The sequence below is a fragment of the Gopherus flavomarginatus genome, chromosome 11, assembly GCF_025201925.1.
Source record: "Gopherus flavomarginatus isolate rGopFla2 chromosome 11, rGopFla2.mat.asm, whole genome shotgun sequence".
NCBI lineage: Eukaryota > Metazoa > Chordata > Testudines > Testudinidae > Gopherus > Gopherus flavomarginatus.
This window is the reverse complement of record NC_066627.1, coordinates 37,020,056-37,147,096: the sequence shown is the minus strand read 5'-3', so window position 1 is coordinate 37,147,096 and position 127,041 is coordinate 37,020,056. Positions and strand designations below refer to the sequence as shown.

General features: G+C 43.1%; 2 protein-coding genes and 1 long non-coding RNA gene across 5 annotated transcripts; 1 reads left to right on the top strand and 2 right to left on the bottom strand.

Moving 5' to 3' along the window:
• Positions 1-12,174: 12,174 nt before the first annotated feature.
• Positions 12,175-77,823, bottom strand: BCAS4 (breast carcinoma amplified sequence 4). 3 transcript variants are annotated; one of them, XM_050918156.1, is made up of 6 exons: positions 77,635-77,693; positions 70,673-70,749; positions 59,906-59,977; positions 48,632-48,733; positions 45,492-45,626; positions 12,175-12,923 (listed from the first exon to the last, which is right to left on the bottom strand). In XM_050918156.1, exons 2-6 carry the CDS (start codon positions 70,706-70,708, stop codon positions 12,819-12,821), a joined length of 450 nt encoding a protein of 149 aa, XP_050774113.1. In that variant the 5' UTR covers positions 70,709-70,749; positions 77,635-77,693; the 3' UTR covers positions 12,175-12,818. The 3 variants fall into 3 exon arrangements, with proteins under 3 accessions (XP_050774113.1, XP_050774112.1, XP_050774111.1); XM_050918155.1 differs by lacking the exon at positions 77,635-77,693 and adding an exon at positions 74,637-74,690; XM_050918154.1 differs by lacking the exon at positions 70,673-70,749 and having other exon boundaries at positions 77,635-77,823.
• LOC127031389 (uncharacterized) lies at positions 16,980-67,685 on the top strand. Its single transcript, XR_007768539.1, has 3 exons — positions 16,980-20,267; positions 32,621-32,713; positions 67,253-67,685. It is a non-coding gene; the product is annotated as an uncharacterized LOC127031389 (long non-coding RNA).
• Positions 77,824-89,840: 12,017 nt separating the features above from the next.
• Positions 89,841-125,082, bottom strand: PARD6B (par-6 family cell polarity regulator beta). The gene is made up of 3 exons (XM_050918143.1): positions 124,839-125,082; positions 115,815-116,037; positions 89,841-94,817 (listed from the first exon to the last, which is right to left on the bottom strand). The coding sequence occupies exons 1-3, from the start codon at positions 124,902-124,904 to the stop codon at positions 93,991-93,993; spliced, it is 1,116 nt and encodes a 371-aa protein (XP_050774100.1). The 5' UTR covers positions 124,905-125,082; the 3' UTR covers positions 89,841-93,990.
• Positions 125,083-127,041: the final 1,959 nt, after the last annotated feature.

Below are 127,041 nucleotides of genomic sequence, written 5' to 3'. Positions count from 1 at the left end.
CATTGGCCTGGAGCGGCGGACTGCGGCCAGTGGGAGCCGTGATCGGCCGAACCTGTGGACGTGGCAGATAAGCAGCCCAGCCTGCCAGGGTGCTTACCCTGGTGAGTCGCATGCCAAAGGTTGCTGATCCCTGTCTTAGGGGACGTCTACACTATAATAAAACACCTGTGAGCTGACCCAGGCTTGCAGAACTATAAAACTGCAGTGTAGATGGTTGGGCTGGAGCCTGGCTCTGGGACTTGGTGCCCAGATGTCTGGAGTGCAATTTTGTAGCTCTGCAGCCCAAGCACTACAACCCTGAGTCAGTTGTATTTTTATTGCTGTGTGGACATCCTCTTAGCTTCTCAGAGTGAGCTTTCATGTGGATGATGGGTTGATCAATAGAAGCAGAAGTGATGGCTGTTTCAGAGCAGAGACTTTTGATTGGACAATGGGTGGTGGAGGTTTTCTCATGTTCTCTTTCACTTCCAAGGGCCACTGTGCGCAAGAGGCTGCAGTTATGTTTGCTCCCACCAGCTCCAGCAGAAACAGACAGGCAGAATAGATATTTTTAAAGATGATTAGTGGACTGGATATTTTGTTTGTTTTAGACAGGTTGACAATACCTCTTTTGAGTTTCATATTCTCTTGAGTTGGTTTCAGGCAGGTTCTGTGATATGTATCTTCTGAATGTGTTCCCCACACTTAGGGTTTGTCTACACTACCCGCCGGATCGGTGGGCAGCGATCCAGCTGGGGTCCATTTATTGGGTCTCTTTTATGAGCACTCTCCTGTCTACTCTGATTCGCCACCAGAGTCGACGGTAGAGAGTCAGCTGTTGACTTACCATAGTGAAGACACTAAGGTAAGTAGATCTAAGTATGTCGACTTGAGCTACGCTGAAGTTGCAAATCTTAGATCGACCCTGCGCAGTAGTGTAGACAAGCCCTGAGTGATGCAGTCTCTTTAACTGATTCATCTTTAATGTGTGATTCTAAGCTGATGTCTGTTTAAATAAGAATTTATAGCTAACAGGGCTTGAAGATCTGAGGCAGCCTCCTTATCTGAGTTGCCATTTCTCGCCAGCCAAGGTTGACTATAAATTGAAATAATTAGAATTGCTCCATTTGCAGGAAGCTGTGTAGTATAGCTAACTTTTTGTAGTGATTAGATAAAACCCCTTTATTCGAAATTGTATGACTTGACTTATCAAAAGGAATAGTAATGATCTGTTAGCTTTAGCGGAGAGAGGGACATTATGATACTTACCTCTTAATGATTGACATGCCAGTGCTCTGTAATCAAGCTGTATTTGTTTGGTTGGAGAAGAGGGGGAAACCTGAAGACTACTTTAGACATTAGGAGACAGTTGAAGCTGATCTCAAGATTCGTTTGTTCTTTACAAGGTTTTACTCATCTTTGAGAAATCTAGAGGCAGGAGGAAATGGACCAATAAAATTAATATTAGAGAGCAATGTTCAGAATTGACTAAGTTAATTCTACTCTAACTAGCAAACTATATATTTTTTTAAAAAAGTAAATGCTGTCAGTGTCGCAGAATGTTACTTACTAACACTACAGCTTTGCTTGCAGAGCAGCCATGTTGGGAAGTTGACACTTGAAAGTGAACTCTGCCTACTGAGATCCCAGGAAGAAAGGGGGAAGAGAGAGCTCCATAACTATCTTAGTCTCACCTCACTCTGTCCATGAATCTGCCCTAGCTTGATACCAGTGGTTCTCAGACTTTTGTACTGGTGACCCCTTTCACACAGTAAGCTTCTGAGTGTGGCCCCCCCTTATAAATTAAAAACACTTTTAAATATATTTAACATCATTATAAATGCTGGAGGCAAAGTGGGGCTTGGGGTGGAGGCTGACAGCTCGTGACCCCCCATGTAATAACCTAACGACACCCTGAGGGGTCCCGACCCGAGTTTGAGAACCCCTGCTTTATACCCACCAGAGGGGTTCAGAAAGATCACTAAGACACTAGTCCAAAGGGTCAACCTAACTATCGTTAGTTTTGATTCATAAACAGGTTAAGTTTATTTTCTTCTTCGAGTTATTGCTAATGTGTATTCCACAGTAGGTTTGCGTGCTCGCCTTGTGCACTGGTGCTGGATGTTTTTCCCTTAGCAGTACCTGTACTGGGGGAGCACCACGGTGACCCCTGGAGTGGCATCTGTATATCATGCTATAAGAGGGACCATGCGCTCCCCCCACCCTCAGTTCCTTCTTGCCGCCAGTGAAGGTAGTCGGAACTTTGTGCTCCAGCTCTGCTGCAGCCTTTCTACTTGAGCTTAGTGGTACCATTTGTGGATTGTTACTTCAGTGTTAGAGTGGGCTTGGGGCATGCGCTGTTTGGGTGAGACTCACATCAGCGAACGCTGTAAGATCTGCAGGTCATTTGGTCCACGGCTTGAGAGGGAGAGAGACATTAGACTCCGTGCTATCTTGATGGAATCAGTGTTGGCCCCAACTCCGGCGCGCCGGGCAGACTCAGCTCCCACTGCCGCACCATTGGTACGTAGCGAGGCACCCTCTACTAGCTGGTATCGTTCCCCCTCCAAGAAGCAGGGAAAGGGCCCTACCTCGCAGCAGCGCCGAGACAGAGGGGAGGCTGGTCCTGCCTCAGGCAGCCCACAGTCCCCCCTGGGCTCAAGGCCTCTGACTCGTGTTGAGCGGAGCAGCCTGGCGCCGTCCACACGCACGTCTCCACCAGTATGGATGCTGTCGACGCCGGAGGCGATGCAGGCTGCGAAAGACATTATGAGTCTCCCTCTTCTAGGCGTGCAACCAGTGACAGGTCCCAGGGCAAACCTCCATTGGGTGCCCATCAAACCTCTCCTGCAGGTCGCAGTTCCCGCTCCAAGGACCATTCTCTGCACCGTTTGGCGTGTAGTGACCGGTCGTCCGGCAGCTCGCGCATCCCTCGACGCTGACCAGACCGTCCCAGTCACCACCCGGATGGGAGTCTTGGGGACCCTCTACTCCACCTGTCAGCGAGCACAGGCATTGAGAGAGGCGCCGGGAATGTTTTCCTTCACGACACGACTACTGTAGCCGATCTCAATGGGATAGGCTCGTTCTCGTTCCCGCTCAACTAGATATCATGCTCAAGATTCCTCTCGCGATGCCTCTGCACCGGAGCACCCCTTGCCGGCATGGGTACTGAAGCAGCTTTTCAGGCAGGTACCGTTCCTCGACTTCGAGGTCCAGGTCCTGATGGAGGCGGTATCGCAGGCACCGCCGCTTACACCATTCCTGTGAGACCGTGTGCTCGATGGTGACCTCAGCCCACGCGGCTCAGCTGGGACAGCTACCACCACCCGGCCCTCAGCTGGGTCAGTGGCAAGGGGCACCGTGGCAGGGACAGTGGTGCCAGTGGGCACCGTGGGCACAGATGCCCGCCCAGATGGAGACCCACTCTGTCACCGGAGCATCTCAGGCTCCATCAGCTTCATCCGGCCGCCTAAGAGACAGATCAGCAGGCCACAAGTCGGCTAACCTGTGCCTGGACTCTGATCTGGGGCTTGCCCCTCTGGTACCTACCGAGGCCCATGACTCCGCACTGGCTCTTTCCCCTATACAATAACGGTGCCTCTGCCACCAATCCCTCAGGAGGATTTTAAGGCACACCAAGAACTGCTAAAGCGAGTGGCATCCAGCCTTCAGCTGCAGGTTGAGGAAATGGAGGGCCCCTCCGATTCCCTCTTTAACGTGTGGTCCCCCTTGGCACCAGGCCCCATGGCTCTGCTCCTGCACCAGGGTGTAGACAACATTTCCAACACCCTGTGGCAAACTCCCGCCTCCTTGGTGCCAATCTCCAAGAAGGCTGAAAGGAAGTACTTTGTGCCCATCAAGGACCATGAGTACCTATATTCCCACCTAGCACCTAACTCGCTTGTGGCAGAGTTGGTAAACCATAGAGTGTGTCAGGGCCAACCTGCACCTACCCCCAAGAATAAGGACGCCAGATGAATGGACTCCTTGGGTAAAAAAATTTATTCCTTGGCAAGTTTCTAGCTCAGGGTAGCTAACCACCAGGTCTTACTGAGCAGATATGACTAACCTGTGGGAGTCTCTGCCTAAACTTGAGGCCCTCCTCCCAGACCAGGACAGGAAGGACTTTAAGGCGCTAGTAGAAGAGGGAGCGGTGAAAGTGGCATCGGACGCAGCCGACACTGCAGCCCGCTCAATGGCTTTGGCGATCTCCATGCGCAGGGCATCGTGGCTCCTCCTGCCTGGACTGTTGACGGAGGCCCAGTCTCTTATGCCGGACCTCCCGTTTGATGGGAAGGCAATCTTCGTGGACCAGACGGATGTCCGACTGCATGGGATGAAGGATTCCCGCATCACCCTGCAGACCATGGGTTTCTATGTCCCTCCAGCAAAGGACAAGACCAAACCGGAACTGTCAGCTCAATCTGTGAGGAGCAAATATGAGACTGAGACACCAAAAATGCCGGTCTCAGCAGCAGTCCTGCTTTGCCCCGCAACCTGGGCCCTCTAAGGGCAAGAGGCAGGGAAGGAGGCAGTTCTGACTATTTACAGGGGGGCACTGGGCCTGTTGCCAGGATGACACCCCAATTAATAGTTTGTGTTCTGCAACTGTTTGTCTGCCTTCCGCATGACATGGTCCCATATCACATCGGACCAGTGGGTCCTCAGCACCATTTTCAAGGGCTACAGGTTGCAGTTCACCTCACCCCCTCCAAACCACCCGCCCTCCCCTGTAGGATCCGGAGCATGCCCACCTCCTAGGGCAGGAGGTGGACCGTCTACTGCACCTGGGGGTGGTGGAAAGAGTGCCAGTAGACTTCCAAGGCAAGGGGTTCTACTCCCAGTACTTCCTGAGCCTTAAACCATTTTCTAGCCCACTCCCAAGTTCCGCATGGTATCCTTGGCCTCTATTATACCCTCCCTGGACCCAGGGGACTAGTATGTGACCCTGGACCTCCAGGATGCGTACTTCCACATCCATATCTTCGAGGGGCACAGGCATGTCTTCTGAGGTGAAGACCCATGTGGAACTGCTCCTGTCAACATGTGCCAGTCTCAGCCTAGTGGTGAACGAGACCAAATCAACCTTAGTTTAGTTCAGCGCATAGAGTTCATTAGGGCGCTGCTGGACTCCACGAGAGCCACAGCCTCTCTCCCCCTGGACAGGTTCAAGGCCCTAAGAGGTCTCATCGCTTCGGTCACGGCTTTCCTGGTGACAACAGCAGAGGCGTGCCTTCAAATTCTAGGTCACATAGTGGCATGTACGTATGTGGTCTACCATGCCAGGCTCCGAATGAGGCCCCTCCAACTCTGGCTAGCCTCCCAGTTCTCCCAGGCCCAGGAAGGGCTATACGAGGTCCTCATAGTTTCGTCCCCAATTCTCAGTGGTGCTTACCCAAGCAAGATGCTGCAAGGGGTTCCCTTTTGGGAGGCCAACCCATCTGGACCTGGTGACCAGTGTGTCGGACCTAGGTTGGGGAGCCCACACAGGCAACATGCAAACCCAGAGGATGTGGTCGATCCCAGACTTGTCCCTTCACATAAATGTCAAGGAGCTCAGGGCAATACAGTTGGCGTGCATGGCCTTCCGCACGCACCTTCGCGGCAAGGTGGTCAGGGTTCTCACGGACAACTCCACAGCTATGTACTACATCAACAGGCAAGGCGGGACTCGCTCCCTAACCCTCTGCTGGGAAGCCCTCAGCCTGTGGGAGTTCTGTATAGCCCACGATATCTCCCTGAGGGCTGTACGCCTCAGCAGGCTTTTCTCCTCCGAGTACAAGTGGTCGCTCCGCTCGGTCACTCACTGGCTCTTCCGAGAGTGGGGTGTTCCCCAGATCGACCTTTGCAACCCCCCAGAACCGATGTTGTCCCTGGTTCTGCTCCAGGGGAGTAGTGGGGAGAGGCGCGCTATCCAATGCATTCTTCCTACAGTGGTTGGGCCAGTTTCTTTACGTTTTCCTGCCATTCCCTCTTATTGACAAAGTCCTGCAGAACGTAAAAGCAGACAAAGTGAAAGTCATCCTCATAGCCCCAGCGTGGGCCCACTAACACTGGTACGGGACCCTCCTCTGCCTCTTGGCCCCCCCCGCCCCAAGGATGCTGTCGCTCTGCCTGGACCTCCTCTGCCAGGATGGGGGCCATCTCAATCTAGCCATGCTCCACCTGACAGTGTGGTTGCTCCGTGGCTAGACAAGGAGGAGGGCAGATGTTTGGAGTAGGTAAGGCGAGTTCTCCTGGCAAGTAGGAAACTGTCTACACGCCAGACATACATGGCGAAGTGGTCCAGGTTCTCCAAGGGGGTGAGTCAGCAGGGAGTCTCCCCTTCCTCCACACCTCTCCAGCTTATCCTGGACTACCTCCTGTCCCTTAAGACCCAGAGACTGGCACCCACCTCTGTCAGGGTACACCTGGTGGCCATATTGGCCTTCCACTCACTGGTGAAAGGGTACTTGGTCTTCTCCCACCCTATGACCTCCCGTTTCCTGAGGGGCCTTGACTGTTCATTCCCATACACTAGATCCCTTGTGCCACAGTGGACCTGAACCTAGTTTTGTCCCAACTCACGGGTCCTCCCTTTGAGCCCCTGGCCACGTGATCATGGTCTCACCTCTCATGGGAAGGTAGCCTTCCTTGTAGCGATCATGTCGGCCCGACGTGTCTCAGAGCTCAGGGCCTTGACCTCGTAAACCCACTATACGGTCTTCCACAGGGACAAAGTCCAGCTCCACCCACACTCGGTGTTCCTTCCGAAGGTGATCTCTGCCTTCCATGTGGAACAGAGCATCTTTCTTTCCGTGCTCTGCCCTAAGCCCCATTCCTCCAATGAGGAACACTGCCTCCATATGCTCAATGTATGTAAAGCACTGGCCTTTTATCTGCATCAGACCAAGCCGTTCCAGAAATCTTTGCAAGTTTTTGTTGCCTTGGCTGAGTGAGTAAAAAAAGGGCAACCTATCTCCACCCAGCGTCTTTCCCGCTGGATCACCTCATGCATACGCATGTGCTATAATCTGGCAGGTCCCCCCCCCCACTGATCATCAGGGAACACTCAGGTCTCATCAGCTGCTTACGTAGCCCCCGTCCCTATCCTAGACATTTGTAGAGCGGCCTCTTGGGCCTCTGTTCACATGTTTACTTCGCACTATGCAATCATCTCCCAGTCTAGGGATGACTCCGGGTTCGGCAGGGCAGTACTCCATTTATCATGAACTCCTACCCACCTCCAACAGGGTATGGCTTGGAATCACCTACTGTGGAATACATATGAGCAATCACTTGAAGAAAAAAGGACAGTTACCTGTTCCATAACACGTTCTTCAAGATGCGTTGCTCATGTCTATTCCACACCCTGCCTTCCTTCCCCTCTGTCGGAGTTGTCCAGCAAGAAGGAACCGGGGGCGGGAGGGAGCGGTCCCCCTTATGATATACAGGTGCCACTCCAGGGGTCGCCGCCTTGCTTCCCCAGTACGGGTACTGCTAAGGGAAAAACTTCTGGCACCGGCGCACGTGGCGAGCATGCACACCTACTGTGGAATACACATGAGCAACACATCTCGAAGAATGCCAGTTATGGAACAGATAACTGTCCTTTTCCCCTAAAACAATTCACTGTTTAGATGCAATTTAAGAAATGTGTGCGCTAGTGACTGCAAACGGATGTCTGATACAAGGCTGCATAACTTGGAATCTAGTAAGAGCAGGTACAACTCCTCAGTTTACTTTTGACCAGTACTTGTCCTTTTTGTGGTTGAATAATTAGTAATGAAATAAAAGCCAGTGATTTTGGGGCCACTAGCAATTTGTATGGTTCTGTTTTAATATTCCACTTGTGTTCATGGATGTCTGTAATACCTCTCATTTTTTGAAGATCTCTATATGGGGCACTGATCTACATTGAGCCCACATTAAAAATGCATTGAAGAGGTGCTATAAAATGTTAGTTTTTAACTCCCTCTCCCTGGAATGGTGTTTGGATGAAAGCTTGTTGGCTGTAACGGAACCATTCCTTTCCAGCAAGAAGTGTGGGCTACTGGGCTACACGTAAGTGTCTGGCACATTTGCCAGTCTTAGTATATTTTTTTCCTTTGAGTATTGTGCATTAAACTTTTTAAGCATGTCTCTAGTTTCACAAGTGCAAACTGAACACTTTATATACTGTTTCAGAAATATATGAACTGCAGTTTAACTTCAACAGGCTATTAATACCACTGAAAGCTTGGACAAGATTTAATGCTCACATTCGTTGTGATTCTTGGCTTTTCACTTAATCATAGACCAGTGAGGTTATAGGTGCATATTTGGAGATTTAAGATTTCATTTGTGCTAGATTAATTTTCTCAGAGGAACTATAGTATGCATAATACCTTCCTAGCAATGTCATGTGCTGTAACACCCACCTATTCACCCCAATATTTGTTTGTTCATGCTACAAACAGTGCTGACTTGCTGGTGGTGTATATAGTGGGGTAGCATTCTACTCATGGCTAAATTGTCACTTGCAATTGCAGAAAGTTGAACTTTGGGAATGGAAGTATTCTAGAGCCCCACTCTTCTTCAAAGTGTAGCACATTACAAAGGTCATTGGAAAGTTGTTATAAATTTTAAATAATATTTTACCTACTGTTGTTTATTTGTAACACCCAAATCTTTGAGAGAAATCTCTTGTTTATTTAGTATACACTTGATAGCTTAAACAGACTAAAGTGCTAACTGGACAGGATAAATGGTGACTGTTTTCCCAGTTCATACAGCTGCAGGGGCAGAGGTATTTGTTTTGTTTTTAACAAAAAGCACTAGGAGCGATTTATTTTCTTTTTAAATATAGTGGCAAACTTAAAGGCACACGCAGTACTTGAAATTACTAAAAGATGTTTGGTAAATTGAATATCAGGGGTAGCCTTGTTAGTCTGTATCCACAAAAACAACAAGGTGTCCGCTGACACCTTAAAGACTAACAGAGTTATTTGGGCATAAGCTTTGGTGGGTAAAAAGCCTCACTGCTTCAAATGCACCTGAAGAAGTGAGGTTTTTTACCCACCAAAACTTATGCCTAAATAACTCTGTTAGTCTTTAAGGTGCCAGTGGACACCTTGTTGTTTTGGTAAATTGAATGTTTTCCTTTAAAGTAGAAGGACCAAATCTTAGTCCCATTATATTAGTGGAAAGTTTGCCCTTAATTGGAAGGTAGGAGACAAGGATTTGGCCTGGTGAAAACAGGACTAGAACAGCCTTAATATTAAGCCATTACATGACAGGGGCCACTACATAAAAATGCAGTCACTACAGGGTGGGGAGGTGAGAAATAATGACTGGAGATTTTGGGCTTGTCTTTTAGTGCAGAATAAAGTAGAGTGTGAATTTAAAATACAATAACTATTCTCTACTAACTCCCTGTGGGGACAGGCACTTATTCCCCACTAAGAGGGTCTTTGTGCAATTTGGCTTAATCCAAAGCCTTTACGCTACATGACAGGATTTTTCCTGAAAGAGGTCTTATGACCTGCCAACATCATCTTATTAACAAGTGTGCGCTAAAATGGAAAGGGAAAACTCAGAACACTTGAACTTCTACTGTCTTCTCGCTACAAAAGTTATTACCTACCATGGCCTATAAAATAGGCCAAACTCTAGCGATCAGATATCTTATTTCAAGTCAGGCTTTTGCCGTTACAGCAGTAAATACAGCTATGATTAGCATTTGGAACACAACTTTGTATATAGTGGATGGTGAGATTTAGCTGTTACAATTAGTGTGCAACTATAATACTCTAATTGTGAATTAAATTGTTTGACCCTTTAACTTATCTTTGAAACAGAGTGTAGGTATCTGAACATCCTCTTTTAGCAAGCATCTAAAACACTACTCCTTGTCATCAGTTTTAATAGGCAATAGGTTTAGGGTAACATGAATTTTTTTGGCCCAGATGTTTTCATACCCTAACCAGACCAGTGTTTCAACATTTAGGTATATCAAAGGCTACAGTATGCATTTTATAATGCTAATATTTCAAAGAACTATTAGACCAAAGCTGATACCTCAATTTAAAAAAAATTACAGTAGAGAGGTGGGCTTTGGGGTGTATTGAACATTGCTTTTGACAGTTTTTATCCAAACATCAGTCCTGTTAATTAGGGCTGTTGATTAATTGTGCTTAATCACACTGTTAAGCAATAGAATATCAATTCAAATTTATTAAATATTTTCTTCATGTTCAAATATATTGATTTAAATTAACAGACTACAAAGTGTACAGTGCTCACTTATTTTGATTACTAATACTGGCACTGTAAAAAAAGGTATTTTTCAGTTCACTTCATACAAGTACTGTAGTGCAATGTCTTGCGAATGTGCAACTTACAAATGTAAATTTTTTTTGTTACATACCTGCACTCAAAAACAAAACAATGTAAAACATTAGTGCCTCCGAGTCCACTCAGTCCTACTTCTTGTTCAGCCAATCAAGTTTGTTTACATTTACAGGAGATAATGTTGCCCGCTTCTTATTTACAGTGTCACCTGAAAGTGAGAACAGGTATTTGCATGGCACTTTTATAGCCAGCATTGCAAGGTATTTATGTACTGGATCTACTAAATATTCGTATGCCCCTTCATGCTTTAGCCACCATTCCAGAGGATATGCTTCTAAGCTGATGAAGCTCAGTAAAAAAAATAATACGTTAATTAAATTTGTTAAACATTCCAATGCAGAAACTACAGAACCTGAACCACCAAAAAAGAAAATCAACCTTCTGCTGGTGGCATCTGACTTAGATGATGAAAATGAACATGCGTCGGTCCACATCGCTTTGGATTGTTATCAAGCACAACCATCAGCATGTTCTCACTTTCAAATGACACTGTAAATAAGAAGTGGGCAGCATTATCTCCTGCAAATGTAAACAAACTTGTTTATCTGAGCAATTGGCTGAACAAGTAGCAGCACTGAGTGGACTTACAGGCTGTAAAGTTTTACATTGTTTGTTTTATTTTTTGTAGATAATTATACATTTGTAAGTTCAACTTTCATGATAGAGATTGCACTACAGTACTTGTATTAGGTGAATTAAAAAAAATTTTTACAGTGCAAACCTTGAGGTCTTCAAACTACAATTTGAGGACTTCAGTAACTCAGACATAGGTTAGAGGTTTGTTATTGAAGTGGATGGGTGAGATTCTGTGGCCTGCATTGTGCAGGAGGTCAGACTAGATGATCATAATGGTCTCTTCTGACCTTAAAGTCTGAGTCTATTTGTAATAAAAAACATAAAGTGAGCACTGTACACTTTGTATTGTGTTATAATTGAAATCAATATATATCAATGTAGAAAACATTCAAATATTTAAATAAATGGTATTTAACAGCCTGATTAATTGTGATTAATTTTTTTTAATTGCTTGACACTCCTATTACAGATATGATACTCTGCTGCTTAATAGTACCAGTATAGGAACTTGATACATTCTCTACAACAGGCTTACAGAGGCATCGACTTTGATTGTATGACGTTTAGTCCTTTTGGATATCTGCTGCAGGACTGTAACATCATCTGATGAAGTGCGCTGTAGCCCATGAAAGCTTATGCTCAAATAAATTTGTTAGTCTCTAAGGTGCCACAAGTACTCCTGTTCTATTTTGCGGCTACAGACTAACACGGCTGCTACTCTGAAACATCTCATCACTAGTTCCACTAACCAATACGGAGTAGTGAGGTGACAAATTCCTACTCCCACCCAAAAGTAGAGGTGTTGATGGTTGTTCAGGTGCATGTAGCTTCACTTATAGTGTAAGTTGTATGTAGGACTTTTATTCTATCCTCCATCTTTAGTGTTAGTTGTGTTCATATACTAGATTTGATACAGGAATTGGGTATAGCGACTTGATTTCATTGTAAGGTGCAGTACATGTGAAGAAACAAATAATTAACTTGCAAATAATCAGAAGTGATATCTGATTTGATACATTCCCTGTCCTTCCCCATTTCTGCAACTGTGTAACTTTCCAAATACCTGGCTAGCCTAAATTTCTGACCACCTCTTCTAGCATACACCAGTCACAAATACTCTTCCTAGCCAACTGCTTATATTTTGTTTCTGTAGACTTATGTTGGGGAAAAGAAGAAAGATGACAAACTTTTGGCCCTGGCTAAGTCAAAGCTTCATTATAAAACTTCACATCAAAGGGCCCATAGTAGCTTTGGAGAAATTTATTTACACCATTCAAGTTACATTATACAACAGCTTTTGAAGCTGATCCAATTTTCAATGAAAGTCTCAGCCATGTGTAACTTACTGAATTTCCAAAATTGGACCACATTGATTTTAGAGGTTTATCTTGTAAATTCAAAACAGTGGGAGGCTTTTGGTATGAAATATTACTAAAAGACTATGGTAAATATCTATAAAGTAACATATCAAATGTGGGAGGAAAATCACATAACATGAAATAGTTTTAATATGCTATACACATACAGCAATCTGCAACCTTCTGATCAAATATGTAAACAAATTGGTTTCTAAAATGTCACTGTAAACAAAATGAGTTTATATTTTTTTCCCAGCAATAGCATAAAACATCATGAACAAATCTATTCTGAACTATATTTACATTTCTTCCCCCTGCATATTATTTAGGCTTCCCTTAAAATAAGGGAGCTAAATGCATATATAATAAACCCGTAGGCCACTCCTTCCCCATCACTGCTATACATTTACCTCTTAGCAGAATTCTCAAGTTTTTATTTGAAAAAACATGAATCATAAAAACAAAAGTCAGACATGAAAACATTTCAAGCAACATTTCCCTAAAAAGCTGCTTATAAGATGAAGTTAGCTACTAATGGCTTTGATACTTTGTACCAACATAGTTCCTAGGAAAATAATCTTCAGTTCTGTAGAGTTTAGGCAGGTCATATGTATGCTGTGCTGATGGAGTATGCTTCTGAAATGAAAAAATGGGAGAAAAATTAATTTTACTCTTAAAGAATTTAATTGGTAATATGTTTAGCTGGGCATATGTGGGATGTTGCAATTTGTCAACATTATCTTACATATAACCTCAGAGTGTATTATGTACCAAACACCAGGAGAACATTCCCCCTCCCCCCCACAATGCCTGGGGAAAGACTAAAACTTAAATGGTTTCCAGGAGGTCTGTCCCTCTCTCAGGGAAGAGTGAGAAGGTGTGGCCTGAGCTGGTGCAGCTCCCAGTGAAGTTGTACATCTTGGGTATGTCTAGGTGGTGATAAATACTTAGCACTGAGTCTCAGAACACGGGTCAGCTGACTGGGGCTATAAAACAGCACTCTAGGCAAGGGGGGGCAGGAGCCCAGGCTCCAGACCAAGTCCGAACAGCTACACTGCAATTTTATAGCCCCGTGAGCCCCAGTCGGCTGACCCAGGCCAGCCGTGACCATGCTGCGGTCTTGCAGTGCAGCTCTACCTCATTAAACCACATTTGAATTTGATCCCACATCTTTTGTTTCTCTTGATACTGAAACAGAAATAGTAGCATCAGGCTACTGGTAGGGTACAGGTCATTTTCTGTCACCACGTGTCCCCACCAGAACCCTTTGAATCCCAACACTTTTGTTCTCAAACCTTTAAGACAATCCTTTAAGGCTCTGCCACTACAAATTTTCAGTTCACATTCCATTCTAGATCATTGTGGACACTGATGCCCAGCATTAGAAAGCTCTTAAAAGACTTGGAGACTTTATTCTTTTTCTTGTGTTTTGGGCAGATTATCGTCCGTGCAGTTTTTGGTCAAATTTCCTAGCCTTCATGTCTCATTGTTAGGAGTTAATGTACCATTCATTCAATTTATATCACGTAGAGTCTCCTGGTCTTAAAATGTGCACACAGGGTCCTTATCTGCCATTTTAGTGGATTTGCTCCTTTATTCAAAGCCATTCTCTTGCAGTGATTTGTATTTTCACTATGCCTCTTTTCATTGTTCTACCAAACAGGCCATTCAAAAATAGTCAAAAGCATCTGGAACTAATGTGCAGCAATAGTTAATTTCCACGGGTCTCTACTGCTGCCTATCTTGACTATTCAAATTCCTTCCCTTGCCATTTCTTGCAATCCAGACTGACTTCCAGGGCTCCAAAAAACTGTGATAGCTACACCATATCACCTCCATTGCATGTTCCTTATCTACTACCAAATTGAAGTATCAACCCAACCCATCCATGCACTTACTTCACTCACAGCAACTTACCCTCTGTCCACTCATCCAGCAGGCTTCCTCATAGGTCTGGTCTTGTAACTATTCACTCCTGGGGGTTGTTCTTTCTCTAGTAATCCTACTTCAATCTAGACCACTTTCTCCCACCTCCAAAACCACTTTCTCTCTTTACACGTTAAGGTCTTTTGCCTTCAACTAAAAGCCTGCTGTTAACAATTTTTCAATACTGCATATTTAGAATCATGGAAATGTAGGACTGGAAGGGACCTCAATAGATCATCTAGTCCAGTCGCCTGCGCTGAGGCAGCACTAAATAGTATCTAGACCAGTGAAACTTAAGACGGAGGTTCATGAGCTGCAGGTGTTTCTTTAATATGTCTCCTGCAGCTCTTTGCAGCACACGTTAAAACAAGGTATGATTTAATTATTTACCAATCTAAGTTACTAACCAATCAGAATGCTTTTACTATGTTATTAACCAATTGTAGTTGATAAAATAATACACCTCTACCTTGATATAACGCTGTCTTTGGGTGCCAAAAAATCTTACCGCATTATAGGTGAAACTGTGTTCTATTGAACTTGCTTTGATCCACCAGTGTGTGGTGCCCCCCCGCAGCCCCCAGAGCACTGCTTTACCATGTTATATCCAAATTCGTGTTATATTGGGTGACATTATATCGAGGTAGTGGTGTACTTGGTCTGTCATTTTGCTGTGAGATTTATTTCCCCTGTCATACTGTTAAAATATGAACATATAGTAAATGAAACAATGAATTCACACTACTTTGGCTCTTGTGGGTAACGTTGATCACTAATTTAGCTGCTGAATCACTAAGGTCTGAGTATCACTGATCTACACCATCCCTGAGAGCTGTTTCTCTAACCTGTTCTTAAAAACCTTCAGTGACAGATTTCACAACCTCCCTAGGTAATTTGTTTCAGTGCTTAACTATCCTTAGACATTAGGAAAAACTTAATTGTAACATAAATCTCCCTTACTACAATTTAAGCCCATTACTTCTTGTCTGGTCCTCAGTGGATAAGGAGAACAGTTTATCAGCCTCCTGTTTATAACGGTCTTTTATATATTTGAAGATTTATGTCCCCCCCATCTTCTCTTCACCAGATTAATAAGCCCAGTTTTTTCCAACTTTCCTTGCAGTTCATGGTTTCTAGACCTTTAATCATTTTTGTTGATCTCCTCTACACTTTCTCCAGTTTGTCCACATCTTTCCTAAAGTGTAGTGTCCAGAATGGGACACGGTGCTGTAGCAAGTGAAAAAGTTACTTCATTCCTAAGTGTAGTATTTTGCATTTTTTTTATTGAATTTCATTCTATTTATTTTTAGACCATTTCTCCAGTTGTCAAGATCATTCTGAATTGTAATCTTGTCCTCCAAAATGCTTGCAACCCCTTTCAGCTTGGTATTGTCCCAAACTTTTTAAGTCTATGCCTTTATCAAAAACATTTGACATTATTGACTAGAACCAGACCCAGGACAGATCCCTGCACGTCCCACTCAATCTGCCCTCCCAGCTTGACTGTGAACCGTTGATAACTATTCTGAATACTGTTTTTCAACCAGTTGTGCACCCCTCTTCTACTAGATGCTGATTAGCTCAATGGTCTATATTCAGATGTGCAAAATTTAGCATCCCAGCAAAGCAGGTTCAGCTCTTAGTGCTTAAGAAGTAGATAAAATTAGGAATTACTGCAGGTGGTTGTCTTATAAAACAGTGCCTTGCATAAATGCTAAAGATTCCTTGATACTTTTCATAACGGTTCCCTTTTTTTGGCCAAGGATATCAGAGAAATGAGGTGTATGAGGAGGGAGGGGTCCTGACAGTGAGGATGAGAAGCTTGAACTTGATTCAGTAGAAAACAGAGATCCAAAGGAAAAAAAGGCACATATGGGTGTAGTTAGAGGAATTGGGCAAGGAATATCACGTTAGTAACTGCAGTTTGGATAGACCAAAGGAAAGCAGTGAGGGTGATGAAGGTCTTAATCAGTCTGTAACTGGGAATAATCAGCTAGAGTCTACTTTACAATCACCGCTTAACTGGTGAGTCACAGATAAACACAACATTTCTACAGCAGTTACACCTAAAGGCTACAACGAGGTTGGGCCCATAGTGCTAGGGACAGTGCAGACCCCAATAATAGACAGCCCCTGCCCCAAAGAGCTCACAGTCTAAGACGATGCCATAGCCATCTGACCTCATGAGTGTAAGAGCTTTTTAAAAATTTTGTCTGGTTTCTTCTTAAACAGATTCACATTCACATTCTGACCAGCTCAAGATGACAAAATTGACCAGGGATAAATTTTTCGAAAACACCGAAACAATTTAGATGCTGAAGTTCCATTTTCCAGAGTATCTTAAGCACTTGTATCCATTTTTTCAAAGTCTTTAACTCTGAGAAATCAATGGGAGTTGGGTGCCTAAATACCCTGAAAAATCTGGTCCTTGGGAGCCTAAATCTCTTTGAAAGCCAGTGGGTCTTAGGCTCTTAAAAATCTTACTCTAGAACTAATCAAGTGTACAAACTGCCACTCTTATACAGTGAGGAAAGTTAAACCTACCTGGAATCCCTCTATTCTCAATCTTTTTGGAGAGCACCCTAATCATAGAATATCAGGGTTGGAAGGGACTTCAGGAGTTCATCTAGTCCAACCCCCTGCTCAAAGCAGGGCCAATTCCCAACTAAATCATCCCAGCCAGGGCTTTGTCAAGCCTGACCTTAAAAACCTCTAAGGAAGAAGATTCCACCACCTCCCTAGATAACCCACCCATTACAGTGCTTCACCACCCTCCTAATGAAATAGTTTTTCCTAATATCCAACCTAAACCTCCCCCACTGCAACTTGAGACCATTACGCCTTGTTCTGTCATCTGGTACCACTGAGAACAGTCTAGATCCATCCTCTTTGGAACCCCCTTTCAGGTAGTTGAAAGCAGCTATCAAATCCCCCCTCATTCTTCTCTTCTGCAGACAAAACAATCCCAGTTCCCTCAGCCTGTCCTCATAAGTCCTGTGCTCCAGCCCCCCTAATCATTTTTGTTGCCCTCCGCTGGACTCTTTCCAATTTCTGCACATCCTTCTTGTAGTGTGGGGCCCAAAACTGGACACAGTACTCCAGATGAGGCCTCACAAATGTCAAATAGAGGAGAATGATCATGTCCCTCGATCTGCTGAAAATGCCCCTACTTATATAACCCAAAATTCCGTTAGCCTTCTTGGCAACAAGGATACACTGTTGACTCGTATCCGGCTTCTCGTCCACTGTAACTCCTAGGTCCTTTTCTGCAGAATTGCTGCGTAGCCATTTGGTCCCTAGTCTGTAACAGTGAATGGGATTCTTCCATCCTAAGTGCGGGACTCTGCGCTTGTCCTTGTTGAACCTCATCAGGTTTCTTTTGGCCCAATCCTCTAATTTGTCTAGGTCCCTCTGTATCCTATCCCTACCCTCTAGCATACCTACCACTCCTCCCAGTTTAGTGTCCTCTGCAAACTTGCTGCGAGTGCAGTCTGTGCCATCCTCCAGATCATTAATGAAGATATTGAACAAAACCAGCCCCAGGACAGAGCCTTGGGGTGCTCCGCTTGAAACCAGCTGCCAACTCGACATGGAGCCATTGATCACTACCTGTTGAGCCCAACAATTTAGCTAGCTTTCTATACACCTTATAGTCCCATTCATCCAGCCCATACTTCTTTAACTTGCTGGCAAGAATACTGTGGGAGACCGTATCAAAAGCTTTGCTAAAGTCAAGGAATAACACATCCACAGTGCCAGTTATCTACTCATAGAAGGCAGTTAGGTTAGTCAGGCATGACTTGCCCTTGGTGAATCCATGATGACTCTTCCTGATCACTTTCCTCTCCTCTAAGTGCTTCAGAACTTATGCTCAGCATCAGAAAACAGAGAGAGGTGTGAGGGAAAGTTAACAGAAAGGAATTGCAAACAGAGGTAGTAACATTGCAGAAAATGCCAAAGTAGAGAAGAAATGGTCAAGCTGAAAAAGTAACAATTCGAACAACATAAGAATAAGCTGAGCTACCCATTCTGCAAGGTACCACCCAGGAGACCACACTTGCTTCTCTGCCACAGTGAAGACCTTAACCCCACCCCAAAAACCAAGGTCTCTCAGAGTATATCTATAATGCGTTGTAAACCCAGGTCTGTGGGACAAAGGCTTGTGGACTCAGTGTTTCCAAGCCCGTGCTTGAGCATCCATTGTAAACCTGGATTTACAATTGCTGAACCCACGTGTTTCAACCATGCTAACATGTCCATGCTGCGCTACAGAGGTCTTCTGAGTCGCAAAATGACAGGGCTTGGGCCGAAGTCACAGAGGGACTGGGGCTCTGACCCACCCCCTACCAGGGTCTCCGGATTGGGTCCTGAATGCTTGCTGACCTGAATCAAACGTGTGTGTGTGTGTGGATGAAAGGGTAGCTTGGGCACTAATCGGATTCAGAGGTGGGTTTAGTGTGCAGTGTAGAGACACCAAAACGGGACTGAGTGCCCTCAGCAGCTCACAAAGTCAGGCCCTCAATTAAAGTATTTCAAGGATATAGACTGTTGGTTAGATGAGATCATATCACAACTAGCATGCTCTTGATTAATCTATTTACTTACAGTTAATTGCGGTAGCTCTCTGAAGGAAGCTGTGTGCTTGTTTAGCAGTATGGACAACTTACTACATAATTCCCCAGAGTATCCTTACTCTCTGTCTGCTTCTTGGGGCAATTCAAGGTGTATTGATTTATAAAGCCCTCTATGGCCTAGGTACTGGTTTCTTAAGATGCCCATCCTGCCTCTTTGCCACAGCAGAGGAGATGAGTTGGGGCAGTTCCGCTGACACTCCCTTGGTTTGCACATCTAGGATAAGTGGCAGCACATTCTCAGTGAACTGCCCTCTAAGCCTCTAATCTACAGAGGCTGGAGGAGGGTGATTATAGGAATAGGCCTAGACCAGTAAGCCACTCACATCAGTGATCATGTTGTTTTAGAGTGCGTGTGTGTATACAGACTTGTGAGGGAAGGAGAGATAGGCACCTTTAACACAACAAAAAGTTGCAAAAAATTAAATAAAGTAGTAGAAGAAAAAATAAATGGTGACAGCACAAGCAGATGGTCATCAGTCCCAGCTCTGAATAAGGCCAGGCGGATACTAAACCAGCAAGCCAGGTAGCTCTTGGAACAGTTGCCAGTGACAAGATGCAATAACGCTGCAGAGAAGCAAAAGCAGTAGATGAAGAATGCAGTCCAAGTGGAAAGTTGAGAGTTTTGGTGGTTTTACAGAGAACGTGGATAAAGTTAGAAATAAAAAGAGACAGAAAACACTCTGGCTTTTCAAAGTAAAATCATTTGCCCTTCACTCCAGAGAAATCACTGCCAGTGGCTGATAACACTGATTTAAAACATCTTAAAAGAAACAATACTACCATAAAGGACAGCAGTGAAACTTAAGTTATGAAACTGACAACGGGCCTGAACAGAGGATTTGCCATATCAGATCATTGGCCAACTTAGTTCAGTATCCAGCATCTGACAGTGGCCAATACTAGATACTTAAAAAAGAAAGAATAAGAATAATAATTTATGATGCAGGAGGTTAGTTATGCAGTGCTGTACACTAGGGTGAGAGAAGACTTCCTTCCTAACCCCTGCAGTGATCAACTGATGCCTTGAAGTGTAAGATTTGTATACTTTCTTTCCCTTACCATGCTAAACTACAACTACAATGTTATCCCATCCCCTCCCAATCCCTCTTAATGTATGTTTCTATGACCTCCTGATACAATTAATTCCTTTGGCTGACTAATGTTGTGTACTTGTGCTGTGAATAATTGTAAAAAGGAGTCTCTGTTTTAAATCGACCTGTAATTAACTTTAATCAAGGCTCCCCTCTAGTTCTCAGATGATGATAAAAAAGGATTGTGCTAGTCTGTTCTGAATCTTCTAGTGCAGCTGCAGAGTCCATGCCAACTACTGAGACAAAGAGTACTATCCAGAGGACTGAACTGCTCCTCCTGAAGCACTGAGGAAAGGATTCTTGGACAACTGTACAAATAAGATATGGAGGTAACAGAGATGCCAGAGTATGAGGAATATCTATTCTATGCATGTCACACACTCAAGGGATGAAATGGCTCTTCTGTGGCCAAGCTACAGTGAAACCCAAAGGAAAAGCAATAGCTTCATGCCAAGGGAGGGGGGACTGCGAGAATCTGAATATCCAAAACTACACGAGAAATCAAAAGGGAAAGGTTCAAGTAACAGGATATGGAGCCTTTTGCCCTAGATCACTTGGTTCACATCTGGTGCAGATTAGTAAAGCGCAGAGGATATTGCTGTACCATGGCTGTTTGATGTATTTCAGACTAGGAGCCTTCAGTCCAGTTCCCAGCGGGATGGCATCCATGCCACAAAAGATACCACAAGTGGTGCTGGCCCTGTCAGTATCAGCAGCTAGCCAAAGACCAAGTCAGACTATAAGGTCCTCAAGCCAAGGTTTCTACAGTTCTGTGCATATGTATAGCACTTTATAAGTAACTCCTTGTCACTTCTATTAGTGCTTCCTTAGATAGGGCATAGGGTAGGACAGTAGCTTGCACTGTTTCTGCCTGTACTGTATGAGAATTGTTGGCAGAGGATTTCAGCCTCCTGGGACATCAGTCTCAACCTTTCACCAGCACCGAGCACTTAAAACAAAACAAATCCTTCCACACCAAATCTCAAAACTGAAAATGTAAGGCTATGTAAAGTACTATAAGGCAAGGGAGGTGGCTCACCAGATCAGAGACAGCTGTCTAGGAATGCTAGCAGCATTATTCAGATACATTAAAAGCCCTTCAGACAGTACTCAGCATGACAGTAATAAAGGCACAAAATATACACATAGACTCCAGCTGTAGTCTAGTCATGTGTGATACACTTAAAGAACAGAGAGAGACAGAGTTGCTCTGGAGTTCCTGAAGGAGAACACGGCAAGTGCCATCTGTAGACAGATTTGAAGAGGGATCCACTCCCCATCTCTGCTCCCAATTTAGGGAACTATTAACTTACACCTTTCAGTTGAAAGATCTCATAAACAGTGATTAGCTGAGGAAGTGAAGGATGAAAACGTTAAGGGGAACTCAACGTTCTGTAGCAGGAAACACGGGCCCATATAAACTAGATGGGATACTTACGGTTTGAAACAAAAACATTAGAATTTTAGACCTTTTGCAAACTGAAGCACATGCAGCGTTCTGTACTTACAAGAAAATTCAAAGGAATGGCATGTAGAATCATGCCTGAAGGATTAAAACCTCTGGTGGCAGCTTTAGAGACTTCAGTAAATTAAACCTTATCAGGAGGCCAAGTTATCTAGGGAGAGAAGCTCTGTGGCTTTGTTTTTGAAGCATTGGGGCCCTCTACCTGAGAAATATACCCCAAATACTGTCTTAGATAGCTAAAGGAAACATGAAAGCAACATGAGTGTGACCCACAGATGTGAATTCAGTAGTAGTATTCTTGACAACTGCAACTCAGCACTAGAACAGCATAACTCAGTCATAAGGTGAGCACTTGCAGGTTGTGTGTTCTGCTCAGGAAACTATCCCCTCTGGGAAGCTTAATCCACAATCACTCCGATTTTACTTTTCATCAAATAGGGAGGGGAGAGAAGTACATGCATGTTCCAAAGCCACACTGCATATAGTAAACTTAAGCCAGCCTAAAGAACAGGAGTACTTGTGGCACCGTAGAGACTCTCAAATTTATTTGGGCATAAGCTTTCGAGGACTAAAACCCACTTCATCATAATGACCCAATAACCCACTCAGTCCCCAGGCACAGACTAGGATTCTGCATTTACTGCTGTTACTATAAGGCCTTCCTATCCAATTCCAAACTATTTGTTTTCATAAGTAATTCAAACGTCCAAATGCTGAAAGAACAGGTAGGCCCCGAGAAAAGAGGGAGGAAGAACATATTTCATACAGGGAATGGAAATTAACCATGTAAGCTCCTCCCCATTGGAAATGGAGTTTCCCAGTACACAAGTGAAACTTAAACCAAAGTCTTGCAGCCACCAGTTTTCTTTCTTTGAACCAATCAATCACCACCCCAGATCTGGATTCCTGCAAAGTAGGTTCCCTGTGAGCCTAGCCAATTTCAGGATTTTGTGCCTCATCTCAGGGTACGTCAACACTACCCACCGGATCGGCAGGTAGTGATCGATCTATCGGGGATCGATTTATCGCATGTAGTGTAGACACGATAAATCGATCCCCAATTACTCTCTCGTCGACTGCTGAACTACAGCAGTGCGAGAGGCAGAAGCAATGTAAACGGGCGAGCCGCGGCCATCGATCCAGCGCCGCGAGGACGTGAAGTAAGTAATTTTAATTCAATCTAAGATATGTCGACTTCAGCTACGCTAGCCTCGTAGCTGAAGTTGCGTCTTAGATTGATTCCCCCACACACACACACACCCAAGTGTAGACCAGGCCCAGACGTATTAACAGGAACCATATTGGGTCACTTATCCCTCAGATGTAAAGTTCCTGCCCCACACAACAATTTCAAAGCTAAAAAAGAAGTAACAAAATATCTTGCCCCTAATGCAGATCTATACTAGTTCCTGCTGCTGCCATGGCCTGCAGCACTGCTCATGTTCCCAGAGCTCCTGAACCCATTTACTTTTCATCTATTGGGAGCCCACGCACCTGACTTAGCACTAATGCACCTTCCCCTCAGCCCCCACTGAAGGTTTTGCTCCTGCCTACTACACTAAGAGAAGCCTTCAAAGCCTTCATGGGAGCATCAGCACCATTGCAAGCAGGTACAGAAAACAAAGAGGCTCAGGAACTCTGTTCCAGAGAGACGTGCACCACAGAGGTCTGAACTCCAAGGACATGAGGGACTGGAGGTGACCCACCTAGGAAAAAGAGTAATCTGATATTCAGGTAAGATGACAGGGTCAGCGATATTTGGTGGGGCTAATTATTCCCAGCACTTGATCATTTTCACATGTATTTAATTAAGTACAGCTCTGAGTAGAGCTGGTCAAAAACGAGTTTCTGTCCCATAAGAAATGCTAAAAATTACAAATTGTTATGAATTGGAACGAAATGCTGAAGTTTCTAAATTTCCCACACAATGAAAATTTTGAAAATTTTAAATTCAGAACCACTGAAATATTTCATCTAGATAACATTGAAATACACTTTCCTTATGGAGAGAGATTTTGTAATTATCCACCATAGCGCTGTTTGCACTTTCCCCTGAAGCATCTGGTTCTGGTCACTGTCATATTGAATACTAGACAAGTGGTTGGATGACAACAGGCTTTGCTATAGCACGGGGTAGCCAACCCGTGGCTCACAAGCGACATGTGGCTCTTTAAAGTACGGCCTGCAGCGCCTCTAACGCCCTCTCCTTTCTCCTCCTACCAGACTAGGGAGAGGAGAGCTCAGGGCTTGTGCGCTGCAGTAGGGTGCTGGGGCCAGGGGCTTCTGCCAGAGACGATTGGTGCCTCTTGAGAGTGGGAGCCAGGTAACCCTGGCAAAAATTGGGGGGAGAGGGCATGTGACACCCCCTGACACACACACACATCACCGCTGCTTCTGCCTAGCAGGGAGGAGGGCCCTGAGATCTCCCTCCCCGCAGCGCTGAAACCCTGAGCCCCAGCAGGTGTGCCCTGGCTTTCAAACTTCTGAAGAATGTCATATGTGGCTGAGAGGGTCAGTAAGTATGGCCATCTCTGACTGCAGGCCAGAGTCTGAGGGAACCTCAAGACATTCGGTCCAATTGCCTTCATCAAGCAACAAGGACTCTATGGTATGAATCTTCAACACATCTAAATTTGTCTTCAACACACTGGATTATTATTATTTATTTTAACTAGAGGAATATTTCAGTTGTCCAGATTTCCATTGTCTCTCTCACACACACTTCATCACTGACAAGTTCTGGATAAGAGGAATTCTCATGATCTTTCACCCTGCCTGAAATAATTTGATTTTTCTCTCATCTGTCCCCTTTACCCAGAACACATTATTCTCAATATCAAACACACAATACCAAGATTCTGCAAACTCCCTGGGACAGTCTCTCACTTTATTTAATAAATAAATAAATAAATAAAATAAAAATCGATAGCACTAATGGAATCCTGAGAGAGAGAGTTGAGTTAATATGGCTCCTTTGAAAAGTGTACAAAGGGGTCCTAAATGCAGCAGCACCATGTCTAGAAACACTTCTCCCTAAGTTTGCTTTGACAATAATTTTCATGTCACGGTTATGGAGCTGGCTCCTCAACTATGCCCAGTACCTTTCTCCACACTAGAGGCTAGTGGCACCATAGGGCTTCTGGGTGGAAGGCTACAGCTCCCGCCTCTCCTGAAGACATGGCTTGGAATGTCTCCTAGCATATGGGGGAGAATCCTCAGCTGCCTGATTAAGGCAACTTTACTCCCCTTTGTGCTTCTGGAGCTGCACAAAAGGGATTTAACCAGGGACATGAGTTAATATCCGCAAAGCGCTTTGAAGATTGATACCTACTTGCAGAGGTGGTGTTGGGAAGTACTACAGCCCCCATTTCACAGCTGAGGCAAAAGGGTTAAGTGGTTTGTCCAGACACGAGGAAGTCAGTGGCAGAGCCAAGATAAGAATCCGAACTCACGCCTCCTTCAATTTATTTATTTATTTTTACAGTGCTACAGGCACACACAGCACTTCCTGCTGGTAAATGTAAAGAGAAGGTTCCCTACCACCAGACACTTACAATTAAGACTGAGGAAACAATGAAAGAAAAACACAGAAAGCACGAAGGCAAATAAAAGGAAGGGGATACAGCCCTTGCAGGGCGAAGAGAAAGAGGGAATATATCTGGTGCCATCATAGGTGGCTTCTTAAATTTCTGTAGTGAAATCAAGTTTCAGAGGAAAATTATAGGTTAACAGGCACAGCAGGAAAAGTAAGGTCAAAGCTCTGAATGAGGAAACAGACACTATCACAGCTATGGGGCAAACTGCAAAGACCACAATGAGGAATGAAGAGATGTTTCAGCAGGAGCATGGCTTAAGTTAATGCACGAAGGAAGGTCCAAGCGCTGAGGTATAGGCAGGAACAGAGATGTGCATGGCAAGGATAAGCTTGAATGTAATGGGTAGCCAGCCAAGAGGTTAGAAAAGAGGCGTGACAATGGGTTGCTTTGTCTAATATTTGCAGCCACAGAAATTCAAAGATGAGCACCTGTCAATTCAGACTGTCCCTGGATTATGTGATAAAATGGGGTTGTGCTTCCATTTTTGATTTTGGGAAAATGAACATTTCAAGGGTGGGTTTGCGGAACTGTGACCAGAGACAACGTACCTTTACCTCTTACCTCCAGTGAAGTCTATAATTTGCACCAACCAAGCATACTTTTTTATACATATATTCAAGACGTGGGAGATTAAAAGCAAAGCAGCGTTTATTACATCAGGGCAATTTTGCTGATAACCTTGTTTGAGTTATAGACCCACAGCTTTGCATTTGAAAGAAGCAGAAGGCCATATGCCTGAGGAGCTGTGCAGAAGACGACACCTGGCTTACATGCTCACTTAGGACCACATGCCCTCACAGATATATTGAGACAAGAAACAGCCAACCTAATTTCTCCTTTAGTGGGAGCAAGGAAGCCAAATGACTGAGCATTTGGACTTTGAGCCGAAGTAATAGATTATAGTATAGCTTCACTTTCAAGGCTGTACATAACTCTGCCCCTTGTAAGCTCTCTAGAAGACCACCTCTCAGTACAATGTATAAGCTTCCTTTGCTTCCCACAGTCAGGCACTGGACTCAATCAGGTGATCTGGGTTCTACTCACAGCTCTGCCACTGAATTACTGTTTTAATGCGGATAAGTCACTTTCCTGTACCTCTGTTTCCCCATCTGTAACATATAGACAATGATGCTGACTCTCTTTTATTAAGTGCTTTGAAACTATGCATAAAAGTAGCATAAAAGTGAGCTACATACCATCCCTCTATTTCACAAAAAATAAGACGATCCAAACTTCTGAAAGCGTTCAAGCTGTAAGGTGCACTCTTCTTTGTGAACATAGGAACTGCCAGACTGGATCAGACCTAAGGTCGCTCTAGTCCAGTATCCTGGTCTCTAATTGTGGCCAGAACAAGATGCTTCACAGGAACACGTAAGCACCCCACACAACAGGCAGACATGAAATAATCTGCCCCCCAATATAGGTCTTTCTGGAGCAGTGTCACAATCAAAAGCTAAACAAAATAATAAAACCTATTTGAAATATGAAGCAGCATTACTCAGGAAAGACTCACTTTGACTTAATAGGAGTTGGATCAGCTCCCTAGTAAGTGGCCCAGTGGACAGGCACAGCAAAAGACAGGACTCCTGCATTCTAGTTCTGACTCTGCCAGTGATTCACTTTATGACCTTGAGCAAGACCCCTTCACTTTTCTGTGCCTCAAGTTTGCCATCTGTAAAATGAGGACACTTTGGAAAAGGCTTTAGTATAAAATATGGATTGTATTAATTTACCATCTACATTTTCTAGCGGCCATCTGTGCAGAATATGTGTATGTGTAAAAGTAAAATAAGTAAAAGTAAAATAGATGCCCCTTACAAACACCCCAAAACTAATATTCTGGTATATGTAAGAAGATACGCTATATTCAGACAGATGAGTAAATTATGTCACGCTTATATATAACCTAATTTTTCTCTTGATAAACTAAGAAAAGGGGAAGTGTACAGAGTTTATTTTTAGTAATGTTATATTAAGACATGCTACAGCACAAGACCACGTGTGCGTAATACAACTTAAAAACAGGTTCAAAAACATACTTTAAAAAAAAAAAGTGTTTACAGATTGTACCAGGATTTTATTCCAGTCCCAGGGACATGCCAGAACTTTGTAAAAAATCAGGATTTCTTAGGAACATTTTTGGTTTTCAGATGAATTTCTGATGATGTTCAGGGTTCCAAAAATATTTATAATTATACTAAACTGGGATAGGTTGCCAACAAAACCCAAACCATTGGCTAAGAAATAATATAAAGGGTGATAGGGCACAGTGCAGGGCAATTCACTCAATTCCCACCAAAGGCAATGGGGGTTGGGGGCACTCATGTTCCTTGCAGGATTAAGGCCCCACACTGATCAGAAATGACAGGTCAAAATGAGAAAAATAAGATTCAGCTTGGGAAAAGTCCAATAATACTCTGAACACTGATGGTCAATTGGAGGGAGGTTCTGGATAGCAGTGAGAGAGAGAGACACCTGAGGCAAGAGCAGACACTAAACTGTGTACAAGCTTCTGGTACGACGTGGCAGGAAGTAAAGTGAGTAAAGTGTAAACTTCAAGTCAGTGGCTGTGGCCTGTCCCATGGTAGCATGAGGGGAGATGTGGCAGGTTTTGAGCCCCATCATCTCTGGCCCTGCTGGAATCAGCTGGCATAAAGATGAAAACCCTTCGCCACACCCCTCCTCTGACAGGGAGCACTTTAGAGGTAGCTTGTCTCAACAGTAACAGGCTAATGAAGCCAGTTCTTACCACTCATCCTCCAGCCAGGCCCCCATATCCCATCCGTTTGGGAACGTGGCCTGTTAACTGTGGAGGAGAGGCCTAGATGCAGTGCTGAGGTACTCATGCCTGTCCAGCTGCAATGAGATGGGTGGTCCCATCACAGAGACATTGCTACAAAAAGAAATATAAGTCTTGCCTGGTAAAAATTGATACCAAAGGGTCATTAATGTGGCCTGAAAATCACTGTGGTCAAAAAGCCCCAAACAAACCCATATGCTTACAGGATGGAAGGTGCACTCTGGCAATGAAAGAGTTACAAAAAACCTGGTGATTGGGGAGGTGTTAACTAGACTTTTTGGGAACATTCGATATTAGTGAATAGGGCCTGAAAGTTCCTATTCAATATGGCAAAGTTCTGCCTGCTAATGAAGGATAAAAATAGTCTGTGTATGCCTATGTGAAAGAAAACACACACACACACACACACACACACCATGGAACTGGCACTGCAGTATTGTTGGGGGATGGGCAGCTAGAAGAGAAGCTGCAGTAATCGCGGCGACTCCTGCAGGCTGAGCTCTACTGGGTAAACTACACTGAAACGCTGTGTAACAGCAACTGCCAGAGACATAGCAACTGCAATCAGCTAAACCAGAGAGAAAGGACTAGAATTTTCCAGGCAGACCAGGAAGAATCCTTTATTTCTATTGGCTAAAGGTATATGCGCACACACAAATACACACACACACACACTGTCTCTCTTTTTTTCTGGAGACTACCTTGGTATTTTTGTTGTTGGCAAACCAGACTGCTTCAGAAGCAGCTTTAGAAAGATTTGCAGGTTAGGGTGCATCTGAACAGGAGCAATGTGGCCAAGAGGGATTAACCACCACCAAAGATGAGCTTGCAGCAATACTGCTATTGCAGAAATACAATCGCTACACAATAACTTTTTTCCCCAAGTGTACCAGCTATGCTTCCTAGAGCATTTAGGTGCACAATTGAATTAAAAACCAAGGGCGAATAAATTATTTTTCATGCATTTTCAAACCACATTGACACTTGGACTCTGCGGCAAAATGAACGTTACAAAAAAAAGTGTATATGCACTGAATATATTATGAAATGGCTTTTAAAACTCTGCCCTGGAGAGAGCTTTCTGATTGCCTCCCAATGATGTAAGACATCCATAATACCTGGTAAAATACGGGTTAACTAGTCTAATTTCTGCATATAAATTCCAGCTAATAGTGTATCTGTGACACTCTGGGAAACATATTGCAGATTAATTATAGCGCTTCTCAGGTAGTTAAAGTCATTTGACCTCAGACCCTAACGCCATGCAAGCTTACTATTGTCATGTAGAAATGCACTCACACTGGCCTGTCTTATTGCTTAATTATTCACTGTTTGTTTCTGCTGAGGGAAGCCTTATTTAAGAATATGTTGAATCGTTGTCAAATTTAAGTTATGAAAGATATACACAGGCACATCTTAAGCAACTTAGCTTTGTCTGGTATGGCATTCTGTGTGAAGTCAATGATGAGCTATTAGTGATTCTCAAACTATTTTACTGATGACCGCTTTCACATAGCAAGCCTCTGAGTGCAACCCCCCTTATAAATTAAAAACACTTGTTTATATATGTAACACCATTATAAATGCTGGAGGCAAAGCGGGGTTTGGGATGGAGGTTGACAGCTCGCGACCCCGAGGGTACCTGACCCCCTGTGTGAGAACTCCTGAGCTAGGTACTGTACCTCTTCAAATGTGAAACAGATCCTGTGCATTTTCACTTCTTACTGAATAAAGGTATTATTAAACCAAGCAATGCATTTAAAAAAAAAACAAAAAACCTATGACAAGACAAACCTACACTTTGAGAATCCTACCATAGGAAGGGCTTATGCCAGAGCCATCAATTAAATCTTTTTAAAAACTACTTTTTTTGGGTCCCAAGTGGTCAAATAAAAGTGAATGGCATTAACTCTTTAAATGCAGTGAGGCTTACAGGTTGCTAGTCAATGGACTGTTTAGGAGGACTGTCTGTGATTGCAGCTTCAGGAGTTTGATAGACTGCATATTCCAAGTAGAGATAAGGTGGGTCAGGTAATATCTTTTACTGGACCAACTTCTGTGGGTGAGAGAGAGAAGCTTTCGAGCAACACAGAACTCTTCTTCAGGTCTCTCTAATATTTTGGGATTGACACGACTACACCTACATTGCATATTCCAAGTGCAAACACATTTACATGGTTACTGCATGACTGCAGAATTCCATGTAAAATATTAATCACACAAGGTTTGCGCCAGAGCTTGCAGCCAGTCCTCTTTCTACAATACACGACCCTCAGCTTCCAGATATAAACAGATTTTTTTGTTTCCCAACATGAGTACAACTGCAGAAGAAGGCTTAGATTTTTGTGGTAAGTACATAACAGGTAGCATGTTAGCAAGAAATCTTACACAGAGTCTGGAATATATTGAGTTATATCATGCCCTTCCAAGCACCTTCGCTGCAAAATGCAAGCTAACTTACATGAGACATCTTATTTAATATTTTGCATTCATAGTTCCAAAACAAGAAAACAGGCTACTCAAAAACACAGTTTGTTGCCCAATTTGCTATGCAAAATTGCATTTGTTCTTCAAATCCTTGCCTAAGGCTTATCGACATCCAATACAAATGCAAGAACAAACTCTATAGCATAGGATGGGGTTGCAATGATGCATGGTATCACTTCCAGGTTCATAGCAGCATCACTGAGGTTATTACCTAATAATACTGCTCATTCTGATCGTCTTTTCAGCACCATAGTGAAAATACTAAAATTCAAAGAAAAAAATAGGTCACCCATAATCACAGTGCCTAAAAACACACAACGTTCCTCGATTACTCCTAAAGAATCCCTTTACCTCAGCACATACCATCAAATATTTCAAGTGGAACAAATTCATTAACTTGTAAACATGACTTAACTAACTGAAAGGCACAGAAACCTAGAGCACTGTTAAATCACTTCTAGCAGGCACTGTATTGTGTGTTAATATTTGCCATCTGCTTATGTTGTATCTTTACCACAAGAAAAAATGATGGACGTTGAGGAAAGGCACTTAAAAAAACCCAAACTTGGCCTCTCATCTATTTATTTATTTTACACACACACACACACACACACACACACACACGGAGAAAAGAACCAGGGTGAAACTGTCTTTTCAGCTATTGCTGCTTTATAGTAACTACACAGGAAAATTCAAAAAAGGAGACAGAAAAAGGAAAGCACCCGTGCACGCTTGATACTCCAGACAGCAAGAAATTTGCCTCAGGGAGAAGCACTGTGAAAAAGGGTGGGGGAAGGGCAACTTTCTGGGAGAGACTGTGTGTGTGTATGTGCGCGCGTTGGAGGCGGGGGAGAGAATTGCTAGGCATTAGGACTCCTACAGGCTTAAGCAGAGCAAGCACCTTTCCTGCAACAACATTACATCATAGGCAGAACTGCTTGCAGACCACAGAAAATGGCCATAATCCCCAGCCAAGAGCAGATTCCAGCAGACACAACATTCCTCCTCTCTGGGTGCCTGGAGACTTTAAATAATTTTTCAACTCCTACAATGGGAAACTTTTTTGTTTTTTAAGGAAATAGATCAGTCAAACTTCTTATCCCTATGACACATCAAGGTGCTTGCTCTCTGTAGCATGGGCAAGGACATGGAAAGTATTAGGGTAAGAGTGAATTTTGTTTTAATCTCAACAAAAAATGTCCTTTGACGCTTAATGTACTTTACGTGGACTTCAAAACCTGCATGGAGTGTAGTATCGTCAATACTCTGCCAGGCTGATCTCCCTCTAAAACACTTAGGCAGTTAGGTGCCACAGCGATGGGTGCTATAGAAAAATGATAGATCGGATGCAGAGCTCATCAAGGAGTAAACATTCCTGAAGTTAACTGCCACAAGGAAAGATTCTCATAATGTCTTACGAGCAACAAGATCCTTCGAAACACTCTGATTCCTTCTAAAATCTGTGTATATTAAAGAGTGGCTCATAAAAGTTCTGGACTGACAGTTCTGGAGTCTGAAGTTTTCTATCAGTAGGCCAGGTGCATTATGGGCAGCAGCAGGGTAAACTTCCCCTTATCAATGGGCCATAACCCTGACCTCAAGAGACCACCTCTAAAACATGCCTCTCTGCTGTGGCTGGCTGCCAGTGAGGAGGACAACTACTAGCACAATATATGGTGGTGATTTCTGTGATGTGGATGCTCATCCACTGGAAACTGGATTATGACCCACCAAGCTCCTTTCATGCAGATCACCGAATGACCACTGGAACCAACCCTGGCTCCCACACCAGGGGGCTTCCTCTGGGGATGCTCAACCCCACCTCGGCTCTGCCCCAGCCCCGCCCCCACCCATGCCCCGCCTCTTCTTGCCCCCACTCCACCCTGCCTCTTCCTGCCCAGTTCCACGCCCTCCCCCAAACACACCCCATGCCTGCTCCTCCCCTTCACTCCCAGCGCCTCCTGCATGCCACATAACAGCTGATATGTCAGCGCTTACATCCCACACACTCCCCTGGTTGATAACTCTGACAGACAGGGCAGCTACCTGCAAAATCTATGGGAGACCATATCGTATTAAGAGTATGAATGGTTTATGTATCATTGTGGGCAGGGATTACATGCACTCTGAAAATAAAAGGGAATGATTAAGGCAAATCACTCAGGTTATAGCACTTCCAGAGAGGTAACACTTCCTGGGGAGGCTTGTATGTTCTAGTTCAGAACAGATTCTCCGGAGACCAACAGACAGAGAAGGGATTTTGGGACTTAAACTGATTCGGGGCCTTCATTCTGGTTCCTGATCTGAAAGACTGATATGGCCTTGTAACCACAGGGAAAACCCAACTGTGGGGTTTGAAGGACCGGCACCTACCAGAGCCCTATGCTGGAGTTGAGGGAAACCGGTGGTAAGCTTTTTAGCATACATGTAAGTTCTTTTGTTTTTATATGCCTTTTCTGTGTTAATGCTTTTTACTGTCAGAAAAAATGTGCTTGCTTAGAAAGAGCTGTGTGGTAAATTGTAACTGCTGGCAACATGCTGGTCGTAGCCTTTGGTGAGAGAGCAAAGCACAGGCACTGACCTTTTAGGCAGACTGGCTTGCTGGGGATATCAATATAGATCAGGGAGCTGTAAAGCCTTAAAACCCCCAGTCACAAAGGAGTGAAATGGGGATCTCCATTCAGCAGAGGTGATGGCTGGGAGCCAGAAACCTTTAAGTGGGTGCCCTCAAGGGACCAAGGAAGAGGAAATACAGGTGCCATTATCTTGAAACTGTGACAGTAGTGACAAAGTCACTGCAGGGAATCTGAACCCGTGACCTATGGCTGAAAAACTCTATATCCCATTACCAGTCCTCAGGACCCTACAGGTCTCCAAAAGACTGCAAAGTAACTCAATTTCTATGGTGTTCCATAAACATGATCATTCAAATATTATCCACCACAAAATGAGATGTTGATAAAATGTCATTTATCTGTGATCTTACTCTGAACTACTGGAAAAGTTAATCAAAATAACATCTTGCAAACAAAACAAAACAGTACTCACCAAGATAAGGAAGCAAAAGCCAGCCTATGCAAATGACTAAAAAGAGAAGAGGATAATTTCTGAATGTTATTCATGCTATAATTGCTAGAAAGCAAAGACATTTTTGGAAGTAGAAGAGGCTTCCTATTTCTACACCAGATCACTCAATAACCTTTCTTCTCCACAAATAAAATGTAGGCGTCTCTTGAAGTCGTTTAGAGTGTCCACCATTTCAGTCACCCTCACTGTTGGTGGATTCCAGATGTTTATGAGCTTGAGAGAAGGCATCTTATTTTAGTCCCCTCTTTATTGCCCTCTTCCTCATTTTTAGACTGGCAGAGTTTTCTGAACCCCTTTGCCAGTATTGGGGGAAAAAAGTCTAATTGATTTTGTTATCCCTTTCATAATTTTGAAAATTTACTATGCAAATTGATTGTTCAGCAGGGGACAATTTTGAGTCTAGGAGAAATAAGAAAAGTCAATCAGGACATATTTCATATTATGAAGAGAAAAGTCCTATTTTCAGAAGTACAGTGGGCCAAATTCATCCTAGGTATAACTCCTGATATTAAAGGAGTTACAACAGGGATGATTTTGGCCCAGGTTATAAAGTAAACTAAACCATTCAGTTGCCTATAATCTTTCTTTGCTTTCAGAGTCATTTCATGTTTCATTCTTAACAAGGCTATAGCCTTTACCAGGAAAACTGACTCAAAGAAACAATCACTATGGAACACACGGTGAAAAGCCACTGTTAGGATCTAAACTGCAACAAACATAACAATTACTAAAAAGAACAGCATTCAAATAGTCTGTATGTGTGTATTGAGTGGGGGGAGGTCTGTTTTTTTTTTTTTTTTTCCCCCAACAACTTCAGGAAAGTTTCACCACCACTGGTACTCTGCTTCAGAAAGCAGACAGCACAATATTGTAAAATCACATTTTTAAATGGATTTCCTGTTTGTTTACTTATCTACCTATGCATATTGCACCTTTGTCCTTTTTTCTAATACATCTTACATTCACAGACAAGAACACAACAATTTTCCAAATCTGGGTCCTGAACAAAAATTAAAAGTGATGGAAGCATGAATAAATACAGAAAACCAGGAGCAATTATTCAAGTAATTCAGCAGCAGAGGAGATGCCTGGACCTGAAAAGGAGTCTCTCTGTCTATACCAGAGCCTCCCACTGAGAGCCAGTGACATCAGAAATAAACTGACAAAATGCCTTTGGAAGGGGGTGTGTGCCCAAGAAAAGTCAGAATGTCTAAGTGGTAGCGCTAAGCCACTGGGAAATGGAGGAAATAGTGTGTGGGGAGTTAATTGGACGTGTGTGAGGTAGGGGGAGGGGAGACAGGAAGGTTGTAAAACTCCATAAACCAGACCATGCCACAGGGGTAAAGTAAGAGCCCAGCTTTACTAGGAGCAAAACTATAGAATCCATATTCTCCAGAATGTACCTGCATTGAGATTATATTATTCTTCTATTGGCATAGCTGCCCTCCTTAGCTTAATGTACAAGAAACTCTTGAGGTGGCTGAACTCTGTGTTGTCTGTGTTTTTTATATCCTATCATTGTTTGTCTTTCTGGTCTTGTGATATGCCTGTTTTTGAGAGCGTATGCTTTATAAATCCAATAGTCCTTTCGGAGGGTAACATTATTAGCAAACATAAGACGATAATCACCCTGCATTAATAATGGATCACTGTTACATTCTTTATGGGGACCAGGCTATACATGATTTGTACAGTACTTAATTACAGCTGTGCCCTCTGACTTATATGCTATGTCTTATGTTCATGATATTTAATTATAAAAATATCCATATCAATTACTACTGTGAGAGCTCAAATTTAGAGCCTGATCCTGCAAATAATATGACCTTATGAGTAACTTCATTGGCCCAGCTATACACATATTTAAAGTTATTTTCATTTGAAAGTGTTTATGCAGGATCAGAGTATTATTTTTTCAGGCTTCCCTCATATAGGATTCTTCCTAACGAAACAAAAACCACGCTTCTACCAAGTGGCCAGGGAACATAAACTGATTTACAAAGGAAGTCACTTCTGTTTGCACATCACTTTAGAATAATATAGGCATGTAATTTGGAGGGGGCAGGCAGGCAGGCATTGCCCACCCAAACTGCAAGTCTGAGGCAAGGGCGGAATTTGCCCTCCACCCCGCATGTGGCCTCACTGGCCTGAGTGGAGCTGCCCCCCCAAATACAGAAGTCAAACTACACCTTTAGGATAGTGTCACATAAAACCAGACGTTCCATTTCAACATTATTTCAATGCATCATGCCAAGTCTGAATATAGAAATTATTGTAAATGGAATACTGAGAGTTAGGATCCCCAATTTTATTCTCAGCTTTGCCACTAACTCAGTGTTTTCTAGGGCTTAATCTCAGTTCATTTATAAAATGGGTAGAACATTCACCTGTTTCATTAAGCTCCTGTATTTCGCTTGTTCATTGTTTGTAAAATGTAAGAGATCCTCAGATGAAAAATGCAATATAGTGGGCCAGGCAGACAACAAGCCTCATGAAAGGAGAATCTTGAAACTAACGTACAAGACTGAGATTTATGACATACATGTTTAATTCCAGACTTTGCCATAGATTTTTTGTGACCTGGGGCAAATCGCTTAATCTTTCTGTGCCTCAATTCCTCATCTGCATGGTGGATAACAACATTTCCCTGCTCTCATCTTTTGTCTCTCTGGTCTATTTATATTGTATGCTCTTTGAGGCAGGGACTATCCCTTACTATGGGTTAATAAATACAGTGCCTAACAAAATAGGGCTGCTATCTTGGTTGGGGCCTTTAGGCCCTAGAGTATTAATAAAATTAATAATAATAATAATCTAGAAATATCTAAAGACAGAATCAGTTCAAAAGGGAAAATTTTGTGCCAATTCAGAGTTATGCAAACACCTCCATTGGGCACACTTAAAATTATGCCTTTGTAAGGCAGGGACCACAATTTCTATGCACAGTTCTCTGAGGAAACTCCATTATAAAATGTAACAGGAACTGGTGGAATATTCAATGCTGGGAAGAAAATAACCCACAGAAATATGGTAAAGCAAAGTTTCCATGCAAGTTCACCACTAGCAAGAAAGTCCTCTCAGTGAACAACAATATAATATGTTGGGGTGAAAAAATCTCAGGTGCTATTTGCAGCCTGTTTGTGCATGTCAACAAGACTTCACCAGGATGCAGCTGGCTCCAGGGAAAAGAGTGGAAATTAATGAAGGAAAATGAAATAACCCAAGAGGCCTAGAAATAGTGGATATATACATCCCATTCCAGTACAGCAAAAATACCCATAATTATTTCTGGGAATAACTAAAAAGGGATTCTGTTGATTACTACTACAGGTAATAAATACGTACACACTCTAGCTGATGTCAGTACAGTATAAATTATGCTGCTCAGAGGAGTGAATAAATCACTCCCTAAGCGAAATAAGTTGCACCGACCTAAGCACCATGGTCCGGACAGCTTCTCCCGATGACACAGCTATCGTCGCTTCCCAGGGCATAATGAAGTGGACAGAAGAGCTCTCTGTAGCAGCGCTACTGTGGTGCAGCTGCGCCCCTGCAAGCTCTGTAGCGTAGTCATAGCCTAACTTAACGGCACCTCTTCTCAATATGCTGCTCTCTGCCCTCAGGGAACTCAAACTGAAGACACAGCAGTTCGGTTTAGTTAGGCTGAGTTTTTTAAAGTAAGTAGGGCAGCGCAGGTTTCATGAGTCGGGGACTGAACCATTACAGAAGGAAGAGCTAAGTGAGTATTTTATACATGCAGTTTTAGAATGCAGAGAGTATCTAGCCTATTTAACAATGGAAACAGAGGGTAGATCCCCAGATGAAGAGAGGAAACATAACTGCTAAGAGAAGAGGAATCAGATATAGTTCAAGGCACCACCTTCTGTTTCCCCCAGAAGGCACGCATGTGCACAGCTGAAATGTATAACATGCAGATGCTTAGTCAACAGTGCAGCAGTAGCCACTGCTTGCTGCATTCCTCACAGCAGCAGCCAATAGGAACCCAAGGCAAGGGGGAATATCCACCTCTTACTTTCCCTGGAACAAGCTATGTCTCTTCTCTGCAGCAGCCAATTCACTTTAAGTCTGCACAGAGCAACGTTCTAAGTGGAATTTATAACCCCACAAAAAATTATCATCAAAGCCTAGTAAACCACTCACTGTGAAGCCTATTTAAAGCTCAACAATAAACACCAATAGATTAACTGATACAAAGCACCTCCGGAACTCAATAAGTACAGAGGTGGGGTTTCCACCTTCTGTCACAGATCGTACTTGTTTGTTTGTTTTAATCAGTCTCATAAAAGCTATATATGTAGCCAGAAGTTCAAGATTTTATTGGGTAATACACAAATACAGAGCAGAGCAGGGTGCTAACCAGGATAGCATTCACCTAGATAAGAATTTTCCTACCAGTTTTTATTTATTCATTATATTTCAGTGCCTGCATTTTGCTACAGTAACTGTTCAGGCCTTTAGGTTAAGATTTTCAAAACTAGGAGCCTAAAGCTAAATTTCTAAATCCATATTTAGGCACCTGTCTGCTTTTCAAAAGTGCTGAGCACCCAACACATCCAGTAGGTTCAGTAAGAGCTGATGGCTGCTCAGCATTTTTGAAAGTCAGGCAGGTGCCTAAATATGGACATAGGAGCTTAACTTTAGGGTCCTAGTTTAGAAAATCTTGGCCTTCCTTGCTCTCTCTGTGCCCCTTTCCCCTATGCTATGTAATACAAATGAAGGAAAAAGATTAATCAATACTTAGCCCCTTCCACTCAAAGATCTCCCACGAGATCAGGATCATTATCTTCAGAAATTAAACTAGGGCACAAGAAGTGAAGTGTCTTGCCCCAGGATACCCAGAGAGTCAGTGGCAAAAGCAGAGGTAGAACACGAGTCTCTTGACTCCCAGTCTTAACTTAGACCGTGCCTTCAGTGAGTCTAATATGAAGGGGAAAGGACACTGGAAAATGTGATCTTGACATATATTAAACATATACCATCCAGTTACATTTTAAAGGAGATCTACAAAAATTATGACATGACAAGTACCAAGGAGGTGAAATGTGAGCAACTGATAGGGGAAGGGCTTCTTATTCTGGCAGTTTATAACCTTGTTTTTGTTAATATTAATTCTCCGGAAATCAATGAGAACCTCAGTCCCGTAATGGGGAGAAAGCTCTCCTAGACAGACAGAAGAGCTCAATCTCCTGATCCTTTTGAGCAGTGGCCTTTCTGTTCAAAGAAGCATATTACTGCCACTGGTAACTACCTTTGTGGATACTTGCCAGCCAGAATCTGGACTGAGCCCACCAACCCATTTCACATAGGCAACCACAAAAATAACTGTACCCCTGGAATCTCTATCTTAGACACTTAAATCATTGCAGTGGCAATGGCTCGTAGGCACTAGCAAGGTGGGCTGAGCTTGACCTGATGATGTAGCACAAAGTAAACTTCATCTCCCATTATCAACCCCTGAGCCACTTTTCCAACAATAGCATTTAGAAAACCATTCTCCCTCTCAGGCATCAGACAAAAGTTGGTTAGCCCATCAGTTGAAGAGATGAATGAAGACTAAGTTAATCAGCTCCTGCTCTAAAGATAACATTACAATTCTAATGGAAAGGAAACTGCCTGTTTTATTCTACCCAGTCTAATGAGAAATTCTGATAATTCATAGAAGGAAAGCATCATCAAGAATTATCATGCTCCTGACAACTGGTATAAATATATCTCTAATATTAACTTGAAGCTGTTATTACAAAGAAAATGAAAGAGCATTAATTCCTGCAAGGGATCTGCGCTCACTGCTTGAAAGTGCAATGCAAAGCCAAATACTAATGATGCTGTAGGCATGGAGTTATGAGTAAGTGAGAAGAAAGCAAGGAAAAATAGGAATGTTCCTCTCTGTATATTTTAAAGGGACACTATCAACTAAAGTCAGATAAACATGTTTGCTTACAATGTCATTAACATAACCGTACATTATGACTTGTAAAGGAATATTTTAAATGAGCTTGTGCCTGTTTTGCTTCTTTATGATGGATAATAAAATCCTGAAAGGAGTTTTTAATTTTTTTTTTAAACTTTAGAAATATCATGAATGTCAACTCCAATCTTCCCAGGTTTTAACGGAGGACCTCTGGGATGTTAATGCAGAACTCTTACAGCCTAAAGGGCTCGTGGCCTCAGATCTTTAACAAGAGCTTTATTTATCTAAAATATTAGACACTAGAGTTTAATAGGTCTTAACAAAGTACAATTTTATTGAAATAATTTTTAAAATCCAATTTACTTTCTAATATTTTATGCTTTTTTCCTTTTCTGCATTTGTCTCAGCTTTGACTATGTACATTGATCAAATTAATTTCACTTTCAAAAAAATATATAGTTGGTTTCACTTTCAGATTCCCAATGCTGCAGTATTTGGACACGGAGCATTTACTGGTTTTTTTAAAAGCAACTGTTTCCATGGGATTTAATAAAAAGTCATGGAAATATTTCTATTGGTTTTAAATCTTGTAGACAACAGGGGATGTTGTGATGGCCAGAAATATAACTGGGTTCAAAAAAGAATTAGATAAGTTCATGGAGGGTAGGTCCATCAATGGCCATCAGCCAAGCTGGTCAGGGATGCAACCCCATGCTCTGGGTATCCCTAACTCTCTGACTGCTAGAAGCTGGACATGGATGGAAGAGAATGGATGACTCAATAAATTGCTGTGTTTTGTTCATTCCCTCTGAAGCATCTGGCATTGGCCACTACCGGAAGACAGGACACTGGGCTAGATGGACCACTGGTCTGATCCAGAATGGCTATTCTTATGTTCTTAATTGTTTTACAGTGAAACTGAAGCTGAACAAAAGTTTCCCTTTAAAATGATGTGTTTTGGTTTTCTAAAGTGTGAGTGATAAGGAATTGCATCAAATGCAAATATTGTAGCCAATGGCTTTTACTTTCCTTCAATATATTTTCAAAACCACTTCTATCCTTGTTTCCACATGCTAAATGTGGTTTTGGCTGTGAGTGAAGGAATATATTTTGTATCAAAGCTCAAGCGGCTGTAGCGTGGTTTTGAATTCCCACAGTATTGCTCTGGCAGGCCAGATACTAATGGAATCACACGCTGAAGAGGGTTTTCAGTATTGCTAGCCCCAAACATTCAAAAATAATGAGTCAGGCCATCCCGAATAATTTTGGCTTAAAAACCTGAGATTTTAAAAAATATTAAGTGTTGGCTTCTTTATATTTGCTTACTGAGATATGGGGGGGGGGGCCTTTAGGGTAACAATTTCAAACTTTTCTCTACAACCATAAAAAGTCTCAAAACTTTTTTTTTTTCAATGAAAGCTGTAAAAGTAATTCTCACATAATCAAATGAATTCAGGAGCAAGGGCTTTTAGAAAGACATCAAATACTACAAGATCCTTGATAAAAGTGTAAGAGTTGGCAATACAGGGTTTTGATCCACTGAAAGAAAGAGATGGTATTGATTCTTTATAACCAGAACTCTGACATTTTCTAAAATACAATTCTCCTGTCTCCTCTGGATGGTGGAAGAGACCCATTCAGCCCAGGGCACAGGTGAAATCTTTAGATAAAAGGTATGAAATGTATCAAAAACCAGCAAGTTTCTCCCTTACAGAGCCCAACCTCTACTTTTCTTCTGCAGAGTATATGGACTTCACAAGAGAAGGCATTTCTTTTGCTCTGTAATTTCCAAGTGAGCTCTTTCAGTGTGACATTATATTTTGTAATCTGTCAGTTTTGTACAGCAATGTATATTTATAATTGATGTAAAATCGTTTACACAGTTGCCTGCAAGATATGTTCTATAAATTGCTAAATGAAGAACTATTGAAAATTATATGTAATGGACAGTTTAAAGAAGCAGGAAAAAAGAAGGAATGGGAAACACAAAGAACTAAGAGTACTGCTCAAATAAGAGTGCTGCAAATTTTGGAAGTATTTTAACACGTTCTGAAATCACTAGTAAAACTATTTCCTACACTGTGTGAGAGAGAGAGATTGCACATATACACACAGAGAATGTGGTAGAAGAGGAAAAGAACATGGAGCAAGTTTAACTCCATTTTTGACACAGCCATTGGAGATACTATCCACTCAGAAGAACCTGCACATATAGGACTCCAATATTCCATACAAATACTTAGGGTCACAAATTGCTTCAGATTGTTTTTCTGAAGGTTCATAAAGCAAAAATAAAGAAGCATCTTCTATATTCATCCTGCTTAGAGGGAAGGATTATAATAAATCCTGTAAAACAGTAACAAAAACTAGTATGCAGCCAAACATCTACTGCTCCTAACTCTATGACCAGAGCTCTGTCCTTGTAGAGCTTTTCAGCTTATGGCGACAGAGATGCTTAACAGTTCAGCGAGGCCAGAGCGACACACCTGCAGAGTTCTTACATGCCATACAGGCAAGAACCCAGATTGCTCATTCTTCCCACCTATAAGGAACTCGGGTACAAATTCTTATCTCCCAGCCGTTATTCTCATCCTCCAGCTCCAATCCAGACACAGGTCCCCGTTCCTGGAGAAGAAGGGTAATCTCATGCTTAAGGCACTAGACTGGAACTCCAAAGATCTGGGTTCAATTTCCAGCTGTGCCAGTGTATTCTTGGGAAAGTTACTTAACCTCTCTGTGCAACAGTTCCTAGCCTATGAAATAGGGAAAGTGAGACCTCTCTATTGAACAGTGATGCTGAGAGGATAAATTCATTAATATTTGTGAATGGCTCAAATAATATGGTGACGGGAACCATAAAATCCCTATAAAAAGGGAGAGGAATCTCTATCTCCCACTCCCCCCACTAACTACACAGAAGCTCTGTTCTACCACAGCCAATAGCATCACCCCAGGCAAGTCCCTGTAGTGCAAGTTACATTGCAAAGTGCTGACAATAACATGCATGAAATTAAGACGCTCTCTCACATTTCTGGTGGGGGGGCAGAATACATCAGCAAGTCTCCACCCATTTCCTGCCTAGCCATGCTGCCCTTCCTCTCCAACAACCCATTACATGTGCCTAACATGAGGAGAGAAACGTATTAGTGCCCATTTCTTCCACAGATTTTACACTTTTCTCAACAAGGCCCTGAATAGACAGCTATGGAACTAACCATTCAATGCCCAAAATGCAGAACCACAGATGCAGAAGACCAACAATTTAACAAGTTGCCATGCAGCGAATGGTACCAGTCCTGGAGGGAAGAGCCTAAACTAACAATATGCATGGAGGAACCAAAACCCTGTTACTGCTGCTGCACCTTGGGATACAGTAGCAAAGAGTGAGAAGGAGATTTTTCTTGCACTTTACAGTGTGTATATTTAATTTAAAAGCAGGGAAACAATAGGTGGAATGCACCATCTATTCCAGACCAGAGAAAGAGGAAAAGCCTGATTTTATTTTAGAGAAATTTCGTCAGTGCAACCCCAGCTCTTTTTCTTCATGGGTCTGAGTAAATCTGGGCAGCCTGCCATTCAGAACCAGCCAAACACGTTAAACCTGCCTGTGACATCCACCCACGTTGCAGGATCCCACCTTCTCTATCCTTGAAGGTCTCATCACAGGATTCAGCTACTCAGGATGCTCCCCTGTTGCGCCTTGGCTGCTGTAAAATTCAAGTCTCACTCAGTGTGGGTGTGGGGCTTAGGGAGGTGGTAATCCCAGATCATACACATTTGTCATTCAGTGGCAACAGACTCCCCAGCACAGAGAACTGCCAAATTTGCTGCGTCACTGCAATGGGATCTTCCAGAATGGACAAGAGGGAGTGATGAACCATTGGAAGGTGGCAGAGATACAGGGAGCTGCTAAAGTGCAGGAAGAAGGAAATGGCAGTTTGGAGCCTTGGATTTCAGACAAGGGTTGAAGTGGAAAAAAAAAGTGGTACTCTCTGAAATTCCCACTTGAGACACCAAAACGAGACTCCACCAACAGCTCATCTTCATAGTAAAACAGTCCCTATAATTTCCTGCATGCTTCAATCAAAGTGATTTATTTTATACAGACATGTAAATTACTGACATTAGGATTCAGAGTTAACAACCCATTGAAACCTGTTGTTCCAAACTGTCTGCAAACTCAAGCAGGGTATCACTAAGTCAGTTACACTCACTTCATATTTTGAAAGTCTTCTTTGCAACCACAAGACAGCTAGGGACTTTTCATTTAGAGTATGCTTTCTTTCTTTATTTTTTTAAAGTGCCCAGATAAAAGAACAAGTTCGCCATGACCCAGCCCAGTTTGACTTCTGGATGCAGAAAGAGAGAACCTCAATGTTTTCCCAGCTATGTATATTTTGCTGAATGTTCATGTTTCCCTACAACTAATATCATTATTATAGGTGGAACTGATAGTGTCACCTATAGTTAAGGTTGCTCAACACTTCCCATTATAAGAACTTGTTGCCAGTTGCTTATAATTTACCAAATTTTAACCATTCTGACTGAAATTTTCCAAGCTGTGTTATCTGCATCAGGCTGTTTTTTTCTTTGCTTGTTTTTTTGTGTGTGGGGGGGTAATAATACCAAAAATGGTTCATCCATTTCATCAAATGAAATCAGAGCAAAAGATGTTCCTTCGCCCATGTTAAAAAAACGCTTAGAACCATTGAGAAGCTCTTGTGCCTCCATGTTTTGGAGGAGGGATTTGAAATTTGTCCGGGCAGGCCATGCTGGTGACAGGGATGTTCCAGTGAGAATCTGATCAAGTTATAAGCTTCTGAACAATCACAGTTCACGCATGCTCAGCAGATTTGTTAGAGTTTGGCATGCTCTGTCCCCTGAGAGCTCCCATGTGCTGACCAGACTCTGTACATGCTATTCCCACAGAATGATTGGGCATGCTCCATCCCAGCGTGGCAGGGACTAAGCAGGACTTACCCTGTAACCGCAGGTGCCAGGGGCTGCTGTGGCACTGATCCCAGAAACTGAAAGCAGGCAGACTGTCCCTCTTGTGCTCTCAGTGCTGCCCTGGCTGGCATACAGCCAGCATAGAGGGGGGGAGGGATAGCTCAGTGGTTTGAGCCTTGGCCTGCTAAACCCAGGGTTGTGAGCTCAATCCTTGAGGGGACCATTTAGGGATTTGGTGATTGAATTGAGGATTGGTCCTGCTTTGAGCAGGGGTTTGGATTAGATGACCTGCTGAGGTCCCTTCCAACTCTAATATTCTATGACCTTTCTGCTGGGAACACAAACTGGACCAGGAAGAGAGGTAGATGGAGCAGATTAGGATAAGCAGCCTGATGGAGGAAGACTGGGAGGGCAGGGGATATTGGGACAGGCTGACAAGGAGACTGGCTGCTGGACGGAGGGAACTGGGAGCGTGCAGGACACGAGAGGACAGATCAAATGAGAAGCCAAAGAGGATGGAGATGGCGACTGGAACTAGCAGGGGAAGGAGACTGGGAGCTAGAGGGTGTGGGGTGGGGGGAAGGGAAGACTGGGATGAGGAGCTGGAGCGGGAAGAGGAAAAGAAAGGAACAAGACAGCACTGGCGCACACAGACAGGTTTGGAGGGGAGGGGAGGAGAGAAGAGGGTGCCTGGAAAGGAAATCCAGCTTCCTGAGTCTCAACATTCCTCTGTTGTCAGTAAATATTACTGAAACCCACTGGCAAAGAGCATGTGCCTCATCCCCCTCTACTGCTGGTTCACAGAGGATGACAAGTCTATGGAGAGGATGTAATTTCAACACAAGATGCTTACAGAGCATCTTTCATCCCAAGTGATGTACAAATTCTACAAACTATATGTGTGTGTGTGTGCACGCACACACACAGGGGAATAGTTCCATTCACCCCCCCCCCACCAAATGTGGACATCTCTCAGATTTAACACAAAAGCTATTTAACCCACAGCAACACCACACAACAGCTTAGAAAAGGACTTTTTAGCTACTCAATTTCACAACAAGAAATAATAACAATTGTTCTGTTGTGTTGGTTACTTACAATCAATTATCTAGTGTAATGTTTACAACACTCCCCGGAAATATCAAACCTTCTGTCTAGGCCATGCTGGTGGTGGGAGGGTGGTGTCAAAAATACTCCACTTTCCCCAGGTGCTATAAACAGCTTTTAAACACTCACATTTTTAAAAGACGGTATAGCTGCAAACTGAAGTAGTTTGCGAACAGCATGAGACACAGTGCTGTGGTTCCCCTCCGCTTGAAGCACTTGTTCTTCTAGAAAAGAGACATGGCGTCCAACCATTTTAACAAATGCCTGTGAGAGGGGACAGAAAAAAAATCTAATGAGAATTACTAGCATCTGCACACTGGTTTTCAATACTATCCAGGCTACTGATCCAGAGTCAAATCAATGGCTTCAGCAAGATGTTAGAATGCACTATTATTAATAGGAGTAGCAAAAGGGATGCATTTTCAAACCCGGACTCTAATTTTCAGCCTATAGCCAGTAAGATGAGTAATTACTCATAGGAGCAAATGATTTAGCGTCAATTTTTCCAATACACTTCAAATGCACAATTTTGCTCCTTGTTTGCAAACAGATTAGATGAGCACTTGCATACTGGCTGAAAATCTGACCATAGACATCCAACTACACTATTTGCTTGCACTTGCAAACTGGTGGTCAGAAGACTAATTCATTTGCACTTATAATTGGTTGTGGGTAGAAAACGGCAGAAGCAAAATTATTATTAGTCTTCGTGACTAGACAAAGGTCTCTGAACTTCTGGCCTAAGACATCCTCTGATTTCTTGTTGAATCCAGTTGTAAGAGACGCTGGACACAGGAGTGTTCTAGCTGAATGATCACTACATCCAGATCCATAGTACAGTGAAAGGCCAAATCAATCACAAGCAGAGAAACAGAGTCTCCATCTAGCAAGGACAGCATGAATCCTACTAGACATCCTAGAATGCCAAATCAGGGCAATCAGGATAAAAATAGCTCCCATCAACTATAACATTTTCTTTTTCTTACCTGCAGCCGAGTGACACTCAAAGGTGTGAAATTCTTTTCTATCTTTGTAAACATCAAATAAAATAATACATCACTTCCCATATGATCCTTTCAGCTGAATGCCCGCCATTTGTCAGCACAAGCTTCAGACACACATTGGAACTGGCTTTTGGAAAAAACTGATCCATGTATCCAAATGATCATAATAGAATGATCACTAAAACCCAAATTCCACTGTAATACTCTCCCACGTACACACAAATTGCTATAAGCCAGAGTTTATAGGACTGTCTTAATTGTGAGCTCTCCACAGCAGTACTCTCTTATTTTATCTTTCTACAGAACCCACTTTGTACTTTGCTGAATCAAGGCACTGAAGAGCAGCTCTTGCCTGAAAATAAATCTTGTACAAATGATACCTGTATCCTATGTGTATTTTGAGTTGGATCTTCTCACTTTGCTGGCAAAAGTGAATTTTTTTTCTACTTTTTTACTCTAGTTAGCCTTGCAGAGCTATAGGAGAAAGAGGTGGAGTCTATTTCCTGCTTGTGTATAACCACAGAATTGTAAATTCAGTTCCATTTACCAGGGACAGAATGTGGTCCTGCTACACCTGTGCAAACCCCAGATGGCAAAGTTGTTGCAGAGGTGTCACTGAGGACAGAATCTAGCCTGCAGAATCTTTTAGTACTGGTTATAATATGAGCCAGAAAGACCCTAAATTCATGTGATGAAATGGAAATATTGTTTTATCCCTACTCAGTAGAATCACATAAAATAAGGGGCAGCACAGGTGTAAAATTACTGTCCATCTTGAGAGTGACTGCATCAAATACTCCATTTGGCTTGAAAAGTGTTTTCTAGAACCCAGCTAGCCAAGAAACAAATCTCAGATTGTGGCTGTTGGCAAAAAATAAGAAGTGGTAATCCAAGTTTGTGTTTTAAATAATTTTCAATTCAAATTAAACACTGAAGTAGTAACTATCAATAAAGAAATAGTAGGTGAAAGAGGGTTCTCTTACTGTTAGAGAAAGGGAGTAGGAGTCAGGGGCTCTGCCATTTACTTGCTTATAATTTTAGGCATGTCACTAGAGCAAAGATTTGCTAAAACAGAAGCCCAAATAAACATAAACTGGGATTTTCAAAAGTGCCTAAAGGAATTAGGCACGAGACTCTCACAGTCAGTTTGAGCACCTAAATCCATTAGGGTGTGATTTTCAAAAAGTGCCTAAGTCAATATTCAGGCACCTCCCTGATTTTCAAGTGTTGAGAACCCAATAGGTCTTATTGATGTTGGGATGCTCAGCACTTTTGAAAACTAGGGAGATGCCTAATTGTCTTAGGACCCTAGCGTTAGACTCCTACTTTTGAAAAATTTGCCCTGAAGCTCCATGACTCAGTTACCCCATCTCTAAAATAGGACAATACCTACCAGCTTCACAGTGCTGTAGCTGGATATAAAATACTTCAAGCCCTTGGATGAAAGGTGGCATAAAAGGGCAAAGAAGTTTGCTGTAGAAAATACAATGCTTTAAATACATTAAATCAATTGCCATTCCCGACTTCAACACTAAACCTCATGGGAGGGGAGGGGGCAGGGAGAATTATTTTGCTACTTTGTACAGGGGTTGAGCTCAAAGCTGGAGAACTGCCCACCTGGAATTGATGCCACGAACATTTAGCTTCTTCCACTTCTCCAAGTCAGTTAGAAGTGATATTAAGCATTATGTGATTTATCTTGTCATGTTTTAATTATATTCATCCCAGAGGCAACCTTGCCCTGTGCTGACACTGTAATTTTAATATACTGCTTACTAAATACAGTGAGGACATCATCTTAGTGAGTCGTACTGGCTTCCCTCATTCAGGATACACCAAACACTAAAACACTGCAGAAGAGGGGAGCACAGCAATATCTTTTACACAATTACACAAGACTATTATCAACAAGCTGAAACTGATGGACATGAGACCCGACCTTTTTAATAAAAAAAAACAGTAAACACCATGGCATAAATCCCCCTACAAGTCACAAAGACCTGATCATTATGGATACCTTAAATCTAATACTAGGAGTTGGTGAATCAGAAAATAAATTATTCTTTAAGGCCCCAATCCCGCAAGCACTTAAACAAGTGCTGTATTTTAGGCCACTGATTTAAAACAAACAAGGAAACAAAAAAACATACCGCCTAAGGGAACAAAATTAGTTGCAAATGTGTGAGCACTTCGCACAATTCCAGAGGAAGGGCAACCTCAGAAACACATTTCCCCCCCAAGAATGCAAATCTCAATGTAACAAACCTCTAATTTATCAACTTTGGCATAGATGTTGTGCATTTCTACCACCTTGGCTTTAATGAGCGGAATGGTCTCGTCCAGGATCTGGGATGTATCGCTTCTAATCTGCACAGAAAACAAAAGTATCTCACAGCAGAAAGCATCATCGTGATAAATACGCAGCACCTCAACAGCAACTTTCACCTGACCATTTCAAAGCACAAGCTTTAGCAGGACAAGATGTAATGGGCTTAATCTGCAGCAAGGGAGATTTAGGTTAGATATTAGGAAAAACTTTCTAACTCTAAGGGTAGTTAAATTCTGGAATAGGTTTCCAAGAGAGGTTTTGGAACCCCCATCATTAGAGGTTTTTAAGAATAGGCTGGACAAACACCTATCAGGGATAGTCTAGGACTCTAAATTTACTTGGTCCTGGTTTTCTGCAGAGGGCTGGGCTTGATGACCTATTGACGTTCCTTCCAGCCCTATATTTCTATGATTCTATGATTAATTAGGCAAATTACAAAGCACCCCATTGAAAGAGCTATTATTCTACCCAGGATACAAATAAGGAAACTGAAGTTTTATGATTTTCCCAAGTCGTTCAGGGAGTCAGTGGAAGAACCAGGAGTAGAACCCATGATCCTGAGTGCAAGCCCTTGCCTACTCCCAATCTATCCACTAGACCCCAACTACTTCCCCACAAATCTTTTCTCAAGAGAGCTTTTCATTTTCTGTTCAGCAGTTCTACTGTCAATATAGCTAACCATGGTTAAAAATGTATTTATTTTCCTTCCATCCCATGACTTTGATTTGATCTGAGAGGCGTTGATCCATATTGGGCGGAATTAACAATTTCAAATAGTTTTTTATAAGGATAACCTGTAGTTTAGCCTACAGCTATCAGCCCTGGTAGCCGATGAAACAAACAGGTTGATTCTTAGAGCTTGTCTACAATTAAAACGCTGCGCCACTGCATTGCTTCAGTGCAGACATAACCTACACCGACGGGAGGGGTTCTCCAATTGGCGCAAGTAATCCACCTCCCTGAGACAGAATTCTTCCATTGACCTAGCGCTGTGAACACAGGGAGTTAGGTCAGTTTACCTAAACTATTCAGGGGGGTAGATGTTTCACACCCCTGACAAACGTAAACTGACCTAATTTTCTAGTGTAGACCTCAGTGCCTTAGCCATCAGCAAATCCAATAAGAAAGGCAGAGACCCTTTAAACTTAACTAACATTGTTTGATTTGTGCTGCAGACAGGCACTAAGCACAGAAATGTAGGAACTGTCATCCTGGATCAGACCTGTGGTCCATCTAGTACAGTATTTTGTCTGTAACAGTACGCTGCATCAGATGTTTTAAAGAAGTGAGAATATCCATCATGCATAATTATGGCATAAACTGCATAGAGGAAGTTCCTTCCTAACTCCTGTCAGTAAGTGGTAACTTGTGCCCTGAAGCAGGAGGGTTTATACCCCTTACATACATTTTTATTTTATCTAATGGGAACCGTGGTTGTTTGTATTAACATGATTTGTACTACTGTAGGGACGAGGAGACTCAGCCAGAGATGAGGGGCCCATTGTGTTAGGTGCTGTATAAACACACACAAAAAGATAGAGCCTGCTACAAAGACTTTACTGTCTAAGTATGAAAGATAAGAGACAGCAACTGGATACAGAGAGATGGGAAGTACAAGAAAACGACACAGTATTGGCCATCATGATCAGCAGTGATATCAGTGCACCAGCGGCCTAACCATTTTCAAGTTTTTTGGAGGCATCATCTATATAAATGTCTGATCCTTATTTGGAGTTCTGTGAAGCATGAAGTTAGTGAAAACTGAGTATTACCATTTGGTATATAAACGGCCTTCAGTGATTAGCTTAGTGAGAACCAGTCAGATACCATACCTGTCCTCCAATTTTCGGACCACAAGCAGAACAGAGAATACAAAATTAAGTGAGGGATAAGGCAGGAATTGAGAAACAGCTATTCCTCCTGCTCTTCACTTCTAAGATCTAATGTACCATGACTTTTGACTAGTATATTAGAAAATGAATCTACAAAATTGTACACTGCCCCAAATCATTTATATTATTATGCGGTTGGGGACCTGACCCTGCAGTCCTTACTCAGGCAGAGCCCCCCACACTTTGAACTGTCAACAGTGGGAGTTTTACCTGAGTAAAGACTGCTGAATTGAGCCATTAGAGTGTGGAGGTTTGTACAGGCAGCAGCATATTCTTAAAAGTATGACGCTTGTTTCGTTTTAAAGTATCAGAGCAAACCTGTCCCTCTCTATGTGCTAATGGGTTCTGCCATAAAAAAGATTGCAAGCACTTCCAGACAGGTTGTACAGTAGCAGTGAAGAGGCTGTAATTAGTGCTTCTCTGCTTCTGCTGACTTCTCCCTTCCTAAATTAACAATGGAAGCATCAGAAGTAGCAGCAAAGGAACCAAAAAATGAAGGGCCCAACACAACAAGCGACACCCCAAACTACTGCTGCAAAGCCATTCATTCAAAAGGAAATGGTGCTGTGGAAGAGGACTCTTGATGGGACTCTCTCCAAGCGGCTTTAACTTCTGTCCAGCAAAGAAGTGGCTTCTTTTAAGTGAATGAAGAAATTCAGGCCTTAATTTAACAAAAATAGCAAATCCCATGCAAACAATGAGATTAGATAAACGGTGCACAGTAGGAACACATGAACCAAAGGAACAACAAGGGCGGCTAGGCCTACTTATACAAGGAATCTCATTGGGCCTAAGTGGGATGGAGCAGAGGAAGGTTTACATAACCTGTGGGCTGTCACGGCTCTGCCTAGAATTATAATTGCTTCACTCTAGGACCTCAAGGAAGCCTTCCCCAGGGGCATTTTCTGGCAGATGTTTTGTCCCAGAGGCTGTTGTTTTTTTTTCCCGCTGGCCCTTTTCAGACCACTGGCAAACAAGGTTTTATTGGAACTGACTAGAGTGGAATTGGGGTCTTTCAGCTGAGGTGATAATGGAATGAAGCTGGGCTGGCTGACCCTGCAGGAGTTTGTTGTGCATTTTGAGATTTCCCCAATTTAAACAAGCCCGCAGTAAAGGAATTTACACAGTGCTTTCTGGGGTGATGGATACCAGAAAAAGTTTTAAGTGTAACTATTCTGGAGAAGGGTGTGATTTAACAAAATAGTTATACTGGCACAATTCCTAACATGGACAAATTAAAATCAAGACTTTTCTTTGCATGGATAAACACGTATGCGTGCGATGATCTTACCATTTGGTCTGGTATGATGGTATGCATCCACACACGCACCCTTACGTACGCTCTAGGATAAGAACAACATATTGTGCACATTATATCTGACAGAAAACCAGCTCAGACAGTGAGATCCCCTCAAAAGGGAACCAGATTCTCTCCTTTCCTTTTTTAACAGAAAGGTATTTCTGTTAAACAAATTCACAGAATGGGACAGTTAATACAGAGGAGTCTGGGGATCGTTTGGTTAGCGCCCTTTAGGCCAGGGGCAGACAGAACACTCTGCTACACAATATTTACCAAACACTGATTGGTGACAAGTTTGGAGTAAGTCATTTAATTTGCGTAAGATTGAAAATTGACCCTCACATTATCCAAGATAAGGCAGCAAACCGTGTTGTCCAGTGTTGGTTAAAAAGGAGCTGGGGAGAAACCACTTAGAGACCCTACCACTAGATAACTACAGAACATACAAACACAGTTTGGGGATGTAGCCAAAACAACTAAGAAGTTATTCAGACCATGTACAGTGAGGGCAAAAATTATCACCACAGCAAGGTTAAAGCAGCCATGGAATACAATCTAAATTGTCTTTGAGGGCAAAAACAAACCACTAGCACAAGATGCAGGAGAGCAAAATTTCCAGCAAGCAGTCAGTGATGAAAGGAAATGATATGCAAATATGATTCAAGAAGAGTCATTCTGCAGCCGTCTGCAGAACCACAGCGACAGAAGAGTTCAAGAGGAGTCAGCCCATAACAAAGAAGGGAAGTACTTCTCTTGGTATAGTAACCTTTTTCCAGCCAGAGAAAGCATGATTGGTCTGGAAATTCCACACGATAAAACAAGATTAATTTCCCCTACATGCAATCTGTTATACTTTACTTTATTGAAGATTAAACTGGGTGCTCAGCACAAGTACCAGAGCAGAATGGTCCATAGGAAAAATCTGCATTCCCTTTACTAAGCTTTGCTATGTTAACTTGGAAGATTAAAACATTTTGAGCTGTTTAACAACAATTTGAGTCAGCAAGACAAATCTCAGGGAGGGAATAGGCTGAGAGCAATAGCCTAATACAGAGTAAACCGAGTAATAATGGAGAACTAAGACACAAGCCAGGAACGGCATGCAAGCTCCAAGTAGGACAGATATCCAGATACAGTAAAACCTAATGCTACACATAAAATGGCATACTTGAATGGGAGAGCCTTCTGCATCAAGGTCAAAGCCTTAGAACCAAAACATGCAGCGGACTTCTAGCGGGATCAGTTAAATAAGAACTGTGCCAACATCGGAACCTGAGAACCAAAGCACACGCTGGAGTTTAAATGGTGCCAATTAAACATGGATAGATTTTTGATATATTAATATTTTTAAACAAATTTATAGTTAATAAATGAAGTCATATACAGCACAACAGAATCCATGTGTGTGGCTGAAACAATAACTGGAAGTCAAAGATTATGTCCAAAATCTGGTAGTCACAGAGATATATTTATTTGAAATTAGAAGATATATCTGCAGGTTCCCATCCTCTGCTCTGGGCACCCAAACCATGGGTTAAAACACACGAAATAACGCAAAGGGACTATGCATAAATATAGCCACCCCAGCCCTCAGTTTACTTTCTCCTCAATTGCTGGAAAAAAGAGAGAGCAAAGGTGGGAGGTTGGCAAATGCAGGTTTGGAAAGATCAATGAGGGGAGTGAGTTCTGAAAGAAGTTGCCCCTGCCCTAACAAACAAACACAGAAAGAATGGATTTCCTTTCTTTTAGATCAGGGTTCGTCAACCTTTCAGAAGTGGTGTGCCGAGTCCTCATTTATTCACCCTAATTTAAGGTTTTGCGTGCCAGTAATACATTTTAATGTTTTTAGAAGGTCTCTTTCTCTAAGTCTATAATATAGAACTAAACTATTGTTGTATGTAAAGTAAATAAGGTTTTTTAAATGTTTAAGCAGCTTCATTTAAAATTAAACTAAAATGCAGAGCCCCCAGGACTGGTGGCCAGCACCCAGGCAGTGTGAGTGCCACTGAAAATCTGCTAGCGTGCCGCCTTCAGCACCCATGCCATAGGTTGCCCACCCCTGTTTTAGATCAAAGACATTCCAGCCTGACAGTGTCTGCCAATTTCAAATATGGCTGTAAGTCTTAGGAGGGGAAAAGGGGATCTGTCACAAAACAAGGTCCCAAAACATCTAGGTTTTATAGGCTAAAAACCAATACCCGGCCAGCAAGATTCTAGCTGGAATTCAAGCCTACCTCAAATTCATGCCTAGAGTCTTTGAATCACACACATAATTAGTATGCAGAGTTACCACTGCTGTGCTGCTAAACCAGGTAATTGTGTGCAGCTATGCACAATTAGCCAGTTGCACATGATCTCACAAAATGTATGGGTAACATCATGGTATTGGCATGAACACACCAGACACAAATTGTGAGTGCACAGTTGTGTGCCTAATATGCTTATTAAAAAAACAAAATTAATGACAATTCAACAATGAAAACACAAGTGAAATGGCCAAATAAGATTTTGGTCTTAAGCATCTTTAGTTATAAAATTTTAGCATGTTTTATTGGGGGGGGGGGCATTTATTGAAAAACAAAAGCCAAGATCCTCAAAAATTACACACAATAAACAAAACATCTTACCTCAGCTGGAAACATATTATAGAACTCTGAAAGGTGCTTCTTGATATTAGCTAGATGGATCTGGTATACAGTTAGACAAACACACCTAAAGAAAATGTTTGCTATGGACTGTAATGCAATACTGAACCAATGCACATAATGAGAAAGACAAAAGAATTGCCGATGGAAGTCTGCATCCTTAGAAATGGGTGGGGTGGAGAACAAAGTCAAATGAAATTTGAACAAAATGCAAAGCTGTCTGCAAGAAGAGCCCTGTGAAGAACTCAGGATTTGCACCCAATGAGGGACAAAACTACCCTCAGTAGCACAGAAGCTAAGACAACACTGAAATCTCCTCTAAGCCTGATCCAAAAATCTTCAAGTGCATCGTGCCATTGTGATTTATTCACTTTATTTTTTAACATAACACTTTACATGGCCATTGTCATGTATGAAGGGTTAAACACAGAACAGAGCTGTCCAAAGCAGTGACACTCAGATCTCAGTGGTTCAGCAGCCAAATTAGTGCTCAACATTACCCAAAAGAGCCACAGTAGTGTGAATTCGTTTCATTTAACTTTAATATATTTACATATATTATTCTCACAGCAAAATGACTGACCAAGTATTCTACCATTGCTTAATAACATAGTAAAAGCATCCTGATTGGTTAATAGTTTAGACAGGTTAATAATTAAATCACAGTGTTTTAATATCACGTGCTGCAGAGCCGCAGGAGATATGTTGAAGAGCCACTTGCAGCTCCCAAGCCTCAATCTGAGTATCACTGGTCTAAAAAGACAATAAAATAGGGTGCAATAAAATTGGGAACAGAGACAGCTATAACATCTCACATCTCTTTTGGGGTATTCTGCTTTCAGAGCCTCCCACGTGGTGACATCTCAGTGTCTGTACTTTATTTCTAAGACTATACAGCTCTGGAGGACAGTAATAGATATTCTACTTGATGGGAAATATCCCATTGCAAGAGATTACACCAGCAGAGATTTCCAGGTGTCCATGTATTCCCTTCAAGGATTAAAAATCAGAGCAAAGTTGTGAATTTTCACATATGACTAAGCTGGGGGGGGGGGATTTTTTGTTTTTAAGAGGAGAGAAGGGCAGCGGGTATAAAGACCCCAGCAATTCCAAGAGGAAATGAAGAAAGTAGAATTGCATGGTTTATAGGATATCAACATTTCACCCTTAGATCACTAATTCAGATCTGGACCAACTCAGAACTTGTTAATTATATTTGGCTATCTGTGAAATTAGTGGCTGTTGTGAAATTAATTTGCTGGGTCCAAGTCCATATGCTACAGGACAGTTGTACATTTAAAAAAAAAAACAGCTCCACAACAGGCACCCATGCTGGCAGTCCCAGAGGGAGACCAAAGACTGTCTAACCCTCCACCTAGATGTGTTCAAGGCAGATTTGAAGAACAATAAAGTGTGTGTTTCTTAACTGCGGCCAGCAGCACATTTTTTTTGCTGCCACGACAGCAGCCTCCAAAGCATGAGTGGAGACTGTGGGGGCCAAAGCGGCAGTCTCTCCCTGCAGCACCAAGCTGTTGCTCATAAACAGTTGTTACCAAGGGCAGTGAGATGTGCTGCATTGGTGTTTGTGCTGGCGCTGCCGGCGGGGATTGGTGCCCTGCACCACACAGCCTCCTTGCGGGCTTCCAGATAGCACCTCTGGAGACATGTGGGGCTAGTGTGCACAATGCCAGAGGCAGCTACGGCGTTTGGTCGCTGGGACGCTTCCTGAGGAAGCTCACTCACTCCTGCCTGGCCAGGTCACAGGGAACCTGGGACTCCACAGGTGGCCAGTGAGTTCTTGACCCACCGTCCCTGAGGCAGGCTCTCACTGAAGGGCCACAGGAGGCAAGGACTGCGAGACTGGCCACACTCTGAGACCACCAAAAATGATGTTGTGAGAACCCTGCTCTGCCCATGTTACTTGCTCTACAGATAAATAGAAGAGTTCGGTTTTCTTGGTTAAAGTACTATACCTCCCAAGGTACACCATCTGTGGTCCTAAGATGGAAGCTCTCATAAACTACATCTTCCTGTGGCTGGATCTACTCTTCTTACTACTTTACTATTAGAACCTGTGAGTCAAGAGCATTTATTGGTGAAGACAAGCAGCATGCTCAAAGCAGAAAAAAAAATTACCATTATGTAAGTGGTTTACAGAACACCTGATTGAAACACACAAAAAATTCCCCTTGCCTCTTGTTGGCATGTCAAAAAGCCAAATTATTGCTAAATACAAAAGTTGGAGTAAATCCAAAAATTACATGATAGTTATCAGAGTCTCAGACACTGTTTAATGTGCTGTTGCAAGGAACTTGTCACTGCAGGTACTGCATTGCAAGGCACAAAATCAGCACACGAAGTGCAGCTCTTTGATGTTCCCAGATAAGGTCAATAATCTGTATACAAGCTAATTATTCATAGCCTGCAGGTTGTGGAAAAATGTTTTCATGAGTAAAGCGAAGATGAAACATAGAAACTAGGTTAGTGTTGGCTGTAGAGGAGGTTGGAAAGACGGAAAGTCTCATGGGAGCTCTGAAAGCTCACAGACCCCTCACCTGAGCAAGATATGATTTCCTACAGGATTCAGCCAACAGCGTAAGGTGTGCTCCTGACCAACAGGCAGAAGGATTCAATGCTCACAGAAGCTTTAATGAAAATCCCCCACAGGACAAATCCAGATGAGAGATGGACTATTTCTTTGGCTGTCCTTTATTTCATCTGATATAAAACCACCAGCAGTGCAGAGTCACCGAGTCTAATCACTTGGCTTGAGCAGCTCCTGGCATAGAATTGAAAAAGTCCTCATCTTACAAGAGACCTCAACCGGCTTTTTGGTCCTGAAACCTGAGTGACTTCTCTCAGTGGTCAGAAAATACTACATTTTGGACAGACTATAAATGCCATATTAGAGCATCTTAAACTTATACATAGGTGCCAAGATACTCAGACCTCTGAGTTTCATATGCTCCTTTACAGCTATTTTTGTCAAAAGCAGAATGGAAACAGGACCGTGTGAATGGCCATTAATCCTCAACTGTACTTTCAAGATGTTTCTCCTCTGAACTCCTCAGAAACCCGGGAAGACCTCTCTCTGTTTATCAATATGCAAAGTCTCTTCTTCTGAAAGTAATGATACTTTCTCTTCATGACAAATGGCTATGCCTCTGACACAGCTACATTCATTGTTGAGTGGGAGCAGGAAAAGGAGTGGCAACTGGATACAGTGCTCCAGTGTCCAGTTTGCAGGAAGCTTCGGAAGATTCTCAGTACTAAAGTTTTGAAGTGGGCATTCTCCTCAAGAAGCTTGCTGCCAGGACTGGTCATCCCACTGTGAAAGCAAAGGACCAAATGGTTTGGAGACAGAATTATCCTCTTGCCCTTAGAAATGACATTCCCTCCAGGACAACAGTGAGACTCATGGGCAGGGCAGCAGAAGGAAGTTCACACGCCTGCCTATTGGTATCTGTTTAGGGGGGGCATCGATCAGTGTTCACATCGCACTCCGTGTGAGTACTCGGCCCGGGCCAGGGAAGCTAGTGATCCAACCAACGAACCAAATTCGGGGATGAATCCTGGTTACGTGACACCTGAGACATGTTGTGCATATGCTAAGAAGTGGATAGCAGAGGACTCACTCTGCAAGGTTGTCAGTCCAACCTTCCACTTGCACTTTAAGAAAATATAAATTGGGGAATATCTGCTTTGCAACTGCATAAGCAACCCTGACCTTCTAATTCCCCCCACTCTCCCATAGTCTCTCCTCATTATCACAGGAGATCTTGGATGGTGAGGACTTTTTCCTGCCCCTTTCCATTTATGCTGCATAATTCCCAAGAATCATATAGAGAAACAGTTCCCCAAGCTATGGTTCGTGGAGAATTTGTTGGCTGATCAGATGCAACTGGCTCTCCTCCTGCTTTCCAGCTGCTATGTATCTTTACCAAGATTGTTAAAGGTACATTTATACTTACTCAATATCACTTTCCCATGTAAACAACTGATGTAATTGCCACAGGGATGTATGCAGTAGTGCAGGTGGGTGAGGAGGAATGTGTATGGCTGCTAACAAACAGGGAGATGATCTGCACATTAGTGAATAGGAAGGGGGACAATCCCTCTATTCAGATATGGTCCACACTATAAAACTGTAAGAGAACCCCTGAAATAGTGTCCTACCCTCTAATGTGTAAGGAAGATGCACACTGCAGCTTTGGATTCCCTAGCCAGTTTGAACTCTTCCACATCAGGGGGAGGAAGGAAGAGGTAAAGTTGTCTAAAAAATGACATTGTTTTCTTTATCATGACCACCTCCAAATAGCCTGCATGCAGCCGGATCTCTCAGTGCAGGAGACTACAGAGCAGCAAAGCAACATCTTTCCTTGGTCCAACTGTATCTCATCCATTCTCCTGCTGTTCTCAAGTTCATCACAAATGATTAGGGAATGACAATGGCTGGGGAGCTTGTATGGTACAACCGCTCCTCAACACACAATCATCCCTGTGTTACCTTGTGCTCCCCCGATTTGTCTGTTGCACCCATCCCTGTTGTGTCTCATCTTACACATAGACAGCAAGCTCTTTGGAGCAGGGATTGGTTTTATGTCTGTACAGCACCTAGCACAAAAAGGCCCTAATTCTTGACCAGGACCTCTGGCTGCTACCATAGTGCAAACAGTAAATAATTAATATTAAATAAATGATGCCATTGCCCCCACATCAGCCAGCCTGGCACCACCACCTGGAAGTGATCCAAATATTGAGACACTAGAGCATGGAGTCTTCAAAGAATGTTCCAGAAAACTCCTCTTAAATAAAGGGAAGCTTCCCAAGAAAAATAAAGTCTTCTGAAAAAAAACCCATTCAATTCTATCTCTGGTATGTCATTAGGGTTTATTTTACTATATCTATCAAACTCAGAGGGAAAAATAAAGCACGATACTAACCAAGCTGGGGAAAGGACAAAAAAAAGAAGCAAAATGTAGAAGTTGTGCGTGTTGCACTTTCACATGTACAAATAACAGGAGATCAGGAGATCTCCTAGATGCCTGTACAGTGAACTGTATGGAGCTTGCGAAAGTTAAATATAGTGCTCCATTCTAGGGTCTTAAATATTAGTGCACGGGACTGCCACCTTGTGGCTCAACTGCCACTGCTCTGTGTAATAAAACCATCTCAGGGGAGGGACGAGTTATCAAGATGGCTGCCTCAGGAAATACTTGTGTGTGTTTTTTTCCCCTCCCCACTGCTGACTGCTGCCCTGTTTGAGCAGCATGGTTTCTAAATCACTACCAACATGGCCTCCTCAGAAACCTACTGGAGAGAGCTGATAATAATGTCAGTAGGGTGAATCAGAGTTATAAGCTAAGCACATACCACATCAGTTACGCCACAGAACTCATCCAGCCTTATTAACATCTCTTCTATAGTTTCTTCTACTCCTTTTACCTGAAAAACAAATATATACATATTTATTATATGTATGTATGTATGTATGTATTTAGTTGCTTCTGTGAATTAAAGGCAGCGCAGCCTTGTCAGAATGAATATCAGTGTGAGCCGAATCCTGTTTTGATCAAAAGCTAAGTCTGGGAATGGAAGGAAATGTTTTGATTTCAGGTTATCCATAAGATATGGTACATCGTTCTTTCCCACTCAGAAATATAGAATCTAGGTCAACCTGAGGAATTTTCAAGCAACCACAGTCTAGCCAAATCCAAGAGTTCAAAAACCATGAGTTGGGTGCCCAAAATCATAGGATTGTTTTAAAAATCATGAGATTTTAAATAATTTTAGGTTATTTTTTTATTTGCTTTTGAGCTTTTGGGGTTCATGTTTTCAAACTTACTTCCTCAGTCAGGAGGGCCTGATACTTACCTTGACTTTCACTGATATATATATAAAAAAATAAGATCTCTCGTACAACAAGATTCCAGGAACTAGGGCTTCATGAAAAGCTCCAAAAATCACAAAACTTGAGATAATGACATAAGAGCTGGCAACAATGCAATCAGCCAGATTCTCTTCCAAGCCTGGTATCTTCTAGGTATACCACTATGTAAGATGACTCCATTGCACGTGTAATAGGTGTTTTAAGGTTCTGATCCTGCAATAAGTTCTCTGGATCACCCCGCTGATTTCAATGGCAGTCCACCCAGAGATGGCTCATTGCAGGAACAGCTCTTCCTGTTTAAAAGCTCAGCCTCTGTTTCAAAGACAGAATAAATCACTCCATTCCAAAACCATCACTAACACTTGGATATAAATAATACCAAAGTGTGATTTAAAGCTCAAATACCTGTTATAGCCCATGTTATTTTTACTGACAGAATTTTTTTAAAAAATCCATTAGAAGACCTACATGACATATCTAGAAAAAAAAACACTTTGAATATATTAATGCACAACTCCCTTGAAGAAAAGCCAAAAACTCTTGGAATACATTTTTCGGGAGGGTCGCTTTACTGTTTTCTCATAAATTTATCAAGAATGAAGCAAAAATTCAGAAATACTGCAGATCTCAACAGAAGAGTTACATCTGTGGCTGTCTGAAGCCAAGACACTCAACATACCCTCTGTTCGCAGACAGTCAGGAAACCTGCCGAATTGTTGCTATTTATATGAAATCTGACAGTAAAAAGCTGTGCTCACAGAAGATCTCGGTAAAGTGGTGTGACCTATAAGGCAGACAGAACTATCCATAGCCTGAAAAGTCATTCTGGTAATATTTTCAAAAATAAATTAAATCATCAAGATATTAAAAATAGAGAGATTGTAAACAGAAAAAGTGTTTTTACAATATAATTTGTCCCTAAAATTTAATCAGTTTTTGAATCCTGGATCCAACCTTCTGCCTCTGTCTTGGGACATGCACTGAACAAGTGATTTCTAACTCAGCCTTAGTTCTCCCGTCACAATCCACAGCATGAAAATACTGCAAATGAAGAAAGTTTTACAGATCAAAGGGAAATTATCCCATTTGTTCAGGTTAGTTTGCTTAAATGTTCATTAAGAAAGCCAACTAAAGAGAGAAACAAGAGTAAAGGTGTCTAAGCAGGGTCCTTTATCATTCTAACTCATACTAACAATGATTTGTTCAGCTTTTATCCTAAATTTACTATTATTTTGCCTGGAGAAAAGAAGATTAATTTAAGTTGCCACCATGAGCTTCAGATTGGGTAGATATCAATAGAGCACTCAACAGCGTACTGGTGCCTGACAATACAGATAAGAAAATCCCTGTCCCAGGGAGCTTACATGCTAATATCAGATATTGCATAATAAAGGAAAGGTACACGATGGAAGAGAGGGGGTTGGAGGAAGGATGGGGTAATAACAATGACATTTCTTAGTGAGGGCTAGTGCACAGCATGGTGGAGTACAAACTTTGTTTTTATTAATAGAATAAATTACAGTAGCTTGAACTTGATACGGTGGAGGAGCAGGTGCCAATGGAAGGGGGTGATGTGGTCAGGGAAACAGGCAAGGAAGATGATCTTGGAGGCTAGGTTTTGAATGGACTGAAGGTGGGTTCCATGCCGTGCAATTCATCAGCCAGTTTTACTTTGCAAAATGTCATTTATACGAACAGAATAACCGAAATACTTCATAGTTTGACTCAATATCCGAGCAAAAGGTCAAAGGCCTTCAGAAGCATAAGAGCAATTTGCAGTTGAGATTGATAGTGAAAGTCAGGGCAGCAGAGTGAGGCAGGGAGTCTGTTCCAGACGTCAGGAGTTGCAGAGGAGACAGCTGCTGCACCAACAGTAATAAGATTGCATGGAAGGAGGGGGGAAAGCCTAATGACACAAGTGTGGGGGAGAGGAGGAAAGGAAAGACAAGCGCTGCACAAACATCACCTCCGCATTCTTAGTACTTGGGGAGGAGCTGCCACTGGAAGCAGCCCAAGGAACGACAACAGAACTACATCCATTCATAGAATATCAGAGCTGGAAGGGACCTCAGGAGGTCATCTAGTCCAACCTCCTGCTCAAAGCAGGACCAATCCCCAGACAGATCAGATTTTTGCCCCAGATCCCTAAATGGCCCCCTCAAGGATTGAACTCACAATCCTGGGTTTAGCAGGCCAATGAACAAATCCTCCTTGTAAACTGTGGCCACTAATCCAGACTATGGCCTTCTTGCAGGTTGTAGAGACTGGATTCTATTGCCTCCTAAACCCCCAGGGTTGGGAAGGAAGGGGACATCTGCATTTCACCTCTAGTGAACAAAGGTTCACATTGTTTAAAATACTTGTGAATTAATAGTTTGAGTGATATCCACGGATAGGAAACTTACTTCCTATGGAGTGAGGATGATATTTAGGCAGCACCAGCTCGCTCACTGCACATGTGGATAGGCAAAAGTTAAAAGGTCAACATAACTGTATAATCTTTGCAGCAGAAAATTACAACACACTCTGGATTAAAGATTTTGACCCTATTCACACTAAAAACTACAAATGTGTAAGGCAGGGGTAGGCAACCTGCAGCAAGTGAGCTGATTTTCAGTGGCACTCACACTGCCCAGGTCCCGCCCGGCCACCAGTCTGGGGGGCTCTGCATTTTAATTTAATTTAATTTAATTTTAACTTTAAATGAAGCTTCTTAAACATTTTTAAAACCTCATTTACTTTACATACAACAATAGTTTAGTTAATATATTATAAACTTATAGAAAGAGACCTTCTAAAAACGTTAAAATGTATTACTGGCACGGGAAATCTTAAATTAGAGTGAATAAATGAAGACTTAGCACACCACTTCTGAAAGGTTGCCAACTCCTGGTGTAAGGTAAATTCACTTCCCATGGCTGGGGCTCCTAGGCACTATCGCAAAAGACATAATTAATAAAGCAAACAAATACTACTGCAGTACTTCTCAACCTATTCTATAGTAGGACCCTTCCCATTTAGCAACATGGGAAGGACAGAGTGTCGTGACCCCCCCCTCCATCTGAGAACCGGTGAACTAATGAGAGTCTTCATGCAGCTAGAGCAAGATTACTACAGAAGGCAGGAGCAGATCAGTGGCTAAGGGAAGAGAACGCAGTCTGGATGGAATGCAAGGGTGGCAGCAGCAGCTAAGGAGGAGTAGGAGGGGAAATGTTCAGGAGAGCAACACTCAGAGGCCAGGAAGGGAAAACCATGAAATCACAAAATGGGTGGAGGGGAGGAGCAGAACAAGGCACCAAGCACATGGAGGCAGGAAATGAACCTGACATCTGTTTTCACAAGAGCAGCAACACCACAATAAGCTGCACAAATGGAACAAGATCAATTCAACCTGCAAACACACATTACTAATGCTAATATTTTACACCTCATTGACATCTCACTCTTTGCAAACAATAAGAAATCAAGCTTCAAACCCCACCTCCATTTTACAGATGGTTAAACTGAGCCACAGAGTAGCGGAATGACTTGCCTTAGAGCACACAGTGAGTCTGTGGCACTAAGGCAATAGGACACCTCTCAGGCACCTGCTCAAGCTGATGGAAGGAATCTAAGACTTATACACCTATCCAGTCAGTAAGACCAAACCTTTGGCAAAAGAACTCAGCCATGGCAGTATTACAAGAGGAGGGACGGGATGCAGTGTGTATTTGCACAGGAAATGTATATGTCCCATTTTCTGAGCGGTGTGGGTTCTTGGTCAGATATCGTATATGAAGTTCCGCCAAAAACGTCTTAGTTTTATTTCACTGACCAATGAGGCAAGATTAAAAAAAACGGTGCATGTATAGTCTTGAGAAAAGACAACTGAGAGAGGACCTGATAAAAATCTTCACATATGTTAAGGGCTGTTAAAACTTTCTAATTGTAAGGATAGTTAAGTTCTGGAATAGACTTCCAAGGGAGGTTGTGTAATCCCTATCATTGTAGGTTTTTAAGAACAGGTTGGACAAACATCTGTTAGGTATGGTCTAGATTTATTTGGTCCTGCCTCAGCACAGTCTGGACATAATGACTTGTTGAGGTCTCTTCCAGCCCTACATTTCCATAATTCTGTGAAATAAGTGTATTGTTCATACAACATTATGAACGGGCCTGGCAAAGGAGAGACAGAATCCCTACCTTAGCTTACTTTCTAAGGGCCCTGATTCTCCTCCCATTGGCATCAGTGGAAGTTTTGCCATGGACTTCAACAGGAAGAAGACCAGACCCCATGACATTGCATGACAACAGAAGATAAACATTTGGCAAGTAAGGCCGGGAAAACAAGTGGGACGCGTGCTACTAATAAGATCACGTGCTTCTTTTGTTAGATGCATCTTGGAAGTTCCACAATTGCTTTATTCTTAAGATACTATTGTTTTGAAGGGAAGACTAAAATATAAAGGCCACAACAAATGAGATACACTCTGGTCACAAATATCCCCATATTTTGTAGGTCTTTGATATGCTTAACCTGTAACGTGTCCCTAGAGCTTCCACCTCCTCCATAGACCAAGCACTGTAACAGGAAGGAAGAATGGAAGGAAATGTGGCTATCTTTAGAAAGCCTCAGCAACAGTCAGAAAAGTGACTGTACAAAGGACACAAGTAGCCAGCTGGCTAATGACATCTTGAGGCAGTTGGAGAGACACAATATTTACGTATTTATATATAAAAACCAAATGTACACATAAGCCCGTATGTTTGATTGTATCCCTCCCCTCACCCTCTCTATGTTGCTTGCCTTCTTAGGGCTTGTCTACACTGGAGACTTGCAGCGCTGGTGGTGGGTTTATAGTGCTGCATCTTACTCTGTGTCCACACTTGCAAGGCACAGCCAGTGCTGCAACTCCCTGGCTGCAGCGCTGGCTATACACTGGTCTGCTTGGGGTGTAACGATTCCAGCGCTGGTGATGCAGTGCTGCTCATCAAGTGTGGCCAGCAAAAGCGCTGTTATTGGTCTGGTATTAGGAGGTATCCCAGAATACCTTTTCAACCACTCTGCTCCTCGTTTCGCACTCCACTGCCCTGGGCTGAGGTGACCCGCCCTTTAAATGACCCGGGAATTTTAAAAATCCCCTTCCTGTTTGCTCAGCCAGGTGTGGAGTGTAATCAATCAATCAATCAATCAGTGACCATGCCTCCACGCGCCAAACGAGCCCCAGCATGGAGCACTGGCAAGTTACTGGACCTCATCAGTGTTTGGGGGGAGGAAGCTGTGGAGTCACAGCTGCGCTCCAGCCGTAGGAATTATGATACCTATGGGCAGATATCAAAGTCCATGCTGGAAAGGGGCCATGACTGGGACGTGCTGCAGTGCAGGGTTAAAGTAAAGGAGCTGCGGAGTGCCTATTGCAAAGCCCGTGAGGGAAACCACCGCTCAGGTGCTGCCCCCCAAACCTGCCGTTTTTACAAGGAGCTGGACGCGATACTTGGGGATAACCCCACTGCCAATCCGAGGACCACGATGGACAGTTCAGAGCAGGGAGAAGAGAGGGAGGTGGAGGGGGGTAGAGGAAACTGAGAGTGAGGGTACTAGGGTGGTGGGAGACACCCCTGAGTCCCAGGAGGCATGCAGCCAGGAGCTCTTCTCAAGCCAGGAGGAAGCTAGCCAGTCGCAGCAGCTGGAACTTGTTGGTGAAGAAGAAGCAGAGGAGCGGGTTCCCGGTAAACAGCTTTTATTTTAAGGATGGAAATGTTTTGGGAGAGGAGGGGCGGGGGGTTATGGCTGCATGCACGCATGCCTAGATGTGGAATAGCCCATTGATGTGGTCTATCATGTCTCGGTAATCGGCCTCTGTAATCTCTTCAAAAGTTTCAGCCAGGGCGTGGGCAATGCACTTGCGCAAGTTTATAGGGAGAGCCACTGTGGTCCTTGTCCCAGTCAGCCTAACGCCTCCGTGCCACTGTGCCGTGAAGGGTGGAGGGACCATTGCTGCACATAGGCAAGCTGCATAGGGGCCAGGGCGGAATCCGCATTGCTGGAGAAGACCCTCCCGCTCTTCCCAGGTAATCCGCAGCAGCGAGATATCTGGCAGGATAAAATCCTGTGGAAAAGGTAGGGATAGTGTTCAGTGCAGGTTCCCCCCCCCCCCGCAGCTCTCTGATTTCCCCAATGCACAGAAACCCCAGCGCAGCCCTGACCCAAGCAGTTGCACTTTCCAGGTGAGCCGTGGCAGCAAGATCGCTTCCAGGAGTAACTCCTGTGGCAAATGTAGGGGTAGTGTTCAGTGCAGTTTCCCCCCAGCTGCTCTCTGCCTTCCCCAATGCACAGAAACCCCGGTGCAGCCCTGACCCAAGCAGTTGCCCTTCCCAGGTGAGCTGCGGCAGCGAGATGGCTTCCAGGAGTAACTCCTGTGGCAAATGTAGGGGTAGTGTTCAGTGCAGTTTCCCCCCAGCTGCTCTCTGCCTTCCCCAATGCACAGAAACCCCGGTGCAGCCCTGACCCAAGCAGTTGCCCTTCCCAGGTGAGCTGCGGCAGCGAGATGGCTTCCAGGAGTAACTCCTGTGGCAAATGTAGGGGTAGTGTTCAGTGCAGTTTCCCCCCAGCTGCTCTCTGCCTTCCTCAATGCACAGAAACCCCAGTGCAGCCCTCACCCAAGCAGTTGCCCTTCCCAGGTGAGCCGCGGCAGCGAGATGGCTTCATTAATCACTCATTCCCCATTACTCACCATGTCTGCTATGTGTAAAGGATGCTACAAATGAGACTAAACTCCTTAACTGTGATTATAAACAATGCAGCCTCTGTAATAAATGTTTCTATTTCTGTTTTTTTTCTAACTGAATAGTACCAGTAATCCACCATCCCTATCACAGACTGCTGAAAAGCTACAGAACCTGAGGAGGAAAGCAAGAAAAAGCAAAGATTTGGTGAAAGCAGTTATAAATCAGTCTGCCAGAGAGAGTAAGAGGCTGCAGGACTGGAGAGAAAAAATTCAGCAGTGGAGGGAAACAGAAAGCAGGAGAAAGGAATTGGCTAAGAAAAAAAGCACAAAGCAGCTGATAAGCCTCCTGGCGCACCAAACGGAGTGTATGCAGTCACTCATAGCCATGCAGGCAGAGCACTACCGTGCTGCCTGCCCCCCCATCCCAAAGCTCTCTCCCTTGTGCCCCAATGTCAGCTCAAAACCCCCTTCTCCAGCATCCAGGTTCTTACCACCACCAGCTGCCCCCAACACCTGTACGTTCACCTACCAGCCCGGAGAACTACGACCCTTACCCTCTGCACTCAACCCCCATCACCATGCAGCATTTTCATCCTGAAGTGCAGCAGGCATTGCACAGCACTCCAGGCAGGACATATTCAAACCTCTGATTGTGCAGTTCACCACCCTACCCCCCTGTCCTTTTACTTACTGTCTTTTCAATAAATGATTTCTTGGCTTTTAAAACAGTTTTTATTATTGCAGAAAGTGAAAGATACTGTACCCCAAGGGAAAAACAGGCACTGCAAATCATTGTAACCACTGCACTTCACTCCTGTGCAAGGCACCAAACATTACTGTTGGCTTTCAGCCTCAAATTGTTCCCTTAAGGCATCCCTAATCCTTATAGCCCTGTGCTGGGCTTCTCTAGTAGCCTTGCTCTCTGGCTGTGCAAATTCAGCATCCAGGCGTTGAACCTCGGAGGTCCATTCCTCACTGAATGTTTCACCCTTCCCTTCATAAATATTATGGAGGGTACAGCACGCGGATATAACCGCAGGGATGCTGCTTTCCCCCAAGTCTAGCTTCCCATAAAGACATCTCCAGCATCCTTTTAAACAGCCAAAAGCACACTCCACAGTCATTCTGCACCGGCTCAGCCTGTAGTTGAACCGGTCCTTGCTCCTGTCAAGCTTTTTGTATACGGTTTCATGAGCCAAGGCATTAACGGGTAAGTGGGGTCTCCAAGGATCACAATGGGCATTTCAACGTCCCCTACTGTGATCTTGCAATCTAGGGAAAAAGTCCCAGCCTGCAGCTTCCTGAACAGGCCACTGTTCCGAAAGATACGTGCATCATGCACCTTTCCAGGCCAGCCTGTGTAAATATCAATGAAACGCCCCCGGTGATCCACAAGCGCCTGGAGAACCATAGAGAAATACCCCTTCCGATTAATGTACTCGGATGCCAGGTGGGGTGGTGCCAGAATAGGAATATGCGTCCCATCTATCGCACCTCCACAGTTAGGGAAACCCATTTGTGCAAAGCCATCCAGAATGTCCTACACATTCCCCAGAGTCACGATTCTTCTTAGCAGGATGCGGTTAATGGCCCTGCAAACTTGCATCAACACTATTCCAATGGTCGACTTTCCCACTCCAAACTGGTTTGCGACCAATTGGTAGCTGTCTGGAGTTGCCAGCTTCCAGACTGCAATAGCCACCCACTTCTCCACTGGCAGGGCAGCTCTCAATCTCGTGTCCTTGTGCCACAGGGTGGGGGCGAGCTCAGCACACAGTCCCATGAAAGTGGCTTTTCTCATCCTAAAGTTCTGCAGCCACTGCTCGTCATCCCAGACTTGCAGGACAATGTGATCCCACCACTCAGTGCTTGTTTCCCGAGCCCAAAGGCGGTGTTCCACGGTGCTGAGCATGTCCGTTACTGCCACAAGCAATTTATTGTCACACGTGTCAGGCGAATCGATATCATTGTCGGACTCCTCACTATCACTTTGGAGCTGAAGGAATAGCTCAACTGCCAAACGTGATGTGCTGGCGACATTCATCAGCAAAGTCCTCAGCAGCTCGGGCTCCATTTCCCACAGAAATCGCGCTGCAGACTCGTAATGGCGCCAAACTGCTGGGATGTGAAGCGATGCACCACAGGGCGTTGGGACAGGAAGCGGAATGACCCGCACCCTTCCATCCCCTTCCCATAATGCCAAAATGGGACGAGGTGCTCTGTGGGATAGCTGCCCACAATGCACCACTCCCAACAGCGCTGCAAATGCTGCAAATGTGGCCACACTGCAGCGCTGGTAGCTGTCAGTGTGGCAATAGTGCAGTGCTGTCCCTACACAGCTGTACGAAGACAGCTGTAACTCCCAGCGCTGCACATCTCCAAGTGTAGCCATACCCTCAGAGGGCAAACTCTTTGGGCCTGAAACGATGTCATCTTCTGTGCTTGTACAGCACCTAGGACGAAGGAGTCCTGATTCTGATCAAGGCCTCTAGGTATTACTGCAATATGAACATACAATCAATAAAATAATACAACAGTAGCAGCATCTTGAATGGTCTAAATCATCTCACCAATTTATGTAATGATCAGATTTGCTCAGTTTACAAGTCAGGACAGAAATTTCCTTAGTCTCAGCACTTACAGGCTCAACCTGGTATCTGGAAACCAAGCTGCTTTTTATCCACTTGAGAAAGTGCCACCAGTGATAAAGATCATGGAATCTAAATTCAGCGGGGAATTTTGAGGAAGATACACAAGATTACAGAATGGAGCTTTACCATTCCACAGTCTTGCAGCACTGCCAGCAGCAAAAGCTTGCTCTCCTCATAAGCTAATAACTTGATTCATGAGAGAGGCACCCTGCATTTTCAAAGCACAGAAGGAAATATTTAAGTGCACAACTCCCATTAACATCACATGGCCGTATCTACATGCACATATAAATATGGGCAGAAGGTCTCAGAATTGCACTTGCAGATTTGTACACTTTATTTCCTAATGTGATTTGCATGGTTGTGGATAACAATAATTGAACATGCAAATAGATAAATCAACTGTTTGAGCAATTACCGAATGTGCATAGGAGCACCAGTGATCTGAATACTATGTATAACCCGTATGTGCAAAATATGTTACACTTCCCCACCCGCATTTAGTCTCCTCTCCCTCTCTGAACACCTGTGAAGTTGCTTTCCTCCTGCCCCCTCCCTCCTGGAATGCTTGTGGGATGAATGGGCTTCTTGAACAGATGGAAAATCAGAAGAGCTCCCAGGCAGACAAGGTGTCTGCGACTCTAATTAGGCAATGCTCACACTCCCATTGCATGGACACTGCCTGCACACTGCCCGAGGTGGAATGTAACCAACCAGACGTGGCCAAGTCATCTCTAGTCACAGGCCATGAGGAGCAGGTCCTTAAAATTGAAAGGAGGTCATGTGCTCAAGAGTACACTCACAAGCTTGTACCTCCCGTGAAGACCCTTCGCCCGGACCGTCTGACCAGTGGTTCACTGCATTGCTTTCCATCATGCCTTGGAAGACTTACCTTCATTGCACCATCCATCGCTGTGCTGTGGGACATTTACCTTGAAGAATCCTGACATCTCCAGTGCCGTGCCTGTCCTGGGAGCATGAGTATGCAAGTATGAGTGTGACCTCCCTCACCTTCTTTTGAGCTTAGCTACCAATATAATAAAAGTGCTGCTTTATGCCAAGCTTTGGTGGGTCATTAGTCCTCCCTAAGCTTACTAGCTGGCCCAGTTTTGGGTAACATGCGCTTATCGTTACTACTTGTAAATCTGCAACACAGTCTCATAACATCTCAGTAACCCTTTAAGTACTGTCATGCATCAAGGCCTAGATTATTTTAACTGTGTGTGAAATCTCTATGATGGCATAGGCCATCACACTATTCACACATACAAGTTTTGCCCAAAGAATGCTAAAAACCTGGCCCTAAATATCTAAATGGTAGTTGTCTCAATCAGAAGGATCTTCTGCCCAGCTGCAGACAGAGATTACAAATATTGATATACTAAAGCCTCTCTCTCTTTCCCTTTTGGATAGAAGGAGGCTCTCCAAGAAGAGTCACAGCCCTGTGGACTGAGGAATCATGGTAGATTCCAATAGGACTTATCAATATGCAGTGCAGCCCTGAAGAAGAGCTCTGTGTGGCTCGAAAACTTGTCTCTCACCCCAACAGAAGTTGGTCCAATAAAAAAATACACCTCTACTCCAATATAACGCTGTCCTGGGGAGCCAAAATAAATCTTACCACGTTATGGGAGAAACCGCATTATATCAAACTTGCTTTGATCTGCCAGTGCGCAGCCCCGCCCCCCCCAGAGCACTGCTTTATCACGTTATATTCAAATTCGTGTTATATTGGGGTAGAGGTGTATTACCCCACCCACCTTGTATCTCTAAGACTTACCAGAACAGATTTTCAGCTGCTGTAAACTGGCATAATGATGTCAGGGGAACTATGTCAATTTACACATGCTGATGATCTGGCCCATCATGTCTATCAAAAGGTAAAGATTTTTGCAGTGCAATTCCTTAGCATAATTTTTACCACAATGAGGTGGAACTCTCTATTCCAGAAGAGAGGGGAGAAATGTTTCCCCTTGGCAGATTCTGTGCATGATAGCACTGGAGAAGGCCACTGCTGGGGGGAAAACCACAATGTATTCTCTTCAAATAAAGACTACAGCTGTTCTCTGTGAGCTCACACTACTAAAGGACACATTTAGCACGTGGATATGTGTGCGCATTAATTCCTGAGAATTTTATTTCTTGTAATGAAGCCCTGTAAGGGATTCAAAACAGTCACACTCATCTATTTTTCCCAGCATGCATCCTGTTATAGCTTACCAGGGATGGTGGGGCCACACAATTTCTAGACTGTTTGTAAATAATACATTTTAGAGTATAAGCAGTAAAGGTTTACACCCTAGCAACTGAGACACAGGAGAACCAAAGTAAGTGCCATTCCACCAACTTCAGTGGAAGCTGCATCCATGTACTGAAACTGCATTTGGCCCATTGGCTTCTGTCCTGCTGGGACTAAGGGCAAGTCTACACTATTGTGCTATATCGGTGCCTCTGGTGAAGATGTGCTATGCCGATGGGAGAGCGTTCTCCCGTCAGCATAATTACTCCACCTCTGCAAGAAGCAGAAACTATGTTGGTGTGGACAGCATTTAAGTCGATGTAATTTACGTTGCTCAAGGTGGTGTCTTTTTCAACCCTGAGGGACGTAAGTTACATCAACCTAAGAGGTAGTGTAAACCAGCCCAAAGTCTACCAGGCACACCAGGAGAGGGCTTTTGTCAACATCACTAACCTCCCGTGACTGGCAGTCTTTGGTCACAAGGACTGGAATAAGAAAGGATACAGGACAGGAGTGATGTTTATCAACAGTGATGTTTATGTTCATTAAAAAATAGCTTAAGCCAATTCCAGCCAGAGTGCCATTATTTAATGCCACTCCATATGGCTAAATGCAGTGCCTTGCATGGTGTCAAGTATCAGAGGGGTAGCCGTGTTAGTCTGGATCTGTAAAAGCAGCAAAGAATCCTGTGGCACCTTATAGACTAACAGATGTTTTGGAGCATGAGCTTTCGGTGAATACCTACTTCGTCAGATGCATGTAGTGGAAATTTCCAAGGGCAGGTATATACATGCAAGCAATATAAATTTCCACTACGTGCATCCGACGAAGTGGGTATTCACCCACGAAAGCTCATGCTCCAAAATGTCTGTTAGTCTATAAGGTGCCACAGGATTCTTTGCTGCTTTTACAGATCCAGACTAACACGGCTACCCCTCTGATACTTGACATTATTTAATGCTTTACTGTTAAAAGCATTACTTACCAATGTGCACTCCATAGGAGGACATAATCAAAAAGAGAGAAGAGATACAAACTCTAAGAGATTACTTGACACTGCCTTTTTAAAATACCCCAATAGGATAGCAAAGCAGGCTTAGACAAACCCAACATCCTGTTTTTACACTGGACTCAGCTGCACGTGTTCAACTGTTTCATAGCAATTGTGAAAACAGGAAAAAGTAGACTGAGCCCCTAATTATGTATTTACGGCACTTTCTCTAATTGCTCAGAGGGGCCTATAACAAACTGCAGCATAAATCACACTCATTTTCAACCACCTGTAATTAAGCACTTACTGAGCAGACCATAACAAGCTCCTTTCAGGTGATTATGGAAATTATCACATTTATATGACAGACACCCAAAGCATCTCAGCATTAAGGCCCACTCAGAACTTCAGAGCTATGAAAACAATACAGGGTGGCATTTGATTATTAACTAAGGCACAAGAGCACCAGTTCAGGTTGGCATATTAGTCCGCCTCTGTCCCCTTTCGGGACTGCAGTCATATTTGACTTGAAGTGTTTAATAAATAAAGACCTCTAAAGTTCTCAATGCTTTTTTTGTAAAGAAATAAAAGTGAAATGAAAACAATCACTATTTCACTTCTCAGCCTAAGATAAAAAAAAAAATACATGTGGGGTCTGGCCTTGAGAGGAGTTTTCCTTTCTGCTTATTCCTTCATTCAAAACCACTGACCAAAACACAAGGCCTGAAACATTTTCTGCAACTTGGTTCTCTTTTCTCTGCCCTTCTCCCACCTATTTAAACCCACTTTCCTCTCTTGCCACTCCCCTGTGAACCCCTTCACTGGCTTCCTGTTTCTCACCACATCAAGTTCAAACTCCTCCTCCTCTCCTTCAAAGTCCTATATAATCTCAGCCCTGCCTAAGCATCATTCATTTACTCCCAGGTTCAGCATTATGCCCCTATTCCTCCCTGAACCATTTTCTAGTTCTTGTGCTTCAAGATCCCTCTCTATCTCTTCTTCAAAACACTCTTTCAGGAAGCTGCCTTCCTTGTGCTCCACACCAGTAACCACTCCCTCCTTCACACAAACTGCTGTCCTGGCTCTGGTGTATCTTAGCCTGTAACCACTTCAGGGCAGGGAATGTTTGTAAAATGCCATGTTAATTTACAACAGGCAATATTAATATTCCCTATTGTAAATTAATATTAGTAAGAAACAATATCAAGTTTCTTCTACAAGGTTTTCCTCCAAGCTCTTATCTCCCAGTCAAAAGTTAAACTTCCTTCGTCAGTACCTGAAGGACTCCCTGGTAAGTTAATGGAGACCAAATGAAACAGATGACTCTTCAAAATAATTGAACTGAAGAACTACACATCTCCAAAAAATACTCTAAGTGCACACAGAAACATTCCAATGTTTCTGGAAATTAACTGGTTCTTCAGTAAGATGCCCTCCAAGTCAGGTTCAGGATATTGCAAGAAGAAAACCATGAAGAGGAGGGGAAAAACATTCAAAACAGAACAGGAAACAACTGCACAGAATTGTGTAAATGAGACAAGTAGATTTCTTTAGATCAAAACCAAAAATAAATCAGAGTCTCTTGCAACTCTAGAGGATACATTTGGACCAGATAAAGTTACTTACCCCCATGGAGCATGGGCCCAGCAGTCACACTTCAGAGTCTGATGTAACTTTGAGTTTGTAAAATGCTCTTCTGGACTCCACAATGCCTTTGTCATGCTTCTATAGGTTCCTTCTTCATCAAGCATCATATGTTTCAATTACCATGACCAGTCAATGAACATAATTTAAAGTTGTCTTCACCATGAAGAAGATTGCATATGTTGTACATTAACTTTTCCTTCTAATTTTTTAATAAGTAATAGCATGAGTTTTAGACAGTTGCTGGTGCTTACTGAGTGTTTTGAGTTTAAATTCAAATCTTGCCGATAATGACAGAGCATAGAGCTGAGCTAGCAGGGGCAGACCCCTCTGGAAATAAACATTTAAGAATATCTCACACATGCCATAGTTAATTTGTAAATATGGATTGGATTCTTCTGGCATATCATCTATATTGAACAGGATACAAGAGTGTGCAAGAGCACCCAGAGAACAGTGCTAAAATAAGTGGTTAATTTCACTTGGAGAGGCAGGACGGAAAATTACTTACAAGTAAAAAAGATTGTATGTTGTTTTTATATTCCTACAAGACCAAACAGCCTGGGTGCTCAGCTGCAGTCAATTTCAATGTGGGATAGTCAATATTCTAGTCCAGCAGTTCTCAAACTGTGGGTTGGGACCCCCGAGTGGGTCACAACCTCATTTTAATGGGGTTGCCAGGGCTGGCTTAGACTTGCTGGGGCCAGGGGCCAAAGCCTGAGCCCCACTGTCTGGGGCCGAAGCCTGAGGGCTTCAGCCTTGGGCAGTGGGGCTCAGATTACAGGCCCCTGCCTGGGGCTGAAGCCCTTGGGCTTTGGCTCCTCCTCCCCCCCCCCCCATGGGGCAGTGGGGTTTTGGCTTTGACACCCTCTCCTCCAGAGTGGCAACGCTTGGGCAGGCTCAGACTTCAGTTCCCCCTCCTGGGGTCATGTAGCAATTTTTGCTGTCAGAAGGGGGTTGTGGTGCAATGTATTTTGAGAACCCGCGTTCTAGTCTTACATATTATTAGGGTTTTAGTAAGTATTACTTATGGTGCTTTGCAAGACAGATAAAGATGGCGTTCCTGCTCCAAAGAGTTTACACTCTAAGTAACACTGCAATAAAATTATTTCTGCAAAACCACAAAACACCAAAAGTGGATAGCTAGTCAAGTTTCAGAACTTCTTATTTTACATTTTAGGCAGAATTCCATCCATTGTTGTTTATGTATTTGTAGGTTGTATTATTAAAAATACGCTTTCCCCATGTCCACTTTGAGCTTGAAGAATTCAGCTAATCAAATTCTGAATCTGATAACTGGTCTCAATGGTACAATAAGAGTGGAAATTCTTTGGGGATCTCAGTGACAGGGAAACTGCATGGATTTATCTCCTTGAATAGGTACAGAGGGGAAGCCATGCAAAGATCTCAAAGCTGTGGGCTCAGCTAAGTAGCCTGGTTAAATGCACAGTTCAGAGGAAAACATGTGGGGAGATGAGCAAGAAGAGGGGAGGAGAAGGCAGGGAGTGAAACCAATGGCCACAGGGGAAGTGAAAGGGGATACTACACTTTCTGGCTTGGGAACTGTTTGAACAATTAGAGCAGCGTAAAGAATCCCCTGGCTCCCCACTACTACCTCCAACCTAGATAATAAATAAGCAGGGAACTATACTGCCAACAGAAGAAAGAGGATGAAGAGCTGTCATAAGAGAAGAAATGATCCAGGGGCAGATTTTCCCCTGTCAGGGGACAACTTTAACCATCTTGCCTGGCCTGAGGACAACCTCCAGCACCAATGCACATAAGTGGTTTGAGAATTGGCCTGCTAAGCCCAGAGTTGTGAGTTCAATCCTTGAGGGGTCCATTTAGGGATCTGATGCAAAAATCTGTCTGACGATCAGCCCTGCTTTGAGCAGGGGGTTAGCCTAGTTCAGTGGCCCCCAACCTTTCCGTCTGGGGGGCCGTGGCGGTCGAATATCCGCCGAAATGTTGCCGAATTTCGGCAGCATTTCGGCGGCGACTCCTCTCGATGACATCGCTTGATGCTCGACCGCCGGCCAGGACGCGGGGGCATATAGATGCGGGCACCGCACTGGGGACTCCTGGACTAGATGACCTCCTGAGGTCCCTTCCAACCCTGATTTTCTATTATTCTATTCTAAGAGAGTCACCCCCCCATCACATCCAGACCAGGAAGCGCAGAGGTGGGCAAACTATGGCCCGCAAGCCACATCTGGTCCGTGGGACCATCCTGCCCAGCCCCGAGCTCCTGGCTGGGCAGCTAGCCCCCTCCCCTGTGTCCTCCACAGCCAGGAGGGCAGCACTGCGGGAGGCTGGGCTGCGCAGCACCATGTCTGGCTCCGGCCAGGAGGCACAGCTCCAGACATGCTGCTCTGAGCAGTATGGTAAGGGGGCTCGGTGGGTTGGATATGGAGCAGGAGGTCCTGGGGGATGTGGTAGAGGTTTGGGGGGAGGGGGAGGGAATGGGGAACAGGGGGGACTGGATAGGAGGTGGCGTCCCGGGAGGGGGTGGTCAGGGGACAAGGAGTGGGGGGGTTCTGAGGGGGGGCAGTCAGGGGGCAGAAAGTGGGGAGGGCTCAGATAGGGGGCAGGGGCCAAGGGCCAGGCTGTTTGGGGGCACAACCTTCCCTACGTAGCCCTCCATACCATTTCGCACCCCGATGGGCCAAAAAGTTTGCCCGCCTCTGCGCTAGCGGGTGGGAGGGGAGCTACCCTCAGTCACCTCCGCTCCTCCCACGCCTGCCGCAGAGCTAGTCCCCTCCCTCCGCTGGAAGCGGGGGGCAAAGAAAAGGCGGGGACGTGCTCCCAGCATCCTCCCCGAGCACCTGGGGACCCCTCCATCATCCTCCTACCCCCCCACGTTACCCAGCCCCCTAGTGCCCCCAGCGTGCCGGAGACGCCCCCAATCCCCGCCGGGGCGCCTGCAACCTAACACCCCGCTGCCTCCCCGCCCCGCTGAGACCGCCCGGCCCGCGCCTACCTCCTCCCCAAGGGGCAGGCAGAGGGCGAAGCGCTGAGCCCCGCTCTCCTCCGCCTGGGGCTCCGGTTGCTCCCGGAGCAGCTGCAGCATCGCGGCGGCGGCGGCGGCCCCCTCCTCCTGGCCCCCGCCTGCGCTCATGGCAGCCCCGGCTCCTCCCAGCCCAGGCCCGGCGGCTGCACAGCGAGCGCTTCCCCCCAGCCGCCGCGGCAGCTTCCAGCTGCGGCCGCTCTGCAACCGAGCTCGGGGCGCCACCTAACGGGGCGAGGCGAGAACTGGGGCCGCCGGCTGCGCCTGAGCTACCCCTGGGGGCAGGAGCCCGCTGCCCGCAGGCCTAGAGCTGGGCCCGGGCCCCGGCTAAGGCGAACGTGCCCTTCCCGCGCCTCAGCTTGACACTAGGCTCGGTGGAGACCTCCCCACCCAGGCTGGGCCGCGGCTCTGCTCCAAGGGCAGCCGCCGCCCGCCCCTTTCCCGTGGCCGGGCAGCTCGTTCCGCGCGGCCCCCCCGGCACACAGGCTGGTGCGTTGCCCTGCCGCCGCCCTCCTGCTGCAGCCCCAGGAGCGCCCCCCCCCGCAGCTGGGGGAGGGGGTTGGAAATCTTGGTTGTCTGGCAAAGGGGAGCCCCCGGCGCCCGCCCCCTGCTATCACCCACCCGCGCCCCGCCCGTTGCTAAGGCAAGAATGAGCCTTGCCCTGGAACCAGTCTTCGAGCCCGGCACGTGTGGCGGGAGAGCGGGGACCAGGGCTCCCGTGCCGCTTTCGGACCTGGCTGCCCAGCTGGCAGATTAGTTGCCGTGTGAAAGCATGAAGCGGCTAAGGGAGGGAGGTTCTCTTGCTTCCACTAGACAGTCAGGGCTTGTCCACCTGGGGAGGGCGCTGCGGGCGAGGGCTGGAGCAGCAGTGAAATTACAACGTCAGGAAAACCTAGCTAGGGGAAGGGCCCGGAGTCAGCCACTTTGAGTTGGGGGGAGGATTGACCCTTCTTGAACTCCAAGGCTTAGCGATCCCGCAGGAGACAGAACAGCCTTCCGAAAGGTTCACTCCCAACTTTCCAGTTAAAATGAGACCGAAGACGCACACACCTGGAAAGACCAGACTGGACATACCTGATAGATCTAAGGTATAAGGGTGGCTGGCTTTATATTAAAGATGGTTCGTGTATGGGGAGATATAAAATGTAATACGTCAATATAGATTCATTTCCTGACAAGGCTGTTTTGGCAACCCCCCACAACAATGGACATTTCATTAACGTTTCTGTTTTGTAGAAAGAATAATTTTCTGTCAAAAACATTTCCATGGAAAATGTTCAACCAGCTCTAACGGTGTTTGCCTGGGAGGTGGTGAAAACATTGGTGAAACATCCACTACTTCTATCCAATCCATGACTCATAGCACAAGAAATTTAATCGGGCATCATACAGAAAACCCTGTAGAATTTCTTGCTTTACAGGAATGTGGATAACTAACACAGTATTTCTTGTGTTAGCACAAGGCACAAACACACCATTTCCGTGCTAGTATTTTTTATTTAAATGTAATCCTTTTTTTCTAATAGTATCTCTCCTTTTTAATAGTATAATGTGGCCTGGAGTACCAAGGAGTTAAAATATTCCACATTCAAATCCCTGCCCCACCACCATCTCTGTATTCCCTTAAGCAAGTCATTTTCAAAGGCAGCCCTTGATTAAAGCTGCTTCTTAACCTCTGTTTCAGTTTCCTCACCTGATGAAAGGGGATGATATCTACCACAGAGGAGTGCTTTCAGCATTCAGTTAATATTTCTAACAACACTTTGGGAGGTGTTAAATTGTAATTATTATTAAAGTGCCAGCATAAGGCTATGAATTCCATGACCCCCTACAAATATACTGTCTATTTGATAAAATTTAACATGCACACACTATAAACTAGCTTAAAGCAATGTAACATGAAACTAAATAGAACACTAACACACATCTGTATTATGATCCCTTTCATGATCTCAAAAGATTGTACAGACAGTGTATGCAGGTGGGTTGCCTCATAAAACCCTCCAAAACAGAGTAATATTAAGCTAAATATACAGATAGAGAAACTGAGGCACTACATAGGTAAGTGAGTTGTCTAAGGTCACAGAAAGTCAATGATAGAGACAAAACTAGAAACCATATCTCCTGAGTCTCAGACCTGTGTTTTAAGTCACAAAGCACCCTTTCATCCCTCTTACATCACAGTGAGGGCAAATATAAGAGAATTTCTTTGGAAGCCTGCAATTAACTTGGATTGTTGGAAAAAAATAAAATAAAAATCAAAACAAAACAGAAAAAACAACACTCTCTCTCAGCCTACTGGATGCTCCCATTTCTAAAGAGAACAGTTATTTGTTCACCTTTAAAGGTAAATGCAGTTTTTGCTCACATTGGCATTAGACTCCTTTGAGGTGCAGTCTTGACCTGAAATTCTATCAGCTTGAAGGCTGAAGACTGAGACACAGTTACAAATGTGCCACAAAGAACCACTTACAGGGTGAGCCTGTCCTGCTGTTTTCTCCAACCGCTTTCTCTACATTACATGATGAAAGGAGCACTGTCCATCTGATAATTCAGTATCAGCTGGAACAGTGGTCAGGGGTTAGGAGTACTTAGAATTGGCAATAGGTATGATCAGTTTCAGGTAGTATGTGTTCTGGCAGAGGTCCAAGCACAGCCCTCAATGGGAAGGCATTAGTGAGCCACAAATTTGATACAGTGTGATGCCCTGTCAGTTAAAAAGGACTTAACAGAGGAAAGCATGCAATGTTTCACCAAGTGCTGTGTACTAGTACCGTGCACAGGGCTAGTCTACCTGAGCTAGCACTGGTAACAATAGCAGTAAAGGCAATCTTAGTTAGGGCCTCTAGGTGTTACTGTAGTTCTTTGTCCCATTTTACAGATGTTTCACTTCCAAGGTACACTTGCTAACTCATGTTTACTTGGAGGTACAATTCAGCTGTTAGTGTGTTGAAAGAGACCAGACAGTTTCTGACTTCTGTTGTAGATTGTGCTGCTGTGTAGAATGCAGATGAAATTAGCTTGAAATTAATTTGCATCACCCTTGAGTTTGCCATCTTTTCAAAATGAGAAAAGATCCCCTTTATACGGGCAGCAGCTCTATGAAATGGGGAAACTATGGGCAGCAATTGTGTATGTACTTGTCCAAGACTGATTCTGTCAACTTTGGCTGAGATTTGGAACTGTTAATGGGAAGCTTTAAAAAACACCTAGGGAAATATCGTTTTTTCCTCTGCTGTGAATCTCACAGATTCAGCTCCTAAGTAGCTTTGTGTCATAGCAGCATGTATAAGATAGGAGGAGGAGGTGTTTAGAGGGAAAATAGGAAGACAATTAAAAGAAAAAAAGTCTGAGTATAAGAAAAAGCTTATTAATAGTGACATCTACTAGATTGTGGAGTAGTCCCTCAAGGGAAATTGAAGCCTCACTACTTGAATTATTTAAAGCTATACTGAACAAACACCCTTGACAGTCAACTGTAGGGAACAGTCATGCATTGATAAGATCATCTAATCAGTTTACCTAACAGATCTTCATTTACAACTTCCAGGAGCTTTACTTTTAATGAAAGAAAACCATACCTATCGGGCCCAGCTTTAAGCTCAGTTTCGTGTATATAATAAGAAATATTGACTGGGACAGCACACCAACCAACCATTCTGGCAACCAGGGATCAGTCATTTAGATTGGAAGCATACAATAAGTGACCATCTACATTGCTTTGTATGCTTTTACAATATTTAAAAATCCAAAAGTCAAACTTAGTACCAAGGAGAGAACATCCTTGCCCCCAGAATTCATCTCTGCGTCACACTTTAAGTTCACCATAGTTAGGGTCCTACTAAATTCATGGTCCATTTTGGTCAATTTCATGGTCATGGGATTTTAAAAATAATAAATTTCATGATTTCAGCTATTTAAATCTGAAATTTCATAGTTTCATTGTAGGGGCCCTGACCCAAAAAGGAGTTGGAGGGGTGGAGTACTGCTACCCTTACTTCTGAGCTGTGCTGGCAGTGGCGCTGCCTTCAGAGCTTGGCAGCAGGAGAGCAGTGGCTGCTGGCTGGGAGCCCAGCTCTGAAGGCAGCGCCGTTGCCAGCACAGCACAGAAGGAAGGATGGCATAGTATGGTATTGTCACGCTTACTTCTGTGCTGCTGCCTGCAGAACTGGGCCCTCAGCAGCCGCCATTCTCTGGCTGTCCAGTTCTGAAGGCCACAGCACAGAAGTAAGGATGGCCTGGTATGGTATTACCACCCTTACTTCTGTGCTGCTGCTGGCGGGACACTGTCTTCAGAGCTGGGCAACCAGCTAACAGCTGCCACTATCCAGCTGTCCAGCTTTGAAGGCAGCACAAAAGTAAGGGTAGCAATACCGCAAGCCCCTTAAAATAACTATGTGACACCCCCTCCCGTAACTCTCTTTTGGGTCAAGACCCCCAATTTGAGAAATGCTGGTCTCCCCCATGAAATCTGATCTTTTGTGTGCTTTTACTGTATACTATACAGATTTCACAGCAGACCAGTTTTCATGGTCTGTGACATGTTTTTCATAACTGTGAATTTGGTAGGTCCCTAACCAGAAGACTATCATTCTGGATCAGTTTCTGCTCCTTGCTGATAAAAAGGCTTATGAAGTTTAGGCAGCTGCACTGTGCAGTAAATGTGACCTCATACAACACCACATTCTGCTTGCCTACCCACCCTAGTCACTATCCAGCATAACCTCAGTGCTATTTTAACTGATCCACACGTCGTTCACATCAAGCACATTTCTCTGGACTGATTACTTCCTGCAGCCCGTCACATCTTTCTCTCAGCAGCAAAAGCTTGATCACATGAATAACAGTTGCTTGTGAGAGTAACTCAGTCCTGACTTTTTCTTCTTCTGTAGTGACAGAGCGTGAGCTTGTTGTTGAAGCACAGGACTGAGAGGAAATCTGACTTCTGTTCCCATGTATGTAAGTTACAACCTCCCTGTGTCTCAATTTCCTCTTCTGTAAAACTGGGATATACTTCTACCCTCACTATCACGAGTAATATTTTATTAGTATCTATAAAGCACGATCAAATCCTAGGCTGAAGAACCCTGTGCAGTAGAAGTGCAAAGTGTCATTTTAGTTCAGTGACTGACTTAGTGTAATTTTATTTTGCATATGGGACCTAAACCATCTGTTGTTTTCTATCATACATTGGTCTCATGCAATGACTACCTGAAAAGTTGTTAGTTTCTTTTGAAAAGATGTCAGAATTTTAAGAATACAATTGGATGAGATTTCCCCCCCTTACAGAATAAGTCCAAATTAGTATTTAATAGTTTTAGCTCTAGACTTTTAGAAACAAAATTACATTTAAACGTGCAAAGGGTTATTTGTTTGGATTCTTTGCATTTTTACTTTATGTCATGGAAGAATGTGATCTAAAGGCTAGAACAGAGGACTAGGAGTTAGAACTACTTGGTTCTAGTACCAACTCTCTCATGCACTTATTGTGTGACCTTGGGCAAGTCAGATCAGTCTACCTGCCAGTGCAATGGTTAGTACCTAACTTGCAGATATATATTAAGGTTGGCTAGTCAAGCGCTTTGTGATCCCCATCTGAAGGAGAGGATATAAGTGTGCAGGTTTTGTTAGGACAGCAGAGACAGGAATGGTCAATAATAGATTTGGTAGTTTCTCAGTGTCAGCCGTAGTGGATCTGTTGTGTTCCCCATTATCATCCTTTCCACTATTCTGTTTCCGTCTCACTTTCTTTACTGTTCCACATTTATCTTCTGTTCACTTAGTTTCTCCCATGCCCCCACACTGGCTCAGCCTTCCTGGAGGTCTGAAAGGACACGCCTGCAGGTTTAGCTTTGCTTGGCATTCCTGCCTGTTGGGTATACAAGATTTGCCTGCTACCTAAAAACATTTGATTGATATGGCTGTGTTTTTACTGTGAAGCAATGGCCCTTTCTTTTCTCTCCATTCTCATCACCTCCCATCCCCAGCTCCTTCCCACACCCCCTATTCCCAAAGTGACTGGAGAGGAGAGGAAGAGAGGAATTTCAGTTGTTTGCATATGAGTCATTAGAAGTTTGAGACTATGTAAATGAAGCAAAACAAAACAGTTTTCATAGCAGCAGCTGGGTGTTCAAAAGAAAATATAATAAACACGTCATTACACAGTGCAAGGGAAAGGACAGCAAGTGTTTTCATGTGGAAACCAAACATAGGTGCAATGTATACACTGTGTTATATTAGCTTTGTACTTAAGGTTATGTAGAACATGATCCAGGCCTTAGTCACTATCCAAGCCCCTGAAGAAATGCATGCTATTTCCTTGTGCTTTCAGGCATTGAGGTAACTGCATAGGATCTGGAGGTTATATGGTACTAGTAAAGTTTCTGATGTAGTATGTTATAACTGTATTGGACTAATGAGATAATATACCACTTTTCTAAATCTCAGCACATTTCCAAAGCACTGTACAATCACTGCTCAACCTCAGCCCCCTGCGAGACAGATTTTATCTCCCATTTCACAGATGGGGAACCAAATAAATTACTTGCCCAAGGCTGCATAATAAGGGATTTGAGTTCTGAGGTCTTGGCTAGCATATCATTCTCTAAGCACTCAACTATGCTACCTCATATACCTGGTTATTAATCTACTCCAACTACTAGCCAAGAACATAACATCTTTATTACATAATGAGTCAACAGTGTGATACTGTTGCAAAAAAAGCAAACATGATTCTGGGATGCATTAACAGGTGTGTTGTAAACAAGACACGAGAAGTCATTCTTCCGCTTTACTCTGCGCTGGTTAGGCCTCAACTGGAGTACTGTGTCCAGTTCTGGGCACCGCATTTCAAGAAAGATGTGGAGAAATTGGAGAAGGTCCAGAGAAGAGCAACAAGAATGATTAAAGGTCTTGAGAACATGACCTATGAAGGAAGGCTGAAGGAATTGGGTTTGTTTAGTTTGGAAAAGAGAAGACTGAGAGGGGACATGATAGCAGTTTTCAGGTATCTAAAAGGGTGTCATCAGGAGGAGGGAGAAAACTTGTTCACCTTAGCCTCCAATGATAGAACAAGAAACAATGGGCTTAAACTGCAGCAAAGGAGATTTAGGTTGGACATTAGGAAAAAGTTCCTAACTGTCAGGGTAGTTAAACACTGGAATAGATTGCCTAGGGAAGTTGTGGAATCTCCATCTCTGGAGATATTTAAGAGTAGGTTAGATAAATGTCTATCAGGGATGGTCTAGACAGTATTTGGTCCTGCCATGAGGGCAGGGGACTGGACTCGATGACCTCTCGAGGTCCCTTCCAGTCCTAGAGTCTATGAGTCTATAATGTATTTCTTCATGCTAATATTATAGGCTGACACACATATCTCCCACTGAAGTTAATAGCTCTCCCATTGACTTCAGATGGGAATAGAATTAGGCCAACACGGACAAGTTCTGAAAATCCTAATAAGTTTGCATATCTGCAGACTTACCATATAAAACTCTGAATCCTATATCTCCTTGTGATCATGTTATCTCACACTAAGCCTGGGTGAGTTCAATTGCTATTTGGAGGGAAGAATAAGCAGTAATGGATATTGATGATACAATCATGGAACTCTTCCCTTGAATGGAAGTTTGTCATATGAGATGTAAAATCGACTGTAGGTGCAGAATCTTCACATCCACATGGAGTCATGAGAAGGATGTAGATTTGGGCATCTTAACAGTTAAGGGCTCTTTGTAGAGGGATGGCCCTCTAACCTCATGCTGTAGGGTCTAGAAAAACAGGGGGCTGAGAGACTAATCTCAGCATATATATAAAAGAGAGAGAGATTGACCACTGTCATTGGAAGTATCCTTGTACTGTTTTATAAACAGAGAGGCTTAAATTCCCCCTGCAGTTTTGGTTTGATACTTCCCCCGCCCTTCTCTTAAGTGTTGCTACGTACTCAACAGCTGTGTTCCACCCTAGAGGTGGCTGTAGTGATGAGTGACATACTTTTATCTTCCTTTGGGATTAGGTTTCTCAACCTACATGAAAGAGAGTCAACTATTGTGACTGCAGAAAAAGTACAATTTTTGTTTAATCAGTTCTGCTATATGTATGTGTACAATTCAGCTGCTTCTATGTATCACATTCTGGGGAGTGGATGTTTTTCCCTCCTGGCAAGTGCCTCGGACAAGAATCTAAGAGTGTCTTCACTACAGTTAGCCCAGGAGACGAGCACCCAACAGCCACACTGCAAAGCCATACCCAAATTACTGTGACTTCAATGGTGTTGCACTCAACTCAGTATGTTGCTAGGACTTCTGGGGATAAATGCTATGGTTCCTTGTGCTGCAGAAAGCTGAACCACTGTATGATTCTCTCTTACCAGATTGTGGGAGAATTGCTCTGTCTTTCTGGGAAAACAGACCAGGATGTAGCACGACACTGGAAGACTGTCAGCACCAGAATGATTTAGTCTGCATCCTTACTGCAAAGTAAGCAGATTGCTAGCCTAAGTGAAAGTAGAACTGGGCTCTAACCCATATCCCCAGCCTGGCCAGCTCTCACCACTAAGCCCAGATGAGAGGGCATGTGGATGGGAAGGAGATTGGTTAGAGGCAATATCTGGTTAAGAGGCCAAGCTAACTCTGCAATGAAGATCTCTTGTAGGTGTGGTGCAATGTTTTAATGAGACATGTAACACACGTCTTTGCTCATATTTAATGTTTTAATTTAGTGCAAACAAGTTTTGGTATCATTGGTTATATTAAAATCTTACCTTTCTCTTCCTCGTACATGGACAATCGCTGCTTTGGACATGTGAATTTTTGTAGTGACAATTTCAAGAGAGAATATACTTTTAATAGGTTTGAAAATCTCACACAGTTAAGTAAAACTCCCCAGGTTATTGATCAGGTTTATAGCTAAGAGAGCAATAAATGGACTTCCAAATTTTCAGCAGACTAAGTTTTTCTTCTCTCCCACTTTAATCATCTCTCCTCCCACTTGCTCCCTTCCTTCCACACAAACTGAGTATAAGGTTTTATTGAATCTTGCAGCTGTATCACAAACATCATATGCACTCAGAATCCAGGAATGGACCTTTACTTTACACTCTAAAGTTTATTATGGTCCAATGCTTCTCTTTGATAAGGGGATATTGAACACACATTTTATTCAGCTTGCAACCTTCCATATAAAGGCAAAGCATTGTTGACTAAGTCCAGATTGTGGAATTTACATGAAGGCCATGTTTCACAATATGAATACTTGCTATGGCAGGACACGACAATCAAGTTCTTGCAGGGCCTGAACCAACTGGCTTCAATGGAATCAAGAAAGCCCCCTAGTGATTGTAAAAGGCAGCATTTTTGATAGTTAAGTATTTCCAAATGGCCTTTTATATAGTTTCATAGATTCCAAGGCCAGAGAGGATCATTGTGTTAATAGTCTGACTAGCTGTATAACACAGGCCAGAGAAATTCCTCAAAATAATTCCTACAGCAAATTTTAGAAAAACATCTCATCTTGATTTTAAAAATGGTCACTGATGGAGAGAATCCACTTCAACCCTTTGTAAGTTGATCCAATGGTTAATTACCATATTGCAAATGTACAGCTTATTTTCAGTCTGAATTTATCTAGCTGTAACTTCCACCGTGTTATACCCTTCTCTGCAGATTGAAGAGCCCAATATCAAATATTTGTTCTCCATGTAGGTACTTTTGAAGTGTAATCAAGTCACCCCTTTAAACTTGTCTTTGGAAAGCTAAATAGATTGAACTCTTTGACTACCACTATAAACATGTTTTCTAATCCTTTAATCATTCTTGTGGGTCTTCTCCAAACCCTTTCCAATATAACAACACCCTTCTTGAATTGTAGACACCAGAACCTGACAGTATTCCGGCAGCGATCACACCAGCACCAAATACAGTAACTCCTCACTTAACATTGTAGTCAAAGTTGCATTTTTCAGGAACATAAGTGAAAAGATGTTAAATGAACCCAATTTTCCCGTAAGATATAATGTAAATGCAGGGGGTTAGGTTCCAAGGAAATTTCTGGGAGGTAGTCAAAAGGCATTATATACTGTACAGTACTGTAGTTGGGAGGTACCCCATATAGACAGCCCGCTGTGGGCAAGGACTCTAGGAAGCACCTTGTGCAGCAGCAGCTTCCCCCCCAGAACAGACACTGACTTTGCTGGGGGATGCTCCAGGCCTGCCTCTTCCCATCCCTGCTCCACTCCAGGCCCACCTCTTCCCACCCCCATTCCAGAGCACGCCGCATCCCCACTCCTCCCCCCTTCTTCCCAGCATTTCCCCGCTCCTCTCTCCCTCCCAGAAAGTCCTAAGCACCGCCAAACAGCTGTTTGGTAGCAGGAGAAGCGCTGGGACGGACGGGGAGGAGGTGGAGAAGAGGAACTTGTGCTATGCTCACTTGTAAAGTTGCTGCTCTTCCACAGAATCCTACAAGCAGTGGACAGAGCAAGCAGCCAAACGACATAAGGGAGCATTGCACAACTTTAAATGACCACATTCCCTAATGAAGCAGTGACATAACTTCAAAACAATGTTAAGCAGGAGGACGTTAAGTGAGGACTTACTGTACAGTGCTACTCCAGACAGCCCAGAGCCAAAAACTACAATTGTGCAGCTGACATAAAAAAAAGGAGGGAACCTATATCTATCTGTCTGTCTCAAAAAAAAAAAAAATTCTGATGGGCAACATGCTGATGTTGTCTTAGGCACTAAAATGCACTTCAGTTCTAAGTTATATTGTGGCATTACAATTTGTGTCTCAATTTACAAATATTTATTTCAGTTTTTAAATATAAAAAACCCATCTAGTTGCGCTGCTTTACATATTAAAAGCACAAGACCATCAGAAAATAAAACACAAAAACAGCCAATAATGAGAAAAATCTCCTCCTCTAGAAACCCTATCCCCCCCCCCAAAATCTCCAAACGCATCATCTTCTGACAATTCAAACATCCTCCAAAATTTTCAGGTACATAGGAATTGCAACATTCTGAAGTTTAAAAAATAAGGTTAATTTAGGTATGCAGTGAATTCTAAAGTTGATATCATCATAATTGTGGCAATTGTATCAGCATTGCTCTTGAAAAGAAAGGGGGTATGCATAGACAGGTTCCATGCTAAGTAAAGAAATGTCTTTTCCAACTACCAGGTCTACAAACTTGATCTGGAATCAAAGAGTTAAAACGAGGTTCTTTCCAGCCTGTACATCAATAATAGATACCATCAGCCAAATTTCACCATCAGTTATGCTTGTGAAACCTCATTTTCACATTAAAGGGCTGTGCAGGTGTGAGGGGAATATCTGATGATGCAATTGAAATTAAACATATGACTCAATACAGACATGGGGCAGATCTCTATTAATTGGCTGCAATTTTTGTACAGTAACTTTAAAGAAACAAAACATCTAGTCCCTCCTAAAGCTTTGGAATTGGTTGACACTAGAAGTGGGCCAGTGCCAAGAGTTCAAAAGGAATTTTGTCATTTAGATACTCAATGTTGCCAACATATGGCTAGTACTCACATTCAGCAGAAGCCCTCACACAATTACCATGTGATCATGATGGTAAAGCTTGGCTAAGAGCCTGCTCCTCTCCACTGCCTAGACTCCTTGGGTCTGATGGCTCTAGCTTACCATGAGCAGCACCACCACATCTAGTGGCAGTATTCTAGGTGCTCCATGCATGTTTGTTGTAATTAGTATAATTATAGTGGGCCTGGGCATGTCATGCATGTTCATGTAGAAGTCATAGCTGAGTGAGGACTGTAGCCTTCACTCCTATCTATAAGGTGTCTAAGAGCACTTGTGTGTTCCCCTATAGGTACAGGATATAAATGCAGTCCAGGTGAGGGAAGGTGGACATCTTCTTGCACCTTGGTCAGTTTTCTCCATCCTAACAGGGTTATAAAATTAGCTGATACTCTGGTGGCAAAGAAAAGCATGTACATAGTAACAGTCCTTTGAGAATTGTGCCTGAAATGTATCCATGTTTTAGAACAATACAAATTCTCTTGATTCTCTGACTTGCCAAAGTAATTAAAAAAGCAATTCTATTTCTATAACTATTTATTATTCGTCTGTAAAAATATAAGACTAATATACAACTAAAGCTAGTTTGATTTTGTAAAATCAAAGTTCATTTAGTGAGATATCAATGTACATTATACATTAAAGTTGTAAGAAAAATACTGATATTTGACATTTTAAACAGATTTTCATTTGCATAAAAATCAAGTTGCAAGTAAAATTTAATTAGAAAATACAGAATATTCACAAAAGTACATGTTTCAGACAGTTCATGAGGACACTGTCCTAAATGTATTGAAGCTGTGGAAGAACATATGATTCACAGTTAAGCTTGACTTTTACTGATACCATAACAGAGATCCAAAGTGAATGTATCTTAATTTCAGCAACATTTGCTCTCTTTTCTAATAAGGTGCACTTAAAAGGCTAATCTGTTTTCAGACTGCCAGCAGAGAGGAGGGACAGATTGCTTTTATTGTGCATGTACACATCCGTATAACACTATTCAAAAGGTATTTTTGTATTCCAATGCATTTTGAAATAATTTGGATATAAATTAGTTTATAAAATCTGGATTAAAATATAATTTATATGCATTAGGAAACTGAATACATAAAGAATGTGCATTGACAGCAGCTTGATATTTTCAGTCATGCATAATTTTAGATTTTACAGTTAAAATCAGTACAAAATAGTAAAGCCTTGAATTTTTTTCTCCCCTCAGGGAAAAATTTTGAAAGATGTTAACTGTTAAAAAAAACTAACTTTAAGAGGTAGTATATAAAAGGCGAATATATGTATCATCTTTAAAAATATACTGAACCTAGTACCATTTTATATATAAAGTTAACTAACCATTTATTTCAACAGTTGATTATCCTGGAATAGTGATTTTAAAAATATTTAGTAATAATTTGTCGAGTGGTATGATGCAGATAGAAGATATTTAGAAAGTCTCTCTTATGGTAACTGCACTGTTATGCAATTACATATTGTGCAGTCTGTCATTTTAATTACAAAAACTTCTGTTAATCCTTCATGATGGAAATTTATGAGCACTTACACACTATATGCCCTTTTTAAAATTTCCTTAAGTTCTTAACACCAGTATATATACCCAAATTGCATATGCTATGAGTAAAAAACATTCAAAATTAGGTAATGGACAAAGTTTAGCAGCATACTACCTTGAAGTGTTTGTGTTTAAGCAATAAATTAATATCTTGTAACGTGTTTTCAGGTGCCAGGCTCATATGTAAGTTAATAGCTTATCTTACATCCAAGCCACAACATTACTAATGTACCATATTAGATCCACAAACAGTTCCACTGAAAGTGTTATACCTCTACATAAAAAAAAAAAAAAAAGGTGGGTACTAGTTTATCTTCATCTGTATCTGTGGATCTCATTCTCTTCTCTTAATCCAAGTGCATTTTACCACTTTGATTACTTGCAATACATTCAAGTAAATAAAAAGGCATGGGAATGCAAACTATCATGATACAGGAAAGAAGTCCCATTGCTGAAGGAATAAAAACCAAACCCAGTTTTAGAGTAAGACACATGCCCTAAATAAACAGCAACAGCATGGATAAAAAATAAGAAGTTTTAAAAAATCCATTTTTAAATTTGCATTTACTCCTGGGGGAATTCTGCACTTTTGTCCCCAGCAGATTCTAACAGGGAGGCAAAGGGAAGCTGCAATTACACCTTTCCCTCACCAGGTGGCACCAGGAGAGGGCAGCAGGCTCACAGGCTAGAGCAGCCAGCCATGGAGAGGGAAACTGCCTTCCTCACAGGCTCCTGCTGGCAGGGCCACATGAAGAGGCATGGGGTATGGGGAGAAGGGAGGGGGAGTGGATGGTCAGAGCAGGGTACAGGAGCTAGTGGGGTGACCGCACTGTGCCAGGGGCTGAATGGAAGTGGGGATGCAGGGCCCCATGGAGATGGGGGGGTGGAGGTGGGGGGATGGTGGCTGATTAGGGGTGCAGGGACACATGGAATCGGGAGCAATGCCTGGCTGAACAGGGTGTGGGGGTGCAGGGCTGGATGGGGGAGTGGCTATGTAGGGACACATGGAGACAGGTGAGCTATGCCTGGCTGAGGGAGGGTGCCGGGAAACACGAGGATGCACAGAGATGCCTAACTGAATGGGAAATCGGGGTGCAGGGACACACAAGCCAGATGTGCCTGATTAAATGGGAGAGGCAAGGGGTCAGCCAGCATCTGCATGGGGAAGACCACAACTCCATAAAAATCACCCCCATCCCCACAAAAAAAAAAATCTGTTCCATACTTCTCCCACCCACACCTAACAACCCTCCAGGTTCATTCCCAGGTTCCTTCCTAGCAATTACTTCCCCCTTCAGCTCTTCCATTACCCCTGACACTCCTCAGAAGCAGTGCAAAGGCCTGGGGGCACTGAAATACATTTCTGTATTGTAATTTAAATAAATTGTTACTCAAAGTTCTGTATTAATACTCATGGTAAGGAATCTATTTGTCAAAAAAAATGTCCTGAGCCTTTTTTGTTGTCTATATTGTTAGACATACTTGCTGACAAGTATTTTGAAATAAAATTACCAAAATTGAAACTGCCATGATAGTGTGTTATTTTGATTAGTAAAATATGCAGAATTTTAAAATACTGTGCGAATTTTTTTTTAAAAATTTTTGGTGCAGGATTTCCCCAGGAGTACCTGTTGTTAATTCTTTCTTTTCTTTCTATTTAAAGTCAAACTGTTAAGTGGATGTTTTGTTCTTGTTTCTTTAGAAATCATAGAAATTTGGGCTGGAAAGAATCTCAGGAGGTCAGTTTCCTGACTGTAGAATTTCACATCTTACACAGAAATTTGTTCTGCTAAGAAGCTACATCCTTACTGAGATAAATACAAAACTGATAAGCAAATTGCAAATGCAGCTAACACCACTTTCCATTAGAGTGAAGTTTCACAAGTCAAGAAGGCTGAAGTACTTTAACCAGGCTGTATTCCATCAGGCCTTGCAGTTTGAAGGAACTTAACACCTGAAAATTCCGCCTTCAGAAGGTTATTTTTCAAGATCTTAGCTTGTATGTATAAAAAGTTAACTGTGTTAATGTATTAAAAGTTAATAGATTTTCATTATTAGCAGCTAACTAATTTTGTTTTGAAGACAATTTTATGTCTTAAATTTATTTCTTAAATACCAATACTATTTTAGCCCTTGATGCTGCAAACAAACCACATGAGTAGTTCTACTGAAGTCAATGAACTATTCAGCTATTCATGAGAGTCAATTTACATTCCTGCTTAAGGGTTTGCAGCATTAGGATTTTAGTTTTCAATATTTTGGTTTTTTTCCTATAGCAGTTTTTTAATATTCAAAATAAGATACCCTACCAGGTGTGGCATGTTAAAGAACAGCATTTTATAATTTAGTTCATTATAAATTTTGACGTTGTAATAGCACAAGTTTTCAAGTTAGTTTTACAAAGCCTAAACCTTTTTAAAAAAAAATCAAGTGATAAGTTGCTCTAACCTGTGCTGGATAATAATTTTTTAATATTAAGACAGAAGTGTTCATTGATCATCAATTTCAAATAACTCTCCTCTCATTTGTAAGAATCTTGATCTCTTTTAACATGATCATTTTTGGAGCATGAAACAGGAATCAGGTAAAATGTTATTTTCATCCTATTAATTTTGTATTTGATTTCTTTAGACATTTACATAATGTAATTTACTACAGTTAGTGACTAAGCCCAGCATAAAAGACAACCTTATACAATACTGTAAATTAAGAGAAGAGAACTGGTCCTCAAGGTACAAGAGAAATACTAGTAAGACTTTCACATTAGAATTTTAAGATAATTGTGTCATTAAGGGGTAAACTCACATGACCATAAATTCGGATTAGACATGCAGCTTCACTATCTGATCCACCTCACATGGTAATGGAAATTTACTCTTTAAAACCAGTAGTATAAGTACCTCTGGAAGTAAACATGCGGTCAATACCTCTCAACCATCCTTCATTTTACCGCTGTCCCGTCACAGCCAGGGTCATCTACCTTGTATCTTTACAAAATATTTACATGGAATTACAGAATTATAAAGCTGACATTAATCAGCCCACATAATTTTAAGATTCCTGCATTTACTGTTTTTCCTTACGTTTGTTTGCAGGTCTTAAGGACTGGTAGGTTGAGAGGTATAAATTGCATTACACATCAAGCAAAATTAAAAGTTGTATGGCATCTTCAGTTAATGTAAAATACACCATTGAGGCAGTTTCATAGCGTTATAATTGTCCCATCTTCTAAGGACTTTTTGTCTGGATCATGTATTTCATACTCCATGCTAACGTTGCCTGCTGAATGACATAAGTTTACTTCACTAAAAGGAATGAAACCATTTTGTGTTGAGTCATGAAGGAGTTCAATTTGTGTTAATGATTCCAGACTCTCACTGGTAGGGACAGCTTTTGGAATCTGCTGTGGCTCACCATTATCTTCAATAATGATGTCATCTTCATCACTGTCTTCTTCTTCTGGATGGAAGTTCTGCACAGTGTGTGGTGTGTAACCTGGAAGACTAGTATCAGTAGACTGACCTGAGCTGCCAGAAGTCCTACTGTTCCTAACAACATTATTTCGTTGATTTGCTGGTCTCACTGTAATGATCAGGTTACGGCTATTTGCAATCATCATGTCTGTAACTTGATCAAGACTCTTCCCTGAGACTTCTATTCCATTTACCTCCAGTACTTCATCATTAACAGCCAGTAAGCCTGTACTTTGAGCCAGGCCTCCAGGAACAAGCCTGGATATGAAAATCCCTGGTACCTTCTCCAATCCATGTGGAGTTACTCTGACACTAGAGCCATCCCGTATATAGAATCCAAGTGGTTTGTCAGTTCCATATTTGTAAAGTCGCACCCTGCGATGGGTTTCTGGGAGAATATCCACATCAATAATAGACGACACCGGTCTGAAGTCTCGTGGCATGCTAATGACAATATGTGGTTTCTTTTTGTGGTTATCCGTACGCAACACATTTGATAAGACATTTTTCTTCCTTGTCATAGTATCCGTACCAAAGGCACTGTAGTCTGCATCTTCTGTAAAAAGACACATAGCATATATTGGTAATTAGTACAGTGTGGACTACTCTGTTCTGCATAGCATGGCTATCAGTAAAGAAAGTTTTAGGTTGACAAGGTGCAAAATGTCTAGTAAAAAGTTGTCAGCATGCTGTACCAGCAACAATTTTCTCTGTCAACGAGGTAATTATTCTAACATTAAATCAAGATAGTTTATTTTGTTAATGTCACTTCACTTTACAATCACCAAAGAAAAGCTATTGTAAGTATTTCAAAAAAATTAAGCAAAATTAATAGTGTATTGGAGGAGGCAAGAATGAGAATCCAGCTGTTTTAAAACAAGATGTTTATCAAAAATAGTAGTGTTCTTTCTCTCTCTCTACACACACACACACACACACACACACACACACACACACACACACCCCCCTACTTAAAATTCTTATACAGAAAGCAATTCCATTTATTAAAATTTCTCCCTGCCTCTATGTTTCAGTTCACTGGAACAGAAAGAATGAAAAAGGTTCATTGGCTCCTTTCCCTATTATTGTCAAGTATCTGGATGCTAGCCAAGTGACCTGGATTCAATCTCCAGAAAGTTTAGTTCATTCCACACAATCCCATCTCTGCTCCTACACTGTGTAGGTAAAATTGCTGGTAATAAACTAAAAACAACAGACCCCGCACAGCAGGAAATACTTAAGGCAAGTGATGTAACCAATAGCCAATATTACAGCTTCCATAATTTGGTTTCAGAGGGGTAGCTGTGTTAGTCTGTATCAGTAAAAACCAAAGACTTAGTCTAAGGTGCCACAAGGACTCCTAGTTGTTTTTCCATAATTTGGAGTGACAAGTGTCTGAATAGTTTATATTTGCTCAAGGGTTTTTTCATGGATTTTTTTTGCAGGGGGAGAGTGGGAAGCCTACAAAACATAAGATGCATTAACTGGTTTTTACGGAAAAGAAAATTAGCTAGCTTTAGAACACTAAAATTACTTGTTAGTTCAGAAATACAAATGCAGTGTTCTTGTAGCCGTGTCAGTCCCAGGATATTAGACATACAAGGTGAACGAAGTAAAACATTACCTCACACATTTTTTCCCTCTAACTTTAAACTTCACTAAATATGCATTTCATAGAAAACTTCTTTGGTTAAATCTTCGCATAGCATAATTCTCAGATGTTTTGATTATTCACAACAATCATATTTCACCAGGCTTACTTGGATTAACATTAGCACTTCTTCAATGTTATGCTATCATTTTGCCTCATTTTAAATACAAACATTTTATTCCCTTATAGAAAAAACTGACACCACTACATTGCTTTTCTACTTAGCACATGAACTTCTGGGACTAACTAGCCCTTTGATCCAGGAAGCTGGAATTTCTTGGTGCACGTTCTGGGTGCCCTATCAATTATGCCATATAGTGAGAAGGGTTTCAAAGGCCAAATATTAATCCAAATGGTACGTGAAAATAGTATTTCCATAATTTTGATCAAGTGTAAAATTTGAGTTGACTTTATGAAGTTTCTTCATGGGACTTTGAAAGTAAATAAAGTAAAGAAAAAAATATGTAGTGCAATGCAATGCTCCATATATGGGATTCATAAGATACACATACCAGAAAAACATGTCAGAGTAAACTAGCAAACATCTTCCTCACCCCTTAAAAAGTGAACTGCACTGATTGTGTTTACTTAGAACATTAATAGCTCCACAGGAACCACGGTAGGGCAAGATACTGCAATGTGCTTTGGAAAGCTAAAGACCGAGTTCAGTAACCAAGAACAAAGACGGCAATTCTAAATACTTAACCTAACAACTAATTTCTTTCACATTTAAATACTAAAAATGTAAACATTAAAGTGGCTGTTTGAAAGCAGGAAATATAAAGTGTAATAATGACAGTCTGAAAAAGGGGTTCTGGAATGCAACAGTTGGAAAATACTAAGTGCCCCAGACAAAGAAATCTCAGATGGACCTTCAGCGTTCCAAGCAAAGTGCTTTACAATTTCACAAGATTTGCACATTCAAGCATTATTGACAAAATACCTTTAAATTAAGTGAGACACAAGACCTTAAGTATCCTCTTGGTGACCCATAAATACTATACATCCCATTTAAAGTCCTCTATTGCAGACCTATTGGAGATACAGTAAATCTGAAGCCTATAGTTTTGTCAAATAATGCAGCAGAGGGTTGGGGGCTCAGTGCATGTTTTAGAGAAGGGAAAATAAATGTATAAATCTTACCAGTTGATTATCTGACATGGCTTCAAATAGCAGAGGCAAGTTAATATAAATAATAAATATTTAACAGTAACTGTTCTATGCTGTGTAGGGTTGAGAATTTAAGTGAAAAAGAGATGTAGGAAATTTAAAGTTAGCTGCTATGATAACTAATACACCCCCTTATGTTTATGCACTATTTTATACTACACAAAGAAATCTAATTTACATTAAGGCTGCTCAAGAGCATTTTCAATCGAGACATTAAAAATCTAAGGAAGTCACTAGTTAAATCAATACTTCCATACTATATCCAAAAGTGATCTTCTTGCCTTTATCTTGACTCCTATACAACTCCCACTTGGAAGGCCATGGTATCTTACCAAAATATCCACTCACCCCTCCAATGCCATCTCTTCAACCCCCCCGTAAGTACTGAGGGAGCTATGGTAGGACCACCATGGATAGTCCTGCATACGCCACTGCTTCAGGGCAAATAAAATATTTTCATAGTGCTGCTGCTTGGGGTATGCCAAGTATTTAAATTAGCAATGCCCTGGGGAGTCTCATTCCATGCTTTGACCTCTTCTCTCCTCCCCCTCCCCAACAACTGCCTCCCCAACTTCCCAAGATCAGGAGTGCCAAGAGTTAAAGCAACACAGTTAACAAATCAAGAAGAAACACTGGGAAGTGTAAAAAATGAGAAGGAAGTAAAACAGGGGTGGGCAAACAACTGCCCGCACGCCAGACTGGCCCATCAGGGCTTTGGATCTGACCCGCAGGATTGCCACCCCCGTGGCACCGCAGGCCCCGTGCCACTGCTGGAAGTGACCAGGACCACGTCCCTGCAGCCCCTGGAGGTGGGGTGGAGCAGAGGGCTCTGTGCACTGCCCTCGCCTCCAGGCACTACCCCCCACAGTTCTCATTGGCCGGGAACAGGGAACTGCGGCCAATGGGCGCTTCAGGAGAGGTACCCGCAAGGGAGGGCAGCATGCAGAGCCCTTTGCCCCTCCTCCCCCAGGGGCCGCAGGCATGTTGTGCTGGCCGGGAGCCTGTCTTAGCCCCACTGCACACCGCTGCCACCCTGGAGCCACTCCAGGTAAGCAGCGCCCGGCCGGAGCCCGCACCCTGAACCCCTCCTGCACCCAACCCCCTGCCACACCCCTCCTGCATCCCTGCCTGAGCCCCCAACCCTCTGCTGCAACATGTATCCCTCCTGCATCCCAACCCCTTGCCCTGAGCCCCCTGCTGCACTCCTCCTACACTCTAACCCCCTGCCCTGAGCCCCCTCCCACACTCCGCAACCCCTCTTGCACCCCAATCCCCTGCCCTGAGTGCACTCGTATGCCCAGTACCGCTCCTGCGCTCCAACCCCCTTCCCTGAGCTTCTTCCTGCACACCACACTCCCTCCCACACCCCAACCCTCGGCCCCAGCCTACATTCATGTCCCTGCATGCAATTTCTCCAGCCATATGTGGCCCTCGGGCCAAAAAGTTTGCCCATCCCTGAGCTAGAAGAACTTGACAATTCCACCGGCTACATTTCAGGGAGTTTAGTTAGGTTATAAGAGGGTTCATTTTGTTTTATTTAAAAAAATTAAAAGCAGTCTATTAGAGAAATTTGGAGCTATTGTGGTTCTTTACCTAGAGAACTAAAAAAACGCCAAGAACTGGGGCCAAATTTTTAAAAAACTCAGGTCCAAATAGCAATACGGGCTCTTTAAGTGTTCCCTGTGCTAAATCTTTGTTGTAACCTTTGAAAATCTATTTGCTTCCTGAAGAGTTTCAAATGAAATTTGATGACTAAATTCAACTGCTCAAATTGAAAGATGTATTTTAGTTCACTGAAAATACAAACCTCAAAGCAACACTAACTATGGAGTCACTTCCAATACTTCTAATTACTGTGTTAAATCTGCACAGTGCTTAATTTGTAATGAAAGAGGTGCTGGGGCTCAACCAGTTTTTTTTTTATATTCATAACTGATGCAACAAGCCCAGAAGTGCCGGGGCTGTGAACTGCCAAGGGGCTCAGCCCTGGCACAAATTAAGCATTGTATATAAACAATAAATATGCAACATTCAGACTGCTGTGGATATTGTGTTTTTTCTGCTTAGAGTAAGAGAAAACGTATGCAAAAAATTGATGCAAAGTTAGGAAAATTAAATCTGGGATATATTTGAATATGTAATCTAGGGACAGTACATTCAAAGTCCACAACTGCACTTTTAAGTTCAAGGTTCAGAGTGCAAGGTGCAAAGCGTGTAACTTTAAACTGAATGTGTGAGCCAATGATTACACATTCAACAGGGACAGACAGGGGATGGGAAGGGCCATAGAGATCAAAGTTAAGATGGGCTTGTCAGTCTCAGTCCAATTTGTCCACCCACCATATATCAGATATCCATGAGAACTTAATTTGATACTGCGCAGTCCTAGGAATCAAAAATTTTAAGTTTCATCAAATAAACTGTTATAAAGTCATTTGCAGCATTATTGTAGCAATGTTGGTTCCAGGATATTAGAGAGACAGGGTGGGTGAGGCAGTATCTTTTATTGGACCAAATTCTACTGGGGAAAGACAACCTTGTGAGCTACACAGAGATCTTCAGCTCTTACAAAGTCAAACAGCTGTAGCATAAAATCAACAATCTTCATCGGGAAGATGAGCATGTATTAGTTGAAAAATCAGTAAATAATCGATAAGATGCTGAGTTTATTTTCAGCCTAAAAAGTGGGGATGTGGAGGAGAATCAGGGTTTGGATTTTTAGGATTTGGGCTCACAATTCCATGAATTTACATACCTGAACAATTGACTAAAAGTGGCCATTTGCATGCAATTACAGCAATTGTGGTCTTAAGATTTTGAAAATTCTGGCCTTAAGTAATCATTCTGAATGTTACACACACAAAAAACCAATAATCAATTTTACTTATCCCTTTGGACACTGGTCACTCAGGGAGCATGAACCTTGATCATCATCTAAAAAACTGGCAAGCTCCGAGTCATCCGGCTATTACAAACTTAGGTGCTCCCAATCCTTATGGAGAGTCTACAGGTTAGGTTGCCAGTTTTCTTGAATAGAAAGGTCCCCATTAAATTAAGAGGCCAGCACACACACCACACACAAAACTGACAGGTCCTTCGGAAGGAGATTGAGCATGTTCTAAATAGCACTGTATCTTGATGAAAGTTAAACAGGGAGAAAGGACAGAGCAACAAGTTTGGCCTTTTTCCTGAGCCTGGTAACGTCCACTAGAATGACTACCTTCCAGTACAGTAAAGGCAAGAACTTCCATAGGCCTTGAAGACGGGAAATGTGTGCTGCCATGTAAATTTATTTTTAGTAGGAAACCCAGAATAGCATATACACCGCTACCTCGATATAACGCCACTCGATACAACATACATTTGGATATAACGTGGTAAAGCAATTCTCCAAGGGGGGGGCAGGGGGTTGCGCACTCCGGTGAATCAAAGCAAGGTCAATATAACATGGTTTCACCTATAACGCGGTAAGATTTTTTGGCTCCCAAGGACAGTGTTATATCGAGGTAGAGGTGTATCCTAGAGATCTATAATTACACGATTGGTGCCAAAGACTTAAATCTTAAGTCACCAAGAGGAAAGCCTTTAAATAATTTTAATCAACTTTTCCATTTCTACTTCAGTTATTTTCTTAAAAAGTGCACTCTGATATAACCATTAAAACATGTTGGCTTACATTAAATTACGTATATCATCTTCTAGTTAAGAGGGAGTGCTATAACTACGTACATTTATTTAAGCAATTATTTAACTTCTTTTCAGATTCTCAAGTGTATATTTTAGTAGGTTAGAAAATGATTAATACATTACTTATTTACTAGATAATTAACTTTTGTTCATGATTGTCAAGGTGCATTAGGATAGTAACTGAAATTAAAAACAAAACAATATAGGTTTTTTGTTAAAACAACCTTAAGTGTTTTGGATTCCTAAACTGCTCTTATCAAAAGATGTTTCACATTTAAAACCAAACGATTTATTACAACTGAGGGATGAAATGTAGTCAAAGAATTAAACTAATTTCAGGTCTGCCTGGGAAAACTTTCAAATTACTCCTGGGGGAATTCAGCACCAAAAAAATAAAAATTCTGCACACAATATTTTAAAATTCTGCAAAATTCTGCATATTTAAAACTATGCAACGTAATCACGCTGGTTTCAATTATTTTGGTAATTTATTTAAACTACAATACAATGGATGAAAAATGGGAGTGGGGAGCACTGGAGGAGATGTCCCAAACACCTTCTGTTTAATAGTAATGTAGCTAGTATTGACTCTTTACTTCTGGTTTAGTCAAATATATGCAGCCATATGCTCAGTGTTACATCTAAGGCAACTGAAAAGCAAGTGAGGGCTGGGGACTCAAACTCACAATTTGTATTGGCTACTAACCATCTTCAGAAAGGTCAGCAGCACACAGTTCTTGGAGCAAATTTTGATAGGAAATTTTTTCAGTCCAAAAGTTTATACCAGTTCTAATCACTAAATCATCATAAGCATTTATAAGGCCACACTGTCCTTCACACCACTCTGGTAATGTAAGAAGCCTTAAAATTTTTACACCTGTTTTATACTCCTGTGGGAATTCACTAAGAACAATGGGAACAATTTACTAAGCAGGCAGGCTGCTACATTCTGCTGTGCCTGAGGGGACACGCCTATCTCCCCAGAAACACCCCAAAGCTCCGCCCCTCCATGCCAAGCATGCCACAATAGCGGGAAAAAGGGACAGAGTGTTTCTCTCAAATGCATGACTGCCCAGCCCTCTCGCCCATTCAGTGATTTATGTCTCCACCGGCTGCCCCAGGCGCCTGACCCGACCTGCCTGCATTGCAGGGAGAGCCGTGTGACCACGTTTGCGGCTTCCCTTTACTTCCCCATTAGAAGTCATTTTTCTGTGAGGAAGTAAAGAAATCTGCGGGGGGCACGAATTCTGCACATGCACAGTGATGCAGAATTCCCCCAGGAATATCAAATATGCCTAAGTGAAAGTGACTAGAGTTTAAGTTCCTACTCGTCTAAGTCTCTTGAAAATGAGAGTCTCCTAAAGGGCTCATCTACACTACAAAGTTAAGTTGGCTTAACTACAATGCTCAGGGCTACCAAAAATTGCACACCCTGTGCAACGTAGTTAAGCCAACCTAAACCCCAATGTGTAGACATGGCTAGGTCAATGGAAGACTTCTGTTGACCCTAGCTACCACCTCTAAGAACTACTTTTGTTGCTGTAGTAAGGGTATGTCTACACTACCCGCCGGATTGGTGGGTAGCAATCGATCTATTGGGGAATCGATGTATTGAGATACATTGATCCCTGAACACACTCTCCGTCAACTCCAGAACTCCACCAGGGCGAGAGGCAGAAGCGGGGTTGATGGGGACCGGCGTCTGTCAATCCCGCGCTGCGAGGACGCAAAGTAAATCAATCTAAGATACGTCAACTTCAGCTATGCTATTCTCGTAGCTGAAGTTGCTTATCTTAGATCGATCCCCCCCACAACATAGACCAGGCCTACATGTCTATACTACAGTGCTACAGAGGCTCAGTTGTAGTACTGCAGCTGGGCCGCTGTAGTGTTTCTAGTTTAGATGTACCCTAAGACAAGTTACTTCGGCTGACCTATCATGCCATATTTACAAAGCTTGACCTCAAAAGTTAGAATAATCTTTCTTTGTATAGGAAAAGATTTTATACAGAAACAGTGTCTTTTATTCACTCAAAGTTTTTGATAGAGGCTCATGGATTCAGCATTTTTTAATTTAAATATTTTAAGAGATTACAATAAGTTTAGGCCTTACATTTTATATTCAATTCCATTTCATTTTAAAACAGGTTTATTCTTCCAAAGAAAAAAATCATTTAAAGAAAAATCATATTTTTTTAAAAACAGATTTTTTGCTCATAAACCAGATATTTGTAAACTTTTAAATATCACTATGCATTTTTATCTGAAGCTTTGACATCAATTAAGACCACTAAAAATCACTCCCCTAGAAAAAGTACCTGGAGAAAGAAGTGTCTTTTTCCAGAGATGGCTAAGCCAAACAAGAGTACCACATAGCACCATAAGAATTCGCTACAGCACTAACGGCACTGTAAGCTGAATGTGAAATTTAAACTACGGAAAGAAACATGAACTATGAAAAGCTATCAAAACAGGTCAGAGAATTTTTAACCCCTATAGTTAAAAATCTGTGATTATAAATGCAATTTTTCTGGAGTTTAATTTTAGGCTGAAAGTTCACATGCTGATTTTCAGCGGATACTGATTTAAGTGATAGCAACACAGTTACTGTAGGTAAAGGGAGAAACTGTTATTGTAGGTATAAACAATAGGTTACACAGCCTTGGATATTCGAACCTGTTTTATTAAGAATGTTAGCTGGGGCAAGGGTTATTTTGTATTAGTCATGGGATCTTTAACTCTGCCTCTCTCACTGAGGCCTGGTCTACACTACGCGTTTATACCGATTTCAGCAGCGTTAAACCGATTTATCGCTGCACTCGTCCACACAACAAGGCCCTTTATATTGATATAAAGGGCTCTTTAAACCGGTTTCTGTACTCCTCCCCGACGAGAGGAGTAGCGCTGAAATCGGTATTACCATATCGGATTAGGGTTAGTGTGGCTGCAAACTGACAGTATTGGCCTCCGGGCGGTATCCCACAGTGCACCACTGTGACCGCTCTGGAAAGCAATCTGAACTCAGATGCACTGGTCAGGTAGACAAGAAAAGCCCTGCGAACTTATGAATTGCATTTCCTGTTTGCCCAGCGTGGAGCTCTGATCAGCATGGGTGGCGATGCAGTCCCAAATCCAAGAAGAGCTCCAGCATGGATCGTACGGGAGATACTGGATCTGACTGCTGTAAGGAGAGACAAATCTGTTCTATCAGAGCTCCGTTACAGAAGACGAAATGACAAAGCATTTGAAAAAAATCTCCAGACTATGATACAGAGTCCACAACACAGTGCTGTGTGACAAGCGTAACGGAAAGCCAAAGAATCTAATGGATGCTCATGGAGGAAGGGACGGGGGACTGAGGACTCCAGCTATCCCACAGTCCCTGCAGTCTCTGAAAAGCATTTGCATTCTTGGCTGAGCTCTCAATGCCTGTAGGGTCAAACACATTGTCCGGGGTGCTTCAGGATATATCTCGTCAATTTACTCCCCCTCCCCCCCATGAAAGAAAAGGGGAAAAAATCATTTCTTGACTTTTTTCAATGTCGCCATATGTCTTCTGCATGCTGCTGGTAGACATGGTGCTGGGGCAATGAACAACAGCATCCTCTCCCCTCCCTTCCCCGGTGGAAGACGGTACAGTGCAGTAGGACTGGTACCCGTCCTCATCATCAGCCTGTGAGTGCTCCTGGCTGGCCTCGGGTGAGGTAGGCCGGGGGCGCCTGGGTAAAAATAGGAATGACTCCCTGTTATTCCCAGCAGATGGTACAGAACGGCTGGTAACCATCCTCATCATAGCAACTGGGGGCTGAACTCCATCAGCCCCACCCTCCGCCCCTTTCATGTCTAAAGAAAAGTTTCAGTATTGCCTGGACTATCATACAGGGCTGCCCAGAGGATTCCGGGGGCCTGGGGCCGTCGGCGGCAGGCGGCTCCGGTGGACCTCCTGCAGGTGTGCCTGCGGAGGGTCCGCTGGTGCTGCGGCTCCGGTGGAGCATCCGCAGGCGTGCCTGCGGGAGGTCCACCAGAGCCACAGGACAGGCAAGCGGCAGGGCGCGCCCTGCGCGGCAAAATGTCTAGAGCTGGCCCTGTTTGGCAGCAGGGGGCCCCCGCCGCGGGTCTTCGGGGCACTTCGGCAGTGGGTCCCGGAACGGAAGGGCCCCCCGCCGCCGAATTACCGCCGAAGACCAGGTTGCACTTCAGCGGCAGGTCCCGCTTCGGCGGTAAGTCACTGGTGGGGGGTCCTTCCGCCCTGGAGCGGAAGGATCCCCCCGCCGGCAAAGACCGGGAGTGGAAGAAGCTCCAGGGCCCGGCCCCGCAAGAGTTTTCCAGGCCCCCTGGAGCGAGTGAAGGACCCCGAAAAACTTGTGGGGGCCCCTGCAGAGCCCGGGGCAAATTGCCCCTCTTGGCCCCCCCTCTGGGCGGCCCTGCTATCATAGCTGCGGGAGGCTGCCTCCCCCTCAATTTATCTCACTAAAAAATCAGTGTTTCTTATTCCCGCATTCTTTATTACTTCATCACATAAATGGGGGGACCCTGCAACGGTAGCCCAGAAGGGTTCGGGGAGCAGGGAAGCAATGGGTGGGGTTGTTGCAGGGACACCCCCTAGAATGGCATGCAGCTCATCATTTCTGTGGGATCTGACACGGAGCAGCTGTGCTCTCTGGTTCTCTGATACACTGGTTCTATAGTACACTTGCCCCATATTCTAGGCAGGACTTACTATTTTTAGATACAACATAAAGGAAGGACCTGGGGGGTCATTCCCATTTTTGTCTTTGTGCCCCCGGCCGACCTCAGCGAAGGTCAGCCAGGAGCACCATGACAGCAGCGGATGGTACAGAACGACTGATAACCATCATCTCATCGCCAATTTACAATGGCACAGCAGACGGTACAGAACAACTGGTAACTGTCTCTGCTACCTTGCAAAGGCAAATGACACTGCAGTACCGCCTCTGTCAGCAGCATCCAGTACACATACGGTGACAGTGACAAAAGGCAAAACAGGCTCCATGGTTGCTATGCTATGGCATCTGCCAGGGCAATCCAGGGAAAAAGGGCATGAAATGATTGTCTGCCGTTGCTTTCACGGAGGAAGGAATGAGTGACGACATTTACCCAGAATCACCCGCGACACTGTTTTTGCACCATCATGCATTGGGATCTCAACCCAGAATTCCAATGGGCAGGGGCAACTGCGGGAACTATGGGATAGCTACCCACAGTGCAACGCTCTAGAAATCGACGTTAGCCTCGGTACATGGATGCACGCTGCCAAATTATTGTGCTTTGTGTGGCCGTGTGCACTCGATTTTATACAATCTGTTTTACAAAACCAGTTTATGTAAAATCGGAATAATCCTGTAGTGTAGACGTACCCTGATTGTTTACACAGAAGAGGCCTTGTAATGCTGTAGAAATATTTACAGGGCTTATTGTTACATATAAATAGAAATTTTAAAATTATCTAAATACCTGAGATTTTAGAAGTCTAGTTTTAAGATTGTACAACTAAGGCCAAATTCAGCTAAGCTGGTAAAAGGCAGTGTGTGTCTTCCCATAAGTTCCCTCTGCCCCTTGGAAAGTCCACCCTTGCAGAGGTGATGCAGTGTCATCACCCTTCAAGAGTTTACTACTAGGTATGCGAGAGCATGTAAGAAGGTTTAACTCACTGTTGCTCCAAAGATCTATCAGTGAGGTTTTTTTTTGGTTTGTTCTTTTTTTGGTTTTACTAAAGAGTCACTGAATGCACTCACGAAAGCTCATGCTCCAATACATCTGTTAGTCTATAAGGTGCCACAGGACTCTTTGCTGAATGCACTATGTAAATCTGTCAGGATTCAGACTGTTTTAATGGCCCCTCCTCTGTCAAACCTAAACAGACTTCAGCTTTCATAATATTTATTCCATTTTCTGTAGAGTAGACCCATTTTAAAGCCATTTTTAAGCAAGCATCAGAAGTCAGTTGCACACGCACTCTGTATTTTTGCTTCATCTCTTATTAATAATAAAATTTGGATTGCTGATGACAACGTATCTAGAGTGCTCATTTTATGCAGGTTCCCACTCCAATGCTCATGCTTTCCTTTTAAAATAGTCTCATAACTTTTACTGTCAAAGTAGTTGTAACTTGGTATTTTAATAAAAAAGGTGTGGAAAAATGACCTATTTATTACAGCACTGGTAGTAAATATGGTTGAGAGTAAAATGCTGTCAGTTACAACTCTGTTTCCAGGTGCTCATCACTTTCCAAAGGAAATTTCTTGAGCTGAAACAGTTCTCCTTACTTTGTTGCATTCAAAAGGTGAATTTTCTAGGAAAATCTGAGCCATTTATGATGAGCTGTTTTGTATTTAAAACTACAGAAATAATGTACTTTGTTCTTGAGACTGAAGAAAATTAGCTTTAAGAAGCCTCAGGGGAGAAATTGCACACCCAGCTATCAGACAACAGAGTTTTACAGAGTATTAACAGACATCAGCTAGTCTTTGGCTTACCCAGTGCCCTTTAGGTGTGAAAATAGGACAAGTTGAGAATTTTATTGCTTAGCCTCAGCTTAACTGTTGACTGTAGACTTTGGGGTTATAGTTTTTTTTTCATTAAAAACTGAGAGATAGACAAGAACAGCCATACTGGGTCAGACCAAAGGTCCATCTAGCCCAATATCCTGTCTGCCAACAGCCCAATGCCAGGTGCCCCAGAGAGAATGAACAAAACAGGTAATAATCAAGTGATCCATCCCCTGTCACCCATTCCCAGTTTCTGGCAAACAGAGGCGAGGGACACCATCCCTGCCCATCCTGGATAATAGCCATTGATGGACCTATCCTTCAAAAAAAGAACTAGATAGCTTCATGCACCCTGTTATAGTCTTGGCCTTCACAACATCCTCTGGCAAGGAGTTCCACAGGTTGACTGTGTGTGATGTGAAAAAATACTTCCTTTTGTTTTAAACCGGACGCCTACTATTTTCATTTGGTGGCCCCTAGTTCTTGTGTTATGAGAAGGAGTAAATACCATTTCCTGATTTACTTTCTCCACACCAGTCATGATTTTATAGACCTTTATTCTATCCACCGTCGTTTCTTTTCCAAGCTGAAAAGTCCCGGTCTTTTTAATCTCTCCTCATACAACATCCATACCATACCCTAATTATTTTTGTTGCCCTTTTATGAACCTTTTCTCAAGTCCAGTATATCTTTTTTTGAGATGGGGCGACCACATCTGCATGCACTATTCAAGATGTGGGCATACCATGGCTTTATATAGAAGCAATATTATATTTTCCTATCTTATCTATCCCTTTCTTAACAATTCCCAACATTCTGTTCACTCTTTTGACTGCCGCTGCACATTGAGTGGATGTTTTCGGAGAACTATCCACAATTACTCCAAGATCTCTTTCTTGAGTGGTAACAGCTAATTTAGACCCCATCATTTTATATGTATCGTTGGGATTATGTTTTCCAGTGTGCATTACTTTGCATTTATCACCACTGAATTTCATCTGCCATTTTGTTGCCCAGTCACCCACTTTTGAGAAATCCTTTTGTTACTCTTCGCAGTCTGCCTGGAACTTAACTATCTTGAGTAGTTTTGCAAATTTTGCCACTCCACTCTTTACCCCCTTTTCCAGATCACTTATAAATATGTTGAATAGGACTGGCCCCAGTACAGATCCCTGGGGGACCCCACTATTTACCTCTCTCCATTCTGAAAACTGACCATTTATTCCTACCCTTTGTTTCCTAGCTTTCAACCAGTTACCAATCCATGAGAGAACTTTTCCTCTTATTCCATGGCTGCTTATTTTGCTTAAGAACCTTTGGTGAGGGACCATGCCAAAGGCTTTCTGAAAATCTAAGTACACTATATCCACTTGATCCCCTTTGTCCACATGCTTGTTGACCCCCTCAAAGAATTCTAATAGAGTGGCAAGGCATGATTTCCCTTTACAAAAACCATCTTGACTATTCCTCAATACATTGTGTTCATCTATGTGTGACAATTTTATTCTTTACTATAGTTTCAACCAGTTTGCCCAGTACTGAAGTCAGGCTTACCAGTCTGTAATTGCCAGAGTCACCTCTGGAGCCCTTTTTAAAAATTAGTGTCACATTAGCTATCCTGCAGTCATTTGGTACAGAAGCTGATTAGTAGTCCTGCAATTTTACATGCACGTTCCTTCAGAACTCTTCGGTGACTATCATCTGGTCCTGGTGTCTTATTACTGCTTAGTTTATCAATTTGTTCCAAAACCTCCTCTAATGACACCTCAATCTGGGACAGTTCCTCAGATTTGTCACCTAAAAAGAATGGCTCAGGTTTGGGAATCTCCCTCATATCCTCAACTGTGAAGACTGATGCAAAGAATTTATTTAGTTTCTCCACAATGGCCTTATCGTCCTTGAGTGCTCCTTTAGCATCTCGATCGTCCGGTGGCCCCACTGATTGTTTAGGAGGCTTCCTTCTTCTGATAGCAATTTTTTTTAAAGTGTATTACTTTGAGTCTTTGGCTAGCTGTTCTTCAAATTCTTTGACTTTTCTAATTATATATTTACACTTCATTCGCCAGAGTTTATGCTCCTTTCTATTTTCCTTATTAGGATTTAACTTCCACTTTTTAAAGGATGTCTTTTTGTCTCTCAGTGCTTCTTCTACTTTGCTGTTTAACCACAGAGGCTCTTTTTTGGTTCTCTATGTTTTTTAATTTGGGGTATACATTTAAGTTGAGCCTCTATTATGGTGTCTTTAAAAAGTTTCCATGCAGCTTGCAGGGATTTTACTTTTGGTGCTGTACCTTTTAATTTGTTTAACTAACTTCATTTTTGTGCAGTTGTCCTTTCTGAAATTAAATGCTACAGTACATAAGAACCAAGTATTGCAACATTCAAGAACAGGGGTCGGCGACCTTTCAGCAGTGTTGTGCCGAGTCTTCATTTATACACTCTAATTTAAGGCTTCGCGTGCCAGTAATACACTAACGTTTTTTAGAAGGTCTCTCTATAATATATAACCAAACTACTGTTATATGTTAAGTAAACAAGGTTTTCAATATGTTTCAAAAGCTTTATTTAAAATTAAATTAAAATGCAGATCTTATTAGTTTAGTGAGATCTTTGCCCTTGCTTTTCCTTGCTGAGTTTTCCAATGACTGGTGGCATGTATTTGGATACTTTAAGCTGCACACAGGCTTCGGAGTGATCAGCTGCTGAGGTGAGTGGAGCTGGCAGCTGGTAGGGCTGAGCAGGGCCAGAGGTCTGGACCCTGTCTGGCAGGGGGCCTGCGCTGGAACTCCAATCAGAAGCAAGGCGAGTGGGGCTGTGGCAGGGACTCCACTAGCAAGGGGCCAGCAGCCGGAACCCCAGAGTAGCGGCAGGCTGAGCATCTCCGCCCATCCTCGCTCTAAGGTTTTGGCCGCTGGCTCCTGCCAGCCGGGGTCTCAGCCTGCTGCCAGCCTGGGGTTCCCTCCCCCAGGCCAGCAGTGGGTGCTGAGTGGGACCCCAGCTGGAAAGGGCCCAGCAGCGGGAACCCCAGAGCGGCAGTGGGCTGAGCAACTCAGCCCACCACTGCTCTGGGGTTTCGGCAGCCGACTCCTGCCAGCTGGGGTCTCAACCCGCTGCCAGCCTGGGGTTCCTTCCCCCAGGCCAGCAGCAGGCGCTGAGTGGGACCGGCAGTGGGTCCCTGGCTGGCAAGGGGCCCATCCTGTGTGCCAAGTGGCTCAGCCCGCCCCGCGTGCCATCAAAAATTGGCTCGCGTGCCGTAGGTTGCCAACCCCTGTTCGAGCATATACATTATAAATTAAACAGAAAATGCAAGAGTTAGGACTCTTACAGAAACACCGTACAACTGTAGTATGCACTCCTTTGTTCATTCTTTCCTTGTTAAATGTATACCACAGAACCAAGTTAACATTAAACTTTTGCATTTTCTGATTTTACATTTAAGCTGCAACTTGTATGCAAATTGTGTATGTGCAACATTTTAAGATCTGTAATACCTTGATATAATGGGGTTTGCAAATAGTGTTTAGCAGAACTACTAAGATTCCTTCCGCGTTCTCCCCCCACCCCCAATTTAAGTCAGACTTATTAAAGTCACCATAGGAACCTAAACTCCAATTACAAAAGCAGGGTTCTTAAACTCATTTTTGCAACTAGAACTTAAACACCACCACAAAAAAGACCTCCATTTGAACACATGCCTGAAAATACAAGAAAGGGCCACTGAAGAGAAAAATAAGATTCTGGAAACTGCCTGTTAGAAAAGATCTGAACTTCAAGAGTTTCCGATCCTACAAAATAAAAAACAAACACCCTCCCCCCCACCACCCCAAAACACAGTAAATGTAACTCTCTCAGAAATCTCTATTACTGAGCTGGTGTTTTACCTTTTAAAATTCATTTCTTAAAGCTCAATGATGCACTGTGAAAAAACACAGTATTCCTAAACTTATCAGAATGCTACCACATTTCCAGATCAACAGACTATACAAACCATTGGGTTTTTTTTGGATACTAATTAGCTTTGGATGTTGTCTAAAGACTCTAAACTAGCAGAAAATTTAAGATAGAAAATTAGTTACATTATCTGGGGGAGAAGTAGGCAAAGCTTGAAGAAAACTAATTTCCATAACTCTACCAAGCAGCAAGATTCTGTTTAACCTCTCCTCGATTCCCAAACAAAAATTTTCTAAAGCAATGTCCTTGAGTACAAAGACACCTTTGTACTGACATCTAGCTAATCAGTTTATAGTTACAGTGAAAAATATTTTGGCAGAATGCCAAAGAACAAGGTGTTAACAACAAAGATGTAACGGTGAATGTCAACTTGGTATAAAAACTTCCCATTTTAAGGGTCTCAAACTCACTGGTGATACTAATTTTACGTGTATGTGATGTATTATTTAAAAAAAGTCTACAACAGTTGAAACTGAGTTTCAACCCGATATTCAACACCTGGAATTGCACAATTTGTTGACAAGCCCTCTGATATGCTTCTAAAGGAATGCACTTATTGGTAAAGTTATCCTTCAAGCGTCAAGCTTCCTAAGATAAACAGAACAATCTGAAGACATTTTATAAGAGTACCATAAATCTGGGGGCAAAAAAAATCTTTTTTTTTTTTTTTTTTTTTTAAAAGTCAGCCACACTGAACCTAACATTAGTATTTAACATTTATAAAATGACAGAGAAAAGAATGGAGACCTGAATATTGATTAGAGGCATTTTAAAACTAAATTGGGAAAACTTTTACAGGTATTTCAAAACGCTGGAAGCATGGGAAAACAGAGAGATATTCCTCAAAAAAAGAAAAAGTTTAAAACCCAACTCTTCTTTCATTCCACTAATCATCAAGCAGGACCAAAATTAATTGCATGGAGGATTAATGGGGTGCCAGAAACAATTTGATAGTTTTTCCCCAAACTCTAGTGACTCACTCTCATTTAAAAAAGCAATGGTGAGCATTAGGACTCTTACTGTTTTTGTCTATCCTCAGCATCTCTCTCTCAGCCACCCTGCATCTACTTCTGCAGGAAAGCATTAAGTTGAAGCAAAGTAGTATTACACTTGCAGCTGGTTACATAATGGAAGTGATTAAAATCATACAGTCCTGCTTTGTTGTGGGGTAATTTGTTCATGACATTAGCTCCCTATTAGTCTATGTCCTGAAGCATAAAGATTGATTACATCTGTAAAAACTTATAGCAGGCTATATTTATTATATTATGGAATAGTCATCCACGAGTTAAAAAAAGAAAGCCCTGTACTGCACGATACAAATGCCAGAAAGTGCTGCAATGAACAAGCTTGCATTAGCGAGGAAGGATTAAGTGATTTCTTAAGTCTCTCTCCACCTTTATACATCAAAATTTATTATTTTCACTTTGCTTCTTTAATATTCTGTGACAGTGAGTTCTACATGTTAAGTAAAGTGGTATTAAAAAACCCAGTATTTCCCTACATCTTTTGCTTCATTGAGTACCCTGTGTTCTTATATTGTGGAAGAGGGCAAAAAGATATGACCAGCTGGCCTTCACATTTTTTCATCCGTAGGTCAGGTTTCTCTTGCAGACAGAGAGACTCCCATATATCTTGACTGAATTAAAGCCACATTAATTCAGCCTTTGAATTCCCTTTTACCACTTCCAAGACATCAACAATACCTGTTAATCTGTTATAAAAGGAACTTCAGGATGCAGATAGGAGTGAGCTACTGTGTCTTAACCTAGGTGATAATGTCATGTTTAACCTAGACAATATTCATCTCTGGGGAAATTAACTTTTATTCTAGCACAGCCATAGTATAATGAACTCTTTATAAAGCTAACAAATTAGAAAGAAGTAAAAATAATCAACTCACCCTGCTAGGGTGTGTCCACACTAGGAGAAAAAGTGTTCTCTTACCACATTACCTAGCATAATAAAATCCCAGTGAAGACAAGGCAGTCTCTAGTTTTCACCTGTTCACAAGCTGAGGTAAACATTAGCAGGAACACAATGTTTACCTCAACATGCTAATAGCGTTAAAACTACAAACTCCTTTGCCTTCATTTGAACTTAAACTCATGTTGGTTAACATGTGACCCCAGGCCACCTGTTTTCCTGATGAAGTCAAGGCCTTTGACATTTTATTCTGGGGGTCTAGCTATATCACGGGTATTAATTATATAACATTCAGGATTCTAAAATATACTTATCTACTTACATGTACCTCAGGTTTTGCTATGGATGTGTCCCTCCCTTGCATTCTAGCTTCTCATTTAAAATACACATCAATTTCTAAATAAGCAAAATGCTGGGATTAGACATTTTCAGGTGTCTGAAGACACATCTACTTTTCCTCTCATATTGTGGTGGTCTACTGCTAAGGGTGTTGTCGTTCCCCACTATCTCTGCTTAAGTTATATTGGGTATAAACTTTCCCATTAGAAAAATCTACAGGTTATTTCTGTTAGTCAAGCAATGTAGCAGAAGGTGGTACAAAGGTCTCAAAAAGCGGTGGCAGTACAGAAATCTAATTTTTATTCTGTCCCCTCATCAAATTCTAGTTTCAAGAGTGACAAATTGAAGCAGCCTTGTCAATGGTGAGTATTTCTTCAGCCATACCTTATTTCCACTTCCACTGAAGTGCAGACACAAAAGTTATGCAGCTGAACAGGAAATAAAGTGCAATTACACCTAATTGAGCAATAAAACAAATTAGAAGTTATACTGCCTGGATTTCTAAGTAGTTTTCAGCATCATGAAACTAGGCCTGAGCTGCTAACAACCTTTTTTTTTTTTTTTTTTTTTTTTTTTTTCTTCCAAATAATGGACTGACTATGAAGAAATTAAAGAACTCAGATTTTTTCAATTTGAACAAATTTTAGATTTACATCACCCTTCAGTACAATCTTTTTCAAAGTAATCACACTGGTACAATATAAATATAGGTACTGGCTGTCAGACTGATTTTGAGACCCAGTTTTGGGAACAACTTTGAGCGCTATTTCCTCATCTTCTACAGCTCAGGCATGGAGTCACAGAGCAATAAGACTGGTATCAAAGAGGAGTGGAAAAGGGGAGGAAAGACAATGGCTGGTTGCTACAGTGTTTCCCTCTGACCACTTACGGAAGTCACTTTAAAAATTAAAACTAGTCAGTGCCTAGAACTGAGAAATGTTGTCCCATACTATACCAAAATAATCTACATGTCAATCAATCATGCTTTAAGAATGAATTTTAACATGTGTACAAGGAGTTGCATGTACAACTGTAGTAACAAAACATATGGTGATAAATGCAACCTTAGTAATCTCAATCTGACAAAGTGATTTATCTGCTCTCGTCATATGGCTGCTGAAGGAGCTTACATAGAATCTAGAGACGGAAAAGACTTATTAGGTCATATAGTCCAGCTACCTGCCAATTCAGGATTGAAACAGTCTTTACCTGTTCCATGAACACCTAAAGCAGTAAGATGTATTTGCTGTAAACATGATGGTTCACAAATGACAAATTTTTATTAAGAGTTCTGTTAGGAAAGAGGAAATTCAGCTAAAACATTTTTCTAAAAAGTTCTCTCTTTTCTGAGAAGAAGAATCAGAAATATTTATTTTTGCACTGGGAAAATATCTATTTTATTGATCTTTTAAATAGTAATTACTACAGAGAGCAAAAGCTTTATTCAACATGCAACAAATTATGAATACTTTGAAACAGCACTCAAATGATGGAGTTTAAGGATAAGACCAAAAAAATTCATCTAGAAATTACACCTATTGCTGAAAGAAAGATGTGGGAGAAGACAAATTTCCATTCTGAATAAGAAATAATCATTCCATTGGAACTTCGACAGCTGAAATAAGCAACCCTTCAACATGACACATTAGCAAAATGTAAAATATATCAGGTTATAAGATTAATCTTTAAGCTATACTGATGCCCATTGCTTCAAAGAAGATATCTGTTCAAACCAAGCTTATTTTGTATTTCAATAACATCCTATTGTCCAGTTAGGATATGATGAATGCATGATACTGTTAAGCTTTCAGTGGAAACAAAACCAGACATGAGCAACTGCCTTTAAACAATATACAAAAACATTCACTGGAGAATGCTGATTCAACTTTAATGTTTCTGTCCAATTTGAATAAACTAAGAATTGAAAATGTTCATGAATGAAGACTTCATATAAAAGCAGTATTTCTACTGAAGTGAGGATGGATTTTTCCTGGAGCAAATGAGATTTAAATCAACATATTACAGACATTCCCAAATGTAAAAAGAAAAAAAAAAACAGAGAAAAGTAGCTTAGTAGCAGAGTTATAGGACAGAGTGGAATCTCGAGCCCTACCACAATGGTGCAACATACATTTCCAAACAGCCTGCTGCAAAGGACAGTTGGGAGGTTCCCAGTGAAGATCAGTAAGAAGTCAATACACATCAAGATGGAGAAACAGGATAATGTCTAATTGGGACTTGGGCAAAATATGTGACCGTGTGCATGGGTACTGCTTTGTACACAGTGGACACTTTCAGTACACAAAATTAGTGAACTTACCTTTTCTTTGAATGAAAATCCTGAGCAGAGGATTGGCTGTGGAAACTGCTTTATGATAATTGTCATCATTGTTGATAGGCAGCAGATCTCCATGAATGTCTATATACCCAACTAAAACTTCAACATTGGGGATCTTGTGCACATGCTGCAATAATCCATAAAACTCCTCAAACTTTCCAGGTTTGGTTCTTTCCAGAGAAAACCGTCGAAATTCAGCTCCAAACTACAATAAAGACATCTGATTTTAGTAAGACAGAAATCAATGTACACCAAGGCAACAGGATAACTTGAAAGATACAGGAAGCATTCACCAGGTCAAAAATTTAATTTACAAAAATATAATAAACTTAATGCATAGCCAAAAGGTTCTACAGATTTGAGTGAAAAGGTGACCTTTCAGATGTACTAATGTCAGAGGCCATGCCACATGGTTCAAAATATGTATGCAATTATTTCTGTCTTGAAGTAATCTGCTCCAATGCGAAGTCTTAAATCAGAACGTGATTACTTTTGATTCTATGCAAAGATTTTTGTTCTTACTGTTATATTTAACTCCAGGCCCAAATAACCACATGTAAGGTTAAAGCCTGGTCTACACCTAAAAATTAGATCAACCTAGCTACAATGCTCAGGGCTGTGAAAGATTCTGCACCCTGTGCAATGTAACTACATAAACATATACCCCAACTGTAGATTGGGTTGGTAGTGATTGCACGTCTAACATAGTGAATGCCAGTGAAAATGAGGTAGGATCAGAGGCTAAAATAGGAAAAGAATAAGTTAAAAATTACTTAGACAAGTTAGATGTTTTCAAGTCACTAGGGCCTGATGAAATGCATCCTAGAATACTCAAGGAGCCAACTGAGGAGATGTCTGAGCCACTAGCAATTATTTTTTGAAAAGTAATGGAAGACTGAAGAGCTTCCAGAAGACTGGAAAAGGGCAAATATAGTGCCAATCTACAAAAAGGGAAATAAGGACAACCCGGGGAATTACAGACCAATAAGCTTAATTTCTGTACCAGGAAAGATAATGGAGCAAATAATTAAGTAATCAATTGCAAACATGAAGGTGATAAGTAACAGTCAGCATTGATTTATCAAGAATAAATCTTGACAAACAAACCTGATAACTTTGACAGGGTAAAACGCCTTGCGGATGGGGGAAAGCGGTAGATGTGGTAGATCTTCACTTTACTAAAGCTTTTCCTACTGTCTCACATGACCTTCTTATAATCAAACTAGGGAAATACAACCTAGATGGAGTTACTATAAGGTGGGTGCATAACTAGTTGGAAAACCGTTCCCTGAGAATAGTTATCAGTGGTCCACAGTCATGCTGGAAGGGCATAACAAATGGGGTCCCACAGGGATCAGTTCTGGGTCCAATTGTGTTCAATATCTTCAGCAATAATTTAGATAACGGCATAGAGAGTGTAAGCATACACTTAGAAAGTTTGAGGATACCACCAAGCTAGTAGGGGTTGCAAGTGCTTTGGAGCATACAGTTGTAATTTGAAATGATCTGGACAAACTGGAGAAATGGTTTGAAGTAAATAGGATGAAATTCAATAAGGACAAATGCAAAGTACTCCACTTGGGAAGGAACAAACAGTTGCATGCATACAAAATGGGAAATAACTGCCTAGGAAGGAGTAATGCGAAAAGGGATCTGGGGATCATAGCGGACCACAAGCTAAATGAGTCAGTGTAGATTCATAGATTCTAGGACTGGAAGGGACCTCAAGAGGTCGAGTCCAGTCCCCTGCCCTCATGGCAGGACCAAAAACTGTCTAGACCATCCCTGACAGACATTTATCTAACCTACTCTTAAATATCTCCAGTGATGGAGATTCCACAACCTCCCTAGGCAATTTATTCCATTGTTTAACCACCCTGAGAGTTAGGAACTTTTTCCTAATGTCCAACCTAAACCTCCCTTGCTGCAGTTTAAGCCCATTGCTTCTTGTTCGATCCTTAGAGGCTAAGGTGAACAAGTTTTCTCCCTCCTCCCGATGACACCCTTTTAAATACCTGAAAACTGTTATGTCCCCTCTCAGTCTTCTCTTTTCCAAACTAAACAAACCCAATTCTTTCAGCCTTCCTTCATAGGTCATGTTCTCAAGACCTTTAATCACTCTTGTGGAGAAATTAGACACGGTGCAGAGAGAAGCAACATCTTTCTTGAAATGCGGTGCCCAGAACTGAACACAATACTCCAACTGAGGCCTAACCAGCGCACCGTAGAGCGGAAGAATGACTTCTCGTGTCTTGCTCACAACACACCTGTTAATGCATCCCAGAATCACATTTGCATTTTTTGCAACAGCATCACACTGTTGACTCATATTTAGCTTGTGGTCCATTATAACCCCTAGATCAGGGGTCGGCAACCTTTCAGAAGTGCTGTACCATGTCTTCATTTATTCACTCTAATTTAAGGTTTCGCGTGCCAGTGATACATTTTAACCTTTTTAGAAGGACGCTTTCTATAAGTCTATAATATATAACTAAACTATTGTTGTATGGTAAATAAAGTTTTTAAGAAACTTCATTTAAAGTTAAATTAAAATGCAGAGCCCCCCGGACCGCTGGCCAGGACCCAGGCAGTGCGAGTGCCACTGAAAATCAGCTTGCGTGCCACCTTCGGCACCGTGTAATACTGTTGCAAAAAAAAATTAAAAAATTAAAAAAATTAAAAAAAAAAAAGAGCAAACATCATTCTGGCATGTATTAGCAGAAGCAAGACTCTACTCCGCGCTGATTAGGCCTCAGCTGGAGCAGTTCTGGGCGCCACATTTCAGGAAAGATGTGGACAAACTGGAGAAAGTCCAGAGAAGAGCAACAAATATGATTAAAGGTCTAGAAAACATGACCTATGAAGGAAGATTGAAAACACTGGGGTTGTTTAGTATGGAAAAGAGAAGATGGAGAGGGAATGTGATAACTGCTTTCAAGTACATAAAAGGTTGCTACAAGGAGGAGAAAAATTGTTGTTCTTAACCTCTGAGGATAGGACAAGAAGCGGGGTTTTAGCCCACGAAAGACTTTTGCCAAATAAATTTGTTAGTCTCTAAGGTGCCACAAGGACTCCTTGTTGTTTTTGCTGATACAGACTGACATGGCTACCCCTCTGAAACATATTTCCTGAGTTCATGTTGCATAGTTTAGGTCTAATGTGCCACATAGGAAATGAGACCCTTGCTATTGTCATCATCAATTCTGTGTCTCTCACATTTATTTTCAAAAATATAATCAAAAGTTTTAGTTGCATTCAACTTGGGAGTCTGTGAAAACCCAGCAGAGACAAGGACCCTATCGTTTGCTCATTAGTACCATAATGAGTCAAACAGTTAGCACAACAAATGAAGAATTCTCAATACCTTCTGAACTCCAACACTCCTCCCCACTCTAAAGATGTTTAAATAAAGGAATTCACTGCAAATATCTCTGTTCTATAGATATGCTAACTACACTAACGTTAGTGAACAATAAGGTAGAATGAATCACATTCTGATTTCAGTCACGCCTCTGCATAACAAAGTAAATAAAACCTGCAGGAGGAACTCCCTTCAGTCAAAGAGCAGTGTGGTTTATTATAACATCAATAAGAACTTCTCCTTTGTTTCCATTAACTGTTTCCCCAAGAATTTGAAATATGCAACATCCAAGGAATTTTCCACATATTATGTATATTGCCACTGTTTGTATATTACTTAGAATTAATTTTCCAGTAGTGTAGTTTAATGTGACAGACATCAAATAAAATGTCACGAGCGAAAAAGGACAGCATGTTTGAGGTTACAATATCATAGAATGTCCAGCTTTTCAAAAATAACTGCATATTTTCCTGCATACACTACAAGCACATTTATTGTGTCTCCATGCTTGTGCAGTTAATGCAATCATGCAAGTTACAGTCTCAAAATCTTTTTCCAAAGTAGTGATTGCTGTTTCCATTTCAAAACAATATTCTAATTTCATTGCACTTTGTGTTCTTTCCCAAAACATAATTTTTGCAATGGTACATCACGTATTTACATGGTACTTTACTCTCTTAAAGAGACAGGCTTCACTATGCAAAACACAGGACAAGAAAGTTATGGGAGATTATTCAGACAGGACAGAGTGCTTGAAGAGGTGGACTTCAGAGGGGATGAGAGTATTTATCCAAGAACTGTGGGCCTGTCTACACTGGCACTTTACGGTGCTGCAACTTTCTCGCTCAGGGGTGTGAGCTACTGGAAGCTACACCCTTCATGGAGGTTTTTTTTAGAGCGACTACACAAGCCAAATTAACATTGCTAGTGAAGACGTGCCCTGTAGCACTTCAAAAACATGGATTTTTGAGACCTAGAAGCCTGGGATGAAAAAGGGTTTGTTTTTAAATATACACTCATGTTTTGCTTTGGCTATTTACAATGGAAAAAAAAAGTTAGAATAAAACTTCAGAGCAACTATAGTTTCACTCATGCTTAACTAGTACTTGGAGTCATGGTCAGCAAGTGCCATCACTCTTTAGCTTCTGTCCACACAAATCTTCTGAAATTCTCCCATGGTTCCTCACTTGCTCTAGCACAGGGGTGGGCAAACTATGGTTTGGGGGCCAAATCCAGCCTTCAGACATTTTAATCCAGCAGGGGAGCAGGGTCGGGGGACTGCCCCACTCCGCGTGTGATGTGGCTCCGCGTGGCTCCTGGAAGCAGTGGCATGTCTCCCCTCCAGCTCCTATACACAGGGGAGCCAGGGGGCTCCGCATGCTCCCCCGCCCCAAGTGCAACCCCCCAGCTCCCACTGGCTGAGAACCAGGGCCAATGGGACCTGCAGAGGCGGTGCTTGCGGACGGGGCAGAGGCACCTGGCCACACTGTCGCATTTGGCCAGAAGAGGGACATGCTACTGCTTCCGGGAGCTGCTTGAGGTAAGTACTGCCTGGATCCTGCACCCTCTCCGCCCTCCAAACCCCTCAGTCCCAACCCAGAGCACCCTCCAGAACCCCAACCGTTCATCCCTAGCCCCTCCCCCCCAACCCCCTGCATCAGCCCAGAGCCCTCTCCCACACCCTAAACTCCTCATTTCTGGCCCCATCCAAGAGCCTGCATCCCCAGCCGGAGACCTCACAGCCTCCCACACTCTAACCCCCAATTTTGTGAGCATTCATGGCCCACCATAAAATTTCCATACCCAGATGCGGCCCTCGGGCCAAAAAGTTTGCCCATCCCTGCTCTAGCACCAATACAACCTACAGCAGAAAATGATGGTATATTTTTACCACCATGTCACGTAACTCTTAAAAATGCATATGCCCTGTCCATACTAAAGCTACCAGTTATTGTAAACAAAGATGGAAACTATAGAATGGAAGGACACAGGATTTATTGATTAGGCTTCACACTGGTAAAAATGTTTACAACCAGTCTGCATTACAGCTTCCATCAGTGGAGAAACACACAAGTTTCCCCAATGTATGTGCACTTTTAAATCTCGCCTAGACAAGAGGAAAATGTACTTTTTAGATCAACATGAATTAAACTAAACCAAATTAAGGCCACATTAATTCTGAACAACAGCATCCACGAAGGGATTTAATATCGTTTAACTAACTTCAAATTCACACCTTTAGTTAATTTGGATTAATTTTCCCAGATGTCTCTGTGTAGACAATCCCCAAATTACCTAATTCTATTTATGTATGCAGTGTTGTTGTAGTCATGTTGGTCACAAGACATTAGAGAAGCAAGGTGTGTGAGGCAATATCTTTTATTGGACCAACTTCTGTCACAGAAGAACTCTGTGTAAACTTGACTCTCTCTCCAACAGATGCTGGTCCAATAAAAGATATTACCTCATCCACCTTGTCTCTCTTATTCAAGGTAGGTAAAATGACATGAAACACTCCTTAATACTCAGTTTAGACACAGCAAAGAATCCTGTGGCACCTTATAGACTAACAGACGTTTTGGAGCATGAGCTTTCGTGGGTGAATACCCACTTCTTCAGATGCATGTGGTGGAAATATCCAGGGGCAGGTATATATATGCTAGCAAGCAAGCTAGAGATAACGAGGTCAGTTCAATCAGGGAGGAGGAGGCCCTGTTCTAGCAGTTGAGGTGTGAAAACCAAGAGAGGAGAAACTGGTTCTGTAGTTGGCAAGCCATTCACAGTCTTTGTTCAATCCTGAGCTGATGGTGTCAAATTTGCAGATGAACTGAAGCTCAGCAGTTTCTCTTTGAAGTCTGGTCCTTGAAGTTTTTTTGCTGCAGGATGGCCACCTTAAGGTCTGCTATAGTGTGGCCAGGGAGGTTGAAGTGCTCTCCTACAGGTTTTTGTACATTGCCATTCCTAATGTCTGATGTGTGTCCATTTATCCTTTTCCGTAGAGACTGTCCAGTTTGGCCGATGTACATAGCAGAGGGGCACTGCTGGCATATGATGGCGTATATTACATTGGTGGATGTGTAGGTGAATGAACCAGTGATGGTGTGGCTGATCTGGTTAGGTCCTGTGACGGTGTCGCTGGTGCAGATACATGGGCAGAGCTGGCATCGAGGTTTGTTGCATGGGTTGGTTCCTGAGCTAGAGTTATTATGGTGCGGTGTGCAGTTACTGGTGAGAATATGTTTCAGGTTGGCAGGTTGTCTGTGGGCAAGGACTGGCCTGCCACCCAAGACACAGTTCAACACCTTGACAATTGTGGGTTATATGAGCAGATACAAAGATTCCAGAACTGTTGTACTGCATCTAAATTAGGATCTTGTCTAGACTAGGACAAAAGGTTTGTTTGTTTTTTTCCCAAAAAACATGTTAGCAGGGCAACTTATTTTTGTTCTGTTCACACTAGATCTTTAAATCCTGTTAAAACACGTTAACCATCATGTTTTTAAAAATACACTTTTATCCTAGTCTAGTAAAAAAGCATAGTATTAAGGGCATTTCAAATCATGTTAGCTAGACTGATTTTTTGAAGAGCACCTTTTCTCCCTAGTAATTTTCCCTATATAGTCTGCATTTGTTTTCCTATATATTCTGTTAGTCTATATTCAGTTTCAGGGAGAACCTTCTCAGTCTTGTTTTACACTTCAGTAGAGTAATTTTAGGGAAAGCAGTGTGCCTGCCCAATCAGTAAAGTTATGCTGTAACTTTTGTTAAGACTTATCAAGCTTTGCAGTGGATAATCATTCATAACCTTGTCAGGGATAGAGGGGAAAAAAGTGATGAAGAGTGATCGGACAAGGGGGCTAGTGCTGAGAGGAGGCATCAGGCTACAATAGGGTGACCTGACAACAAGTGTGAAAAATCAGGAAGAGGGTGGAGGGAAATAGGAGCCTATATAAGAAAAAGTCCTGATTTGGGGGGTCTGTCTCTATAAAATCGGGACATCTGGTCACCCTAGGCTACAGGGACAATACCCAGTATTAATTATTACTAGTGTCAACCCTATGGTGATAGCTGTTTGACTAATATAACAAGGCTGTGACACAATACACCAATGGCTCTCAAACCATTTTTTAATGCTGACCCCTTTCACACAGCAAGTCTCTGAGTGCGAGCCCCCCCCCCTTATCAATTAAAAACACTTAATATATATTTAACCCATTATAAATGCTGGAGGCAAAACGGGGTTTGGGGTGGAGGTTGACAGCTCACTACCCCCATTTAATAACTTTGTGACCCCTGAGGGGTCCCAACCCCCCAGTCTGAGAACCCCTGCAATACGCCAATCATCTTGCTCCTAAGCCCTGGTACAGGTACCAAGCAAAAAGAACTGTCTTAGATCCTCTGAAAACCCCAAGAGAGACCCCTCTACCCTTAGGCAACCTGGATCTTCCTTGCAGACACACTCCCTCCCCACCCTGGGAATCTCCCTCTTGGTGCCACCTTCTGCAGGTGAGTCAGCAGCTCTCCCTCCCCCCACACAGTACCCACCTAGTGCAGAACCAGCCCTGGTCTCGGGCCGACAACTCACAGGCAGACCTTGGGTGTACTCCCTAAGGGATTCCCCGAGCCCAGATGCCCCCCTCCCTCAACGCTTCCCTCGGGATAGCCCCAACTTTCACTGAGGCTCGCCCTGCCCCCGGAGGCCCCTCACGGATCGACGCGTCCCCCCTCCCCGCCGCCACTGCCCCTACCCCCCTCATGGATCGACAAGCACCCCCAGCCGCAGCTCCCCCGGCTGCCCCTCGCGGATCGACCCCCTCCCGCCGCCGCTCCCCCCCCCCGGCGGCCCCTCATGGATCGACCCCCCGCAGCCGCCGCTCCCCCCCCCGGCGGCCCCTCATGGATCGACCCCCCGCAGCCGCCGCTCCCCCCCCCCGGCGGCCCCTCATGGATCGACCCCCCGCAGCCGCCGCTCCCCCCCCCCCCGGCGGCCCCTCATGGATCGACCCCCCGCAGCCGCCGCTCCCCCCCCCCGGCGGGCCCTCATGGATCGACACCCCGCAGCCGCCGCTCCCCCCCCCCCGGCGGGCCCTCATGGATCGATCTCCCCCGCAGCCGCTGCTCCCCCCCGGCGGCCCCTCATGGATCGACCCCCCGCAGCCGCCGCTCCCCCCCCGGCGGGCCCTCATGGATCGATCTCCCCCGCAGCCGCTGCTCCCCCCCGGCGGCCCCTCATGGATCGACCCCCCGCAGCCGCCGCTCCCCCCCCCCGGCGGGCCCTCATGGATCGACCCCCCGCAGCCGCCGCTCCCCCCCCCCGGCGGGCCCTCATGGATCGATCTCCCCCGCAGCCGCTGCTCCCCCCCCGGCGGGCCCTCATGGATCGACCCCCCGCAGCCGCCGCTCCCCCTCATAGATCGATCCCCCCCGCCGCTCCTCCTGCCCCCGGCGGCCGCTCACAGATCGACGCCCCCCCCCGCATCCACTTGAGCTCGCCCTGCCCCCGTCGGCCCCTCACGGATCGACATCGCCGCCCTCCCCCTTCTACTAGAGTCACGCCTGCCCCCCCCATCTCTCCTCCTCACTCCAAAGGGTCGCTCCGCCCCCTGCGGCCCCTGACGGATCGTCGCCCTGGGCCCGCTACCCACCTTGCTCTTCACTTCCATGGTGCCGGGGCCCCGGCTGCCCCCAGCGCCGCGGTGGGTCCGGTTCATGCCGCCAGACGGTCTGTGTCCCCGGGCGCGCTGTGGGAGGAGGGGGAGAACCAGGGCAGTTCCGAGCCCAGCCTCCCAGCCACAACCTGCTGCCGACGCCGAGCCGCCTCCTCACACACAGCCAGGAGGGGGGAGGAGCCGCCCCGCAGAACGCCTAGCTGCGCCTGGCACCTGCCGCTCCCGGTTGGGGGCAGGTAGCGCATGCGCGCCGAGGACTCACAGACGGGAGGGGGAGTCTCGGTGCACCTGCGGCGAGCGCGCATGCGTACCTGTCGCCCCGCGAGCGAGAAGGAACGACAGCGTAGGCGCACCTGCAGCCAGTGCGCGTGCGTGCAACGTGAGCACCTGCTCGGCTGCTTTCCGAAGTGGAAGGCGCACGCGCGGCTGGGAACGCGAGGCAGGGGGTTGGGAGGTGTCAGTACCGTACTACTGAGGTTATTGTAGGCAAAGACCCACTTTCAGAACGGATTGTGTGGGGGACACAGCACACCGCCAAATTAATCCTGGCATTGCACAGTAACCCCTCGGTGCTGGGATTGTGGGGTGCACAGTACACCACCCAGTACTGGGATTAAAGAAGGTCTCATCCCCACAATTCTGAGATTATGAGGGCCACAGTACATCACCTAGAGTGGGATTATGGGGTGGGTCAAAGTGCCCCCGTGAGGCTGGGAATATGTGGATGGGATCAGAATACACCTCTTCTTGGTGCTGTGAGACGGTGTTCGAGGAAATAAGGGTGCTGTAGTATCCCACCAAAGATCAGGACTGGCTTCAACTACAAATAAAGATAATCAACTTTGTGAGGCCCTTCATTGTTAGTGATTCCTGCACATAGTTTTCTGGAGTTTATGTCCAGAAAGGACCATTAAACCATCACCATTAAATCCTGCACAAGAGAAGCCATCACATTTCACTCAAATAGTCCTGATGGGCACAATTACTTCAGTCAAACAAAAGCATTTCAGTCCTCAGAAAAATAGACTGTCTTGTGCCACAGGTAGAGAACAGGATGCTGCCAATGCCCTGAGAGGCTCATGCAATGCAGGCAATTGATTAGGTGAGACATGCCAGGATGATCCTAGGAAGTAATCCATGCCCCATGCTGCAGACAAAGGTGAAAAACTCCCAAGATCCCTGCCAATCTGACCTGGGGGTAAATTCCTACCCAGCCCCAAATCTGAGGATCACCTGCACCCTGAGCATGTGAGCGGGACAAACCAGACAGGCATCTAAAACACAATTCCTGATACCACCTTAGATGATCACTGATCTACCCCAACCAATAGCCTTCCTGTCCCAGATTATAATTGTACATTGGGAGGAACAAATCCTTCTCATTCCCTTCAGGCAGCCAGCTGAAGCCCTGAAGTATGAGATTAGTTTATAGTCATTATTACAGAACAGAGCTACATATTTGGAATTTATGAGCCACACTGTCCACTGCAGGACCAGAAAAGGAACCAACTCACAGACTGATCCATCTCTCAAACATCTCAGGGTCATGCAAATTGTGAAACTTTGTATATCGAAAGAAGTTGCACCAGTTTGATTTAAATTGGTTTAAAAATATTTAAACTGATGCAACACACTGGGCATATTTAAAAAGTTCATTTTGTTTTAGAGATATTACCAGATCCAGTAATATTCCCTATACTTAAAAGGGGGAATTCCATTAAAACCAGTAATATCTCCATAAATGGAATGAATTTTGTAAGTGTGCTGACTGTATATTTGGTTTACTTCTGGTTTGCATTTATACTTAGATATAAATCGGGATTAAACCGATAAAAGGGCATCCACACACAAAGTTGCCACAATTTAACTAAATCACTTCAAAATCGCACCTTTAGTGAAACCAGTGCACTTTTGCACGTAGTAGATCAGGTAAATCTAAGTCCAGCCCTACCAAAGGCAAAGAAACTGCAGCTCTCACTCTGGTTCAGCTCAGCAAGATAAGTTGATTAGTACAGACAGAGGTTATTGTCCAGTGAGTATTTGCCAGCAAATCAGTTGGCATCCCGTTCAAGTCTTATGTTTTCTCTGGTCTCTATTTTCTTTACACTGGCAAAAGAGAATGCTTACATGATGTGCTAGTTCTTATCTATGTCTAGAGCTTTTTTCTTCTCTCACATTG

Coding starts and splice junctions, on each gene's coding strand:
- BCAS4 (XM_050918154.1), bottom strand. CDS start 77,772: ATGAGCGCAGGCGGGGGCCAGGAGGAGGGGGCCGCCGCCGCCGCCGCG. Junction 59,978..77,634: donor GCCTGCCCCTTGGGGAGGAG/GTAGGCGCGGGC, acceptor TTTGTTTTTCAG/GTAAAAGGAGTAGAAGAAAC. Junction 12,924..45,491: donor CTATACCGTCTTTTAAAAAT/GTGAGTGTTTAA, acceptor TTTTCATTTCAG/AAGCATACTCCATCAGCACA.
- PARD6B (XM_050918143.1), bottom strand. CDS start 124,904: ATGAACCGGACCCACCGCGGCGCTGGGGGCAGCCGGGGCCCCGGCACC. Junction 116,038..124,838: donor CCATGGAAGTGAAGAGCAAG/GTGGGTAGCGGG, acceptor TCTTTATTGTAG/TTTGGAGCTGAATTTCGACG. Junction 94,818..115,814: donor GATTTTCATTCAAAGAAAAG/GTAAGTTCACTA, acceptor GTCTTTTTACAG/AAGATGCAGACTACAGTGCC.